Source organism: Eublepharis macularius, chromosome 5 (assembly GCF_028583425.1).
Source record: "Eublepharis macularius isolate TG4126 chromosome 5, MPM_Emac_v1.0, whole genome shotgun sequence".
NCBI lineage: Eukaryota > Metazoa > Chordata > Lepidosauria > Squamata > Eublepharidae > Eublepharis > Eublepharis macularius.
In genome coordinates, this window is record NC_072794.1 from 31,824,154 (window position 1) to 31,932,539 (window position 108,386).

General features: G+C 43.4%; 2 protein-coding genes across 4 annotated transcripts; one reads left to right on the top strand and one right to left on the bottom strand.

Moving 5' to 3' along the window:
- The first annotated feature begins 272 nt into the window (after positions 1-272).
- Positions 273-77,675, top strand: SMG7 (SMG7 nonsense mediated mRNA decay factor). Of its 2 annotated transcripts, XM_054980516.1 has the most exons (23): positions 273-411; positions 28,739-28,770; positions 30,675-30,792; positions 32,794-32,926; positions 34,243-34,414; positions 35,463-35,534; positions 37,088-37,238; positions 37,861-37,996; positions 40,881-41,043; positions 41,784-41,940; positions 45,144-45,214; positions 46,022-46,082; positions 47,789-47,908; positions 49,985-50,423; positions 60,250-60,394; positions 61,175-61,566; positions 62,685-63,059; positions 66,079-66,228; positions 70,452-70,532; positions 72,013-72,169; positions 74,156-74,326; positions 74,407-74,555; positions 75,409-77,675. In XM_054980516.1, exons 1-23 carry the CDS (start codon positions 383-385, stop codon positions 75,520-75,522), a joined length of 3,588 nt encoding a protein of 1,195 aa, XP_054836491.1. In that variant the 5' UTR covers positions 273-382; the 3' UTR covers positions 75,523-77,675. The 2 variants fall into 2 exon arrangements, with proteins under 2 accessions (XP_054836491.1, XP_054836490.1); XM_054980515.1 differs by lacking the exon at positions 66,079-66,228.
- A 748-nt stretch (positions 77,676-78,423) lies between these two features.
- On the bottom strand, positions 78,424-104,144 carry NCF2 (neutrophil cytosolic factor 2). Of its 2 annotated transcripts, none has more exons than XM_054982004.1 (15): positions 103,762-104,144; positions 99,657-99,739; positions 97,872-97,980; positions 96,529-96,663; positions 94,097-94,204; positions 92,889-92,948; positions 91,666-91,709; positions 89,078-89,219; positions 86,934-86,996; positions 86,268-86,349; positions 85,256-85,278; positions 84,215-84,366; positions 84,005-84,116; positions 80,035-80,197; positions 78,424-78,538 (listed from the first exon to the last, which is right to left on the bottom strand). In XM_054982004.1, exons 1-15 carry the CDS (start codon positions 103,933-103,935, stop codon positions 78,429-78,431), a joined length of 1,560 nt encoding a protein of 519 aa, XP_054837979.1. In that variant the 5' UTR covers positions 103,936-104,144; the 3' UTR covers positions 78,424-78,428. The 2 variants fall into 2 exon arrangements, 1 of the variants encoding a protein (XP_054837979.1); XR_008597130.1 differs by having other exon boundaries at positions 78,452-78,538; positions 84,259-84,366.
- Between the last annotated feature and the right edge of the window lie 4,242 nt (positions 104,145-108,386).

The following is a 108,386-nucleotide window of genomic DNA, read 5'->3' on the forward strand; positions in this document are numbered from 1 at the left end:
GGGGAGGTGGGGAAGCGGGGAGGGGTGAAAGAGAGGGAAAGCGGCATCGAGGGCTCGACCCTGGGCGGCCTGTTCGCCCGTACGGGATTCCGGGCGCGAGAAAGCGAGCGAGCGCTGGAGCGTCGGCGGCGGTTCTCGCGAGACTTGGGCCCGTCAGGAGGCGGCGGCGAGCGGAGCCGTTTCCCCTCCCTCGCGGCTGCCCCCTCCTTCCTCTCTCACGCCTCCTCCCCCTCCAGGAAGCGTCTGGGCCCAGCACGGGAAGATGGCGGCGGCCGGAGGCGGCGGCAGCAGCAGCGGTGGCTGCGGCGGCTCCCGGGCAGCGAAAGGGCCCGAGGTGTGAGACCCCGGCACAGGACTGGCGGGCGGCGAGCGGCGGCGGAGGATGAGCTTACTTTGCGCGCAGTATCTTCGGTGAGGAGAGAGGGGAAGAAACGTTGGGAGTTGAGGAAGGGGGCAGCAGGGGGTGCCTGCGGGGGCATTCCTGGACCGGTCTGGAGCCGCGAGGGGGCTGGGGGGGGGGGGCTGCGCGCTTCCACCCCGGGCCCTGAAATGGAGGGGGGCGTCAAAAAGCGCTGGGAAGGCTGCTGCGTGCGAGAGTAGCTGAGAGATGCTTGGCATATAGGAGCCCTTTGGAAGAGGAGTACCAGGTGGTGAGGAAGGGGGTGGTGCTGGATAGGGATAGGATGGAAGAACGTGTTCTGTGGCCACGGGCTTCTTATGCCCTGTGTAATTCCAGGAATTGTACTTCCTCTTGTTGTGAGACCTTGAAATGAAAAGGTATGTATTGCTTCTTTATTATTATTTTTTAAAAAATAAAGATGCATTTAGAAACTGAGAGGGAGCTTGGACTCTCGAAAGCTCATATACCCTGAAAATGTAGTTGGTCTCTATGGTACTACTGGACCCGAATCTTGCTCTAGGAAGGTGCTGTTAAGAAGAATATCACAGCACTGGTTTAGAACTCTCCCTGTCATGTATGAATTGGATACCCAGGGTTGGTTTTTTTTAACACTGCAGGATTGTGCTAAAAAAAGATAGCATAACAAGATAAAAGTGAGAAATGTAGAATTAAGATTCACCTTTCCCTCCATCTCTACTCATTTGAAGTACATTAAATTTTAATTTTGCCTGAAAATTAATAGTAGCTGCTGTGAAAGCCCTGTGGACTGGGGTATGGTACAAATCTTAAAAGATAACTAAAATGCCTGGTAGGAGGATAACTCTCTTTTCTTTGATACTAGACCACTATCTTGTGATGGAGGGGTTGCTATAGTGCTCTTCCTAAGAAATGAGGCACACTAAAATATAAATGGGCAATGCTGTTTTATGGGTGATGAGATAAATAATGGTTGGGTGAGCAAATGAGGAGACTATGTAGTAGAGAGTATTAGGTTGTTAGAGAAGAGGAGTGGGAACCTTTGATCACTTAAAGGTGCTGTATAAAAGCAGACAGAAAACCAAATATGACAACTTTTCTATCACAGTATTTTAATTCACTTTTTTCTTGCCTTGTTTCTGTGGTATTAAAAGGATGCACCACTAAGGTACTGTTTTGTATTACACTGCAAACAACACCAGCATTTGACCTCAGATGTCAAGTGAAACCTCTGACTGCAATAAGTTAGGTACTTAGGCCTTCTCTGTATAAGATGCTGTATAGTTGGCATGTAAATTCTGATAGCCTCTAAATTGTTGCCATTGCCTTAGTGTATAGTATAGTACTAAACATATTTTGTAACCAAGATCTTTTCAGGAAGAAGAGAGGAAGTAATCCAGGATGGATTTGTTACTAAAAGATATGCATACTGCAGACTTTTTAGTCTTGGGGTAAGGGAGCTGTGTGGAAAAAGAATAGTCCTTCTTGTCAAGGATCTTCAGTCCAGTGTATAAAATATACAGTATGCTGTCAATTTCCAACCAGACCCCTTCCTTTTCTTCACATTTGAATTGATACCTTCCTCTGATATCTTTGAAAATATTTCATACAAGTAAAGCAACCAATGTGAAAAGCAATTTAGATCATTTTGGAGAAATATTTTCCCTCCCTATCTGTCTGTCTGTTGCTTGAGTCTGTCACTAACTATGATTTACAGTGCAATACCTGCTGAGATCAATGAGATTAGACTGGAGTAACTTTGCACAAGATTGTACTGTTAAGAGAATTCTTTTCTGTGAATCGACATTTTAAAAACTGGGGTCTAGGGCCCTCTCCGGATCTGCAGTGGTACTTTGGGGAAGGGTCCTTAAACTCTTTGAAAGCCCATACAGCTACCGTGAAAACAGAGCCACCGCAACTTGTTGAATGGGGTCAGTAATTCAGCACCTCAGGGAAGGGGTGGAATTGGCTTCTCTTACCTTTTGAAGGATAGACGCTTGTAGAGCTTCTGTCACTTGTAGGCTTCTAGCTTCCAGATAATTTCTGAGCAGTATCTTGAAAATGTGCTGATTAGTTGCTGGGATCCAGTCTCTTAGCCCTAGGAATTCTAATCCTTGAGTGGCATCAAGGAGGTACGGTCCCTAATATATCCATCATAGTTATTTCAGGTAAGGTTGAACTGGTTTTCACTGTATTTTCCAATCCAAAGTATTTTACCATCGAAACAGTACTTTTGCATTATTGGTAATAATGGCCAGTGCCAGTTTCAGTTAAATATTAAAAGTTGAATGTTATGCTATTCTTTTTCTATGTGCAGATCTGGAGATGTTTTCAGGCCTCTTCTGTTCGTCCAGACTCTGGCTAGAAGTTATTAACAAATAAGAAAGCTTCTTCTCTGTCATGCAAAGCGTTTCTAATTAAGGGGCAAGATTGGTCCTTGTCAGGCCCTTTTGAGTTGTGTCCCAATAGAATTAGCTGCCTCTGCAGACTTGCTTTTAAAGTGTATTTGTTGTGTTTCTTACAGTATTGTTCTGTTAGAAGGTGGAGGCTTCCCTCGGGCAAACATAGCTTGTTATATACTTTCAAGAATGCTGTCTGGAGGGTTGTAGGAGCCAGTGAGAGAGGAGGGGTGGACTTGGGCATTTGTGAAAAACTGTTAAAGTGAGAGTCCCCATGTAGCAAAACTTGAGACCACTGACCTAGGCTTCATTGTGTCTTCATGAATAATAACCTTGTGATACAATCCAAGTAACTGAGAGGAGTTGATCACAGGTAGCAAACTGTTTCTTCAAAGCAGACCTGGTTCGTGCAAACACATTGCTCTGTAACAACATTGACTGTCTGGATGTATTGCAAATTGCACTTATCAATATTCTTCTTAAAGCCCCCTCTCCGCCATCTTTTCCCTCTTACAGTATCCCATACAATCAACTTCTCAAACTTAGTCACCGTATTCTTCTGGTATGGAACTGTGTAGATACTTGAAAGATTCACAGCACGACAGTCTCATGGTTCTCTGTTAACTCTGCCGTCATCTCTTTCAAAATAATGGGTAAAAACAGCATCTTTAAATCTTGTTTCTTTCATTATCACTAGTTGCTGTGTATTCAGTTTTTACAGAATGTTCCTGTCATCTTGGTTAGTATAGATTAGTTTAGATGATGCTGTTGGTGAAGGCTTTATATGCTTTTTAAATCTGGGGAACAGCATTGACCTGTTTTAATCTAACTGGTCATACTGTAGTTCTGTGATGATGCATTGGATTGACATATTCTGGTGTCAGGCTGCATCTGTGCCTTACAAAGTGTCCCCTCCTTCTCTTGGTGTATGGAATAAGAGCATGCAGATGAACATTTAAATGATTGTTTGGGATAATGTTGTATAAGTTTAGCTAAATCTGATGGTGAACATACTCTGTCAAAGGTGCAACTTAACACTTCTGAGTACAGAGGATTTTACTTTTTCCAAAACTTGTTTATTTGATTTGTTGTCTGTTCTATCCCAAATGCTGGGGGTGAGTTACAGTATGATACAAGCAACTTACAAAAATAAGACTCCATCCTCATTACCTTGTCTTGGACAACTGAAAGGTGACTGCAATAAAAAGAAGACTTGCTCTACTTCTGGAGGGTGCACTATGGATTTGAATCTCTAGGTAAAGGGATTTCTGTTGGACATTCAAGGAAATTGCCTTTGAAAATGCATTTCTAGTCCTAACAGTGCATAAATGATAAAGTGGTACTTCTAATTGATCTTAGAAATGGTGACAAAACATATGACAGAAGCAGCATCTCAATTTTGGACTGTTGAGGGCTTTGTAGATCAGGCCTTGACAGACTTCCTTTGGCTCTAGGAACCAGCTAAAAAATTTGGGAGGCAAATTAGTTTTTCAGTCTTACAAGTTTTGTATATTAATTACCATATTTTCTAATTATTGCTACCATAAAACATAATCCTAAACTCTTCACAGTTTATCGTAATTTTATTAAAAATATAACAGAAGTTTTGCATATAAATATATAGAGATAGCCCTGGTTATCATCACAAGAACAGAAAACTTATTCCTAACCCTAGTTTAATTTCCCACTATTTCTTCTCATTTCTCTGTTGCTTTAAAAGCAGTTTAATTAATAATGACAACAACATTGAATTTATATACTGCTTGTCAGGACAGCTTAACACCTGAGTGGTTTACAAAGTATGGAGCCAATATAGAAAGCAAATGGTTTAGAAATGAATTCATCCACCACCACTGAATGGTGTAAAGTTAACGTATAAACAAGCAATGACAGAAACTTCGTGTGCATTTATTTGTGCCATACAACAATACCATTTTTGATGTGAAATGATAAATAAGCTTTGTATTTTTTGTGGAGAGACACTACAATAAAACCATTACTGAAAGTACTAGTCGCCGTAGTGAAATGTCTAGGCTCCATGATGATTTGGTATGTGGGTTTTGTCAAGCCCTGGTCTAGGTCATAACTATATATTTATTTGAGCTGAGGCAGTCCAGGGAACAGTGGAGAGGCTCACTGTAGTAATATGTTCCTGAGTGCTTGCTCCATCATAAAGTGGATGTTAAAGTTTTGTGTCTTTTGGAATAATTAAGAATTACTCTCCAGAAAGACTCAGTTGAAAATACTTTTAACTCTAGCAATCCAAATAATCTGTGCTCTTTTGTTTTTCAGCAATAGTTGCATATATGGGCAATGTCTGTAGCAACAGTTCTTTTTGTTAGTCTGTACTCCGTACGCACTTTGTAGTATCTTTAATTTAATTTATATTATTTATAGTCTGCCTTTCATATTTCCAAAATATCCTTTTTGTGTTCATGTACCCCCCCCCCCCCAAATATTAATATTTTCTTCTTAGGCTAAGTGGAGAAAAACAAAGAATGTCCAGCAAAGACATGCTAACCCCTCCCTCAATTACTGTTTGTTGAGAAAAGCAATAATGCCTTACTAAGGTGTAAGTGCCACTGGATCCTACGCTGATAGGTGCAGTTCCAGTGGTAGTCAGCCAGTGTTAGCGATGGTGGTATAAACGTAGGCTGGATGCTATTGTGAAAGGTGAATCAGAACATTTGTTCTGATTGCAGGCAACAAAGCTGAGCTAATGAGAGACGGAGGGGAATTCAGTCAGGCCTTCAGATCATTGTAATACCTAATAAAATTATCTGAGACTTAAGTAGGACAGTCTGTCTTTAAAAAGGCCCAATGAGAGTTTACAATATTCAGCTAGATTGGTCTCTTGAAAAATCCAGGATGTTCCTGATTTATTCAAGATTTGAGATGATCATCATCCAGTTGGCTTCAACTCTGTGACACATCATGCATTCAACTGGAGACAATTAACACAACTTTTAAAACATGTCTGTCATAGTTCCCTTTAAAGATGCTTTGTGCTACCTTGTAATTTTTTAGTTTACCACTAGGTTCAGCATTTATGTTGGGTTCCTTTTGAACTGGTTTTGGAAGAAATCAAATAGTACAGAGTTTCCAGGAAGCTGTTTTGAAGTCTAATTTCTAAGGGTGGGGGGGAGTAAGCAGTTGAAACTGGTTGATATCTCACTTATTTGGAGGAAAGACTTTGTTAATAGCATCTTAGGAATCTTGACTGCATCTGAAATTAGCAAACCCTGCAGATCAAAGCCATTTTGGTTTTTCTCTCCTTATATTCTCTGTTTAGGAGTTTTTAACCATAAAGAGTCTGGTTAATTATAAATGTGAACATGTGCTTGTTTACCAAGCATTTGACCTGCTAGGACCTAAAAGCTATCAGAGAGTGCAGGTTAATCTGTGGGCTTTCTCCCAGATAGCCCCTTGTTTGCAATATGTATTCCATATTTGTCTTTCAAGTCTTCAGTTTGGGTTGAGGAGGCAGAAAGAACAAAGTGGTGTTATTTAGAGGGATATATCTTTAATTTTGCTCTCTTGCATCTGTGGTAGTCCTCTTGGCGCTTGGCTGACTTCGAGCACAGCCTCTATCAGATTGTTCATTTCTGCTGACAGGTTTGACCTATAAAATGGATTGTGGTAAAGAGAGAGGACTAGAGATTGAGAAACAATGACCAATTTATGGAGTATTTAAAAAAATACTATAGATGGGACTCTGGACAATAGTAATATTTTTAAAGCAAGTCTATGTACTATGTGTAAAATCTAGACAGCAGAACTACTGCTTGTCATTGGAGCCCGAGAGCTGAAAAAAGAAAAGCAGATAGAAACACCAGCTTGACTCCTTGTTCCCATCTTGCGTTGATTAGGAACTAGCTATCCTAGAGACTGGACATTGGTTCAGCGTTGTGTGTGTCACATTGTATATCAAGTGCTTAGGGCTTTAGTGGGTTTCTGGGCTGAGGTACAATTATAATTTGAAACAACTTTTATAAATATGGTAGAAGCTATGCCATTGTGGGTGACATTCTGCCCCAATTGGCTTTTTTTTGGCTACCTGGGGATAACAAAATCTTAATTACTCAGTCATAAAATATCAGAATGACTTTACAGTACCTTGAAGTCTTGGCCAGGATTTAAAAAACATAAGGTATGAAAATGCAAGTCTGGGATCCTCCTTTGTGGGAAGTTAACAAGCCAAATCCTTGGTAATGCATGCTTATTCCCCTTCCCTCTTGAACTCCACAACAAATGTGAAAAGTTCCTGCATTAGAACCAACTGCAATTTGTCACTTTAATAAATTGCAGTTGGTTTCTTGCCTACAAACCAAAGTTTCTAATGCTGAATCTCAATATGAAGGCAAGAAAAAATCTGCAGCTTATTAAAGTGTCCAATTTGGAAAGCAAGACAAATTGCAGCTAGTTCTGTGCCAGGAAATCTTCAATCATAGCATAGCACATAAGGGAAGGAAACTTTACTTTGTTCATGACACCTAAATGCAGCCAGAGATCTTCTCATAACTGAGTCTTTCAGACATAGTGCCTTTGTTTTCACGCTTTGTCCCAGTGACTAACTACATAGTTAAATCTCAGCTGAGGGAAATGTGCGTGTGCGTGAGAATGAAAATCTGAACAGGATCCTGCATACTCCATTTGGACTTTGAGGCTGCATGCTTTGCTCTTGTTGCTGCTCTTTGTCCTTCACCTTTCACTCCAACTTTTAGAAGACCAGGAATCAGGGCTGGTTACAGGTGGCTAAAGATTTTTAGTTTTATGCTCCAAATATGTTTAGTGTTCTGCAGATAAAAAGGTAAAATGTTCATATATGTGGCAAAAAGCTGAACGTAAAATGGAGAGGAGTAGGGAACTCTTTTCATGTTAACCTGTCTACCAAGAAGCCCCTGAGAATTATCGGGGACATGTTCCAAGCTTTTGGTCATTTTAGGTACTGTTGGGCCTTCTTATTAGGCATCATCATTGGCCTGTGTGAATTGAGTGCACCTAGACAGCAGTCAGCAAACCATCTTCTAGGGGGAAGTGTGAGAATCATTATTGAGCATCTTACTGAAGAACTCTGATGAGCTTCCAAGGGATCTCTGGGTTCCTTGAACTACAGTTTGAAAACCACTGCTGGGTGCTTCTACTTCCTTTCATTCTACTGTTGGGGATAGTTCCTTGCCTGAGAGCTGCAGCTGCTCAGCATTTCTGTCCCCTCTCTCCCCCAGTCCTGGCTTCTCTCCCCTTAGTGTTTTTTGGAGTGTTTATTCATATTTGTTGGATTAGCCATCTTTATTGCCAAAGGAAGCTAGAAAGATGAAAGCACTGGCAAGGGCTGTTCCATTGTGTCCTGATCTCTCTTAGCGTGCTCCTTTTCTACATGCCTGCGTTCAGGCATGACAGGTCTTCTGTCTTCTAAAATATCTAATAACTATGAGCACCAGAAACCAGATTCTTCCATTTCCTTCATACTTTGCAATGAGTTCAGTTTAAAATCTTCTGCCTATAGTTTACAAAGAAGAGTCTTGCAGCACCTTAAAGACGAACAGATTTATTATGGCATAAACTTTTGTGAATGTCAATAAATCTGCTACTTTTTATGATGCCACAAAATGCCCTCTTTTGGTTGGCAACAGCAGACTAATGCAACTGCTGCTTCAGAAAGTTGCATTGATTCTGTTTGGTGTCCACCACCATTCTGGAAATATACTTATCAAATAGTAAGGGCACTCGTGAGAACAAGATCTCCTTCCGCAGTTGTTTCTCAGCAACTGCTCCACTGAGCTTTCCATGCCTGTACATACTTTAGGGGACTGCTTCTGAGGAATTAAAAATAAAGAGGAAGTTGGTACCTTCCATGGCTTGATTACTGCATGACTGACAGGAATGGCTTTTGCCACTTCTGTTGCTTCCTGATGAGTTCAAGACCTGTAGCCAGAGAGTACTGAGGCATGCTGTTAAATGAAAGCTACTAATGTTAGCTGTCCCCAGGCATTCAGTATGAGAAGGCAGTACTAATTAATGGGGGACTGCTGCAGACAGTGGCTGAGTCCTGCTGCTGTCCCTGTGGTCTTCAAAAGGTGGCTTTGCAGCATATTCCTTAATAAGAGGATTATTACAACCCCCATAATGCTCGTTCAAGAATATACTGATTTTTTAAAAAAAGGCTGTTATGAGTGTAGATTAGGCAGAAGTGTATTCATTTTGTCCTTTGACTTTTATTGCCACACTTTATCAACTGGTGACATTTAAATAGAGCTTTCATTGTTGGGTCACTTTTTGGCTTGCTTTGAACCATTATAATCTGTTAGACAAAGGGGGTGGGGAATTGCATTGGAATGGTTAAGCTGCTAAAAAAATTGGACACTTGTTCTGGATGCACTTTTAAAATAATTGATGAAGGCAGTGTAAAGCATTTCTACATTTCTTGAAGTCTATCTGCTTGTTATTCCTCATGTTCCCCCTTCCTGAAGCTTGACCATTGGCTGGCTGTGTGCTGCTTCGGAAGAAGGTTGAGGCTTGAGGGCCATTTCTTGCTTTTCCTGCCCCCCCTTCAGTCCAGTTGATGAAACGTATGAGGGCTCTCTTGTGCAATTACTGTTTCCCTTTAACTTCATTGGTGCCTGTTTTGGGGGGAAATCATGTTGAGTTCGTAATATATATTATTCCTTGCTGGAAAAGAGGAAAATGTGTGCTCTATATGAGTAACTATATTATTTCAGTTGTGAAAGTGCATACCTGTTCTGGCTTCATTCACTAGTCTTTGCCTATCTTGTAAATAGTTATTAGCAATCAGCCACTGATACATGGTTATTTGCATGTATTCATCCATTTAGAGGTCAGAGTCAGGTCTGCATTTTCTGCAGCTTCTTAGGCCTGTGAACCCAGGTTACCTTTTTCCTGCCACAAAACACTGGAGGGAATATGGTGGTATGCAAGGGAGGGCATGTGCTTAACCGCTTCTAGACTTGACCTGATATGGCAAATAAATGTCATGGGGAATGTGATAGGTGAAGAGGTTACAGGGGAAACAAGCCATTGCTAGTTTGTAGAGGAAAGGTGGCAACTAGGATTCTCTGGCAGAATATGGGGATCAGCCTGCAGGTATCTCCACAAGTGCTCACTTCATGATGAGTCTGCAATGTGTATTCCTGTGTATAAAGAAATATGATTGTTCTGTGCTTCATGTGTTAATTCATGCATGCCCATTGTACGTGTTTTTCTTTCTGTACTTTGACTTTCTCATGAAACAGCAGTCTCTTTTGCATGAGCTATAGAAAATTGATCCTATTTTTGAATTTGCTGGTACTGAACCTCCAGTGAGCTTATACTATATACCTGAGATCCTGTTGTAGTTGCTAATGGCTTTGAGTTTAAATGTAAACTCTGTTATCTTTGCTGTATTACATGCCCTCAGATGGTTGAGTATAGCTCTTATAGTATAAAGAATGTCTGATATACTTTTCAGATCATATGGAGTCATACTGTGAAAGGCATAACTCAGGTAATTCTTAATTTCATGTTGTAATAAGTCCAGAGGAGTTAGCCATGTTAGTCTGTAGTAGCAAAATAGAAAAGAGTCCAGTAGCACCTTTAAGACTAACCAATTTTACTGTAGCATAAGCTTTCGAGAATCATAGTTCTCTGATGAAGAGAACTGTGATTCTCGAAAGCTTATGCTACAGTAAAGTTGGTTAGTCTTAAAGGTGCCACTGGACTCTTTTCTACATTGTAATAAAGTATCTTGAAGACTTCTAGATAGCTAGCAAGTGAGATTTTTAATGTACTTTGACTGAAAAGGAGAGAATATAATTTTGGGGGCTTACATTAAAATGAAGAATTCCATTGGATGTGTAACCAGGAGTAGGTAGGTCATTTACCTTTGAGTGCTAAATTGCAAACATGTAATGAACTGGTAAGCTAATTTATTGTTGCGCTCCTGATGTAAGTGGAAGGCACTAAAACTTAGTACATAGAAACTTAGCACAAACTTAATCCACGTGCAGCTTACTTTCCTTTACTTACAGTAAAATAGTCCATAAATCATAAGGGCTTGTTGGACTTAAGCTGGGCTCAATACAACAAATATTTGCATATAAACACAATGCAAATTAAAAGGTTCACAGAATATAAATTAGAATGGTCAATTTATAGAAGTTGAGATATTGATTATGCCTGCTATAAGAGTTCAATCAACCAAGGAGGTTTCAGGACTTGATTGTGGTGTTTTAGGGCCCAAGAAATATATTTATCCACTGTTACTGGTGTCCTGTTTTCAGACCTGTCTGCAGAACAAGACAGAAAGGTAGCCATAAGCAGAAATAGCATCTTCAGTCTTTGTTCAGCATACAAATTATAGGAGAACAGAAGTACCACAGGGACCTCACATATCCTCTGCTCACGGGGAATTCCCTTGAATCTGCTGCTAGCTCTGCTAAGGGAAGTGCATTAAAATGGGCTAAGGAGAACACCTGCAATAAGATGGACTATAAGATAGGCTAGAGATTTGTTGTAAGCAAATCTTAGATAGGTGAACAGGCTTGCCTGGCATCGGCTGCTAGCATTTACCAGTCTACCCTTTGAAGGCTTTCTGTTACTATCACACAGGCTTTACTCATCCCCAAGATTGATAAGTAAGTCATAGACCCCGATAGGCAATTTTCTGTATTATCATCTGGCTCCCTGAGTTGGAGTAGGAGTCAGATTGAAGCCAGCTCACCGTAGTTGGAGGGGAATCAGGTAGAATAAGAGAGCCATCATTGGCATAAAGAAGAATAGAAATTGGGTGACTGGCCAACTTAGGGGCATGTAGATTAATAGATGCAGGTTTCTGAGGGAGGTTGTATAGAAAAAGATTGAAGAGATGGGGAGCAAGAACAAGCCCTGATGTATGCTCCTAGTGACAGTTACTGCATTGACAAGAGAGCCTTGGGTATTAAAATGCACTTTCAATGAGAGAGACTTACATAGTGGCTTGATTGGGAATAATAGCCTTGTGGATATGGTTGTGGCTTCTACTGTCTTCTAAAGTTGTATTCTAGAGATTGAAATCAAGTGTTGCTTGTAAGTTGATAAATGCTTCATAAAGCTTTCCCTTTTTATAGGATGAATATTTCTCTGCTAAATGAGACAAGACTAATTCATGGTGCAGTGTAGAATTCCCTTTCCTGAAGCCAATCCACTCTGGACCCAAAATCTAAGTTACCTGCATCGAACTACATAGCTTAAGTTGGAGATGGGAGGCATATAATTTACCCCAGACAGATAGAAGACTAATTAGGTGCTAGTTAGAAGAGTTATTTCTTGCCCCTTTCTTAAAGATGAGAACTACTATTGCTTGCTGCTACTGGCCAGGTATTACCCCGGGTCCATCAGCTGCTGTAAACAAGATGGTGATTTCACATGACCACAAACCAACATTGACTTTTAAAAGATCAGGTGACACCTAATCAATAGTTTAACTTCCTCCAGTGATACTGGATCTCAAACAGGCAAATTCTCAGGCTTCTGTAATATAGCATTGATTAAAACTGAGTTGGGGTCTTTAAACATTTTCAAATCTTTGTTCTCAGACCTGTGGATGGATTTCAAAGCTGACCTCTTTAGGGAGCCTTTAACTATTTTCCAGAAAGCTTTGCTATTATGATTAATGGAAGTCTGCAATAACTTTTACCAAGTCCTGGATTTATATGTCTCTCTTTTTATTCTAAGTACAGTCTTATATTGCTACTTGGCTTTTAAATAAAATGTGAGAGAGGCATAAGAGTCAGTATGTTTAAAACTCTGATAGGCTCTTGACTTCTGGGCCTTCAAAAACTGGCAGTCCCTATTAAACCAACTAGTTTGGCTCATTCTTGGAAGACCAGATGTAGTGGTATAAATAGGGTTGCAGTTCTTGGAACTTTTTTGTCATACAATTTGTCTCCTCCGCTGATGGCAAAGAGAAGAAGGGGTTTACTGAAGGTGGAAAGAAGTCTGTGGTTAACTGTAATGGTAAATGGTCACTTCTCAAGTAGCTTCCCAGTTTGAAAAGTGGGTATTTTCTCTTTGACAGAAGATGATAGTCACATATAATCAGTGAGGCTGCATCTCTAGATGAAAGGTATCTAAGTATCCCCATCATCGGGAGCTAGGAGTTACCATTAATAATCAAATCTAGCTGCCAGTTTAATTAAGAAAGAACCAGCTGAAGTGATAGTCTTATCCTTTGCCGCTCAATTTCCTAACACGTTGGGGGTGGGGGATTCAAATCTAATAACCACCATTTAGAATTTATCAAAGTCTCATATGAGGAGCCAATTGGGCATTTAAGTCACCGGCCAAAGAGACTAGGATATCAGGAAATTACATTTCCAACTTTGCACACAATTTATTGTCGAAGGCTTTCACGGCTGGAGAACGATGGTTGTTGTGGATTTTCCGGGCTGTATAGCCGTGGTCTTGTTATTGTAGTTCCTGATGTTTCGCCAGCAGCTGTGGCTGGCATCTTCAGAGGTGTAGCACCAAAAGACAGAGATCTCTCAGTGTCACAGTGTGGAAAAGATGTTGGCAGGTCATTTATATCTACTCAGGAGGGGTGGGGTTGAGCTGAGTCATCCTGTAAGAGTTTCCCAGGGTGTGGAATGCTAATGGAGGGAGGCTTCACTGTATCCTGAGGAGGTTCTTTAGCATATGGATTGGTGCTTGATGTGCTAATCTTCTCTGCAGGGCTATTGTCGGGTATAGAGTGTTTTGTTAGCCTGGTGTTTTTCAGGACTGGAAACCATGTTCTATTCATTCTTAAAGGCTCTTCTTTCCTGTTGAAGTTTTGCTTGTGCTTGTGAATTTCAATGGCTTCCCTGTGCAGTCTGACGAAGTAGTTGGAAGTGTTGTCCAGTATTTTAGTGTCCTGGAATAGGATACTGTGTCCTGTTTGAGGCTATGAGTTAGGCTATGTTCAGCTACTGCTGATTTTTCAGGATGGCCAAGTCTGCAGTGTCTTTCATGTTCTTTTATTCTTGTCTGGATGCTATGCTTTGTGGTCCCAATGTAAACCTGTCCACAGCTGCAGGGTATACGGTATACTCCTGCAGAGGTGAGGGGGTCTCTACTGTCTTTTGCTGATCGTAGCATCTGTTGTATTTTTCTGGTGGGTCTGAATACTGTTTGTAAGCTGTACTTTTTCATAAGCTTTCCCATCTGATCAGTGATTCCTTTGATATATGGCAAAAACACTTTTTCCTGTGGGAGACTGTTTTTCCTTAGTTGTTTGCTTTATCCTTGGTTTACTCGCTCTTCTGATTTCATTTCTGGAGTAGCCATTTGCTTGAAGTGCGTGGTTTAGATGATTAATTTCCTCGTTGAGAAAGTGTGGTTCACATATCCGTCTTGCACGATCTATGAATGTTTTTATTATGCCTCTTTTCTGTCGAGGGTGGTGATTGGAGTTTTTGTGTAAGTACCAATCTGTGTGAGTTGGTTTCCTGTAGACCTTGTGACCTAACTGAAAGTTTGCTTTGCAGATGACCAAAGTATCTAGAAATGGAAGTTTACCCCTGGTTTCTTTCTCCATGGTGAATTGTATGTTCAGGTGGATATTGTTGAGGTGGTTTAAAAACTCCACCAATTCTTCCTCACCATGGCTCCAAATGATAAAGGTATCATCCACGAACCGGAACCAGACTGTAGGTTTGTGGGGTGCTGATTCTAGAGCTGTTTTTTTAAAATGTTCCATGTAGAAGTTTGCTATAACTGGGCTGAGAGGGCTTCTCATGGCCACCCCATCCATCTGTTCATAGAATTCGTTATCCCATTGGAAGTAACTGGTTGTCAGACAATGGTGGAATAAGGCTGTTACATCTTCTGGAAAAATCTGATTAATAAGTGCGATTGTGTCTTTTACCGGAACCTTGGTAAATAGGGATACAACATCAAAACTGACGAGTATGTCCTGTGGATTGAGTTTCAGAGAACTGATTTTGTTGATGAAATGTTCTGAATCTTTGATGTAAGACGTGGTTTTTCAGATGTGGTCCTGTAGAAGATTGGTCAGATGTTTAGCTAATTCATATGTTGGTGAACCAGTGGCACTCACGATGGGTCGGAGTGGGACTGAATCGTTATGAATTTTAGGGAGTCTATATAGTCATGGTGGCTGTGCTTCTGTCTTGCATAGTTTTTTGTGCATGTCAGGATGAAGTGAGGAATTCTTGATCAGCGCATTAGTTAGCCTGGTGATTTTGCAGGTTGGATCTCGTTTTAGTTTTTTGTAGGTGGAAGGGTCCAGGAGTTCCTTAATCTTCTTTTTGTATTCTTCTGTTTTGCAGTTTGCACACAATTGTTCCAATTGTGTGCAATTTGCACACAATTGTTCCAAGTGCCACCATTGTCCCAAAATGTCCCCCAAAAATTCTTAATAGATCGAGGAGGAAAATAAATGTTAATCAGAATTAGGTGAGTGGATTGAATTAAAACAGCAATAACAAAGTGAGGAGCGGAGTTAAGTATTGTACTTCATATATTCCATGTCTGTAAAATAAGACAGGCAAAGCCTGCCTTTTGTTTTAATGACTGGAATGGCTATAGAAGTACAATCCAGAAGTGGTTCATAACCCAAGTTTCCTGAAGAAGAATTATGTCAAAAAATCTTAAAAACGGAGTTAAATCTGGATTGGCCAATTTACTGCTCCAGCCCACTATATTCCAGGACATAATCCTTGGTGGCATCCTGTCAGGTCTCCCTGCAAGTCATTGATGCATCTCATCTATTTTGCCCACCATTTTTTCTGGAATACAGACTTTACTTTACTGAGGACAGGGGGGAACTGTTGGAGTCTGAGTAGTTATTGTATGTTGTTTTGGGCAAAGTTCATCTGGTTCTAAAAACCTCATAGCTTGCTGATCAGGTATTAGCTGTTGGACAAATTTAGTCCTGAGAGTAGTGGTTCAGAGGAACCTGGACAAGTTGGTTTAGTATTATTTGATAGTGAGTTTGATTCAGATCATTTTTTCCTTGTTTTAAGTTACCAGACTTATGTGGGCATTAGTTGAGCTGTTCGTAACCAGGGAAGACTGTTCCTGATTAGTTCCTAACAATAAGGATGTTTCCTTAGTTCTAGTAATTTATCTGTAATGGCTTTTAGTTCTGTAGGTGGAAGAACCCCATAGGAGGGAACTTTTCCTCAGTTTCCATTAGATGATCAACATTAGGACTTACCATAGCTTCCTCAATAGATTTAAGACTGGGAGTGAACTTGGGGTTAGTCTGTGTGTGCCAGCTGCTGAAATTTGAGGCCAGAATGGGACTCCTTCCGATTCCCAGTATTTAGGAGACAGTACTGCAGTGGCTTTTGTGGTTCAGTACCCTTCACAGTGACTTGCAGAAGCAAAATAAATTGTGCATTGAAAGGGGACATTTTTCTGTATTTTCATAACATTTATGCATGATGAAGAATTTAATTTTAAGGGTTCTCTGTGTATTTGGTATAGTGTGCTTGGGAGGGGGACGCCAAAGATTTGTGCAGGAGGCCTCCACACAAATCAGCTGACCTCTGCTTCTTCCCAGTTGTGCAGTCCTCCTCCTCCAACCCGTTTGATCATGCCTTTCCCTCCACCATTTCAACTGATCTCTGCCTTTTAAAGAAACTTTTACGATGCCTGTGTACTCATGCAGATTACCATTGGTGGGGTTTAATCCCTTGTGTGGCACCATTATGTGGATTTCTTGCCCCAGGCGGTGGGGCCACTGACTTGCTTCCCAGCATTAAGCTGTATCTAACTGCATTTCTGGACTCTTCAGCACTTGTGCAAATGTCTCTGAGTCTTAAACCTCTCTGGAGGTTGTCTGAATTTACTTGGCTGGAGGCTAATTAATGTCTTCAGAGTTATTTTTTTAAAAATTAAAATATGGTTCAGCTTTCTTGAAAATGCAGTTTTTTGACATTCTTCAGCATTTTCTAGGTTTCTTCCAGTATAGCTTTTGTTCATCCTTTTTGGAAAAGCTGCCTTAATGTTGCTTCTGTTCTTTCATGTAAATCACAAACATGGTGTACTTGTTCATGGAGTCTATTTGTTGCCATAAGTCATTATGGGTGTGAGAGTGCATGCACTTTTTTTGTCTAGAAACTTTAAATTTTTTTATATAACAGATGAGGGGAACAGAATAGAAGGGAGAGGGGAGAAAAAATCATATATTTGTAAATTTAACACATTGCACCATTTAGTCTAATATGTTTCAAACTCATAATTCTAATTACAGATACCTCTTTATGTTCTGTGGCTCAGCTATTATTTTCTGTTTTTCCATTTATTTTTAGTTATTGTCCATAAACGTCTTCATCTTGACTGTAGGCTAGGTTTCTTCAATCTTCTGTATCCAGGTGTACAATGGCTCCCAAATGTCATTATGTGTTATAATATCAACATCTTTCAATAAACTCGAAAGTTTGTCCATTTCAGCTGTCTCAAGTATTTTTTCAATCAATTTTCTTGTGTTGGAGTAGCTGCCATTTTCCAGAGTCCCGCGTATAAAATCCTAGCTCAGAAAAGTATGCACTTTTTATAGTCTTTAGACCAAACAAGACACATGGGGCACAGGTAAATTACTTATTAGGCTAAATTTTCAGTATGTGCCCCATTGTATTTTTAAAAAGCTTTGAATGTGCATCAGCCCATTTCTGAATGGTCACCCAATGAGGATCTTTGCTGAGTGGTTTTTGGAATCTGGATCTTCTGAGTTCTAGTCTAATCATGCTCTGGATTGTTGCAGGGGTTGAAGAGAGGAGAATTCTGCCTATAAATTCATTGGACTCTTTGTCATAGAAGCCTTATTGATGGAAGCCAAGCCATCAGGACAAGTACTTGTGACTCAGCTGTATACTAGTTCACTAGTTATGTGGAAACACAGAAAACATTTTGAAGTATGGATCCCAGCACCTCTTCCGTTGCCACGTTTGACCTTTAAGTATCTGCTGTTTTTCCTCTTATATTTTCTTGAGTAACAATAGAGACTGGGGGAAGAGCTGTTTCGTTTTGTACCTCCTATTCCAAATAACATTTCCCAAGAATTCTTTGAACCATCAGGGATGCTGCCAGTAATTTCCAACCGTGTTGTTGTGGGAGGAACTGCCAAAATAAAGAGCAAGAGCTGGAGGGGTGTGTGTATGGGCTGAAGGTACCAGCTGCCAGGAAGCAAGGGCTGGGACAGGAGCTCTGACAGCAGGTGCTTGAGCTTCAAGGTTAAGACTATTTTTAGGGGAAAGTGGACAAACATAGCATGGCAGCCCGTTTATGCTTTTACTGTCTTTGCAAAAAGGAAATTTCCTTCCATTAGAAAAAAAACAGAATTGGACCTCTCTTGCTGGAATACCTGTACTAGCTGAAATCTTTGTTCTCATGACACAATTAAATTATTTTAATATATTTTTATTTAAACTGTCAAGCAAAGAAAAAACAGAATGAAGAAATCCTAGGATTAAATACAGTTCACAGTGCAACAGGTTCGGTATGGATTTTATCTGATTTATTAGAAGACAATTAGTGCAGGCTTTTGTTTGTCCTTAGTATTGAATTGCAATATTTGCATACTAGAAAAAAGGGTACCTATTTTAATTTGTTGGTGTTTTTAAATAGGTACTGAACGTTATGTACTTGCTCCCAAAGCAGAGCATATGTGTTTTAGGGATTTTTAAATGCTTGAGGTATTTATTTGCTACATTTAAAGCCTGCTTTTCTGAGAACTGTTCCTCAAAGTATTGGTCCTATTAACACCAGGCTGGTGAGAGAGGCCAAAGTGTCCTTTTCTTTCTTTTCATCAGTCTCAGGACAGCTGACACTCTTATGGAAAGTGATATTTGCTCGAATGCAGCCAGACATTTGCACAGTAATAACTTATCACACTGTACATGTATAACTACATTGTGAACCAATGGTAAGATTTTGCCAAAACAATACAGGTGATATTTTTGCTCCTGATCTGAAGTCCACAGGAGGAGGAGCATGATAAAATTTTATTTCCAACTTGGCAAGGTAATGCAAATTAGCAGTTTACTAAACGGTTAAATGCTTACTGTAGAAAACTACTGCTTGATAAACTGAATGTACCCATTGTATGTGCTAAAAGGCTTGTAATGGCAACTAATGCCTCTTAATTAGCTATGCAATCAATGACTTTTACATAGGTATTAACTGATTTCTGTTCTTGCCTTGCATATTTTTAAGAGGTCTTAAAGCTTTTGAGAGAGCTTTAAGGTTTCATGTGAGAAAATGACTGGTCTAGAAAGGTTTTCTGTTAAGAATGTGTGCGCCATACACCCCTAGTTGCCATAAATACAGCCTCACCCAAACCCTTCCAGTGCAAATGCTTGAGTAAACTTTGATAGTCTCTGATTTTCCACCCTGGCTTAGCAAACTTTAGGTTGTATCTAGTAGCCAGTGCAGTTAGAGAATTCTAGACAATGACCTTTCTGTTAAAAATTACTTGTTTTTGAGCTGTGGCAGTCTTTCTAAAGAGGCTGAGTGAAAGGTGGAAAGCTGTTTAGGTAGACCTTCTCTGAATTAGTTATTGATGTTTGATATGCACCAATAGTATATTTTATATTTATGAAAGTGTGTTTCTTGGTCACAATTCACTTACAACAGTTGAACTTTGCATAGATGCATCAGATTGTACCTCTTGCACTTGATTACCTTTGACCTTATTGTTTCCATGTTTTCACCTCTGTCCTGCATACATATCTGTACACATGCCATGATGTGATTCCTATTTAGTGATCCATAGTTGACAAAGCTTTATCTATAATCATTTAATCTTAATGGTGACTCCTCTTGGACAGGGTTCTGTAATGATTTTATGGGTGCACATTCTACTTCAAACCGTAACATGAAAGGCTTGATCTTCTATAACAATGTTCAATCTTTAAGTTGATTTCCATGACAGCTGTGGTCTTGTGTAGACAGCTTTTTACTTGGAACAACATTTACTGATCCTCCTTCAGTCATTGGCTTGTCCACATGTTTAGGGAGTAAATCCAAAGCTGGAGGCAAGATGAATCATCAATTTGTGTGAAGTCAGGGACTTGGAGCACACCTCTGTGTTGTCTTGGGATAAATATAGTGGAGCTGCTTGTGTGCAGCTGAGAGTTCCATAGATTGCAACAGTGATCTGTAAATAGCCCAAGAGAGTCAGCAAAGGATGTAGATGAAACACCTTGGAATTCCTGCAGATTGGGTACTTTTTATTGCAATAATTACCTACTTATAACAGCTGTGTCAACAAGTACTTCCCTGAACAGTTCTTTTCCTTTGGCTTTTATCCTGGAATGCCAGGGTCAGCCAAAACTCACAATTAAAAAAAATGAAATTAAAATAAAAATCAAAGTATTGCAGCTATTTTAACAGAAGTACTGAACGCCTAGCGCAAGAATTCAGCAAGAGCCACATCATTCTGTCTGCATTTATCTTCTATTCAGAAGAACAGAATTTGCTCCAAGATTTAACATTTTCTTTGCCCTTTAATTTTGTATAACTATTTTCATTTTACAATCTGTGAATGATCATTCTGTAACCTCCCATTGTGGTGTTTGTTTGTATTATTCGTTTTTGCAATAGGTTGCTTGTTAACAATATAGACCTCTTTATTTAGTTTTTTGCTTCCAAAAAAGTAATTATCCACTTCCTCTCATAATTTCATTAGGTTTTCCTTGCTGATACCTAACATGGTGCTGGTTTACTAACAGTTAAAAGGTTCCAATCTGTCATGGCCAGATATAGGTTCTAGCTTCTTCCATAGTTGTATAAGCGCAAGATGAGCAACCATTAATAAACTGAATTACATTTCCCCCCTCAAAATGAGCTGCATAATGTATATTGCCCAACAGCATGGTCATTAGATTAAGGTCTTTCTCACAGTTGTTTTCTTAATGTCAACATGGATTGTTTCGTCAAATTCTTGTATTTAAAGACATGTTCACCAAATGTGTAAGTCTGTGTTGAAGTACTCTTTCCAACAAAGTCTGTTTCCTGAGATGCATATATATATTGGATCTTGGGGTAAAAGACCAGAAATTGAGGAATCTAAAAAAGTTATTACATCAACATACTCACTCAGTACATTGGACCAAGTGGTCAGTTGCATTCTTCGCCGCTCCAGTCAAATCTTGTTTGTCTAGTATATAGTCTATCCCACAACCAATCAGCAGGCAGTACTAATGGTTGCAGATATTTCACATGGTCCCTCCCCATAACATTCCAGTCCAATCCTCAGAAAGTCAGTTCCCAGGGTTTTAGGACCCATGTAGATATAATGGCCGCCTATATATGGGGAGACGAAGTTGTTCTTCTTGCCTCTTCTGTCAGTGCATCCATGTGATGGAAGAGGGTCGGGGTTTTTTTGGCCCCTTCCTTCTCATCTCTACAGCCCCCCCCCCAAACTGTATGGGTACCAGGATTCAACTTTCCGAAGGTCAGAAGGGGTTGCTAGAGTTAAGAGAACATGAGAAATAGAGATGGGCACGAACCAGAAAAAAACGAACCATGCAGTTCATGGTTCGTCACGTTTCATGAACCACGAACTGTCACAAACCTACCTCGGTTTGTGAACTGGTTCATTAGGTTCATGAAAAACGTCACTTCTGGGCCAGCAAATCACCACTTCCGGGTCAGCAGAAGGTCACTTCTGGGTCAGCAGAAGGTCTGCAGAAAGCCCTTTCCCCATTGCCTAGGAAACTGATTGATCAGTGATGAACTTTTTCAGTGATGAACTGAAAAATGAACCAAACAAACTGCCCTAAAGTTCGTGGTGGTTTGTCAGAAGTGGGCTCTGGCAAACTGCCAGTCCGTGAACCACGAACTGGCCTGGTTCGTGCCGAACTTGAGTTCGTATTTTGGTTCATGCCCACCTAATGAGAAATAATACTGATCTTTGCATTCATGAATTGTGGGATCCAACCTAGTGTCTTCACTTCTGTTTGTCTTATGTTTAATATCTGTTCTAAAAAATACTTCACTCTCAAAGAGAGATTCCTAACCATAGATTGACTTGTGAACAGCATTGATCTGTTCACACTACCAGTGCACTTGTGTGTGTGTGTGTAACTGAAGTTACCTTGTGCTGGGACAAAGTTGAGTGAAGCAGCCCTTCATGTTAACAGTGAGAGTTTTATTTTCCGTAGAGTAGACATGAGAATGGCTGTCTTTGCGGTTACACCTAAAATTTATTATTTCTGTTATTGTCTAATGAATTTTGGTTTTGTGGAGGCTAGAGTTGGCTGCCCTCTCTTGGTGGTGAAGGGGTTTGAGTATGTCAGTGAAGCTAAGAGCAACACTGTCAGGAACACAGGCTTGGTCAGGAGTCTAAACTCCTGAAAGAGTCACTCAAGGTGGAATGGTCAAAGCTGAGACATCAGACTAAGATGTATCCATCCCCTTCCAGAATCAACAGAAGATAATTGACTGTTCCAATGGTGATGGGAGTGGGAGAATTCTTGAAGGCTAGCTACTGGGCAGTGGCAGTAGTGGTAGTGGAAGGTGACACTGGTGGAGGCTCTTTCACAGACAACGGCAGTATCACTTTAGCTAACCCTGCTTAGTACTGCACAGAAGAAGGCAATGGTAAACCACTTCTGCTAATCTCTTACCTTGAAAACCCTATGATGAGAGAATCCAAAATGAAAAAAGATATAGTGCTGGAAGACAGGACTCCTAGCTTGGAATCAGTTGGCTACTGGGGAAGAGCTGAGGACAAATGATGGGACTTAATGATGGGACTGGATTAAAGCTGAAAGGACATCCAATTGTGGATGTGAATAGATGCAAAAGGAACATCCAAAGCTGTGTGACATGCATAATAGGAACATGGAACCTGAGAAGTACAAAGCCAGGTAAGCTAGAAATCGTAAAACAAGAAATGGAATGTTTAAACATTGCAATCCTGGATGTGAGTGAACTAATGTAGGGCATTTTCAGTCAGAAAACCACAGTGTGTTTCACTGTGGAAATGACAAACTCAAAAGAAATGGATCCAGAGGAGTTAGCTGTGTTAGTCTGCAGTAGCAAAATAGAAAAGAGTCCAGTAGCACCTTTAAAACTAACCCACTTTACTGTAGTATAAGCTTTCAAGAACGACAGTTCTCTTCATCAGATGCATCTGATGAAGAGAACTGTGGTTCTCGAAAGCTTATGCTACAGTAAAGTGGGTTAGTCTTAAAGGTGCTACTGGACTATTTTAAAAGGAAATGATGTTGCACTAATACAGAGGCGCAACTAGCACAAACAGTCAAGAGCTACAATGCAAGGTCTGTCCGATTAATATCAAACTTCATGGAAGGCCTGTTAACATAACCATCATTCCAGTTTATGCCCCAACTACAGATGCTGAAGAGGTAGAAATTGAAAACATTTATGCAAGCGTCCAATAAGAAATTGATCATACACCTAAACAAGAGATGGTAATAATTATAGATGGCTGGAAAGCAAAAGTAGGAAACAACGCAGAATCAAACATTGTTGGAAAATTTGGTCTAGGATCATGAAATGAAGCAGGAGAACGACTCATAGAATTTTGTGAAGTGAACAACCTGTTCATTGCTAACACATACTTCAGGCAACCAAAAAGATAATTGTATACATGGAAATCACCAGGTGACCAATGTAGGAACCAAATAGATTACATAATTGGAAGCAGAAGATGGAGAAGTTCTAATCTCTGCTAAAACAAGACCAGGAGCTGATTGTGATGTAGACCATGAGCTGCTAATATCAAAAATAAGAATAAAGCTGAAGAGAAACAATAAAAGAATCATAGTGCCAAAATACAATCTAAATAATATTCATGAAGAATTTAAAGACCATGTAAAGAACAGATTTGTAATACTAAATATAATTGATCATGAACCAGAAGAACTATGGGCCAAAACCAGGGATATTATCAAGGAAGAATGTGCAGGGATTATTCCTGTAGCCAAAAGAAAGGAGAAGCCTAAATGAATGACTGAGGAAACTTTTCAAGTTGCTAAAGAAAGCTGAGAAGCAAAAGGTAAAAGAGAGTCAGAATTCTGAATGCAGCTTTTCAGTGACTTTCAGTTACTTCAGTGAGATTTATTATAATAACCAGCGCAAAGAAATAGAAGACAACAACAAAAAAGGAAGAACAAGAGATCTGTTCCTCAAGATCCAGGACATCAAAGGTAAATTCAAGCCGTGGCTCAGGATGCTGAAAGATCAACACAGAATTACGGTATCTGGTCAGGACGAAATAAAGGAAAGATGGAAACAATACACTGAAGAACTATACAGAAGAAATGGAAGGATAACAGATAACCTTCAAAGAAGAATCTTTTGACAAAGAACCAGAAATCTTAGAAAGTGAGGTAAAAGCTGCACTCAAAGCACTTGGGAGAAACAAAGCACCTGGAGTAGATGGAATACCAATAGAGCTATTTCAAGCTACAGAAATGGAATCCATCAAAATCTTAATAAGAATCTGTCAACAAATATGGAAAAAACCATGGCCCACAGATTGGAAACAATCTACATTCTAATTCCCCAAAAAGAGGATGCCAAAGAGTGCAGTAACTATCAGACTATCATGTTAATTTCCCATGCAAACAAAGTTATGCTCAAAATTCTATAGCAAAGACTTTTACCATATATGGAACGAGAAATGACAAATGTTCAAGCTGGATTCAGAAAAGGAAGAGGCACTAGAGATCCCATTGCAAATTTATGATGGCTAATGGAACATACCAGGGAATTTCAGAAGAAAATCAGCCTATGTTTTCTAGATTACAGCAAGCTTTTGATTGTGTGGATCATGAAAAGCTAGTGTTAAAAAGAAATGAGGATGCCACAACATTTAATTGTTTTAATGTGCAACCAATACTCTGGACAAGAGGCTTCTATGAAGACAGAATAGGGGAAACAGAATGGTTTCCAATTGGCAAAGGTGTCAGACAAAGATGTTTTTTATCTCCCTACCTGTTAAACCTATATGCAGAGCATATCATAAGGAAAGATGGATTGGATCTAGAAGAAGGTGGAATGAAAATTGCTGGAAGGAGTATTAACAGTTTGAGATAAGCAGATGGCACCATGTTACTGGCAGAAAATAGCAAAGACTTAAAATGACTACTGATGAAGGTCAAAGGAGAAAGTGCCAAAGCAGGATTACAGCTGAACATCAAGAAGACAAAAGTAATGACTACTGAGGAATTACACAATTTTAACATTAACAATGAGGAAATTGATCTAGAGGAGTTAGCCGTGTTAGTCTGTAGTGGCAAAATCGAAAAGAGTCCAGTAGCACCTTTAAGACTAACCAACTTTACTGTAGCATAAGATTTCGAGAATCGCAGTTCTCTTCGTCAGATGCAGGAAATAGAAATTGTTCAAGATTTTTTATTCCTTGGCTCAATCATCAACCAAAAGGGAGACTGCAACCAAGAAATCAGAAGAAGATTGAGTCTTAGAAGAACAGCCTTGCGGGAACTGGAAAAGATCCTCTCTGAGGACCAAGATCAAGATAATCCAGGCTATGGTAGTCCCCATTACTATGTATAGATGAAAATTGGACACTGACAGGAAGAAAATTGATTCATTTGAAATATGGTGCTGGAGGAGAGTTTTGCAGATACCATGAACAGCCAAAAAGACCAATAAGTGGGTTCTAATCAAATCAAGCCTGAGTTCTCCTTCAGAGCTAAAATGACAAAACTAAGGCTATTGTACTTTGGTCACTTTATGAGAAGACAAGATTCTCTGGAAAAGTCAATAATGCTAGGAAATGTGGAAGGCGGTAGGAAAAGAAGCTGTGTCCTCCAGTTTGCAGGATCTGAGCAAGTCTGTTAATGAGAGGACGTTTTGGAGGTCTTTCATTCATAGAATCACCATAGGTTAGAGGCAACTTGACTGCACATAACACACACACACACGAGTTGTCTGAGAGTTGTGAAGACTGGGATGCATTAAAGTGAATATCAGAGTGCTTTATCAAGCATTCATCTTAAACATAGACAAACCTTAAGTCGAGGCAGTTACAGTTGCTATTTCTGGGATCCTACTACTGCTTAAACAAGAAGGCATTTATGTGTGTAAAATAATAACATAAATGTAAAAAAACGGACTGCTCATCTACTTCGTAGATGATTTTTCTCAATGGTTTTATAAAACAACCTGTGTTTCTTTTGGATGACTTGGAACTGCCAAGGCTATGTCCTGTCTACTTGGTCCATGTTCGTTATGGCCTATATCCAGAAGATACCAATTTAAGGGAGGAGAAATTTCCAACATTATTTAAAGAAACTAATATAAGTTCTTTATTTTTATTTCTATTTCTAAAGCCTTTTTTGGCTTTAAAATATGAATCACTAGAGACTGTTTGCGAACCTTTCCTTTCTGGCCACTGTATTGGCATGGACAGTGGCTCACAGCTCCAGGCTTTCCTAGATGAAATGGATTTCCTGGATGCATTTCAATCTGGCTTCTAGTCAGGTTTTCAGGGACTGAGAATGCTTTTGGTACTCTGAGCAGGAAGAAAACCTCTCAGCCGGTTTTGATGCTGCCAGTCATGGTATCCTTCTGGATTGACTGAAAGGAGCTAGAGTCCTTGCTTTGAAGGTAGATCACAGGTGATGGGATGCTGGGAGTGGCAGTTTGTTTCTTCATGCTGTGGAGTCTTGCAAGTTTCCATCTTCTCTCCATGCCATCTATGTGAAGCTCTGGGAGAAATTGTCCAGATATTAGAAGTGAACAGTTTCCTGTACATGGCTTGAAGCTCTACTTCCCTTTTTCTAATCCAGAGCTAACTGGTTGTTGAGTGCTTCCCTGTGTCATTAGTGGGCCAGATGATGGCAAACTTACTCAATCCAGATGTACTTGGAGGTAGAGAATCCCAGAAAGTGGTGAAGTTTTCTTTGGTGGAGGTCACACTCTCTCTTAAAAGACAGGATTTCTCAGTCTGGGAATGCTCCAGGATTTGGCTTTTCACCCGAATGTTCAGGTACCAGGTTTGGCTGTGTTTGTATCCTGTGTGCTTTTATCCCATACATTGTTTTTATCATGTGGATGCTGTCTTGACATCCTTGCAAATTTTGTTGAGTCTGAGGAGATAAAGTGGGACTATCAATTTTTTTTTTAAATTGTAGCGTTGTTCTAGAATGCATTTCACCAACTTCAGCTATTATTCCCTGTTCTGAATGGCAATTCTTTTACAGCTGTAATGTATGCCCTGTTAACTCCTCAATATGACTATAGTAACATGCTCTGGAGCTGGTCTTGAAGATGATTAGACCCACTGAACATGGCAGCTCATTTGTTATCTGTGGATGTTCACAGGGAGTATATTACACCAGTTTTCCATCTGCTTCCCCTGGCTTTCTGTTTTCAGATTTAGTGTTTCAAAAGTGAGCGCTAAGCACTGGAAAAGTTAGATTTTCACTTTTTGAGTTTCTCTAAGCTTAGGTGCAAAGTGAAAAGTAAACCCGTATTCCCTTCTCCAAACGTGTGTAATGTGCAGAAAACTTGGGGGAAGGGATAACTTGTATCATACCTAGATGGGTATATGGCCACCAGAGAGAGCTGTAGACCTCTGGTCACGGCAGACAGTTCCCAACACTAGCACAAATATCTAAGATAATTTCAGAGAAGGTCCACTCTAACACTGTTTGCCCATTTATTTATTAAATCATTTATGTTATATTTGATAGAACAAAAAACAGTCTCATTGGCACAGCAAAATCCCTAGGCAGAACTGTGACTGCTCTAGCATGGACAGTAGGTGATTTGTTTTGATGTGTAACTTTTATTACTATAAAGGACTTAGCCAGATGTGCTCCAGTAAGTCATGGAGGAGAGCTGACCAGGGTGCTAATTCTTTATTCTTTCTGTGTTGGATTATGTGTCTGGATTAAATGTACCTGGTCAGTGAGATAAAAGATCACTCAAAATAGTCTGGTAAAGAGCTGAGCCATCCTTGACTCGCAGCTACTTTGAAACTCCTGTAAACTGGACTCCTGAGGACCTCTATATGGAATAATTTTGAAAACATGTTACACAATGACTTGAAGAGGTACAAAGATACCAAGCTGAGTGTCAGTGACGATGAAAGAAGATATTGAAACTGGGATCCATACAGTTAATTTCAAAATTAAAGGACAAGTGAGCAGCTAGACATGAGAGATTGAAAGAAAGGGATATTTTCTAGTCTAGAGCCTAAAATATTGGGAAGTATGAGAGAGTAGTAATTGAACTATACCAGACATCCTGTCAAAGGGAGTGCCCAATCTTTTAGAGTAGAAAAGGCCACAGGATTAGAATTGCAATTAATCCCATCAGGAATAGGGTAGGTGGGGTGATAAGCAATAAGCACAGGGAATACATACACATACCCCATAGATTGTGGGTAATTGTTGCTGGATAATCCCTTCAGACATTGTCTTGGAGATAACCTTTAGAACCTGCCTTTTTCACATATGTTGGTAATACTCATGTAGTTCTTAATGTCAGGTCAGCACCTCTTAATAGAATTAAAAGAGCATTGATACTTGACCTGAATTTCAGTAAAAATAGTGTTCATTATATGGACTCTGTCAACACTGCATAGCTGAAAACTGAGCAAGGAGTAGTCTTCAGGGATACTTCACAGAATGAAAGTAAAGGCTGAAGAAGACTCTCCTGTAGAAACATTGCAATATGGCTTTGGGTGTTTTTCTAGAAGGTTGCCAATGAGCTGTTCTCACCTGGTAAATCTGACATTGAATTTGCATGTAAGAAGAACTTCAAGTAGGCCACCTTATTATTCCTGCTCAGTATTTTCTAGGAAATACTAAACTAGCATTTTCTCTTTGAGACACAAGAAGCATGTTTTCTGAAATTTCAGAGAAGCTGCACTGGTCATTAACGAATTGGACACTTGAGATGTGAATGGCTTTCTTTGTTTACCTTCATCAGATTTTGTTTGTTGTAACACTTTTTTATTGTGCATTTCCATTTGCAGGCAGGCAGAAGTCCTGAAGGCTGACATGACAGGTAAAAGAGTTTTTACCATTTACTGCAAAACACCCCAAAACGTAGGTGGCCAGCTTCTCTATAAATAATATCACAATGCATGAAGTCCTACCTTTCCGTTTTTGGGGAAGGTGATTTACCTTCCGTTTTTGGGGAAGGTGATTGAGCGGGCGGCAGAGAAGCAACTGCAGAATTTCCTGAAGGAGACCTCAGCCCTAGACCCCTTCCAGTCTGGTTTCCGCCCGGGACATGGGGTCGAGACATTGTTGGTCGCCCTCACAGACGATCTCCGCAGACATCTGGATCAGGGCGGATCAGCACTGCTGATTTTGCTGGATCTGTCAGCAGCGTTTGATACGGTCGATCATGAGCTTTTGACCCACCGCCTTGCCGATGTGGGGATTCAGGGGACAGCACTGCAGTGGCTGGTCTCCTTTCTCCATGATCGGGGACAGAGGGTGGCGCTCGGGGAGAGGGTGTCATCTCGTAGGCCACTGGTTTGTGGTGTGCCACAGGGAGCGATACTCTCTCCATTATTATTTAATATCTATATGCGCCCCCTCGCCCAGCTGGTGCGGAGTTTCGGGCTTGGGTGTCACCAATACGCGGATGACACCCAGCTTTATCTGTTGTTGGACGGCCGGCCTGGATCGGCCCCTGATGCCCTGGAGCGTGCTTTTGAGGCTGTGGCTGGTTGGTTGAGACAAAGTCGGCTGAAATTGAATCCCACGAAGACGGAGGTCCTGTATGTGGGTCGGGGGTAGATGGCTTTGGGACCTCGGCTTCCTACACTTGATGGGGCAGCACTTACACTGGCCCCGAGGGTTAGGAGCCTGGGGGTGATTCTGGATTCCTCCTTGAAGATGGAGGACCAGATCACTGCAGTTGCCAGGTCTTCCTTTTATTATCTTCGGCAGGCCAGGCAGCTTGCCCCTTATTTGTCTCCCCGTGACGTGACTACAGTGGTCCAAGCAATGGTCACCTCTAGGTTGGATTACTGTAACGCGCTCTACGCTGGGCTTCCCATGGGCCTGATCCGGCGGTTACAGCTGGTACAGAATGCAGCAGCGCGGGTCATTGCTGGAGCACTGGTGTGGGAGCATATTACACCGGTGCTACGCCAGCTGCATTGGCTGCCAGTGGAGTACCGAATCAGGTTCAAGGTTTTGGTGTTAACCTACAAAGCCCTACGCGGACTGGGACCGACGTATCTGAGGGACTGTCTCTCACCATATGAGCCCCGGAGGACTCTCCGCTCTGGCGGAAAACATCTTTTAAGTGTCCCTGGCCCTAGGGAGGCCCGCCTGGCGTCGACCAGGGCCAGGGCCTTTTCAGTCCTGGCCCCGACCTGGTGGAATGCTCTGTCTTGCGAGACAAGGGCCCGGCAAGATTTGCTTGCATTTCGCCGGGCCTGTAAGACAGAGCTATTCCGCCAGGCATATGGCTAGCACCGGGCAGTGCCCGCCCCCCCCTGTGAAGGGGGGGTTAAACCATCACCCCTATGCAAACACAGAGGCATGTATGAACCACTATGCAGCATGAATTGTTATATTTAGTGTTTTTAAATGTTTTTAAATGTATTATTTAATGTTTTTAAATGTTTTTAAACGTTTGAATTTGTTATCCGCCCTGAGCCTGCGAAAGCGGGGAGGGCGGAATATAAATATAATAAATTAAATTAAATTAAATTTCCACTGACCAGTACCTTCTGTTTCCAGTTGAGTTCCTGTCCCAAATTCAGAACCTACTTCCTCTTCAACTGAAGAGGTTCAAAGTAAAAATCTCACAGTATAGGGCAACTGGCTGTTTTCACTGATGTAATGAAGTGTGTATTTGTATCATGATAAATACTTTCTTAATGAGGGAGCAGGGAAAATTCTGTTGTTCTGATGCCGTAATAAATTCTTACTCTTTTTGTTCCTCAGATTCGAAGCTGGGTCCAGCTGAAGTCTGGACATCCAGACAGGCTTTACAGGACTTATACCAGAAAATGCTAGTGACAGATTTGGAGTATGCATTGGACAAAAAAGTAGAACAAGATCTGTAAGCACTTTTGTTCAAACTTGTATATCTTCTGCAAAGAAGCCTGAATTGAACAGATTCTGCCGCAAACTGATAGGCAATCTCTGTTTGTTGTCTTTCCACAAAAAGTCTTAAGTGATCTTGGTGTGTTTTTTTCCTCCCTGGATATCGCTGTTTCCTTGGTTTCGCTAAAAATGTGTGATGCTAACTTTTGCTGATCTTCTCTTCCTTGTCTTTGAGTTTTATGTAGCTGGCAATGAATGTGCCGCATGCCCAAGACATTTCCAGAATGAAACTCTGTAAATAACAAAAATGTTAGTGTGATTAAACTTTTTAATTGAGTGGGAGGTGAAGGATGGAAAGCCTTTGCACCAAAGTTTTTAAATATAGAATTTCCAGCGTGATTCTAGCTGGGGTTGTCTATGAAAGTGGTAATTCTGGTCAGTGGGTGTACTTGCCACATTTGGCAGCTCTTCAGATGATAATATAACACTAGATTTAATGCTGATTGCCTGTTTAGTATTGTCTTTATTGATCGTTCCTTAAAGTTGTTGGTAAGATGTTCAGGAACTGAGCACGCTAACTAAAAGTGATTCTTGTAAGCTAATCAAAATATCAGAATGTGGATAGCTGAGAATCCAGATCTTGCAGGCAGCCAGTAAAACCTGAGGAAGTACCTGAGTTTTGAGTCCTAAGCATCTTTAATTTTTTAGTCCTCCTTTAGGTATAAAATCGCATTTAGGACATTCAGGCTAGGACTGCAGCATCTTCTTGGCATTCAGATGCCAGGTTTAATCCCTGAGATCTCCAGTTAAAAAGAGCAATCAATAGATAATAAGAGAGACCTCTGCGTGTGATCCCAGAATGCTATTGCCAATCTAAACAGGTAGTGCTGACTTTGATAGACCAGTGGTCTAAATCGGTATAGGGTAACTTCATGTGTGCATGATTGTATAATAAAAGGAAATGTTGGTTGACTATTACGCTGCTACTGGATACTGTTTGTAATGCAGGATTTCTCTAATACCGGATTTCAGCAAGATGCTGGTTGTTGTATTGCATGGAATGGTAGTGATGAAGAAACACCCAGTATCAACAGTTCAGGGCATATTGTCCTTTGCAGTCTAGGAGTGATGGGTAGTTACATGTGGAAAAGTTAAGGCTACATTTTTAGATGCCAGTGATATGTGAGCTAAACATTTGTGGGCTGTGGCAGGTTTTCATGTTCTTATCTGCATCCTAGGTTGAATCTCATTGTGTTCCTTAGAATTTCAGCCACTCATAATCGAGTCTGCCCTTTTTGACTTGGCCTGTTCTGGACTTCATGTCTCAGAGTGCTGATCAGCAACTAGTGTTGCTGGATAGGTCATTTTGAAAACTACATTAGAAATGATGAGTCAGAAGGCTTGTCCCTGTCACCCAAATGTCTGAGTGCTAAACTCTGTTGTTGACCATGCTGCTGGTTTGTTCAATTTGTTAAAAGGGGTGGGAGTGATTTAGACCAGGAAGTGCCTATAGATGGCCATCGAAGTAGCGTAACACGTCTTAAACTCTCCTTTGTTTTTATACTTAGTAGAATAAGTGAACAGAAGTCCTCTGTAGGTGCTCTGATGCCTCTGTACGAGACCCACCGTACCACATAACTGGTATTTGGAATCTTAAAAAGTGTAAGAAGGCCATAGTAAGAAGCACTGCTGTAATTTCAAAATGCAAAACTTGTGCCAGCCACTGGAAAGTCCTAAAGCAAATATGCTGGGTGTTCCTATTTGCAGTAGATAGTTTAGTAAATATTTTCACAACTGTTTTGTAGGAGAGATGGGAACACAACACTGTATGTTTTTATTGCTCTCGGTATGTGCACGTTTTTAAGGATGTGCATCAGATTATAATCTCTTTTCTCTGTGGTGCTTTATAGTTGTCATTAAACCAATGCTCTCACCTCCCTGATCTTATAGGGGCTAGTGTCATTCAGTGAGTCATCACTGTGTCACGTAACAGTGAAGCTTCTCTTTCTTTCCTTAGGTGGAATCATGCCTTTAAGAATCAGATCACAACTCTACAGGGTCAAGCGAAAAACCGAGCAAATCCAAATCGGAGTGAAGTACAGGCAAACCTCTCTCTGTTCCTAGAGGCAGCTAGTGGCTTCTATACTCAGGTGAGACCAAGGGATCATAGTTGCATCGTAGCCTAGCACCAGGTAGGTTTTGTAAGTTTCTGTTTCCATAGGTGTGGATCAGGAAAATTTCCCCTGAAGACTTAAACCATTGGGGGTGGGGGTGGGGGAGCGTGTTTCAGGTATTTAGAGAGCAGGATTTTGCACTGCACAATTCCTAGACCAGTTCCTAGTCCATTTGCACTTGAACTGCAAGCCTTTGTCCTCTGTGGGATTTTTGGATTTTAAAAAAGTTAACACCTCAAATTCTGAAATCCCTCTAAAGTATGGACACAAAATAATCATCATAAATCAGTGCAGATTTTAGGATTTTAATGTGAAATTCCTGGTCCCTGTGTTAAACAAAAGCTTCTAAAATATTCTGCTCTATTTCAAAGCATAGCTGATGCTGTCCCACCTTAGTAGCGGATAAGATGCAAGGTCTGTGAGGAATCATATGACAGGGAAATTGTTTGGAAATACCCCCTCCCCATCTCCTCTCCAGGATTTATGCCAGTCCCCCCGCCTCCTCCCTTTCCTCTTTTAACTGTCTGTCATGTGCTCACAACATGCATGCTCCTGGGGCATATTCAGTTCTCGCCAAGCTAAGGGTTTCCTTTTTTATTTTCTCCTGCATGCCCAGGAAATTCCTTTAGTAGGTAGAGATCTTTGTCTTGTTAGTACTTGGCACCATTTTATGGCTTTTGTGATTGGCTAGTAGTGTGGCCTGCCACTCCACTTTTATTGCTGTGTTTTTTTGGAGACAGCCTTACAGTTCATAATTCTGTAGCATGTATGGGAAAGAGATGGGTATTCTTTCCGGATTAATTATTCTAAAAGTGACAGTGGAGGTCTTTTTGCTTTATTTTGCACAACTGTTGCATTTGTTTTCAGTAAGTTCTCTTTTGTCAGAACATTAAGTCCTTTATGAAGGTGTCTCAGCTGATCTGAGCTCTGTACTTCATACTCTGTTGCCCAGTATTTTGGGTGGAAATCTTTTCTAGCTTTGTCATCTGAGATACCAGGGATAGAACCTGTGACCTTCTGCGTGCAAAGCATGTATTGTAAATCTGAGAAAATGCCTCTTCCCTAAAGTTAGGTGAGGAGAACAGAAATGAACAGACATGGTCTCTTTTGACAGTTAAATTTTCATGAGCTCTTAATTTTATGCAGAAGCCTTTTGTTCAAGGAGAGGGTGATGGGGGAATAATGGGACAAAGGTTGCCTAAGACCAGATTTGCAGTAGGAGGCCTGATGAACCTTGGATATAACTATGTCTGTCTGACTCAACTACTAAATTGGGTTGTTTCTCATTCCAGCTGCTGCAGGAGCTGTGCACAGTGTTTAATGTAGATTTGCCCTGTCGTGTGAAGTCCTCCCAACTGGGGATAATCAGCAATAAACAGACGCACACCAGCGCCATTGTGAAGCCACAATCTAGCTCCTGCTCATATATTTGCCAGCACTGCCTTGTCCACCTTGGAGACATTGGTGAGTTGTAAGGATAGGGAAGCTGCTGTACTCTGCTCAGGATCACCTGCAACAATTAATAACCTGCAGCTTTCAGAAGCAGTTGGGAAAAGGGATCGTGGTGGTCTTGACAATGGTGGTAGGCCATGTAAGGAAAAGCATTTTTAATCTCTTTAACAATGAGAAAAGGAGCTCTAGTACTTGAGCTGGGGCTGGTCTCACTGTTAGGCAGAGTGTACCTGGTGGCTTCAAGGGCAACTTCTGAGACATTGAAGGTCATCTAATTGTCAAATGTTTGCTTTGCTGCTCTGGACAAAACTGACTTCATGTCCTGGGTGCCAAAATGCCCTAAGCAGTCTCTGTGGCGTGAACAAGGTGCATACAATTTATGATCCTGTACACTTGTGGTTTTTTACCATTTATTGGTTGTCTCTCAAGTGATTATTTCACTTTTTTGTTTGTAAATGATACTGTTCTTTGAATAATTTTTTGCAGAAAGGATTAAAGTTGACCTGGTAGGTTTTTGGCGACAGGGAAAGTGCAGTTCATGTGAAATATTTTAATAGCAAAGAAAATGATGATAAAGAATTACCTTCCTTGTACAGACTACGGTCTATTAGTCCAGTGTTAGGTTCCCGATAGCAACCAGTCAAGTGAGGTTGAAATTAATTGTTGGACACTGGCTTGTATCCTACTATTGAGTAAAGACTGCAGCCTTCTTGTGATAGAAAAGAATCTGTGAGCTGGAACCAGGCTTTTTCAAACCTGGCTCAGCAGAATGGGGATACAAGTTAAGATTGTGATGGCCATCCTTAGTTTGCTCCCCAATGTTTGGTATTCGCCCTCTTGGTGCAAGGAGGCGGCATCATTTAGTTCATGATATAGTTGGGGCTGGCTTTTGTCTTCAGTTTCATATGCTGACTTTGTGAAGTTCAAACTGTATAGATCGGTGATACAGAGTCTTCTGTAATTCATAAACCCTCCATTCTTTTTAGAGGTGAAGTATGTACTGGCATATTGACTAAGCAGCCAAGGTTCTCTGTGATATCTTCTTGTTTTCTTTTTTCAGCTCGCTACAGAAATCAAACTAGTCAGGCTGAGTCCTACTATAGGCATGCAGCTCAGCTTGTTCCCTCCAATGGTGAGTTTGTGAAATGTAATCCATCTGGGCTGAGTTGCCAGTTCTGTATCAGTGCTTTGAATGCATGCTCCTCTGTCCTTCTGCAGATGCATAAATATGGCAAAGGTTTTAAATACTAATACCATACTCTCTGTATAACTATCCTCAGTAAAGACAACTGATTCCCTGCAGTACCTATGTCTGGAAACAATTACAATTGGCACCTGTAATATATTTGTTAAAAATTCCTGGAGAATGGCTTTTGTCATTACACTATTCACCCCCTGTTTCCTGAACACAGTGATAGATCTTTATTTCCCTAAAGGAAATGGACCATATACTGTGTATTACACTGGGTTGAAAGTTAGACTTGAACCATTTTTTATTCAAGTCTACCTTTCTGTTTCAGTTCAGAAAATTTACCACGATGGTTACATTAATTTTTTTTGTTAGAACAGAATATGTATTTTCCTTCCTCTTAAAAAAGAAATCTGTCCTTTCCGTTGTGTTTAAACGCTCTGTCCCCAATCACGTATTTGGTTTCTTAACTTCCCCTTCCATTTTTTGAGCAGCACCTCTACCCTACCTCCCCTTTCTTTTTCTACACACACCCCTCCCTAGACTCATGTGGAGTCCTGCTCGAGTGACTTCATTGTAGCAGGTAGGAATTCAGGTAGCTGAATTCCTCTAATCTTACCTGATGATTTCATACCTGAAATCTTCTCATCTTAGAGTACACAAAACAGTTTCCTTCTGTAGGGCATCTGGCTTTTGAAATTTACTGCAAAGTGATGATATAGTTTCTATGGGTTTTGGTAAATTTCCTGTTATTATCCTGGGTTTAAAATTTGTATTTTTGGTATTGTAAGCGGACCTCTGTGGAGGAAAAAGGGATAAACAATTATTAGAACATAGATGGACAATTATAAAGGTAAATTTCTTAATAAATGGGTGTGTCTACCACATATGTCTAAAATGGGCAGACATCATTTCACATTCTGAACATAAGCTTAACCCCAAAGATTTTGTTCAGTCTGTATGGAACTAAATACCAGTTTGCATTAATGAGACTAGAAAAAAAAAATCCATTCATTTTCTGATGGCAAACAGCTAAACATTTTTCCCTGTCTCCTAAAGAAAGCTGCTGTCAATGGAATTGAATTTAACAAATATTGATAAAAGGCTACAAAAGACCTTTTCTTTCCTTTTATATATTAGAGTTTCAGATTTTGTTAGGCTAACATCTAACTGATACTGAGATTGTTTATAAAATTTCATGTAGTGATGCAGTTGAAAAATATGTACATTTTTTCTAAACTGAATTAGTAAATGGAATATATTGCTTATTTACTAAGAAAATATTTAGACATTTAAAATAAAATCTGTTAAGCAGATAGACTGGCAGCACAGACCTATGCATGTCTACTCAGAGTTAAGTCCTACTATGTTCATGGGGCTTACTCCCAGGTAGGTGTGCTTATGCAGCTAGCAGAAGTAGGCCTTTACCTAATGGCAGGATTGTACTTGCAGTAGTACATCTAAGAGAAACTTTTCCCCCCTTCTTATTGCCTTAGGTCAGCCTTACAATCAGTTGGCTATTTTAGCATCCTCCAAAGGAGACCACCTGACCACAATTTTCTACTACTGCAGAAGCATTGCTGTGAAGTTTCCTTTCCCAGCTGCCTCTACTAATCTACAAAAAGCACTTTCTAAAGCACTGGAAAGGTACGACTGATATGGTCTTTGGGATAGCCTGTTTATAACAAAGGACCTTTAGCAATGCCATTGTCCACATCAGATTTTTTTCTGCGTTCCTAATGCCTGTATTATAGGCTGCTGGCATTCTCCTCTTCCTCATTTTAGCCTCACAACAGCCCTGTGAGGTAGATTAGACTGAGATTATGTGACTGGCCCAAGATCAGACAGCAAGCTTCCATGGCAGAGCTTGGATTTGAACCTGAGTCTCTAAGATCCCAGCCTGACACTCTAGCCACTATACCACAGTGGCTCATATAAATGTACATATTTGTATGCAATGCTATATCTGAACATTTGTGCTCCATAACTAAAATATAAATGAATGGGTAGAACCAATTTATTTTATGAGTTCTCTCAGTTCAGTGTTTCAGAACAAAATACAACCCAAGTTGGCCGCCCCTGGTCTGGACAACCCCTGGTGTGAGAGATTCCAAGTTTAATATTAATCTTTAATGCCATGGGAGGAACTGTCACTGGCAATACCTCTTTTTTTTTTTTTTTTTTTGCACACATAGTATTTCCTTTAAAGGAGATTACGTCAAGAATATATTTTTCTAACGGGTATGTTTCCCCCCTTTTCCAATTGCAGTCGTGATGAGGTGAAGACTCAATGGGGAGTGTCTGATTTCATTAAGGCATTTATAAAATTTCATGGTCATGTGTACCTGAGTAAGAACTTGGAAAAACTGAATCCTCTTCGTGAGAAGTTAGAGGAGCACTTCAAGGTTAGTTCTGTAAAACATTTCCTGTTTTACCTATTGAACTACATCCTTTTAAGAAGTTGTTTTCCCAGTGTTTTCCTTTTCAAAATAATGCAGATCTTTGGAAGCCCCTTCTTCCCTATGTATCTGTCCACCTTCTTTGATCTGGTGCAGGCTCCCTTGTTTTGTATTCTTTATCAAAATGAGGTGGATGGGGACCCAGAGCAGGAACCTTCTGTGTGGTGATACTTTCCTTTATAAGAAAGCCCTGCCTCGGGACATCTGCCCAAAACAACCTTTTTGATTTCTTTCTGCTTTCCTTGTATGCTTTCCCAATATCGAGTTGAATTGAAATGGCAGTGCTGCTAGTATTCTGATCTCATTTATACAGTCAAGCAGTTAAATATTTTAATTCATTTTAGGATATTTGTGTTGCCATGTTGTGATACGTGTTTATACTGTAAGTCATCTTCAGTCAGTTCAGCTTTCCTGTTGCATTTTAAATAATATCAAGATAAATGTCAACTGTGCCAGTCAGAGGGCAAAATATAGTAGCTCATATAGTATGCGTACTAAAACTTATGCTCTTGTCCCATATCAACTGTTCTTGACTAGTGGCACAGATTAACCCTTGGCTGTTTGTTTGATTGCCTTGCCTCATAACCAGATAAACCTTGGATATTGTGTTGAAAGAAGATCTTCAGCACTGACCCTGTTGTCGAGATGAATTGGAAAGGCCTTGAGTGTAGAAGTGCCTTACAACTGGGCTTACAGTAGCACTTTACTTGCTCATCCCTTTTCTTAAGGGCCAGGAATGCAGCTGATGTATTTGCAAATGGCCATGTGCCATTTCTGTCCTTATTTGCTTTAGCTCACATGTCAAAAAGCTTAAATGCTATTTACCACATTTTTATCCTAACCCTCAAGGGGATTGGGGTGGCTTATATTCCTCCCCTACTTTACAGCCACTCCGTGAGGTAGGCTAGGCTGAGACTCATTGTCACACAGTGAGGTTTCAGGTAGCACTCTTTGCTACTGCTCCATGCGAATTCTTAAAATTGAGGCACAACAGTGGTTAGTTGTAGCCCAGAGGAACCAACGTTCAAATAATTTCCTCCGTCATGAAGCTTGCTAAGTGACCTTGAGCAAATCATTACCTTGTGTTTTAACCTAACAAATTGTCTGTGAAGTTACAGTAGGACAGCACCATGTATACCTCTAGAGCTCCCTGGAGGAAGAAAATACGATAAATGATGCTGAAATCCTGGTCTTGGTACAGCTCCATTCTGGATAGGGGAAGCATTGCACATGCCATTGCATGTACTCTGGGGTGAGAAACAACTCACTTAAGCATGATATCACCAGGTCCGCTATTTGAAGCCGTGAGCAAGCAGCCTCACACATGCTTTCCAGAATGCAGAACAAACAGTTAAGTTTAAAGTTGATCTTGTCTAGAAGTACGGAAAGGAGTTAAATCAGATGACCACTCCCTAGTTTCATGTAGTACTTCTGGACCAGTGTATTGCTGCCCCTCAGTGATGTAATTTAGCTAAGATGGACAAGGGTCAAGCATGCATGTAGTATGCTGCATTGCTCCCAAGTACCTAGTCAGTTACCTCAAGCTACAGTAATTGAAAGTTATTTTAAAAGGAGAAAGAGAACTAGAAGGCATTTATATGTTCATATGTTTATATGTTGACCTTTCCTGCTCTACACCTTGAGTTCCAGATTTTCTGTAGATATGAGCCATTTTATTTATAAAGTGCTTTGCAAATGTGTTAGAGAGAGTAACTCAGGATACTAACCAGTTTCCCTGGGGGTTCACCATTCAAAGGCATCTTCATCAGTTAGAAAAGCTGTGATAGGGTGGTACTGAGGAGAAGCAAAAGTGGTTGAGAAACAACCTTTCCTTGCCTCCATCACTACTACAGAATTAACCTTCAGCCTGTATTCAGTCAGATATGCTCCATGTCTCCCCCTGCCCTTGCATTTTAGTCACCTTCCCATCTGCTTCCTTACTCTGTGTCAGTGGTCCCTTATATACCAGGGTGCCCATCTGGCTCTAGTCAGCCAGAGAGAATGTCTAGGAGCGTTTGGCTGTGTTGGGAAGTAAAGTTTCCAGAAATGTCGAAGTTATGGAGGTTGGAGGATTGGAGGGGGGGGGGGGGGATTGACATGTATTTGCAGACTTGCCTAGCATTTATCAGAAGCACCCCAAGAGACAATAATATAAGGACAAAGCAGCTAAGATTCTTTTGGAGAAAGGATCAGAAGGGGAAAGGTAACTTACCTGTGTCTAGCCCCTTTACCTGGCATGTTCTCATCTCATGGCAACATTTTCCTTTGCTCTGAACAGTGAGAACAGAGATGCCAGTTTCTTTCCCCTGTAGTATGTTCTGCTCATTTAATGCTACAGTCAATAAAACTGGGGTGGCTGCCATGCACTTCCATGAGAAAGAGTAAAGAGGTGCACCTTTAGTGAGGCTAAAGCTACTGTCTGACTCTGGTGTCTTTCTGTGATTGTGGTTCTATCCTTTCATCATGATCAGCCCTGTCCTCAGATCTGTCTCTTGGCTCTACTAGAGTTTGATGGAACGTTGAGAAAACATTTGGGGTAAGGACGTAGCTCAAAGGTGGAGCATCTACTTTGCATGCAGAAGATCCCAAGTTCCATCCCTAGCATCTCCAGTTAAAAGGGCCAGGTAGCAGGTGATAGACCCTGGACAGTCATGTTCAAAGTAGGCAGTAATGGCCTCTGGTCAGTCAATGGTATGATTCAGTATAAGGCAGATCCATGTGTTCAGAACGGTATGTATATTTTTTAAAAGTGCTCTCTATGCCAGTCACGTTTTACTGTTTATTATACGTTTTTGGAAAGTCATGGGTATTTGTTCTTCCACTGTTACAGAGGCTACTGTTCCAAAAAACCTTCAATTCACAGCAGCTAGTCCACATTACCGTCATCAACCTGTTTCAGCTGCATCACTTGCGAGACTTTAGCAATGAGACTGAGCAGCACAGTTACAACCAAGATGAACAGCTCTGTTGGACACAGTTGCTGGCCCTCTTCAGTAAGTACCAAAACTGTCACAGCTCATTTGTGCAAGGTTTCCTAGTCTGGGCTGCTGGGCTTCTAAGAAGAAATTCTACCTGGGGTGGGTAGAATGCTGTGCTAGTGGGCCATATGAGAAGGAGCTGCTGTACTTGCAGCTGCTTTGAGTGAAGGGTTTGCAAGGAGGGCAAGCATCACCTCCCAGCCAGCTGACTCAAATAGGGTTCCTGCGGGGTGAGAGAAATGTTGAACTACTTGATGGGGTGCTCAGCAAACAGTGTCCTTTATTGCTTCTACTGATTCCTTTTATCATTACCCTTCTTACACAGTACTAACTTTCTGAATTGTTGCTGCCACTTCATATAAAGATGTGGTGGCAGGAAAAGCGGCATCAACTCCTTTCTGGGTGTAAGTACAGCAGTGGCAGAGAGGGGAGCATGTAGGCTTCCTGACAATACTTTCTTATTCCATAGACTATGGGGCAGGCTGACTGTTCTCACCATAAAGTAGTTGCTGAGTTGACCCCACTGCCTTGCTGCCCAGTGTAGGATTTGTACTGTGGCGGTTTGTGTCATCCACTGTCCCTTTCTTGTCATTCGCAGTACTTATTCCCAGAGAACAATTCTTGTAGTACAATTCTTGTAGGTCTTTTCGTTAGAACCGCCCCCATTTCTCAAGACGAAGTAGCACCACCCCTCGTCTAGCAGCAGCAAAGTTACACAGCATGGAAGAATGTCCTATCTCTCTTCTCCTCCCTAGTGTCCTTCCTTGGAATTCTGTGCAAGTGTCCACTCCAGAACGATCGCCAGGAAGAGTCTTGGGGTTCTTATCCCCTTCCTGCTCTCAAAGTCTCAATGGACTGGCTGAAACTTAGACCCAGCGTATTTCAGGAGGCCGTAGTTGATGAGCGACAATAGTGAGTCTTTTTTTTCTCCGCAATTCTTTTTTTGTCATTCACTTGGGCGAAGCAAGCTACTGATGAAAAGTTTGTGATAGGAGGTGGGCATTTCAGGGAGAGCTGCTGCAGTGTAGTGGGTGGCCAGGACAAAGCTGGGAACAGCAAGTCCTTAGTACAAATCTTGCCCCTTCCCTGCCCGCTGGATGATCCAAGGCAAGGTCTCTTACTGCCTCCAATTGGCCAATGGGCATCTAAGAGTAATACTGACCTAGCCTGCAGGGTGGTTGTCTCAGCGCTGCATTCCCCTCACAGACATTGTTACCAGGAGGGCCTGAAGTGCTTTGCACTCTTTAAAATGTTGTATAAAGGCTTAACTGTTCGAGCTTGGAGCCTTTTTGCTGCTTCCTGTAAAGTAATGGCTCTTCTCCTTAAATCCACTACTGGCCACAAAGTGTGCAACGTTATCATCAAATGCCCCTCAGACCACAAGGTTTTTTTAGAAAAAGACATAAGACAGCAGTCCAGCCAAGGCAACTGTGTATGCAAATATGATTCTTGCAAATAAAGGAAAATAGATTCTAAAAAGTGCCAGGTTCTAGTGAAGCTCGATTAGCACTTTCTAGAAAAACCGCTTCTCCCTTATCTTTGTTGCTTTGTTTACTGTATGGATTTCTAATAAACCTCTCTCAACTATGACAGTGATGTTGAATTTGTTCACTTCTAGCGTGTGTATTTCAGCATTGGTAGTGGCAGTTAATATGTGTAATTAGATGCAGCATTGAGTAGATTTTAGTGGCTATGTTCCTGAAGTCATCTGTAGCTTACCACTTAGGACAGTTATTTGTAAACAGCTGAATTCCCCCTCATCCTGGAGGCTGTGATGAAGAGCAGACACAGATGCAGAAATATAAGGCGAGACAATAAATGGAGGTTCGTGCCACCAGTTGCATCCTACTTAATCTGTCTGTACTTCTTGTTAAGTAATTGTTGTAGTGCTTGTGTCCTTGGGGCTTTATGCCAAAGCAAGGTAATGGACATCTCAAAACACACAATCACTCCTAATGTAACCTCTGTCCTAGTTTGAATGATTTTCTTTCCTCAGTTAAAACCTGTAATGACTTTTAGTAAAATTTCCCAGCTGTTACAGACATGAAACATCTTTGCAAAACTAGAGTTCCAGTTGCTACTATTACGAATGTTTATTTTTTTGTATCGTTTCATAGATAAATGCCTGCCAGCTGATGACCCACTGCGTGCATTTTATAGAGACTGCTATAGTACACAATGATTTTTGCTGGACTAAAACCTTGTTAGTCTCTAGGATGCTTGTTTTTGTTGCTGCAATGGATAAAAGTATACCCCGTTTGAAATCTTAATTCTTTAGCCTTCTTTTATTGTAGGAATTGGCATAGGATTGGACTTGCACATTCCTTTTTAAACATACAAGCCTATGCTGTTTTAAGTGTACTCTAAAAATGTTTTTCAACTGTGTGCCATACAGATGTTTTTGAGTCACGTAAGAATGAATGCCATTGGTTCTCTCAGACGTTTGGGGGCTATTCAGATCTTGATTTCCTCACTGCTTGATATGCAGTGAATCAGGAGGGAGCCCTCTGAGATGCTGTTACAGTTCAAGGAGAGCCAGTCTTCCTGATGCAAAGATGCTACACTGTTGGGCTGATAAAAGTGCTCGCTCCCATCTCTGTAGAAACCTGTCTCAGACTGACCCCAACTACACTTCCTTCAGCACAGAAAAGCGGCAGTTCTTCAGCATAATGTCTGTATGCAACCATCTATTGTTTGTTTCAGGGGTTCCATACTACCTTTATTGAAGTCCCTCTGAACAGCTGACAGAGACAAAAAGACACAGTTTTGTGTTGGATTTGTAGGCAAGACCCTCTGTCCGTCAGTCTGATTTCTGTCTTTCAGGATAGTGTCAGTCAGCTGCATTATTCAATACCGTTTTTGTGCAGCCTGAGTACTCTGTATAATGTTCTTCGGATATGGATGTTCTTAATAGTAATTTTGCAATGCCGTTGACCATTTAATTAGTGTGGGGTTATAGCAGGGGTCTACTTGTTACGAGCAAAAGAAAGAAATGCTCCCATTTCCCCATTCTTGCCTTGTTATCTGTGGTGCAATGAAGTAATTTTAGACTTTATTCTTAATGGTTTTCTGCCTCCATCTTTAGATGGTAATAAATGCTTCAAATGTGAAGACTCAGCCTGCTTTTGCCCCCCACCCCACCCCAAGCTGAGCCCATGAACTGGAGCTCTGGATTTCAACCCCAAAGTCTGGCCCGTCTGGTACCACTGCTTATTGTATCCCCAGATAGTAACTTAACTCCTAATTTCTTTAAAAGAAAAGTGGAACTTTGGAGAAGTACAGGTACTGCAAAGTTTCCCCATTCTCTTGTCACTTGATTTGGACAGTCTGCCAGAGAAGGATATCATGTAGGATAGCAATGGTTGCTCAAGTTAACGGTTAAATGAAAATCGCTGCTGCTCTTTCTTCCCTTTTCAGTCTGCCCCAACGCCTTTTGAGCTGGAAGAGACTCCATGTCAGAAAAGACTGCAGCACGCTGTTGCTTTACAGTGTTTGGGAAAAATGAAATGTTGTACATGCTAACTGTTGGAAGTCTAATGATTCTGGACAATGCAGGAAATGCCAGAGATTCCTCAAGAGTTCCTTAGAAGAAGAAGGCAGCTATAGTTCTTAGAAGACTGTACAATAGCTGCCTGACTTTCAAAGGACTTTAGCCTTTGCTGGCTCCATCCCACAGAAGTAGTCTGCCATTTTTCTTGTCATTTGCCCATCCACGTGTACAGATCCTGGTGCAGAAGAAAAGCTAGTTGGCAGTGAAATAAAGGAGAGTGAGAAGGCATTATTCTAAAGGGGGATGACTGATTGAAACTCTGTCCGACATTTCCTAAAATGCAACTTCAGTTTTAATATTTGCTTGGGGCAAACCACGAAGTGACATGATTCTGAAGTCCTATCTAAAATTGGAATGGATATGTAGCAGCATGGACTTGGGGGTGGGATTTGCAGGGAAGACTGGCAGAGGAAGTGAGTTTTTTATTTTAAAGACAGAATTGGAGGTGCAGTGGAGTGAGTTTTTTCAGCCATGGTGAGAAGCATTGTAGAAAGGAAGTGAGAAACTGAGAAAAACTGGTGGCGTATAGCGTAAATGTGAAAATATGCTTCTTCTTGATTTGCAGTATTTGGCCATGGCTGATTGCACTTCTAAACAGTTTCCAGCCTCGTGAGGAAGACCTCTCCTGCCCTAATGGTAAGGATGGTCCCCTGTGTTGTGGTCCATGAAAGCTACAGTTGAATGAGTGGTTGGGGTGAAGGTGAACCAGACGTATATTCCGGCATTGATGCACGGTTTGTTTTGTCTTCAGATTCCAGTGATTCCCCCCCACCCCGCTTGTAGAGTATGTATTTTGGGGTGTTCTTGATTCTGTGCTCAGTACCCCTTCCCCTTTCTTTGCCCAAATGCAGCTTATTTTATGTGGCTTTTTTGTCTGATTGCTGTTTAATCAACACTCATGATTGGAGATGTTACGATGCCCCATCTGGTTTCATGATATTATAGACCATCCTAAATAAAATCTCATGGATTACCACCACAGCCCATCTGATGAAATGGCAGCATGGGTCATTGACTAGGGCAAAAAAGGAAGACAATAGCATCGTGAAAGTAACCATTGAGAACAAATTGCTTGATAGGAGCCTTTGGTGAAAGAAGCTTTTTTTTAATGTATAATTTTGCTGCCATCAACGTGTTTCTTTGAAAATGAGTCTTAAATTATGAACATCTTGCTTATGTACCTTTGGGTTTCATGTCCTTTATTCCATCCTAAAACTAGTCTTGAGGGGGAAAACTTTATGTGAAAGTAATACTTTTTTTACATTTCTGTTGTTACCATTTGTAGAGGACATGTTTAATTCTTCTTAGCAGAAATCTGTGGGACATCAAAGTGTTTAATTTTGGTTGGGTTACATCCGTGTTTAATAATGGGTGATAGGCTGGTTAATACAGTGCATTCCTGCACAGTTACTCATTTTTTTCCCCTGCCTGATTGTTCACTAGCAACTCCACTTCCAGAGGAGTTTGAGCTGCAGGGATTCCTAGCTCTGAGACCTTCCTTCAGGTGAGTGGCTGCCGGAGATACTAATTTACAGTGGAGAGCCAGTGTGAATAATTATGGTTAATTTTAATAAGCTGTCATTACACAGACTCCATTTTGTGGTGTCTGTTTCTTTCCCCACTTTCTTCTCCACCACAGTCAACTTCTTTTAACTGTAAATTCTATATTTTTCTTTATCATACTCTTAGGATTCCACTTCCACAAAAGTGGAAAGTGTATCCACAGTTCTTTCTCCATGTCACTGAAGTAGAATTCCACCCATCTAACCAGATAGAGCTTTTTGTTTGACAAAACATCTGTCCAGAATAATTTTCAGATCGGCAGATAAACTGTGAAGTCAGTCTAGGAGGAAAGCTATAGCAGCTTGAGTTCTGGGGTAGCCATGCCAGTCTGTTGTAGCTAAAACAAAAGCCTTGTGGCACCTTAAAGGCTAGCAAATGTGTTGTGGCACAGGCTTTCATGAGCCACAGTTTATTTCATCTGATGCATGATGCAAAGAAATAAGCAACTCACATGCATGTACAGACACACGTGTACAAAAGGAAGACCTTGGTGGGGTTTGAGGTTCACCAAGTGAGACTAAAAGACCCAATAATCCAAGAGAGAGATGAGTAAATTACGTTAGTATGAACAGCTTAAACGATCTAATAAGACTGGACGTGGAATATTCCCAACTACTGATGAATTGGCAGAACAAGCTGAATAGTGTCACTAACCTTGATTAGAAAAGGGTTAGAGTGACGCAAAGAAGAGTGTGTGGGGGTGGGGGGTGGGGAGGTGGTGGTAGTGGTTATAAACGATAAAATTTTGTCTTCAGTGTTCTATAGCTCCCATTTATTCTTTTACTATAAGGAGTTCAATTTCCTTGTTTCATTCTCCCCACCATGACTTGCAAGTTTGTTTTTTGTAAATTAAAGTATATACTCTGAAAATGTTGGGAGGGTCATTTTTAACTGCATTGAATGGAAAAGTGAAATGTGCATGTAGGGTGAAATAGAAAAAACCCATATTCTTACTGTCTCCCTTGTCTGTCTTGCCTGCCTTGCGTGTATCTGATTCTGAACCAGGCCCTAGAATGTGAATCAGATGTGTGAGACGAATCTTATTTTATGCATCTTATAAAAATTTTAAATCCATTCCTACCCCATTAATTTTTATGCTTCAATATTAACATGGTGATGACTTGGAGAGAAGTATCAAGGCCTCATACACTTCCTTGCTTCTCTCATTGAGAGACACTACCAAGTGACTTGGGAAATACGGATTCTGACCTTGCCTAACCTGACCTGAATTCCTCTATTCGAATACACATACGCTGTCTCTGGCCTGATAGGAGGGAAACAGTTGAAGAGCTGTGCAATGGGGGAGCCTGATAGCTGTTCATGGTAAACAGACTGTTGTCTGACCAAGCCCTTAGCATTACAGACAGGTTTAGGATTGGTTATAAGGGATCTTGTCACATAAGTTGCGGGTTAAGGGAAGTCCCTGATTGCAAAGGTGTGAGAAGGTGTTGCCCCCTGCTGTGAAAACACATACCTTACGGCAATTGTCTATAGTAAAACTCTTAAAATAGAATTCTGTCTACAATTTTATACAGTTTTAGACTATCAGTAGCTTTAATCTCACCACCATATCATTATTCTCACATCTCTCTTTTTGTGTCTGGTTTATAGCCCGACTTTTCTTTCTCTGTTTATGTTACCAACTAGGAACTTAGATTTCTCCAAAGGCCATCAGGGGATTACTGGGGACAAAGAAGGGCAGCATCGGCGTATACGCCAGCAGCGCCTGATCTTCACGGGCAAATGGATTGCTGACAACCAGCCAAGGTATCTGCACAGCTGCTGGCATCATCCCTCTCCCTTCTGTGCATGTTGTGTCTGCTTGGTGATGATGTGCTTGTTGATATTGACAGGTGTTGAAAGGGTGCTGCAGGACATTATATTTGACGCTGTGTTAGGCAGCGTGTGGGAGTATGTTTGTCACAGTAGGCACTTAGTGAAGGAAAAATGCTTTACATATATCCATTTTAAGAAGCAGGCAGCCTGTTCAGTATGCAACACTAGGAATCTTCCTTGAGATTTTAAAGCTGCAGTTGTACATATTGGGTATCAGTAACCACATTTTCATCTTTCGTGTTCATGGAGGAGGCCATTGCCAAGCTGACATATTTTTATCAGTCCGCCTAGACTAATATTGTCTGACTTGCACTAACTTTCAGAATTCACAGGTTCTCAGTCCTGACATCTGAAATCTTTTAATTGGAAATGCTGGGAATTGAACCTGGAGCTTCACACACACAAAGTGTGCTTTACTGCTGAGCTACAATGGTAGCTTTATCCAGTAACCATTATCTTCTATACATTATTCAGCCATTGAAAAAAATCTTAATATATGGACTTGGAAACCATGAGAACTGAAAAACACATCTGTAATGTAGAATGTGTTACAATGCTGCATTCAGTATGATTTGGCTGTGTTGTGTCTTCAGGTTTCCAGCCAAACAAAAGTAATTCCATAGTTAGACGGAAAGGAGCCTTACACCAACCCTGTGGTTCAGATAGTTGTTCCAATGACACTGCAGGTTTCAAAGAAATAATAATAAATACTAATAACATTTGATATATATACTGCCCTTCAGGACAACTTAATGCCCACTCAGAGCGGTTTATAAAGTACGTTAATGTTAACCTCACGACAATCACCCTGTGAGGTGGATGGGACTGAGAGAGCTTCGAGAAGCTGTGACTGAGCCTAGGTCACCCAGTTGTCTTCAAGTGAAGGAGTGGAGAATCAAACCCGGCTCTACAGATAGAGTCCTACTGCTCTTAACCACTATATCAAACTGGCTCTCCAAATACCTTTTCTTCTTGGTAAGAGACCCATTGTGATCTAGTTGATAGTGTTGGGCTATGATGAGAAAGGCCCAGGTTCTAATCTCCATTTTTTCTTGAAGCTCACTGGGTGTCTTTGGACAGTCACATAGTCTCTCACACTAACATGCCATATAAAGTTGCTGGGATAAAAATGGGAAGAGGACTGAGCTCCTTGGATAGTTCTAGAATTTTTATAAAAACCCAAATGAATAGTCGCCTTTAACTCCCCCCCCTCATATGTACATGCTAAGAGTGGTCTTTATAGACTTTTTATCACATAAAATAACCTCATTACCAGTTTATTACTCATGGTTGTTGGGGGTTTTCCGGGCTGTATTGCCGTGGTCTTGGCATTGTAGTTCCTGACGTTTCGCCAGCAGCTGTGGCTGGCATCTTCAGAGGTGTAGCACCAAAAGACACCTCTCTGTCTTTTGGTGCTACACCTCTGAAGATGCCAGCCACAGCTGCTGGCGAAACGTCAGGAACTACAATGCCAAGACCACGGCAATACAGCCCGGAAAACCCCCAACAACCATCGTTCTCCGGCCGTGAAAGCCTTCGACAGTTTATTACTCAGTTTCCAGCTTTTATTTCCATTAAAAGTTTCCCCCCGAGCCTCCCCTGCCATTTCATGTACACTCTTAGAAACATTTTTACGCTTGGTACCTATTGGTTATTTGACATTTGTTGTTACATTAAATGTCATTGGGCAGTTGCCCCAATTTGCTAAATGAATCTTTTCATAAGATGCGTCCTAAACTCCTTGCCTTTGTCTTCCTCTGTTACGAACTGGGAAACTGCAAGTTAGTTCACTGACTGCTCTAAGGAACAAGGATACCTTTTGCTGCTTGCCGCAGAGACTGCCTTCATCTTGCCTCCTCTGTTTTACCATCAGCTTCGCAGGAGCTGGTTCTGATGTCTGGAAGTTTTACTTATTTTGCGTTTGGTTTCGTGTGTAACTTGTGGCCACTGAATGAGACTACTTATATACCATCAATACCTTTTTTTGTTTTGTTTTTTCCATTGAAGGCTGATCCAGTGTGAAAATGAGGTTGGGAAACTCCTATTTTTGACAGAGATCCCCGAGTTACTACTTGATGAGCATAGCGAAGCCAAACAGAGTCTTGTGCTGCAGGAAGCATCCCTTACAGAGCCACAGTTTGCAGATGGGAGTCCGGGACTGAAGTCAGTGCTGTCGACAGGTCGAAACCTAAGCAGCAGCTGTGATACAGGAGATAAGCCAATGGTGACATTCAAAGAGAACATTAAACCGCGAGAGGTAAACCGAGAGCCAGGCCGAGGCTACCTAACAAAGGAAGTGAGTAGGGAAAGAAGGGATTATAGCAAAGGAGTAACAGCCAATAAAAATGATGGAAAGAAAGACAACAACAACAAGAGGAAGAACGAGACCAAGAAATGTGGCATGGAAAAGATGCAGGAAGCAGGGAAGCAGAACGTGGCGGTGCAGGTAGGGCTTTGTGATTTGGGTTGAAGAGATATTTCCTGGGAAGTTCTTGATGCAGCCTCTTGAGTTGGTTTTTGTATGCAAAGTCCATGGAATTTTTTAAATATTCAGTGTATTCAGTATAGTTGGTCTCTGTTTGATCTGTGAACCAGTCCAGTACCTCTAACCTGACCAGCAGTTCTGACAGCTATGACACACACCTGAGGTTGGATCATTTTACAGCCCTTACTTTCTCCAGCACTTCATGCAAGGAGAGAATCATTGCCTTCTTACAACAGCAGCTCATATTTCTTGCCAGAAGGACACAGAAATAAACTGGTCTTTCTTTTGCCTCGCTGGTATTGACGATTTGGAAAGGGGATGTGTAAAGGAAACCAAGTAAACCCACAGCACCTCTTCTTCTCCTCTTTTTTTTTTTAAAGACTAAGTGAGAAAAGGTGGATACAGGAAGCTCATCTGCTGTGAGTGCCTTTAATTGGTGTTGGAACCAGTAGCCACTGCAGACATATAGAGAGTTCTTTATACATGATCCTTCATTTAAATGAATAGTTTGATTACCCCAGCGGCTGTTTCCCTCCCCCCCCCCTTTTTAAGAGCTTCCATCATTTGGTGGCATTGTGTTGACATTTTTCAGAAGCTCTGTCCTCCCTGCCCCCACCCCAGATGATCTTTTTGGCAGCTTGGGTCTTAAAGTTCTCTTGGTGCTTTGTTGATGATGAAAGCTGATCAAGAGTTAGTCCATCAGTCCTGCTTTCCAAAAACATTCACCCTAGCATTCTTAATGGCTGTTGAATTTGGGCATTATCAGTTTCCTGACAGTGAAACCAAGTAAGTCAGATTTTTCAGTTTCAGCAAACTTAGTCTGACGCTACTGTTTTGAGGTAGTAGGGAGGGCAAAGAGTAGATTGTCTCTTTAAAATATGCTTACATTTTTGTTCAGACTGTTTTTTCAAGGAAAGATTGAAGTAGATGTACAAGAATTAAGTAGGCTTTTAAAAAGCTATTTTTCTACTCACTTGAGGTGAGTAGGAAAAAGATGCCACCAGGCAGTGAAATGTCTGAATCGGAAGAATTAGAAATAGAGCTGGTGTAGAGAGAGTCATGACAAGTTTCTGAAATACAAAACAGCTTCATGCTTTGCTGCTGTACAATTGGCAGATCCCACCTGAGGATTTTTCCAGAACAATTACTCACACCCATTTTCACAGTAGCCAGAGTTTCTTCACAGTTGGCTATTCGCATGAGCCCTAATTCAAGAGACACCTTTTTGTTGTACTGAGGAAGTGAAAATATCCCAGCATGAGTTTTAACTTCACCATCCTTTGACCCTTAGTCTCACCTGCAAGGTGTATCAGTTGATTTCTTTCTTGCCAGCTCTCAGGATGTAGTTTACAGAATATATTCATTGCTTTTGATGCAGCGAGGCTATTGTCAGGCCCTCTTCCATTGTTACAGAATTTTTCAAAGGGTAAAGTTTGCACCTTAACCATTCCTGGGTGTGACCAGCACAACTTGAAGGGACTTCCGCTATAGGCCACCACTTGAAGCAAGGGACAAAAGAACTGTAATCCAGAGGTATTTTCATCTTAAAAATGCAGTATATCTATATTCTCAAGGGATGGAATATTTATAGCCAGGTATGTAGATTGACAGAAATTTAGCATTAATTTTAACTCATTTAGTGTTCCTCTTGTATTGTACTGTTTTAAGTAATCTCTAGCTAAGAAGCTTGGATGATTCCCTCTCCTAATCTCCAAATTCTCCTACTCAGTTGCTTAATTCTGCCATTTGTTGGCTAAGCAACTTACAGAAATGCTGTATTAAAGATTTTCTTTGACCTCAGTGTGAGAAATCCGTCGTATTTGAAGCCGCTTTGAGGCTGTAATCTGTGGTAAGGGAAACAGGAGTGCAACTCAGATCAGGCAGTAATTTCATTAAGGCCCACGATTCAAATGAGCCTGTGTCTGTAGAGGCTGTGCTGAGAGTGGTGGGGAAGAAGCAGGCTCACACCCACCTGGTGGACACACTTGTCCTGCCTTTGGGTCTACTGGGCATATTTGTTTTATTTATTTGAACTATTTATATGCCAGTCTTTTCCCCTGTTGTCCCAGGGCCCAAGGTGGGTAACAGCAATGTAAAAACAATATAAAAAGTTTAATAAAACACATTAAAAACAACCTGTGCCCCAACCAAGAGAGCAATCTCTCTGTGCCCATTCTCAGTCTTCCTCAAAAGCTCTCTGGAACAGCTCTGTTTTCCAGCCTTGCTGGAAAGCCAAGTAGATAGAAGCGTCACAACTCACTTGGGAGACTGCTCCAAAGGCATGGGGCACACACTGAAAAAGCCTGTGCCTGGACCGTGGCACAGAGTGCCTTAGACAGAAGTGGGAGAAACTGATAATATACCTTGTTGGGAAGATCACTGCTTGCCAGACAGGAACACACAGGAAGAGACTGTCCTACAAGTATGTGGACCCCAAGTCATGACAGGCTCTAAAAATGAACACTAACATCTTGGACTGAACCTGGAAACCAAGTGACAGCCAGTGAAAGGACCTCAGAATAGGAGTAACATGGTCCTATCAGCTAGCTCACAGATGAGCTCCTGCAGTTTGCACCAGATGCAGTTTCTGGATTGTCTTCAAGGTAGTCATTTATAGTAATCTAGCTTTGAGGTTATTGAAGCATGGACTAGTGTGGCCTGATCAGATATTTGCAAATAGAGAATCAGTTTTTTAACTTGCTTTCTTTGGAGTGGGTGGAAGGTTCCTAGAAGTAGAAAGTCCAAACGATAGTATTTTTTTTAATGTAGTGATTGTGTAATTTGAGCCATTGCATGCAGGTGTTATGCAAATGCTTATTATATATGATTAGGTTTTATTTTATTATTTAAACATTTATTAACATTTATTTTAAAAAGCCTTTCCACCCAACTCAGGCTCCCCAAGGCAGATATTAAAACAAAAAAATTAAAAAATTCCTGACATTGCAAAGCATTCCTGGTGAGTAAAACAATCCATTGCTGCATTTAGTGTCTAGTAACACAGGATCCAACAGAGGATTGATGTATGGGTTTCACCCCCCCCACTTATCTCCCCCCACAGTTGCCCCTCTTGCTTTTCCTGCGGCAAGGGTCTACTCTCCTTCAGGGGAAACATTTGGGGATGCGCCGGGAGGGATGAGGCAACAAAGTTGCTTTCCATGGGAAGAAATCCTTTCCGCATACAAAAATTACTGGTAGTGCCAAGCCAGAAAGGGCTGAGAACACTGTGCAATCCTGCTTTCTTCTCTTATATAAAGATGTACATCTTTGACTAGTGTGTGTTATGCACTGTCATGTTGCTTCTGACTTATAGCAATCCTCTGCTTCCAACATTTCCTATCATTGACATCCATGCTCCGGTGTTGCAAACTGAAAGCTGTGGCTTCCTTTATTGAGTCAACCCCTCTCATATTGGGGCTTCCTCTTTTCCTATTGCCTTCAACTGTTCCTAGCATTATTGTTTGGTCTTGGACTAGAAAGAATAAAAATCCAGCAGATGAATGTTTGAAAATGAGTAGTTTTTAAGAATACCCTGTTAATCACTATATCTGACTAGGTTTGTATTTTAATGTTGCTCTTGTACATTCAGTGACAACATTTAAATTCACTTGTATGTCCTCTAGTTTTGAAATTACTATGCAACATTGCTCAGAACTTCTCCTTGTTATGCAGAAACAATGACCATATGTATTCTGGAAGGGAACATACATTTTTAAGAGTAATTGAACTATGCTAGTGTGTGGTGGAGAGGAAGGAGCAAGATAATAAAATCTTGTATAGATCGTCGTCGTCCTTCTGTGCAGCCCCACATTGGGACTGCGCAGGCGCAGGCCAGCCACGGAGAAGATTCTTTTAGCTTCTAGAATTGTGACGGGGACGTTCGGGCCCACCGCGCATGCGCGCCGGTGTTCCCGCCAATTTTGAAAGTACAAGTACCCGAACGTCCCCGGCATTCCCTCAGTTCCTTTTTCGCCGCCGTTCGAAAAGGTTCTTTAGCTGCCGCTCGTTTCTTCAGAGTTTTTTCTCTTGTAAGTTAGTGTTTCCTCGTCCATCTGTGGGAAACACCTTCACCATGTCCCAATCATCTTTGTTTAAAAAATGCCAGCAGTGTGGCACTAAAATGACCCACTCAGACGGTCATGACCTGTGCCGTATCTGTTTGGGCGAGGGGCACGTCGTGGAGCGCTGTAAGTTCTGCATGGCCTTCACCCCGAAGGCGCGGAACGACCGCAAGGCCAGGCTCCGAGCCTTCCTTTGGGACGCCAACCTTCTGCCGCCTAAGCCATCTGGATCGTCCGGGAGCAGGCCCAGCTCTGTCGCTCCCTCGCCGGCTCCACGTAAGTCGCCGGAACCGCTCCCCTCGGATCCGACGGGGCCGCCCGTTCCGGAGGGCTCGACTGCCTCCGGTTCCGTGAGTGCTTCATCCAGCCGGAAGGCGAAGAAACGCGCTTCTTCGAAGCCTTCTTCGAAACCTTTGGCCACTGAGGCTTCTTCGGAGCCCCCGCCAAAAAAGGCAAAGGCCAGGTCGAAATCCAAGAGCCGTGCTTTATCGCCGGCCCCGACTTCATTGGCTGGTTCGCCTCCCAGATCGGCCCCTCCTGCTGAGGACGTCAGGAGTCTCCTGCACACCCCGTCGCCTCCTCGTACGCCTCCTCCGGTGGTTCCAGACGACTATGAATCGTTCCCTTGTTTTTCGGAACCGTTCCACGAGTTTGAACGCTCCCTGCCATCCGCTCCGGTCCCGTCGGAGGTCTCCGTTCCGTCGCAGCCAGTCTTGTCGGTTCCGGCGCCGTTTCACCGATCCGTTCCGGTGCCCGCTGCTCTACCTCCTTGGCAGCCTGTCCCGGGCTTTGGGAACGTGGCTTCCTGGCAAGATTTCGTGGCTTGGATCCAGCAGTCCGCCCCCTTCCTGCCTGGCCCATCGGCGCCCTTGACCTCGGTTCCGGCACCGTCGACTCTGCCTCTTGCTCCGCCTGCCGCTCGGCCGCATCGCCATCTTTCGGCTCCCGAGCCTTGTACCTCGGTTCCGGCGGAACGCCCTTCGGTTCTGACACAGACCCCGGCGGCTTTCTCCGACTCCGAGGATGAAGAGGGCCTGGCGTCTCCGTCAGAGTACTCCTCGGACGTGGCCTCCGACCCTTCCCCTGATGATGCTGTGGGGGAGCTCCGTTCGTCGTCCCCTAATGACGACTACAGAGTATTCACGGAGCAGCTGGTCCGGATGGCCGCAGTACTGGAGCTTGATGTCGCCTCCTCAACCTCAAAACCCAAGAGCAAGCTGCTGGAGCCGTTGTACTCTGGGTCTCCTGCCTCGTTCCCCCCTGTTGAGGATCTCGTCGACAATGCCCTCGCGCTCTGGCAGACCCCTGCTTCCGTGCCGCCTACGGCCAAGAAGGTCGAGAAATATTATCGGCTCAAACAGGAGGATTGCCCTTACCTCTTCACCCATCCGAAACCCTCTTCCATCGTGGCCGAGGAGGGTCAAGCTCGGTTCTGACGCGGTTCCTCCTCGGCTCCGTCGGATCGAGAGGGCAGAAAGCTAGATGGCATTGGTTGGAAGGTGTATTCTTCGGCTTCCCTGGGGTTCCGTATCGCCAATTTCCAAGTGATAATGGGCTCCTACAATCTCTTCTTGTGGAAGCGACTATCCTCCTACCTCTCTGACCTTCCCGACGATCGCCGTAACTTGGTCAAGGCTCTCCAGGCTGAGGCTTTCCGGTTGTCGAAACAACAGATGACAGCTGGCAAGGACGCCGCCGACTCTGCTGCACGTGCAATGGCATCCTCAGTGCTCTTGCGTCGGCACGCCTGGCTTCGATCTACAGCCCTGCCCCCCGAGAAGAAGGCCAAGGTCGAGGATTTCCCGTTTGAGGGTCCCCAGCTCTTCTCGGAGAAAACGGATGAGTCCCTTTCTCTCATGAAGAAGAACCAGCAGACGGCCAAGTCCCTCGGGGTTGCGCCTTCGGTTCCGCAGTCGGGTCCGAGGTATCGGTACGGCAAGTTCCGGTCCTATCAGTCCCCCTACCAGCAGTTCCAACAGCGCCAAGGAAGGTTCTTCTCGGGCCAATCCTATGGCCACCGTTCCTACTCTGGCCAGCAGCGCCATTCTTCGAGACGCTCCGGCCGGTCCAAGGGGCGCCAGCAGCCTCCCTCGCCCAAGCCCTCGACTTCGGCACAGAAGCCCTCGGTCTTCTGACTACGCCAGGACGCTTCCCAGTTGGCCTCCAAGGACGCTGTTGATATCTTGTTCTTGGACAGGCTACGGCCTTTCTTGCCCCGTTGGCAACTCATTACTACTGATACCTGGGTCCTCTCTATTGTGGCCTGTGGTTATAAGTTATCGTTCACCACTGCACCCCCTCTTTCGCACCCCCCTCGTTGTGCTTCTTGTTGTAATGTTGTTTTACAAAATAATGTTTTGGAGCTGGTTAACAAAGGTGCTGTCCGGGTGGTCGATGTCTCTACTTCCCCTTGGGGGTTTTACTCGAGATATTTTCTTGTGGATAAGAAAGATGGGGGGTCTCGACCCATTTTGGACCTTCGGGCCCTTAATACCTACTTGAAGGTGGAAAAGTTTAGGATGCTTACCCTGTCACGGGTCTTGGAACTCTTGGAGTCAGGCGTCTGGATGGCCATTTTAGATCTCAAAGACGCCTACTTCCACGTTTCCATCTTTGAGGGCCACAGGAAATATCTCCGTTTTGCCTGTGGTGGCGCCGTTTATGAATACACGGCCTTGCCTTTTGGCCTGGCCTCGGCGCCCAGGGTGTTCACAAAATGTATGGCCACCGTGGTGGCTCATTTACAGTCTAATGGCTGTTTTGTTTACCCGTATTTGGATGACTGGCTCCTGGTGGGTCCCTCCGCTGACTCCCTCCGAGACTCTGTTGCCCTCACCTTGTCCGTGCTAGACGGACTGGGGCTAGTTGTTAACTTGGGGAAGTCTGTTTTGTCCCCAGGTACGAGCATTAGGTTCATCGGGGTCCACTTCGACTCTCTGCTGGGTCGGGCTTATCTACCCCCGGACCGCTTGCACAGGCTGTCCTCCCTGGCCCGCCACTTCGTGCATAACCGGTTCCAAACTGCCCTCCTGATTGAAACGTTGTTGGGCCTCATGGCCTCCTCCACAGGGGTGGTATTTTTTGCACGCCTGCACATGAGGCCTCTGCAAAACTGGTTTGTTCGGGTTTTCAACCCCCTCACTATGAGTCAACATCGTGGGTTTTCCATCCCGAGGGTGATACAGCGGTCCTTGCTGTGGTGGACTGTCCCTGAGAATTTGTCCAAGGGTTGTCCTTTTGGTCCCTTCCTGCCGGAGGTCACCGTCTTTACGGACGCTTCCAATCTAGGCTGGGGAGGGCGTTGTGGACGACTGTCTGCTCAAGGTGTTTGGTCCTCCCTTGAGGTGAACATGCACATTAACCTCTTAGAGCTTAGAGCGATCCGTTACTCCCTTGCTTCTTTTGCAGATGTCATTCGGAACAAGAGGGTGCAGGTCCTGTCGGACAATACCACGGCCTGTTACTATCTCAACAAGCAGGGAGGAACGGTCTCGCTCAAGCTCTGCAGGGAAGCGACTACGCTCTGGAACTGGGCCATTACCAACAACGTCCTGCCCAAGGCCGTTCATATTGCTGGGGAGATCAACACAGCAGCAGACACGCTGAGCAGGGTGTTTTTGCCCCAACACGAGTGGTCCCTCAACAGGGCTTACCTCCACATGGTTTTCCGCATGTGGGGCACCCCGCTCGTCGACCTCTTCGCCACGTCCCACAACACACAGGCTCCCCTGTTCTGCTCCCGGGCCGGGATTGGCCATCGCTCCCTGGGGGATGCCTTCCAGATACCCTGGTCTCCAGGGCTCTTTTATGCCTTCCCGCCCTTCCCGCTCCTTCACAAGGTCCTCTCCAGGATCAGAGCCTTCCGGACCCATTGTATCCTGATTGCCCCTCGGTGGCCTCGCCAGGACTGGTTCCCCCTTTTACTCGCCCTGTCGCAGGGGCGATGTCTCCCGCTGCCACACGCCCCAGACCTGCTAGTCAGGGACGGGGTGTGGCATCACGATGTGGCAGTGCTAAATCTGACTGCCTGGCTCCTCTGCACCCCGGCGTAGGCCTCTCTACTAGGGTGCTTAATGTGATCTTGAATGCCCGAAAACCGTCTACCAGGTTGTCCTACCAGAGGAAGTGGTCACGTTTCTCCAGGTGGTTAGCCCCCAAAGGGGTTTCTCCTTTCACTTGACCGCTACCTGTCATTCTGGACTACCTCCTGGACCTGTGCTCCCAAGGTCTGGCGTTCTCCAGTGTTAAAGTGCATATGGCTGCTATCTCTGCCTTCCATGAGCAGATTGATGGGAAGACTGTGTTTGCACATTGGCTGTCCAAACAGTTCCTGAAGGGCCTATTGAAGTCCTTTCCTCCTAGGGCCCATCCTATTCCTCAATGGAGCCTGACCCTGGTGCTCTCTCGTTTGATGCTCTCCCCTTTTGAGCCCCTGTCTACCTGTCCCTTGCCTCTGCTCACGCAGAAGGTGGCCTTTTTGGTAGCGGTCACTTCCTCCAGGCGGGTAGGGGAGTTGTCTGCTCTGAGGTGTGACCCCCCCTTCCTGCAGTTCTTCCCCGGTACGGTCATGCTCCACACTAGTATGCAGTTCCTGCCCAAGGTGGTTTCCAAATTTCACCTGCGACAGAAGGTGGTCCTCCCTTCCTTTTTTCCTACACCCTCTTCCCCAGAGGAACGTACTCTACACACATTGGATGTGAAACGTGCTTTATTGTTTTATTTACATCGCACCAAATGCTTCAGGAAATCTCCTGCCCTGTTTTTGTGTTACTCTGGCCCTCGCAAGGGCTCACCAGATTCTGCCCAGTCTATCTCTCACTGGATTGTGTCTGCGATTAAACTTTGTTATCAGCAAGCTGGAGTCCGGTGCCCGTTGTTGATTACTGCTCATTTTACTCGAGCACAAGCTGCCTCTGCTGCCTTCCTGCGAGGAGTGCCGCTCCAGGACGTCTGCCAAGCTGCAACGTGGTCTACCGCTGACACTTTCATCAAACATTATTCTATAGACGTAAATGCACGCCGTGAATCCGCTGTTGGCACGGCTGTTCTGCATTCTTTGTTCACCTAGACACTCACACCCGCCCCCATTGGTGAGATGCTAGCTATTCTCCCAATGTGGGGCTGCACAGAAGGACGACGACGATAAACAGGGTTTCTCACCTGTAACTGTTGATCGTCGAGTCTCTTCTGTGCAGACACACATTCCCTCCCACCTGCCCCGCTGTGAGTGCTTGGTTTGCTCAATTGTTTCTCCAGCGGCTCAGGTGAACTGAGGGAATGCCGGGGACGTTCGGGTACTTGTACTTTCAAAATTGGCGGGAACACCGGTGCGCATGCGCGGTGGGCCCGAACGTCCCCGTCACAATTCTAGAAGCTAAAAGAATCTTCTCCGCGGCTGGCCTGCGCCTGCGCAGTCCCAATGTGTGTCTGCACAGAAGAGACTCGACGATCAGCAGTTACAGGTGAGAAACCCTGTTTGTCTTGCATGACATTTATATCTAAAATGCATGTAATGCACAGATAAACTTGGAGTAGATAAGCACTTAGGAAATGCTCATTTTAACTGTTTTTTTTAACTGAACTTAATCTCAGGTTTTTCATATTAGTGGAGAAGGGGAACCAAAATCACTAGCAAGAACCAATACATAGCAAGCAAACTTTAGTTTAAGGAAAAAAATATGAAGAAATATAGGCAGAACTCAATAACTGAATTGTGTATCTTCCAGGTGAAATCACAGACAGAGCTGAGGAAGACTCCGGTGTCTGAAGCCAGGAAAACTCCAGTAACTCAGTCTCCAAACCAGGCCAGCAACTCCCAGTTCATCCCCATCCATCACCCGGGCGCTTTCCCCCCACTTCCCAGCCGGCCAGGTAAAAGACAAAAGCATGTATCCTTCTCTGTTTGGCTTTGTCTTCCAATGCCTTTGGCATAGCTGGATAGGAAGAAAATACAATATTCGTGCTCCATGACTCATGAATATAAGTGGGTGAACTTTACATGGTACATTTTATTTTTTATTATCAGACATGTGGTATCAATTTCTGTAGTGCTTGTATAGTGACAATCTAAAATAGTTTTTATTTTGGTTGTTGTGGATTTTCCAGGCTGTATTGCCGTGGTCTTGGCATTGTAGTTCCTGACGTTTCGCCAGCAGCTGTGACTGGCATCTTCAGAGGTGTAGCACCGAAAGACAGGGATCTCTCAGTGTCAAACTTTTGACACGGTTTGACACTGAGAGATCCCTGTCTTTCGGTGCTACACCTCTGAAGATGCCAGTCACAGCTGCTGGCGAAACGTCAGGAACTACAATGCCAAGACCACGGCAATACAGCCTGGAAAATCCACAACAACCATTGTTCTCCGGCCGTGAAAGCCTTCAACAGTTTTTATTTTATTTGAAAATAAAATAAAAAGTAAAAAAATAAAATAAGCCTCATACACAATAGAAATAAACATACAATAACAGTAGTGAGACATCTATACGTAAGCATCCATAAAAGGTTTCCAAACATCTTTAATTTATTAGAGAAAGTTAATGATTAAAGTACAGCTGTACCAGTCTTAAAAGTACAACTGGAACTGCTTCATAGAAAGTAAATTCCTGTTTTTAAAAGCAGGCCTTTTTTCCGCTGCGTGTTTTGTCTTCGCAGGCTTCCCGCCTCCAGCATACGTTATTCCCCCTCCTGTGGCTTTTTCTATGAGCTCGGGGTACACTTTCCCAAGTGGCGTTTCTGTCCCAGGAACCTTTCTTCAGCCGTCAGCTCACTCGCCTGCAGGAAACCAGGTGCAAGCTGGGAAGCAATCCCACATTCCTTACAGCCAGCAGCGGCCCTCTGGACCAGGCCCGATGAACCAGGGACCTCAGCAGACGCCCTCCCCTTCACAGCAGTCCCTCTCATCCTTACCAGCTCAGGCAACTGCGCAGTCTGCAAGCCAATTACAGGTTCAGGCTCTGGCCCAGCAGCAGCAGCAGCAACAGTCTCCTACAAAAGCTGTGCAGGCCTTAGGGAAGAGCCCTCCACACCACTCTGGATTCCAGCAGGTGAGGCATTGGGTAGAAATGGCAACATTCTTCAAGAAGCTGTTGGGACAGTCAGATCTCAAGACTATAGACTACAGTACTGTGAAATGCAAGTTCAATTTTGGGTCCGGGAAGTTCTCTGAACAAATCTAGGTTAACTCTTACTGCCGTATATTGCAGACTCTAACGTACAAGGAAATGTACAAGGAAGGGGTGAGAGTTAAGAGAAGACTAAGGATGATGCCAATGTGGTGGTTGGAATGTCAGACTAGCATCTGGGACACCCAGCTTTTGATCCCCACACTGCCATGGAAGCTTGCTGGGTGACCTTGAGCCAGTCACACTCCTACAGGGGGAGAATAAGATGGAGGAAGGGGAAACAATGTTGCAAGCTGCTTAGGGTCCCCATAAAGGGAGAAGACTGTGGTATAAATATTTAAAGGCGTGGGCATGCAGAGGGGGAGCAGTGCAAAGGCCTCTTTAGGGGGCTTACATAGTACTTGTACAGCAACTGAGACTGCGTACAACATTTTAAATTTGCTAGCTTTCCCGAAAGCTGGGGTGGCCAGTCTTTTTAACCCCCGGGCTCTTAATGAAGGATTTGGAGTCAGTGCAGCTTGTCAGACTCCTGCAGCACTGACGAGACAAGACTGCATCTGCTTGAAATCCTTCTGCATTAAAAATGGATAAGCCCTGATGCTGAAAGGTTAGTCCATCCTTCTTTGGCTCTGCCTACTAGGACACTTTTCAGCTTTTCTCTCTCATCTTGAGGTCCAGGGACTTTCCCCTCAAATTGAACATTCAGCTGGGTCTTCTTAGAGGCACAGAACTCTCAAGCCAGCCCCAGGTGTGTTACGGTGTTAGGCCGTGGTTGTTGAAACAGTACATACCGTTTATGTTGAGGCGCACTGTGAATGTGGTACACACTTCAGTGGAGATGGGAGCAAAAGAATCTTCCTGTCCTTTACCCTGAGATGTGAGGAATCTTACCAAGTCTACTTCTCTGGTAAATTCCAACAAGACCAATTGTGGTCTTTCTTTTGGCAGAAAGAGGGTATCATTTGGCGCATTGCTCTCTAGGTGGCCCAGGTGGTCACTTCATAAACTGTTGTGCTGAATTTGGGAATGTCTGTGCTTAGTATTCCCAGGCAGATGCGTCCAAGCAGCTCTGGAACCCTCCTCAGGTCCAAGGCCCTTTGGGGAAGATTATGCCTGTGAAGCAGCCCTATTACCTTCAGAGTCAGGACCCCCTAAAACTGTTTGAACAATCCTTGCAACCTCCCCTCATGCAACAGCAGCAGCCTCTGGAGAAGAAAATGAAGCCTTTCCCCATGGAGCCATATAACCAGAATCCCTCGGAGGTGAAGATGCCAGAATTTTACTGGGACTCTTATGGCATGGCTGATAACCGCATGTTGATGGCACAGCAACAAACTAACATGGACCGCAGGGGGAAGCGGCAACAAGGAGTCTTCCGTCCAGAGCAGGATGCAGTGCCTAGGATGAGTTTTGAGGTAAACGTGCAGCTAAATCGATGAGTTGCAGGCAGAACGTGAAAGGATATATGCTTGAAACAAATATAAATGGAGTTGTGCGTGGTGACTCTTGCAGGGATGCCAGTTAGGGAGGGTAGAAGGGGCGTCCCTGGCTCTGTTACTATTTCTGTTTGAGACATATTTAGGTGCATCTGTTTTTCTGTCCTGTTCTGTGCATAGAACGGGTCAGTCTATGGATTGACTATTATTAGAATCAAAAATTAGTCACCACTTTTGGCAGATGGCAAGGGGGTGCTGCAAACAGTGTTGAAATATTTGTCCAGCTGGCTGCTAATAGGGTGTAGGGAGTGGAGCTGCAGGTAGAGAAGAACCTGCGTTCTCTGGATGAAGGCAGCCCTGTTTTTAGCCCCTGACATGCATTCACTTCTCCCTCCTGCTCATCCAAGAGCAAGTGCAGTACAGGTAACTTTGCCTTCCCCTCTGTAACAGGCTTCACTTGCCCTCAGTGACACACTGTCATAATAACAGAACTGATTCACAGCGTGTTTTCTAATTGACTGGGATCATTACATGAAGACAAAGCAGTCTTATGGGAAAGAAGCACAAAATGATGTTGAAGCAGTTGATGTAAGAAGCAAATGAGTAAGTGGGTGAACAGGCTGGAAAGGGTAAGCTTTTCAAAGCCTTTCACAGGACATTTTGGATTCCCTAGAAGCTCCTTTTGGCATTAAACAAGTCTGACCCCAAATATTTAGCACAGCCCAAGCTTATATGTAGTACAGGGACCCCCAACCTTTTTGAGCCTGGGGCACCTTTAGAATTCTGAAATGCAACCACAGAATGGCTGCCCCGAGGTGGAGCCAGCCACAAAAGAGCAGGGAGCAAGCCTTTCTAAATGAACGTATTTAAAAATATTTTCTGGCATAAACACATCTTGCCTTCAGTCATACAGTGAACATCCTTCTGCTGTGATTGCAGCTGCTGCCAAAGCAACTTTTTAAAAATCTGCACAGCCAAAGTGGCCAATCAGAAGCCCTGCTGGGCAACAGTCCCACCTGGCCACACCCACTTTCTAATAACACTTGGTGGTCACCAAGAGAGGAGTCAGTGGGCTTCGTGGCATCCATGGGCACCTCATTTGGGACCCTGATATAGTGTAAGGTATTTAAAAAGTATGTATTCTAAGATGCTGCTGCTTGTTTGCATGTTGTCTGTAAGCAGCAGTGGGCTTCTAAATCTTGCTGAGGATCTTTCCTCTTCGCTGCTGAAATGGTGCCCCTGATGAGTCACCTGAGTAAGGAGTGGGATGGAGCGTTTGTCCTGCTGTGGGCTGAAAAGTTGAAGTTCCAGTTTGAGGATTCTTGCCAAAATACAGAGAGGTTATAATGTAGAGTGTATCAAACTATCTCAGTAAGCCTCCACTAGCTAAAATCTAGTTACTTAGACGTTTAATGTGATGTAAGGCAAATTAAAGGCAGCTCTCTTCTGGGAGCACTGGTTTTTAACCACAATTGGAGAGCAGAGAAATTAAAAAGTAGGAGCTATGTGAGCCTTAACCTTGACTTAAGGTGGTGGAGTAAGTATTGTTTGGAAAGCCAAAATCTTGTGAAAAGAGGCAGGGCTCTAAAATCTGCCAGCCCTTGGGATGGGTTGATAGGATGCTTGGTCTCCTTGGTCCAACAGGGCGTCTACTGAGAGGACTTGAGTGTGGGGGCAATTGACTGCACTTAGGTGCTCACAGCAGCTTTTAGGGATGCCCAGATTGCTTCAGTTTTTAAAAACAGGCTTGACTTTAACTCTCCAAGAACCCAAAGCAGACAGCTGCTCGAAAGCTGATCTTATTGCCTTTTATTAAGTGAGCATAGGCATGTGGAAGTGACCAGAGTAACTTCGTTTGTCTGCAGAAGAAGTAGTCCACCCAAATCCTGTTGAAGTTGCTTTCCATTTAAGCCAATCATTTGTACTTCTGAATGCACCAGCAGTAGCCAGAAACTAACCATTTAAAAATAGCCTCGATAAGCAGTGTTACAATTCCACCAGCAAGCGGAAGATATAAAAGTCTGCCTGTTGTGCCTTCAGCTAAATTAATACTGTTGCAATTAATCTCTCTGTTCCATTACAATGATGTTGTATGATGATATATTCACAATTGCTGGGAAGTCTGATTTTATTCTTTGCGATTCACCTGTGAGAGTTTACTAGGAGCACTTTGAAAAGGTGGCACAGATTCCATCAGTGCCGATGTCCAAATTTTAGTATTCCTAACTTGATATTTGCAAACCTTATCCCAGGTTTTACTGATTTTAGGTATTGGGTAAGGAGCCATGCTATTCAGTGAGAGACACATGGAAAAGACGATGGAGATATGAGAAGGCCAATAGGAACGAAGCAGTGGGAGATTTGATCTCTGATCATGTTGGCCGTCTACATAAATGCTAGAAACGAAGTTGGGTAGTAGGGGAGCTGGCTCCTGTACAGTTGGAAGAAATTTTATGATAATGCATCCATTTGTGATCATGCGAATAAATGAATGCTGATAAAATTATCTTACAGGATTGAGTCAGATATAACACAGTCCAGTGTTGTTTGTAATTTTCAAGACTAAAATATTGGGCGGTTAACAAAATGTCTTTTTTAAATAGATTATCATCATTGCAGTAGTAAAAATCACATTCTCCTTAAGGATTACCTAGTAGGGTGGGGTGGGGGGCATAAATTCAAACAATAATATAAAGCAGCGTGATTCCTAAAACACAAAAATACAAGATAGTTTGTTTGCCTCAACTTTTTCCTCTTTCTGCTCTTCAGTTCTTTGTTCCCCTGTTCTTACCTCTGTGAGCTGCTTTTGCATGCTGGCTTAAGCTCATCCTTGCATTCCCTTCTTCTGTCCAGTAACCTGCTTTGCATTCTTTGTGCTTCGTATGGACCTTCGTTCTGCTCCCATAACCCCCAACCCCCCCAGCCGCGCCTACCTGCTGCTATTCTTGCTTTTCCGTCATCCCTTGCTGCGTCTCACTGTGCTCCTTTCTGTCACTAGGACCCCAAGAGCTCCCCTCTGCTTCCTCCGGACCTGTTAAAGAGTCTGGCTGCCTTGGAGGAGGAGGAAGAGCTGATTTTCTCTAATCCTCCTGATCTTTACCCAGCTCTGCTGGGGCCTCTCGCCTCTCTTCCTGGACGAAGCCTCTTTGTATGTATTTGACTTAATTCTGCTGCTTCTTGCTCTAATTTTGGCATACTTTTAGTATATTTTTAATTTTTTTTCTTGCGAGGTCAATAGGGCACATGAAATTATATCCCTTGCCGAGATAGTGGGAGAGTTTGAATCAGTGGAAGAGCTCCACATGCAGGAGATCTGCTGAGGTGAAGCTGTTTTAATAGTTATAATCTTGATCCTAAGGTTGCTGCTTTCTGACCCAATACTTAATTTCTTAAGAGCTCTGGAAAAGGGGCTGTGAGTTTCCAGGTTCTCTCCTCAGTGTGTGTTTATATGAACTGGAGAGGAGGGGGCAAGTGACCTATGGCAAAACTGTGGCAGGAGAAGCTTTTCTAGCTGTATGTGTTCTTGCTCTAGAGCATTTAAGCAAGCACAGTCTGAAAAAATTTAAGAAAACTGCAACTTTAACTGATCCAAATTCTGATCTCTTGGCTTGCTGTGAGAATTTCCAAGTTTCTCTCTGTCTTGTACCAAAGCCACATGGACTCCTTTCAGAGTACATCAGAAAATTAACAGTGCTTAAAGAGCAGGAGGTCCATAGGCTGCAATAGAGAACATTGATTTGATTTTCAGTGTTGGCAGAAGTTGGGGGACATTCTTGTGCAGGTCGCATGGTTTATAAGCCACATGGATCCTACTTTTGAGGGAGTCTCAGGCACTATTTGTCATTCATCTTGGCATCTACACAAAAACAAGACTCACTGAGGCTGTCTGTGTCAAATTAATGACAGCTGCCTATAGTAAAAACACACAAACCCTGCCTTGCTGGATCAGTCCAAGGGGCTGTCTAGCTCAGCAATCTGCAGCGACCATGCAGATGCCTCTGGAAATGTTCACATGCTGGACATGAAGTAAATGCATTGCCCTGTTCGTCTCCAGCACCTGGTTGGTACTCAGAAGTTATAATGTTCTGAATTTGTAATCCTTTGAGAGAGAGCCTACCGGGACAGGTCTCTTCTTGTGGGATAGAGCCTCCTAATTTATGCCAGGAGCTTCTTCATACAAAAAGTCTTATCACGTATTTATGATGTACAGATTATACACTGCACAGTACTTTTGTGTGTGTGTGTGTGTGTGTGTGTGTGAGAGAGAGAGAGAGAGAGATGGAAGAGTATGTTCCCTTGGGAAGATCCCCAGTTAAGGCTTCCACTTCTATAGGAAGGACTAAGCAAGATGCATCTAATACTAATCCAGAAGAGAATTATAATTTCATGTTTTTTTTTAAAATATTAACACATAATAGTAGAGTAGACTTACTTGTGTTGTGGAAATCAGGGAAAGCTATAATTATAGTCCAGGAAAATATCCACCCTGCTTGCTGAAAGCCAAGAACAGAATGAGTTCTTTCTTTTCTGAATCCTTGGTACATTGCATGTTTCTTCAAGATGAGATGTTTACTACTGGTTGGGAACATTGACCAAGGAACCTGTCTAGTTAGGTGGATTCTGGGAGGCCTAAGGGTTTAAATATCTGTTCAGCTTTGAACTCTGGACCAACTTCCTGTGGCATTATGACCAAAAGCACTACCCTGTAATACTTGAAAGCCTCTTTCTCCAGTTGCCTACCACATTACAAATCATCAGGCATGTGTGATACAGTCAGCATCAGCACAGAATACAAGAGGCATTTGAGCATTATTATTGTGACTAATCCACAGAACATTACCAATGGAGTAGTGCAGTGGTTTTCCAACCATCTCCATACAGACAATAATATTTAAACCAGCCATCAATGGCTGACTTTTGGCAGGTCACAGTCCTTCAGCTTAGTTCCAGCCCCTGAAAAATAGGGATGGTGATAACACTACCATGTAGTGTGATTGTGAAGAGGATTGTGATGGGAGATTAGAAATAACCTAACCATTAAAGATAGCAAACTGGGGAGTGGGAAGAGGTATGAAATCTGGAGGAAGATGGAGTCAGTTGATGCCAAGCTGAGGTCTGGCATCAAAAAGTAGATGCTTATTCTCATGTTATTGCTATGGCCCAGCCCCCACTGCATTAAAATAAGGTTAATATAATATCCTGACTTGTTTAAGGTGTTGTTGGACCCAGATCTTGCTTGATGCAAGATTTTTGATTGCCAGAAGGATTAGATAGTCCATACAGATTGAGACTTGGAGGAGACATCGTAAGGGTTTTGCTTTTGTGGGGGCGGGGCAGCCTTGTTGGGTCTAGCTCTTGATTCAATCAAGGGAATGCTTTGGATGGATGAAAAAACAACCCTTCAAAATGTATACTGACAAGCAGCTCATTCAGCAGTCCAAGATTTATGCTTGAGTTGTTTGACATATTCCTTCTCATTTAACATCTGAAGTATATGTTGTATATTTTTATACTGGGGAGTGATAATCTTGTCTGAAGCCTCAAGTGTTGATAAATTACGCTGGCCAAGGTACCAGGCTTGAAGGAGTAGTACATTATTATCTGTTCAACTCAGTAGAATAGATTTGGACTCTATATAACATTTGATTGGGCTTGTTACGTCTTCAACCACTTATTCTTGTGTTCAGGGGACCTCGATTCTCTTTAAGCCAGTATGTTTTCTGGAAGGAGCATGCCTAGGAATCACTGCTTATTGCTAAAGGCTGTCTCATGTTCCAGTGCCTGGCCAGGTCACTGATGGAAGGGTTGTCGAACTGAATGTCTAAATCTCCCAGTGAGTTCTGGAAACCACATCTAAAACCTCTTCCAATCAGCTTGACAAAATGGCTTCTGTTAGTTGCACTCTGTCATAGGTTCCAAGCACAAAGGTTGTAGTGAGCTCCCACCAAAGAATATGGAACCCTTCTAGAGAATCTAAATTCTGGGTTTCCCCCCCCCCCTCAGCTACTACTTCGGATTTATGTCCTGAGTACCTAGTTGGCAGTATTTTAGGCAAAGGCTGCTGGGGCTACATTATGGGTTAGACATGGGGGGTTAGCCAGAGTATGGAACCTCTGCAAAAAATGATTGCTGAACACAAGAGGAACAGTTGGTTTTCTTGTTGCAGACTTTATACTAATCCATATCTTTGTATGGTAAGCTGTAGCCTTTAGCAGAGCTACATGTAGATGACATTAGCAAAACTTTGAATTCTAATATCCAGGCAATCCACGTTTAGAAAAACTGATATGACCTGAAGAATTAAGCAAATTGAGCAGTTTGCATAACTTTTTGTCACAGTTTTGAGATTTTTACTAACTGTGAGAAGAAGCAAGGGCATTGAATCCAGTGACCTGAAAACATATTCATTGCATCTGTTTTCTGAGATTTTAAACATGTATTATCTATGCACTGATTTAGATCCCTTGATCCATGGGCCCAATGGTCAGGGATTCTTCCGCAATCCTTTCCAATTCCAGGAATGCTGACTTATACAGTAATAGGACCCATGAATAGTAATAGCTACATGGGTCAGGGGGTTGCCTTTGGGAAGGGGGGTAAACAGATCTTTCCAGCATTCTGCTTCCTCTAGTAGTATTTTCTGACCCTGGCTCAGTTCAGCTCTGCTGACAGAAGAGACGGGGAGAGGGTGATTTTGACCCCTTCCTCCTCCCCGCTACAGCCTCCCAAGCCATATGGCTGTTAGGCCACAGTGGTCCTGTGACCCTGGAATAATTTCTTTAGCATTGGAAAGGCCTGGGTGCAAGAAATGTAGAAAAGATCAGTCATCGTGTTGCAGATCACAAGATTCAGTCCAAAATGTGTTTCTTGTGGCATTCTTTCCCTTTTTTGGCTTATAAAGTACATCAGGAAAGGTTAATTCAGATGGTAAATTTACATAGTTGAGCGAAGAATCCAGTGTGCTAATCTACATGCCTTAATGGGCTGTTAGTGGTAACCAAGAAAACTGCAGATTACGTTCTTTATACCTGTAACTTCTTTGAAGTTGCATCCTATAGTGTTTTAACTTCTCCAGGTGAATTGCATTTTCATTTTCCTGGCTCATGTGGGCAGTTTGATTTTACTGTTACTTGCAAAATTAATGGCTGTGATTCATAGCTGTTTGCATAATGTATTCCAGGCATCTGTAGTTTATAACAGAAGTACTATATGGGGTCTCTGCTATGTTTCTGCCCCCACTCATACACCCACACCCTGTTGTAGCACTCTTGTGACAATTACTGATGTGTTGGTTTTATGCAGAATGATGATCTGAATAGTCAGTCAGTAACGAAACCTAATGGTGTCTTTCCCTTCTCTGATTTTCTGAAGAAATCGCTGCTAGAAAAACCATCAGATCTGATGTCTCAGTCACCTTCTTTCCTGTCCCTAACAGGCTTCTCTCTTAACCAGGTAATAAATTACTCAGATTTCTTGGCCTCTTTATGCTGGGCAGTGTCATAAACTTATTGGTTTCTTTTCTGACTCCTCAAAAACAGCCTTTGCTAAACTGATGTCTGGTCTGTTACTACTTAGCATGGGCATCATTTTTGTGTCAAAACAAGTACCCTCCATTTAGAAAACTGAGCGATTAGACGGACACCTTGTTTTCTTTGTGAAGGGGATTTTTCCGAAGAGTATACCATGTTCGTCCATATAAACCTTCACCTGCAGCCAGAAGTAGGTGATGCCCAGGTGCAGACTTACCACCACAATACTCTCTTTCTGGTAAGCAGGACTGTCACAGCATATAACTTGCCATGTGTGAATGGTAGCATTGGTGTGTCTTCTGCTGGAGGTACCGGCACTGAGTGACTGCTGCTGCTCCCCAGTCTGTGTTGCCAATCATACAGTGCCAATGCCATGCTTTCTGTGACACGGGGGTTATATTCTCTTGGGGAAGAAAGCAGTGTGTGAAGCAGTAGACGTAATTCATCCTGAGCAAATAAACGCTACCAGATTCATCTGGCAACTCAATCCCTAATTGCGCTGTGTTTCTTGATTTAAGTCCAGCATGTCCACTTACATTTTTTTCCTACCTTGGCTTGCATTTGTCTCATCTCTGAATTGCTGTCCTCGTTGGCACTTCTGTGCCTGGCCTGAGCAGGTGTTGAATTGGCATTAGTGTTGATCCTAGTTCATCAACGGGATTTTCCAAGCCAGTTTTCCAGAGCCTATGTGGTATAGTGGACAGAGCAGCACTTTCTAAGTTGATGGTAGCCGAGGTACACCTTTTTGAATTAAAATGGCGGTGTCTTTTACTCTCGGCTCTGTAAGAGTAGGAGCTGCCTGTCTCTGGAGGTGTCCACCCTTTTTGGGTCTGCATGAGTTGCTACAGTTCTGCAGTGGGGGGGAGCAATTGGACCAGCCTCATCTGAGGCAGCAGTGTGGCAGGATTACTTTCCCCAGCAGAGGATGACTGGGATCAGCAAAGCTAGAGCAGTGAAGTGTGCGTAAACGCAGCAGGCAGGCATCCTCCTTTGTCAGCTTGATAGGTAGTTACCACTCTCTTTCGGTATAAAGCTGTTGTGACGGTAAAATTGGGGAGGGGAGGGAACCACATGTACTACCGCTAGGCACTTCAGGGGGAAATAAGTATGATTTCTTTGAAAATGTAACTCGGTGTATCTGAGCCCCTGGTATCAATTTTCCTTTTTCATTGGCATCTTTCCCAGATAGTTTTAACTCTGTTGCTATGGCAGCTGTGATTTTTGAGCTAAGTGCCAGCAAAGTGAGGATAACCTCCTCTAGTTCAGGCTGTGATAGGGATCCCCATAGAAGAGTGTGTGTAGGCCCAGGCGAAACTGACTTCAGATGAGTGAATTTATTGATACAGTAATGTATTGGATAAGCCTGGGGCTTGGATTGATCTTTCTGTCTCTTGGCCTCATAGGAAAGATACCCCAACAGCATGTTCAATGAGGTGTATGGGAAAAACCTCAATGCCAGCACAAAACCAGACGTCACTCCATCAGTGGCTCACCAGGAGACTTCACTCTACTCTCTCTTTGAAGGGACGCCATGGTCTCCATCTCTTCCAGCCAGCTCAGGTAATGCTTATATGCTAGCCACACAATGGCTTGATTCAGGCATTATGCCAAACTCTGTCTTGCAGTAATCCTAGTTTAGAACCCACAATATGGTTTGAACATTTAATCATATGGTGGATAAACAACACAGCTTACAGCTGCATATTGGTTTTAATTTTTCATCTCCTCAGCTTTCCTGTTCTTAACGCTGTATTAATTCAGACATTAAATTGGTATGATGGCTGAATTTGACCCATGGTGGCTAGATCCTAAGAATCTTCCCCTGTTTTAGGTGGGTGGCCATGTTGGTCTGCAGTAGAACAGCAAGATTAGAGTCCATTAGCACTTAAAGACCAACAAATATTTTAGGGTATAAGCTTCTGAGATAGGTGTCTGACTAAGGGAGCTAGACTCTTGAAAGTCTAAAAATCTTGTTGGTTTTAAGATGCCTCCGGACTCGAATCTTGCTGTTCACCTCAGAGGCAAGTGCCACTGCTAGCATAATGGATACACGAGGTCCAACTAAATGACTTGATTTTTACAAACCAAGTCTGTTGTGAGTTCTGTTACAATTGCAAATGTTTGTGTCTGCACAAACCAATATTCAAAACTTCCTAGAGCAAAAGCCCACCCACAGGTGCTTATAACACCTTCTCCTCAGATAATGCCTTATGTGGGGTGAGACAAGTGACATCTCATTCAGTTTTCTTTTGACTGCTCTAGCAGCAGCATTGTGGAGATTTTTCTTTGCGGAGTCTAATCTCTTCAGCAGGTTTTAGGCCTTTTTAAAAGAAGGATCCCCCTCTCTATCAGTACCTTTCTTGTTAGCTAGCATGTCTCTCTCACCAGCCCTTCCATGTGTGCAGTCCATGTCCAGGAGTGTCATGGAAGCAACAGTCAGGTGCCTACTACAGACCAATGGGGTTTCTGTCTCAGAATTGTACCAGTCCAGTCTTAAACGTGCTCATCTATGTACTTCTCTTTGGTGTTCTGCATGCTTCTGATGCACAGAATCTGAGCACAGTTTCTATGCTTATGTTTCAGTTTCAGTATCTCTGCCAGTTTCTCTTTCTACTGGCTTGGGGACCAAAACAGCTTCCCTAAGCTCTTTGGTCCCTCAGCACTCAAAGGATAGAACTGAAAAGGAGAAAGATCAGGACCAGAATTGTTCTGCTGTTAAGGGGAGTGCATTGGTTCCCCCCCCCCAGTAGACCTTTAGGTCTAGCAACAGCTACTGTAAGCAACTGTTCACTGTACAGCTCCTATAGTATCTGTATTTAATGCATGTCCTGCTCTCTCAAGCCATGACACCGCTGGTTCCTCAATCTGTTTCCTCTGAGGATCAGTCACTTCATACTACAGAGATATCATATATCCTGTTCTCAATAGTGTCATTCGACTTTTTGGCACACTGTCCTTGGAATGTGCTGTACCCTTGATCAGATTGTAGCATCCATTTCCAAAAGAGAAATTAACAACTCCAAATCTCTCCAGTACGATAACTTGCCCTCTGTGCATGCTGGTCATCCCCGTTTGACACCGCATTCTTCACCAGCAAATTGGCCTTGCTTCAGTTCATCTTGAACCAAGGACCTTTCCATGGTGGTTACACACAGGACAATTTTCAAGATAGTTGCAGCTAAGCAACCTGCAACTAATGTTGAAGTGATCACCTGCATTGGTATACAACCCCAACCTCTTTACCAGCTGCAGGTATATTTTCTGTTATTTGCTGGTGTAGTGATCTAGAAGGAGAATTGAGTAGGAGAGTGGTGGCTTTGAAGGGTATTGGGTACAGTTTTGCTCCTTGGCAGGAGGAGGCAACAAGTACCAAATTGTAGCTCTAGAAGATTCTGAATGCTGATCTGTGTGAATGGATAGATGACCACTTGAAGACCAATTAATGGAAAGTCCTGCAAAGGGAAAACAAGATCAACAGATCTTCTTTACCTTTTTAAGGTATTTCCATTGTTTTCACTTATTTTCTCTTAACTTTTTGTTTGGCAGATCATTCAACACCAGCTAGCCAGTCACCTCATTCATCTAACCCTAGCAGTTTGCCAAGCTCTCCTCCAACTCACAACCACAATTCTGTTCCATTCTCCAACTTTGGGCCCATCGGAACGCCCGACAACCGAGATCGGAGGGTTGCTGATCGATGGAAGACAGATAAGCCAGGTGGGTGGGGAGGTTTCTAGTACGAGTTGTAGCTTCAGTGTCTTGCTAAATTGTTGACTGACTTAACATTCCTCTTTCAGCAATGGGAGGATTTGGCCTGGACTATCTCCCAGCAACATCTTCCTCTTCGGAGAGTAGCTGGCACCCATCCAGCACTCCCAGTGGTACATGGCCAACCCATGGCCCAACTATAGAGGATTCATCAGCTGTGCTCATGGAAAGCCTAAAGGTCGGTTGTGTTGGGGTGTGAGGGGGAAAAAACCATTATGAGCATCACTTGGGGGAGTTAATTTAGCTGTCTGATCTTTCTTAAGGTGAACAACATGCCATTTTCTTAAGGATACACTTTGGAATCTTAGATTTTGGAGTTATATTGCAGACCAGTCTGGTGAAACATGACCAGATTTTAAATGCAGATCTAGCTCATCGCTCAACTATTCGAAATATGTTGTTGGTTTCCTGATCATTGGCATATAGGCAAACTATTGTGATGCAGAGAGTTTAAACTCTCATAGTCTAACTTTAAGGAGGCTTGTGAGGAAATCACCTTTTAAAAGAGTGCTGTGCTGTTCAGCAGCTGATTTTAAACTGCTGAGCAGTGGCTGGAAGACCGATAGTATTGGTCCAGCCCTTGCAAGCCGAAGCACAGTTAAAGGGATCTTTGAATCCTGCCTCCTCAAGCTTCAGAAAGCAAACAGCAGTGGAGATTGGAGCAGAGCCCCTCCCTTTTATTATGTACCTTAGCCTTTTGTTTGTTTCACAGTATTTGAGGTGCGTTAAAAGGGGAAAACTGCCAAAACCCCACCCTCTGTTGTGCAAAACTAGTAAAAGCAGCTGGGGTGGGGGAATGCAATAGGGACTGGGCTGGTAAGCCTCTGGGGTCTGTATTGAGCCCCCCAAACTGCTCGTTGCCTGCTCACAGTGCAGTAAAAACCAAGAATGTAAAGGGATGAGAAGGAGGCTTACTACTTTGGAACGGTTAAGTATTCTCTTATTCCTCTTTCTGTTCCTACATTAATCTTACTGGATATTGTGGTGGTGCTGGTGATGATGCTGATGTTGTGTCTGTTTGTTTTTTAAAGTCTATCTGGTCCAGTTCCATGATGCATCCTGGACCTTCGGCCCTGGAGCAGCTGTTGATGCAGCAGAAGCAAAAGCAGCAACGCGGGCAAGGTGCCATGAATCCACCACACTGAGAACAAAGGGAGTTGGCAACCTTTGCAACCGAAGGCTCCATAACTCATGGCATGTTGGGTTTGCAGGACTGGCCCACACAGTCCTGTGCGCGTGGCAGCCCTCTCTTCTGTTCTTTGCCGTCAGGAGGGCGTAAGTGCTCCACCAACCCACTGAGTGTGCACGGAAATGTCTGCAGTGCAACGGAAAAACCAACATCAGGAACTCTCCCACCCCCCTGGGGCCCTCTGGAGGGAGAGAGGGACTGCTGTTTGTCTCACGGTAACCCGATGATATCACCGCCTCTCACCTTCTCCATCGTGCATGCCCCCCCTCCAACCACATGGGAAATTTAAAAAAAAATGCGGAGAACGAAGAACATACGGGAGAAGCCACTGAGAACTTCTCAATTCTTCTCCTCAGTTTTTGGGGGGGGACCCAATAGGAATTACTGATAGCTTTGCTGACTGAGAATGTAGTTGAAATTTATTCCTCAACATCTAAATTTCTGATTATGACTATCTCAGTAGTGAGGTCACACTGAATTCTTCCATACACAAATGTGCTTTGTAGTCGGTGTGTAGCAACCCCTCCAGTCGCTGGTCCAGCCAGAGGTGGGTGGTGGTATTTCAGCAGTGTGGAGGGGGGGGGAGGTGTATGCCAGTCTCCTGGGTTTAGATAAGGAGTTTCATGAAGGAGAACCTGGTCTACCCCCTCCAAAACCACTTCCATTTCCCCCTCAACGGTTGCCTCTGGACAACCCTGCATGGGTAGAAATTCCAATACTGAAGTGCAGTGGCCGCTGCAGGGCCCCCTCTCAGGGCAAGCAAGTCACTGCTGTGAGGTTTTAAGTTAAATGGCTCAGATTCCTGTACATTTTACGATAGCATAGTGACCAGTCTCACAAAATGGCAAGCTGGTCTGTGCATTCACAGCCTGACTTCTTTACGTAGGTAGGTAGAAGCTTTCTGTGTCCTTTCCCCCCTCTCCCTGCTGCCCCTTTTCTTCGCTCTCCTCTCCTTGCTGGTTGCTAGTAGTTCTATTCTTCATTTGCGGCATCCCACAGAGTCCTAGCAGTGTAACTGGGGGAGCAGAGGAGTTAGTCTGGACCGGCTGATTGTACGGCCCCTCTACAAGCTCCCACACAGCCCTGCAGCCACAAGGTTCCCGTTCAGGAATGGAAGTTCATGGCAACCAATGACACAGACGCGGAACCCTTGCACGGGAGCCAGTAGTCCGCTCATTCCTGAAAAGGGTGTGGAATGGGGTAAAGGATTCTACTTGGTATTTATTGAGCAGGAAGAAGATGGCAGTTCTTCTTCTCATGTCAAGCAAAAGGGCAGCATTTTTTTTTCTTCCTTTCTTTTATGTTTTTGTTTCCCAGAGTAGTTACAGAAACAGTCTAAATGTTACAAAGCTGCTGCAGTTTGCAGGAGTGTATGTGTATGGGTTCAGAATCTGCAAGCCAGGAAACGGCTGCAGAGCAAAGCACATCCAGGGTCTGTGGGGTGACACTGGAGTCGGGAAGCAGTCCCAAATGGACTTTATACAAAGGGAAGCTGTACATGTAGTACTCTTTCTAGGATAGGACTTGGACTCTCTATGCCTCCCTTGCTAGCAGTGTCGCTGCTCTGCATTGCATTTTTGAAACTTGTCTCCCCCTCCCCTCAAAAGACCCCTCAAGGATGAAGCTCCTGCCCTGGTTGTAATCTTGAGCTGAGATTCTCTGTGCTTCTTTGACTCCTTCCCTTCCATCCCGCCCTCCCCCCCCCTTTCCCCCAGTTTATGTATTTGAGCTGTGCACTCAGGCAGCTGCAACATTCCAGTGTTTTGAACCGCCACTGATTCCTGCACCTGAGACAAAACCTAACCAGGTTCTCATCTCACTCTATCAGCTGTGCCAGAGTCCCAGCCTGGAGGCTCCCATTTCTGCATGAGAAATCTGGTGTTTGGAATGTTTCTTCTCAACCTTTTGGGCAAGGCTTCCCATTCTTCTCCTCCCCATACACACACGCACACATACCCTTCTGTATTGGGAGCCGCAAGGGAAGGGGGATCCCCCAGCAGAGGAAGAACTGGTTTGTGTCGTAAGCTTCTTTTGTGTTTTTTGTCTGTCTGTGCAAGACCTGCAGCTGCTGAACTCAGCTTTGCCTTTAATTAAACCATGTTCTCTACAGCCAGCCTGGTGTAGTTACATCATCTTTTGCTAATCATTCAGCTTCAGTTAATGGAACCCTAGGGACGTTCTTTCTCTTTGCAGAAGGGGCAGTTCAAAGCACCAAGGGGTAAAACTGTTTAGCAGAGAAAAGGGGTCCTGAGGGTCCTACGGATTCTGACACGAGACAGCGATGAACCAAGCGCTGCTAGCACAACTGGCCTACAGTTGCTTTGCTGAGCCAAAAATTGCCAGTGGAGAATGCTCATACATGTTATGCTAAAGAGGCCTACTCAGCAATTCATTGGCTTTCCAGATTTAGCGACCATAAATAGCTGGACACTGGCAAATTGAAGACTTCAAAAGTACTGAGGAGCAGCAGGCGAGCTGCTTGATAGTTGGTGTTAGTCTGGGTAGGGGTAGTGGAGGCACAACTAAAGAACAACGGTATTTATCATTTAAAAAAACAGACCTGCAAAAATCCAACATCTGTTGATTTTCAGAGGCTTTATTGGCATTTTCAAGCTATTTCAGATATGGGAATGAGTGGAAGAGTCTCTCAGTTCTGAAGCCCAGAGTTATTGCATATACCAGTTTATAGCTAGGATACGGTTTGAGAACCCCAATGCTGGTTTCTGTTGATGCCCATTTAAGCAAATGTATCTCCCCAGAGGTTTCAGCTCAGACAGCCTTCAAGTCTTCAATGCAGGGAGCAGTGAGAAGAGTGGAAGAACTCGGCTGGCTCCCTCTCAGGTTTTTTTAAAAAAACTTGTTTTATGCTTCAGAAATAGGTTCAAGATCTCGGCTGCTGTGCTCTTCAATAAAGGCTTTGGGGAAGATGCCCACTTTCCCTTTGCACTGGCCCTCCAACCAGTCGTCATTCACTAGAATATAAAACATCAAAATCATGTTTCGTAACAAAACATCCATTAATGCTGAACATCTGGAAGAAGTTGTGGTTTGGAGTGCCATACACAGTCACTGAATTAGAAACAAGAGCACCTACAAGTTTTAAGACAACTTGAGGCAAAGTGGGATGGAGTGTCTGTACCTTTATAGTTGTACAGCAAGCAGTGGGACTTGGCCAGGTTCAGCTGCTCTCACACCTGCTCCCTGCTCTGCAACTGCTCGAGCTACAAGCACCCGTTTGCATCTGGTCACCCCCCTCTTTTTTGACCCTCAGCAGTGTTGAAAAGAACTAGAAAGGGGCAGTTTGACAGTACAGGTCTTCATAGAATAAAAATAACTGTGCATTAAGTGAAGATGAACGCTGTGCTGGTGACAAAGTATTGCTAAACAAGGAAGAAGATAAGGTTACAGAAAAGGGTTAAGTGTACCTTTAAAAAAACAACAACAGCATAATCCATTGAAACTGCTATCACTTTAAACAGAACTGACTTATTCTAAAGAGAGCATTTAGTATCTTTGAGGATACCACATTGGGTTGAGTGGACTCGGCGTGCAAGCTGTTGGACTGTTTATGACCCCCAGGCCTTGCCTGTCCACTTGCAGCACAGCCAGTCAATTTTAACAGTCTGGTCACAAAAGGATGGCTTCAGGAGCATTATGGCAAAGATGGGGTTAGCTTACTGGTAACACTGAAGAATCCCTTTTCCTTTAATATGGGAGCAGAGCCTGAATGAGCCATAGGAATGGGCCCTTTCAGAAAAACACTGGAGGATGCTGGAGAAGATGAGCCTCTTGCCCCATTCCTCTACTGTTGCTACCCTCCTCCTCTGCTACCTGCTGCAGGAAGCAAGGTACTCATTTGAAACCACAGCAGGTGGACAAGGAGTAGGGGGAGAGCCAGAGCCAGGAGGTGGTGCAGATGCCAGCTGGCTCTCAAAGCTTCAAAGGAGGCAAGCAGGACTTGCAGGTGGTCAGCTCTCAGACACACATCGCTCGATGGCAAAGAAACCCAGAATGAGGGAGAGGTATGGGCACACACAAGACATCTGCGGGTGATACCAAGGAAGTGTTGGGAGGTACAACTGCAAGGTGGTTAAGAGAACCAGCCATGGGAAAGGAAGGAAGCACCACCTTCCTGGAAGAAGGGACAGCATATGCATGCATTTTGATTATACTTGATACAAGCTGTGGTTAAGTGTGCAATTCAGCCACAATGTTATGCTTTCTGGCTTGACTCCTTCATTCAGCCAAGGAGTTTATATTTAACTGCTTCTTAACTCCTGTAGGTGGAGCTATTAGATTCATTTAGCTCTGTAACAAGCAATGCTTGGATTAAGACTGACAAGTGACCACCTCTGCTTGAAGGTTGCTACAGTGGAGTAAAGGTCTGGGGAAGGGAGATTCAATGGATGTCTTCGTGTATGCTGTACGTGTACAGCAAGTAAAACCATGCTGCTTGGAATTTGCTTACCTTTAGAAAGCACAAGTATTATGTCTCCCTTCTGGAATGCAAGGTCTTCTGGCTGGCTGGCTTCATAACTGTATCGTGCTACAACCTGGTTTGCTTCCATCTGTGTTGGTATCTTCTGCTGAATCTCCTTGTCGTCTTTCATCCCTGGGGAATCTTTGTCTGCCTGATATAAGAAAGCACCAGATGTAAGCCTCTCATCCTTTTCTTAAAGAGCAGTACAAAACTTACGAAGCGGATTTATGTGGCTGGAAATAATATCTATGGTGAAGTATTGCAGACAGCCAAACATGAACTTCTTCTTCAGTAGGAATGAAAAGCAATTCCTTCTTGGTGCAAATCCTGGGCCTTCTAAAGATACAGAGCTCTTTCCTGACTCCCTTTTTGTTTCCATGTTATCATGTTTGTGGCTGGAGATCCTGAGCTAAGGAGGGATTGAGCAAAATTGGTTCAGAAAATCTTGGCTTAACTGTTCATTGGTGTATGCTTTTTCCTTTAAAGCTAAAATCCTGCATCCCCAAACTGCTTACTTTTAAAGTATAAGAATTACCTGCCTTTAGAGGTCACCTGCTCTGTATGAATTATGCCTCCTTAGGGTATGGGGACTTCTTCAGAACTGAGAATGATTGGATCTTGTAGTCATGGCCAACAGAGAAGTAGCATATTATTCTCTCCCTCTCCACTTCCCCAGCATAGGCTGACAGGAAGGAAGCAAAATTCAGCAGATATGTTGGACCCACGAGCCTTTCTTTTGCATGGCACATTGTTTGGGAATTGGAACTCTAGGGGAACTAGAACCATAAATTGTGCCATAAGCAAGTTTGAAACAAAAAGCTAGTTCACGAACATGGGGCAGAGTTAGAAGTAAGGGGGAACTGTTGCTTTGGAACACCCACCCACCCAAATATATACTTCTAGCAATGTAGGTCTACTAATATATTTGTTGTTTGCATACCACCCACTCTTGCTTCCATAATCTCACCTTCGAATTTACCTTTCTGGAAGGGATGTGATGCTGTGTGTGAACTCTTGTGCTGAAGATGCCAGAAAAGAGGAAAGTGTGACAACTGAGGAACTTAACAGCTCCCATGCAAACAGTACAGTAGCATTGTTTGCACATCAGGGGTAGAGCAGATATAACCACCTTAAAATCCTTTACTTTCACATTGACAAATGGGAGTTTTGTGACCCTGTAACCAGGTTTTTCATTCTAGCATAAACTTTCAGGGACAGGAGCCCATTTTGTCATAAATACTTATGCCAGAATAAAAGCTTGTTAGTTTAAATTGCTCCAAGACTTGCATGTGTCTGTTTGCAGCAGCCTAACTCAGCTACCCTTCTGGAATGGTTTTTATGTATGAGTGTAGCCAGTCCAGTTCTATGCAGAGTTACTCTAGTTTAAGCCCATTGATTTCAAACCACATAGGATTGCCTTGATAATTATGCTGGTGGTAGAAAGTGCTGTCAATCCGTAGCAAGCTTATGGTGACCTCAGGGTTTTCAAGGCAAGAGATGAACAGAGGCGGTTTGCCACTGCCTGCCTTTGCATTAGCAACCCTGGACTTCCTTGGTGCTCTCCCATCCAATTACTAATCAGGGCTGACCCTGCTTAGTTTCTGAGATCAGATGAGATTGGCCCAGTCTGGACCTTCCAGGTTGGGGATAATTAGACTAACGGCGCTATATTCTGTTCATTCTCTGGAATGGAACCAGGTCCAATTGGGGAGGGAGGAGAGAAGCATCACAAGTAAACGAAAGGCAGCCAAAACCTCAAACTACATGTAGTCCAATGGGTTTAAATAACTTGAACTATTTAAAAAGTGCAGTAAATAGCACATGCCCACCAATTTGTTTCTGAGTCAGGAAACTCGGAGCCATTAAAACAAAATTACGGCAGTAATTGACAAAAAGGAGTGCTACAGCTTTATTATATGGTATCTTTGAATACCTGGGCCAGAACAGTGCAAGCAAGTTTTGTACCAATTTTCATTGGATAGGATCTTTAATAAGGGCTAAATGCTTGGATTTCTTTTTAAAAGACTGGAGCTTCAGTAAAGAACCCCGGAATAACCCTTAGTAACCTTTGGCAGTGACTTTTTAAATGCTTGAAATTTGTATTTGGGCCTGCTCCTATCTTGCCCCCTGTAATTCTAGTGCAAATCCTACATTTTTTTTTTTAAAGCATATTTTGTGACAGGCTGGGATTCAAAAAACAGTGCAACTAGTTCCACGCACCCAGAACATTAATAAGCTGGTTTGTCATACAGCAGCCCTTCCTCCTCGGCTCCATGGGAAAACTGCCTTTGAAATAGGACTGGCTTTCCAAGCCAGAATATAATGTGGAGGGGAAGGAAGATGGAAGAAAGAAAAAGTCACTAAACTCACCTGTTCTATACACTTTCTCTTGAATTGCCCATTTGAGTGTTGACAGTGTGAGGGTTTGGAAGGGGGGGTCATGATTGAAGGAGGAAATAGAGCAAAAAAATGTTTTTGTTCGTGTGCTTCTTGCTATGGGCTCAATCCCACATGATAGGGATTGCAATTGGATTAGCTGCTGTGTAATTTAATTGCAAAAAGCAGCCACAAGGGAGCTGATACGGACTTGGGCTCTGGCCATCAGGAAGGGGGATGTAACCCTTCCCTAGCCAGAGTGTTTCCCTGGGCCCTCAAGGATGATTTAAACTTCGGGTGTTTGTGATGGGGGAAGAGGTACACAGATTGTTCTTTTCTTCTCTACTGGGCCTAAAACAGCTTGAGCTGGGCCACTTTCAATCGGGGAAACAGTGCAGAAGGCAAGAATTTATCAAGAACCCCTTTTTATGGTTTGACTAAATCAAATGTCAGGAATGGATTTGATTTTGCTTTCCCAGTGTCAAGCCTGGATATTTTCTAGCATCGTGATGAGTCAGCAAGTTCAATACAATCTGCAACTGATTTGCAGGGAATCTCTCCATATGTTATCTCAGTAAAGAACAGGTTTGTACTGAGAAAGGGAGGGGCACTGAGAGTACCCGTGTAGGCATCAATACAAAAAACAGGAAAAACCTAAATACCTTTAGACTGGTGTAATTAAATAAAATGTTAGAAATGAAGTTATATTTGTATAAAGCCAACAAGCACTTTGGCCCTTTTAAAATTGTTGGGTTTGGCCCTTTTGTGATAGTTGGGTTTTGACTCCTTAATTCTGCTCTGCTAGTGGAGGTGCTTTCCTTTGGCAGGGGCAGCTGCCCTGTGCCCTGTGCTGGGAGGGGCCTCAACTATCCCTAGCCCCACTCCATCTGGGGCTCAGGCAGCCAGCTTCCAGCACTGGCTCCTGCACAATGGAGGGGCTGGTTCTTGCTTAGCTCCAGCAGGGGGTAGTGGCATTGATTCTGGGGCCCCATCCAGGACTTTTGCCTGGGGCCCCAGAATCACTAAGACAACCCTTGTCCTCCAGGATTTATTTATTCATTTATAACCTGCCTTTCTCCCCAATGCAGACCAAAAGTGGCTCCCATTTCTCTTGTCCATTTTTTCCTTCACAACAGCCCTGTGAGGTAGGTTAGGCTGAGAGTGGCCCAAAGTCACCCAGCAAGCTTCTATGGCAGAGGGAAGATTCAAACCCAGGTTTCCCAGTTGCTAGTCCAACACTTTTAAACACTACACCACAGTAGAAAGTGGTTTCCTCTGACAGAAGGGGTGACCTTGTATTAGAGGGAAAGTCCTTTCTGCTGGAGCAAAGCACCCTGGCTAGCAGAACAGACCTGTGTGCTTCAACTCCAGAGCACTAGAAACAGAGAGCTGATGTAACAGAGTGGAATACTACCTCCATACATTTTCTTTGGCCACAATCAAGAAAGTTAGCAAATTACTATGTTAAAAAAAAAGAGGAAGATGAGTATTCAATAAGAGGGAGCGTTTTTTCTCCCGTGATTGCAGAGTGTCGGGCGTTTCCCCTTCGAAGTATACCGTTCCTTTATCTGGTCTTACCCACCGGATAGTTGCTGCACCACAGTGTCAAGCAGTAGCCCTGGGCGTGGCTCCACACTGTCTTCATGGTGTCCTCGCTCAGAACCACCAGCTCCTGGCTGTCTCTTGGCCGGTAGCTGAATGGGGGGGGGGAACGGGGGACAGGGACAGTGTGAGACCAAAAACATCCCACTCTTTGAGCCGGATAAGGGCAAGGCTGGGTCATCTTCCTTACCTCAGCCTTGTGTTTTGGGATGAAAGCTCCAGCTTCTCACAAACCTTGTCCAGGAGGCTGCTGTAAGATTGATCCAGACGGGCTTGCAAAGCTATTGTGTATTTATAATGGACTTTGATGACGTATGGTGTTGGGATAGCCACGCTAATGACCTGCAGGAAGAGAAATGTCAGAAGGTGTATCAGCCCTGCCCAAACAACAAAGCAGAGGAGACGTTTCTGACCCAGCTGTCTGCATCAGAGGAAGAAAGGGAATCCGTGACCCATCTTTGTAGGCTGACAAACATGTCTCTCTCTCCTGGCTTGCTTGCAACATTTTTATCCCTCCTCCATTCAGGATGTAAAAAGGGTTGCTCCCTCCCTGTTTTATCCCTGCAGCAACCCTGTGAGGTAGGTTAGGTTGAGAGTGAATGATAAACTTTTTACATGTTTGAAAAATAATTTTTGACTTGACAGCGCTGTGCCTCGGTCTGCATGGAAATTCCTGCCATGTGCCCAAAAGAAGGCCTTGATCTTTAATTCTAAGAGTGTGGCAGGTGGGAGGGAGGGCAGGGAATGTACTCTGCAAAGTCTCAGGGGCAGTTTTACCATATATGCTATTACTTTATACTTTTTTGTCTAAGGAAGAGGTGTGGCCAAATGGGGAGGGCTGTGGCTAAAAGTAGGTGGGTAAGGCTCCAAGGCTAGCAGCACCTACCAAAGATTTTGTCCTTAGTCCTACTAGTGGTTTATTACAGCAAATTCTAACGTGATAAACCTCTAATGTGGTCCTCAGCTGAAGTGTGGTTTGGCTGAGGTGACCTCTTCAAAAGTAGACTGCCATCTCTCAAACTGAAAGTTCATTCAGATCTCAAAATAAAAACTGAGATCTTAAGTTGATTTGGTTTTCTAGATTGCCACATTCAGACTGAGAACATGAGGCTGTGGGAACTTTATTTCTCTAAAATGTGTTTTGGTTCTGTAAGGGGCACAGTTACCTAATGTACAAATGCACTGGCCCATCTATCCTTTCCAAAAACTAGCAGTGTGAAGAAGTAATTACCTCAGGTGGTCGTCTTCTTTTGCCTGTGGGAAAAACAAGATAGTTCTGAATAGACAACAATAAAGGCACAGAACATCAGCTAACTGTGGCTATATCTGTACATGGTTGTAGCTGAAATTGTACGCTGTGGTTCACTTCAGCAGCCCCCCCTCTCCCCTCCACATGCACACACACACACACACACACACACACACACATCCAGAAGCTGGCTGTCTCTACAGAAGTAGGAGAGAGGAACTGAAAAAGGATTGTGTGTACATCAGGCTGCAGGGGGATAATCACCTTTTTTAAAAAAGAAAGAAACCCCTAGCACCTAGAAGTGTACCACAGGAAGGAGAACATGGAACCAGAAACTCCCTGATGTAGCAATTTTCTACCAGCAGAGAGTTTTGTGTGTGTAAAGTGCTGTCAAGTCACAGGTGACTTAGGATGAGCAGAGGGTTTTTTCCTTTTATATAGAGGCAAATCCCAGTAGAGTAGCTGTATAAGTTTCCTGTAGGAATGCTTGACACTTCCTGGTTTGATTTACGTCCTGTTGGCAGGTCATGAACACACATGATTTTTTGATGAACTGTTTTTCAGCCTGTATTGTGGGTGTTTGGCAGCTTGCTTTAGTGTACTCCTTCCTAACTACAGCACAGCATGATTTGTTTTTTCTGTTTGTGCATTCTCACACAGGCTGATTAAGTTCTACTGCCTCACTTCCTTGCTCCATGGCTCACTAGGCCTCCTGGTCTTTTAACTACTATTTATCTCACTATCAGTGCAATCTAGACTGGAGTGACTCTTCTTAGGATTACGCTGTAAGTCACAACAGGGCTTTTTAAAAAAATGGTAATGGTTATTATGATTGTGCGCACTAACATTACAATGATCTCCTGCTATGATCTACTAGTTTCCCTGCAATCTCTGTTTTCATTTATTTAAAAAGTAAGTCTTTAGCCCTTTTCATTGCAGAGAGAAAGGGGAAATGTGCATGCTTTATAGCAAGGGTTTGTCTGCCGTTACTGACCTGGGGAAGGCTTATTGGGCCGTTCTGGAGCAGCAACACTAGGTGGAGCTGGAATGTTGTCCAATTCTTCATGGCTTTCCTCCTGCATCAGACAGAAGCAATGTGACAAAACTCTGACTTTTGTACCCTAGACATCTAGTTGGTCTAGTAAGGTGCTACTGGACCTGAGTGTGACAAATGTAACTGTGTGTAGTAGTGGAGCTTCAAAAAGGCCTGCTGTAAACAGGATATCACACAGGGAGGCCTGAGTTCAAATCTCAGTTCAAGTCTGGACTGGCCTGGAGGCCTTGGACAAGTCGCTATATCCCAGCCTTAATTTTCATACTGAGAACACTATTGACCTACTCGATCAAGTCTTTGCTGAGGACAAATGAGAAGCAGATGGTAAAGATAATACGCAAATAAATAAAAATAGCGCTGGAGCAAAATTTTACGGATGGTGCAGCTACCATCCAGAAAGGGAGCTATATGTATTGTTCTCTTCTGTTGCATTATAGAATGGCAGATGTTACATTTACCAATTTCCTGTGCGATATCGTTGGCAGGTGGGAGAAAATACAGTGGGTGCAACATCAAGATCTGGGTAAATAGTCCTAGACTTTATGAGGCACAGAACTACTGTATACCCAAAGTCTAGTTCCAACCTAACAGCTACTGTTATCTTACCCGGACAGAAGGCTGGTTCTGTAGTTCCACCGGTTCCAGATAGTTGCAGGGCACAATCCCTTGCTGTACAAAAAGCAAAATCCAGAGACTGGATGAGAATTAACTATGTCAGATCTGTGGACTCAGAAAAGGCTCCAAGGAAAGAAGAGGTCTTGCCCATTTCGCCACCTCAGAAAGGTCTCTTCTCATCCTTGAATTAATAACCAAAACATTTTATTTCTGTTTTAGCAAACCAGTGTAGACTCTTTTCCCTGAAAAGGGTGCTGGAATAACTAGGTGGGGTTCTGGCAATATTGAATGAGCTCTTTCGCACTGCAGGTGCAGCTCTGCTCACTGAATGGAACTCTCTCATGACTAGAACTTCACTAACAGCAGTGGGAGGTGGGCTGGGCTGCAGTGGAAATCTCATGAGAGCAAAAGCATCGGTTCTATGAAAGGAACAAGGTGAAGGCTCCAGACCTTCATTTCTTTCATCCCAGGACAACTTTGCATGTTCATTTCTCCCTCTATGGCAGTTCCCCACCACACTAAGAGGCAAAGCACAAATCTTCTGTCTTTTATTAACATCATGCTTTCAATATACAGTAGGACGTAGCAGCTTTCCTCTAGTAAAAGGCCAAAATATGAGCTTGCAAGGCCACGGAGTGACTATTAACATGAGGCTCTCTGGAATGACTAAGAAATGTGAGCTTTGCATGAAACAGGAGAAACTGACTGGAGATGGTTCTCTGTATGGAAATGTTCTGTGCCCTCGAGAGAGACTCCTTCCATATTGCACTAGGGCTGGGCAATATCCCAAAAATACACTTCAGTATTCTTGGGATATTGGGAAGGCCATAAATACTGGTATTTCTGATATTTGGATCCTCCCACCATAGTGGTTTGGTTTTTCGATCCAGGGTTTTTTTTTTCTTCATGATTCCAAAGTTAACAGGGTCCATTATTCTCTCGGGAAATCTTTGCAGGGGGCTACAGTGACTGCTTGTGAAGCAAATAACACCAAAATTGGAGCAGAGTGAGGGCTGCCTGTCCACTAACGACCCTCCCAAGTTTCAAGTGGGTCAAGGGGTCCAATTCTACAGGCCCCTGAACAAGGTGTCTCCTCTACTTTCTATTGTTTCCTACTCAAGGGGGCAGAAATGCTATCCTTTCTCCAGAGCAAAGAAGCCTTAGCCAAACACACAAGAGTAATCACAGACCAAAACCCTCCCAATGCAAAAAGAACCATCCGAACCAATGCCAAACCAGAGAATCTCATCAGAACCAACCTTGTAGCAGGCAGCAGAGGAAAGACACAAATTCAAAAAACTGCCTGCAGCCAGGCCAACATTTCTTTGGGCTGTAAGAGAATTGCCATGATGGGACAGGCATCTGAGCTGCCCCTAATGTGCAATGCCATTTGCCTGTGAAAATCGCCTCCCTCCCTCGTCTTTACCTCGGAAACGTCCAAAAGTAAAAAAAAGCTGCTGCAATCTATAAAATGCCAGCCCCACTTATTCCCAAATATTTTTTGGAATAATCACGGTACGAATACCATTATATCCGAGAATCTGAGCTATAGATCCAGATTTCTGAATATTCCAGGAAAATGCCAATAAGGTATTTTCCAGGTATATTTTCAAACTGGAAACAAACACATATCCCTACCTCAGACCCTAAACCAAGAACCTTGGCAATGTCACGCTGCCATACCAACAAACATACCAACAAACTGCTCTGGCCAAAGGAGGAAACTGCCAGGAAACCAGGCAGGAAACATCTTAACAAAATGAAGCCAAAGGAAGTTGTGTGGTGTTGCCTGACCCTCGCTTCTAAATGCTCCAAAGTCAGAAACATTCACTCAACTCAGCAACCAGTGGAGAGGGCTTCAAAGAAGGGAGAGGCAAGATTCAAGAGGTAGCCCTGACATTCGCTGCCCTGAGCTCCTGAAAGGAAGGACAGGGCATAAGCATAATAATTACGAACAAGGGCCTGTTTTCTCACAATGAGCTCTGAGAGCACTATAAAGTCAACGGGTAACTCCAGAAGCATGTGATTCAGTTCAAACGTATGGGAAAGCAACCTTAAAATACCACCAGCAGTGTATAACCATGGGAAAAGCAGACATCTCCTTGACATTTATTCTCGCTGGCCTTTATACATACCTTCCCATTAAAAACCACTGTGGCCCAGTTGTCTTTCTCCTTCTTCAAGACAAAAACAATGTTTCCAGGAAGGACTTGAAGCTCTTCTGTTGTTTCTGGTATAAATTCATACATAACTCTGTGAGGGGCTCCTTCCAGGGCCCTGTGCGAGAAAGCAACAGATCGTATATCATTATTATTTCCCAAATTATCTTCCTCTTCTTTCCATCCCACTGGGACACGTCATACAAATCCTGTGTTCCAACTGATTCTGGGGCCTGGGGTGAGCTTTAGGTCAAGTCTCATAAGAATATAAGAGCAACCACAATGGCTCAGACAAATGGTGAATTGAGTTTCAAATAGCGGCTAACCAGGTGCACCTGGAAGTACTAGAAACGGGCCTACAGGTCAAAGCCTTCCTGTGTTGCTGGTATTCAGAGGGGTGCTGCCTCTGAACATGGAGAGTCCATTTAGTCATTGTGGCTAACAGGACTAACAAATCAGTCCTCCATAAAACTATCTCATCAAAAGTTGTACTAGTGGTTATCACGGTGTCCCACGGCAGCAAAATTCCACAAGCTAATCACTCTTAAAGTGAAGAAATCCTTTTTTTGTCCTGAATCTTTGTCCTATCAATTTCATCAGCTGCCTGAAAATTGCAGTTTTATGGGGGAAAGGAAAATGTTCTCTCTATCCACTTTCTTTCCTGTCATGCATAATTTTACAAATGTCTATCATTGAGGGTTGCCAGGTCACCTGTGGCAACGGGCAGGAGATGGGGAGGTCAGGTTGGCATGAACTTATTGTGGGGGGCTCACACACGATCATTGTCCCTGTCTGATGACATCACTTTTGATGCGACCTGGAAGCAATGGCATCACCCTGGGGTCTAGCAAGTTTTCATACAACCCTGGGGTCAATTCTTTAGCAAGTTTTAAAGAATTGGCCCTTGCATGACAGTGTCGCTTCTGGGTCGCAGTGAAAATGATATCATTTGTGTGGGGAGAATGATCACAAGCCCCCCGCCATTTTGTTGGCCTGCCTCACCTCCTCCTGCCAATCAGCTGGGTACTGCTAGGCAGGGATCTTAACTGCAGGAGATGGGCTGCCATAAGTGGGCAAGCCTACTATCACTGCCCCCACCCTAGTCGTCTCTTCTCTAAACTAACAAGTCCCAAACTCCTCAGCCTTTCCTCATAAGAAAGGTACTGCAACTCCTTGGTCATTTTCCATGCCCTCTTTTGCACTTCTTCCATCACTACAGTATCCTTTTTGAGAAACGACCAGAAGTGTGCATGCTGTTTAAAATACAGGCACACCATGGAGCTAAAGAAAGGCATTGCAATGCAGCCATCTTGTCTTCAAGCCCTTTCCTAATACTTTGTAGCATGCCATTTTCCTTTTTCATCGCTGAGGAGATGACTGCAAAATAATCATCACATCACGCTGACCCAAATTCTGATCTTAGATCGTAATAATAAACTTGAACTTGAAAAATCATCACAGTGGGGGCACAGAGTAGGCAAAGAAGGAATCAGATGGGGGCTTCATTAATTTATGCGTATCTGCTCAGAGGTCGTCCTTGAGTTCTGGATGCATTTAAAATCTAATATATTGTTGGTCTCCTGGAAGACTCAGTGGTAAAGCATCGGCGTTACATGCAGAAGGTCTGAGGTTCAATCCCCGGTTAAAAGATCTAGTAGTAGGTGATGTGAAAGACCTCCGCCTGAGACCCTGGAAAACTGCTGCCAGCATGAGTAGACAATACTGACCTTGACAAGCCAAAAGTCTAACATAGGATCACTCTAAACATTACTTCCTTCGTGAGTTCACCGTGGAGCCAAGCTGGGCTTGCACAGACACACAGCAGCTCTGAGGAATGGCTTGCATGAATAAAGGAGAGCCCAAAGCTGCCTCCGGGGGGGGGGGGGGGGAGGGGATGCGTCTTCCTTTCTCTCAAGTCCTAACCATTTCCCCCATGCAAAAACTCTGTGTGTGTGTGTGAGAGAGAGAGAGAGAGAGAGAGGGGAAGCAGTTTTTCTGTTTTGGGGGCCACATACATACACAATACCTCCACGTGCAGCAGCAGAAATGGGAAAACTCCCCCTCCCCATGCAGTTTTTGCACAGGGGAAAAACCTTGAGAAAAAGGCAGGAGCTTTTCCTACCCTGACGGCAGCTTTCTGAACCCATTTGGGCTCTGTTTTTTTCATGCAAGTTGTTTTCCAGAGCTGCCTTGTGTCTGCGTGAGCTTGGGTTGGCTCCGTGGCAAACTTGTGAAGGAAGTAATGTTTAGAGTGACCTTCAATCTAAGGCACTGCCGTGTATTGAGGGGTGGGAAGAGCAAACCAATTTCTGCAAACAACTGATTTTGCACTCTACAAATAAATTTCATATTTTGAGTGTCTTGGTTTTTTCCTCTTTAAGAAGATGATGATCCCATTACATACAGACTCTTATCATGCAATTATGTCAATAAAGTACATCTAAACCTGGGTTTATTTGAATCATTCCTTTGCAGTTGGTCTCATGAGACTATGGCTGAATCTATTTCTGAACCAAACTGAACTTCTCAATATGGATATTTTTTTTTTAGCTTATTTATCTTACCTGAGTATTTCTGGTGTTTTGGGTCTGGGAGGTGGTTCTGATGCCTGCAAATACACAGCATGTTTTGGTGTTAGATTCTCCCCTGCACAGCAGTGCTCTTTGCTCTTTTCTATCTCAATATAGTAAAGAGTCCAGTAGCACCTTTAAGACTAACCAACTTTATAGTAGCATAAGCTTTTGAGAGCCACAGCTCTCTTCATCAGATGCATTTGATGAAGAGTTCTGTGGCTCTCGAAAGCTTATGCTGCTATAAAGTTGGTTGGTCTTAAAGGTGCTACTGGACTCTTTACTATTTTGCTCCTACAGACTAACATGGCTAACTCCTCTGGATCTCTTTTCTGTCCCAGAAGCTGCACCGCACTCAGAATTTGGGATGCTCCTTTTCTAACATTGCTGATCATGGGGTGGATGCGTACTTACAGACACAACGTCCACAAGCAGCCACTGTGTTCCCCCACAGGGGGTCATGCAGAGATGGGGGGTAGGGTCAGCATGCTTGAGTGCCTCCATGCATTCACTCAACATCCAGAAAGGGGTATATATACCAGGCTCATATTTCCCATACACAGCTTTTATCATATCCCACCTTTCTGTCAGTATGGACTTCAAGGCAGCAGCTGCAAAGCTCTCAGCAAGTTTCCATCCAAGTATTGATGGATTCATCCTCCTTCACTCCACCAAGGTTGCTGCGTCATGCGCCCATGGACCTTTTGTTTCTACTAATAAGGGGGCACCCCTCCCTCTCCAAAAGGAAATCTCTTCTAAGCTCTCCTGCAGTTTTTGTACCTACTTGTATTTTTTAATTAAAAATTTAAATTAAAATTGTACTATCAGAGTAAACTAGAACCTCTTTATTAAATCAAAATGGTTTAAAGTGAGTCATTTAAGAAATTAGTCGATGAAATGTTATAGCCCTAATTTGAAATAATTCTGGGAGGCAATTTTTTTTATTTTTAGAACTTGACGTCACCATGATCCCTGAAAAATATGGGCATTGCATGACATTGCCCACTTTGTCCTATAAAAATGTTAAATCTTCCGCATTAGCAGCAGACCATGTTGGCAGGAGGGATGCAAGCAGACTTTTAACAGCAGGGTGGGTCAATAAAAGCAGTGCTCATATGATCCTGGGCTGGGTGTTGGAAGGCTATTTTTGTGTGCACCGAGGTGTACAATCATTAACAATATGAGTGGCTGGCTGATAAGAAGTGAATCGATCTTACCTGGGGTTGAAGGGGAGCGAAGCCTGAAAACTCATCTTTGTCAACCACAGAGGCCACAACCTGGAGTTGAATGGAAAAACATTGCTTTATTCTCCCTAGAAAATCGAAAGTGTGTGCACTCTGTTGTTCCGGTTTCCCCTAGTCCATTTACATAAATCTCACTTCTGAAAATACAAACTAAATTGCCAGCAGGTTCAGGTTAATACTATGTTTTGGGTAATATATGAACTCAAAAAACAAGGTCACAGATTCTTCAAGTTGGAGACCCCACCAGGATATAACGTCTCCATCCAATGGCTGTTTAATATCATTGTTACCTTGTAGTTTTGTTCAATGAATCCCAGTCTGAAAGCACCTTGGATGAAAAGTAGTAGCCACTCTTTTAAGTATTAGCAAAGGTAACATTTCTAATACCTTGGATTTATGACTAAGACCTCTGCCCAAAGGTTGGTCAGCCACTTACCTTCTTTTCCATCTCTGCCTATTCATTTTCCTTCCTTTACTTATCCCACAGCAACATTAAGGTTTCCTAAACTCCCCACTTAACTGAATCTTATCATGAATCTTCTCTACAAATGCTGAATCTGTGCTAATTTTCCTAGGATATTTCATAAGCAAAGGTATTAAGCAGCAGTACTGCAGCCCAAGCTCTGCTCATGACCTGAGTTCGATCCTGGCGGAAGCCGGGTTCAGGTAGCCGGCTCCAGGTTGACTCAGCCTTCCATCCCTCCGAGGTCAGTAAAATGAGTACCCAGTTTCCTGGGGGTAAAGTGTAGATGACTGGGGAAGGCAAGGGCAAACCACCCCGTAAAAAGTCTGCCAAGAAAACGTCGTGGTGCGATGTCCCCCCGTGGGTCAGTAATGACTCGGTGCTTGCACCTTTACCTTTTTACCTATTTCAATAAGCACAATTAGGGTTCTGGCTAGAACTGTCAGCTTTTCAACCAGGCTCCATAACCTTTTGCAGCTGAATGCTTGGTGGCAACTGGCAGGTGGCAGAGCTGATTTCTCTGCTGAGAAAAAAAAAAGGAGCATCCACTGATTTCTGCACATCAGACAGGCACAAGCGCAGTCCAGGCCAGTCTCTGCTTCTGGTCATTTGAAACATGGGTCTGATTTGAGCTGAATGAAAGTTTTTTCCCCTAATGAATTCATCTGGGGCGAAGCTTGCTCATTAATTTCCCTTCTGCTGCTGATGGACTTCCTACCGTGGCTTTCCCCAAGTAATCTTTCTTCTCCAACTGGGCCACTTGTCTTTCATTGGGCCGAAACAGCTTCCCGTCCGGAATGGCGATGGGTTCAAAAAGTCTCTGCTTCTGCACGTTAAACACACACAAAATCAGTCACTACTCCTCGCCCCCACGTCTTTCAAAATGCAGTGGGAAATGTCACGTGACTGTAAAATCTTCAGATGCTGAAGGGCACGTGCTCCAAAGTAAGGCTACCAAATAGAAAAGAGGGCCAGGTCCCTGCTGTAACTGTAACAGTTGTCTAGAAGAGTGGATCTCAACAAGTACAGCTTTTCTCGTCCTGGCACAACAAATTGCACCTCCTGAATTTCCCTTTGCTAGGTCTCAACAGATCTAGGGTTGCCAGGTCTCAACATGTGACCCAGGGTTTCAGAGGTTTGACCTGTTTCCTGAGGGTCTCCTGGGGAAGGGGTTAATCAGGATAGGCAGATAGTCAAAAGGTCAAGTTGTTCTCCTTAGGGCCAGGGCTTTTTTTTTCTGGGAAAAGAGGTGGTGGAACTCAGTGGGTTGCCCTTGGAGAAAATGGTCACATGGCTGGTGGCCCCGCCCCCTGATCTCCAGACAGAGGGGAGTTTAGATTGCCCTCCACGCTGCAGCACGGAGGGCAATCTAAACTCCCCTCTGTCTGGAGATCAGGGGGCGGGGCCACCAGCCATGTGACCATTTTCAAGAGGTTCCGGAACTCCGTTCCACTGCGTTCCAGCTGAAAAAAAGCCCTGCTTAGGGCCTATTCCTAGCCTTCCCATCTAATTCTAAAGTTTAAATCACCCACATTTTCCAGCATAGCAGTATCTGTTGGCCAATTGAAACTGCACGCTCTTGTAACCTCAGTTTACCTCAGAACTATACAAGAGAGGGGGTTAACAAGGATGGGCGCTAATACAGATACTGTACTCATGCACATCCCACACTGATTTCAGACTATAGGTTGGATCCCTGAGGAAAACTTCTGTGTGCGCAACAGTCTTCATGTAAGTAGAAGCATTAGAATTGCTTCTCACTTTCCTCCTGTGTGTGCTGTGTAAAATCTACCGTATCCCCACTATCTGTTCGATGTGCAAGACACAGCACCAGGTAATTCATCCGATACAACTGAAGAACCAAATTAAATGCAACTGTGAACCGTCTGTTGTACATTCACTTGCTCTGTATTCATATTGTTAAATTCATTAAAAATTATAACCATAAACTATGTGTTGCTGCAGCTGCTGTACTACTTCTCGCACAAACGGAACTGCACTGAGTCCATTTCCCTTCCCTCTCATGTGTTGCTGGATCCAGCCCAACTTGTTGTAAGTCTTTAAAGACGATCACTTTCCTCTCATCATGCTTAATCTCCTTTGCCCTATATAAAGCTGAATACTATGCATGTTTTACTCCGAAGCAAATTTAAATAATCCCGTTAGTTGAACAGAGGAGGGCTCCAGCCTCAGGCCTCTCAGGCCCTGCTGCCACCAAGACTCACCTCTCCTGAAACTCAGACTGATTCTGATCCTGCCAAAATTAAGCCAGGAAAAAAAAAACCTTCAGGGAATAGAATTGGAGTTGCTCAGAGAGCTTTTCAGTGTCACAGTGAGACTTTAGTCTGCACAGAACACAGGAATATGAGTTCCTCCTTGTGCTACACAAAGCTGGTTCAAGTTAGAACCACAGTGTGTATAAAAGTAGGTGTCCAGTAGCACGTAAAAGACTAACAAAAATGTATTCCAGCATAAGCTTCCATGACTCGGAGCTCACTTAAGCACATGCACAAAGTGATCTAGCGTTAGGCAACAGACCACAGAAAGGTATGGGAATGTTACAAAGAGAGGGAAGTTTAAAATAATATCCAAACAAAAGAATTCACTTGGAGTGGATGAAGACTTCTCCCAATTGTTGCATGATCTTCATCCACTTGGAGTAGATTGATGACTCTTTTGGATATTGTTTTAAACGGCACTATCTTTGTAACACACACACACCTTCCGATCTTTTTGTCGTTGGCAGCTTTGACTATATTTATGTATCTATCCGTCTAATGGATTTATTCACCATTGCAACTGATGAACTGAGCTCATGAAAGCTTACACTGAAATAAATGTTAAGTCTTTAAGGTGCCGCTGGACTCACATTTTATTTTGCTGCTATCGACTAGCGTGGCTACCCTCCTGGAACTGCAATATGTCTATGATTCCTATGATGACGATGCCCATATATGTGTGAAATAGCTGGTTGTGCTTGCAGTGAGATTCTCTGTCTCAACAAGAGCTCAGGCAGATCCTCACAACCCTATCCTATCTTCCTTAACAGAACGACCCCGAAATACAGATGACACATGCATTCTCCAGAGCTACCTGACCCTGGATTATGAGCCTGAGATTAATTTTCCAGCCTTTCCTGTGTTTTCTTACCAGGATGCATTCCATGGCCTTGTCTATTTTGTAGTGCCGTGGCTCCGTCTTCAGTTTCATCGCCATGGTTAAATGCTCTTCAGCCTTTTTCCAGTCTTCCAACTTAGCATGGGCAAGAGCTATATTGTATAACACCTGCCAGAACAAGAGCAGCAGAGTCAAAGAACCAAAATCCCAATTATTCTCATGGAGCGCTAGTAAAGTTGCCGGCTCCAGATTGGGAAATTCCTGGAGATTAGAGGGGTGGAACCTGGAGAGGGTGAAGTTTGGGGAAGGAAGAGTCTCAGCAGGGTATAATGCCAGAGTCCAGCCTCCAATGGAGCCATTTTTTCCAGGGAACTGATCTCTGTGGCCTGGAGTTCAGTTGTAATTCCAGGAGATCTCCACCCACCGCCTGGAGGCTGGCAGCCATTAATGCCAGACTGGGAGTTGTGGTTAGAAAGCAGGTTTTGGACTGGGGAAACCTGGGTTTGTATCCATAAAGCTTGCAGAATTATTTTGGCGTAGATTTGCTCTTCGCTTAACCTACCTCTGTGGTTTGTTGTGAAGGCAAAATGAGAACTCAAGCTCCTTGAAGGAATGGCCACAATATAGTATATGACTGTAGCCAGTGTTGTGTCATGGTTGGAGGGTTGGACTTGGGAGATCTGGGTTCAAATCCCTACTCAGCCATGACCTTGGGCCAGTCACCCTTTTTCTCAGCCTAACCTACCTCATTGAGGATAAAATGGAGAAAGGGAAAACTAGGTATGCCACACTGAACTCTTCAGAGGAAGGGCAGGATAAAAGTATGTCTGAAAGGTAGATCATTTACGAACCCAACAACCCAGTTTCCACCCTCTTGAGGATTTATTTATTTTATTTATTTCTGTTATTTATAAACAATACAATAGGCTATGGATGGCAGATATTTAAAAGCAAGCATAAAATCAAATACAGAGATGAAACATTCCTGAAACAAAACTTAGTCAATTTGACATGACATATTAAACAATGCAGAAATTACCCAATAAGAGCATATCTACATCAACAGACAATATCCAGTAGTACAGTCTACAGTCCCTGGTCCTTTACCAAAGCATCTCTCTGAGCGATTTCTTATAGCACAGTCTTATTACCTGTGTAAAAAAAGCCCTCTTGAATAATTCAGTTTTGCATAGTTTGTGGAAAGACGGCACACGGGGAGTTTTCCTGACCTCTTGAGAAAGGTGGGAGCCACCACAGACAATGTGCATATAAGGAGAACTATTTATTTAGCCCATTTGTAGTGTGGTATCTGCAGAACATTTCTCACCATTTCTGATTAACTGCTCCTCACTTTGTTCAGCAAGGTCCAAACTTACCTCACAAGCAAACAACTTAAACTGCAGGCCCAGGATCTTGTAATCTATTAGGCTGTTTCCACGCAGCCGAGCCAATGCCTCTTTAAAATCATTAAGTGCCAACTGATAACTGGAAAACAAGGGATATAGTGATAAGTGCTTCTGAGGCAGGCAAAATAGACACCTAGCAGACTGTCATTCTAGAATCAACACACCTTGGACTGGAAATTTGAGGGAGACCTGGGAGAGACAGGTGGGTCATTTGCAATGGCATGACATCACATCTGGGGAAAAATGCAAGTAACATCATGTCTTTCTCGGAATCACTAGACACTCTATGGTAAAACCATAGAGGTTTTTGTGATTCCTAGAGAGGCCTTGTGTCATTTCTGGGTTTTCCCCAGAAGTAACATCATGCCATCAGCCCCAAGGCCATTTTTATTTTCCCTGCTGCCACTCAGGGCTGAGCATCCCCCACCCCCATTGAGGGGCTGGCATTCCTAGACTTACCATTATTAGGGTTCCCAGGGGCCTGCTGGTGGCGAACAACCTCCCGGGGGGTCGGTGGGAGATGGCAAGCTCCCAGAGGTTGCCTGCCATCGGCAGGCACCTCAGGAATGTGCACCGTGATGACGTAACTTCCGGAAGTGCGGGTGCCACGCCAGCTGCAGGAGCGTTCCTGCGCTTCATTTGGGGCTGATTTGGGTCCAATCAGCCCCACATGCAGTATGGGAGCGCTTCCATGGTTGGCATGACGATGTCATTTCCGGTGGTGACATCATCGCACAAGCACCAGAGCGCATGTATGCGAACAGGGCCTTGCTGCTGGGATGAGGTAAGTGCCAGGTTTCCCCCCCCCCACACACACACACTCTTGGCGGGAGGGTATAGGGACTTGGCAACCCTAACCATTATGGCTACGTTAGTCTTCAGAATAATGATTTCCTCTTTAATCATCATAGGCAGTACTCCATTTGGAGCCATCTTCAGGAATCACAAGTGCAGAAAATAAATAATTTGATCCTGGGTACAAAACGAATGGATCATTTTGAAGACCTTAGCTAGTTAGCTAGCTAGCTTTCTCTCTTACTTTCAGTATCTAATCTTTATAGATAAGGTAATGTCTGACAAAATCTTTTAAGCCAAAGGCAGGCTCAGGATAGGGTTGCCAGCTCCGGGTTGGGAAATTCCTGGAGATTTAGGGAATCGAGCCTGGTCATAGGATGCAGCTTCCAACCGTGTAGAGTTTGGGCTATTCTGATGCAGCATTTTCTAAAGCACTGGGTACATACGGCTCTACTTGCTGACTAATCAGAAAACGAGTAACATTATAAGTTATAGCAACATCTTATGTTCTGTTCTGTTCTGTTATGATTCCTTGTTTTTTAAATACCAACAATATGAGTTCTTCCGGAAGAGAAAAAGAGTAAATATGCTACTGATTTATGGGTTGGATCCTACAACTCTTGTCTGGCATCCTTCAAGAATTACTTTTTCCGATAGAGAAAGGTTTCCCCTAATGAAGAAAAGTCTTTGTTGAAGCAAATCCTCCTTTGTTGGTAGAAAACTTGGTGAAAGGGAGTCACATGATCCAACTTAGTAAGAAGCAGTCACAGGATCCAACCGTATGTCATTTAATATTGTGTTACTAACTTCAACTTTGTCCATATAGCTAGTTTAAAATCTCTTGCCTCATTTTTTTCTTTAGGCAGTTTTGTTCCATTAAGAAAGAAAGGGAAACCCTATCGGGTATAAACATTTCCAAAGATCAAAATTTCCCCACCCCTTCCATGTGTTGCAACTCACTTTTCCATCCTGTAGGCCACAGTCCCTCGCTGGAAGTAGGCCACTGCTAAGTGTTTGTCGCAGGCAGTGCTCCTGGTAAAGGCCTGTAGGCAACAGCAGTAATTAACGCACAAGCCAAAGTGGTTTCTGTCCCAAAGCAAACCCACAACATCTCAGGGTTCCCGGAAGTTGATGGGGCTCAGTGATCACCTCTGCAACGGCCTTAGGTGAGGCCTACTTTTCAGTTTGTAGGGTTGCCAAACTCCAAGGAGAGGTAGCTCCGGAAAAAGACTTGAAACAAAACAAAACCGGGCATCTGTCCAACCAACCGGAGGTATAGTAAACAGGTTTTTTTCTGGGAAAAGAGGTGGCGGAACTCTCAAGAGGGAAATGAGGAAGAAACACACGGGATTCTTTGAAATCGTATTATTTGCAAGCACTATTGCCGAGTATTTTCAAGAGGTGCCGGAACTCCGTTCCCCCACGTTCCCCCTGAAAAAAAGCCCTGAGAGTAAATAAGCAAGGAACAATATAATCTCAGTTAAAAAGAAAATCATAGGATATTTATACAGTGTAAAGTGCCAGGGCATCAGATAAATGAACTCATCTTATAATCAATTAAAAAGGTTTCATGCAAATATTTCTTATAAATACAATACCTAGAATTCTATGAAGCCATCAGTGTGCGTATACATACCATTGCATCAATAAATACAATAAATATAATCCAATAAATACAACAAATATACATGAATACACAGTATACATGGCCAGGCCACTATATATGGCTACTTTCAAAGTCTCTGAACATCAGTACAAAAAAACCTCTTCTTTTTTTCTTCATCCTGGAATCTCTGCAAAAGAAAGGTTTCTTTGTACTGATGTTCAGACTTTGAATAGCTGCTCCCATCCGGCCAGAGGCAGTCCAGGATATAACTCAGTCCCAACGGGAGATTGCGAAGCAAAGCAGGTTGAAATAAGGCTTTAAAAAAATATTGGGCAGGACTAGGAAATAAAGATAAAACGCGGAGCTCAGCAGTGATCGTCCGTGTCAGTCGCCATATTGGGCAACTCCTGAGACTTTGAATACAGGCCATGTATACTGTGTATTCATGTATATTTGTTGTATTTATTGGATTATATTTATTGTATTTATTGATGGAATGATATGTAGAGGTACATTGATGGCTTCATAGATTCTGTGTACTGTGTTTATAAGAAATATTTGCATGAAATCTTTTTAGGAGATTACGTGATGAGTTCATTTATCTGATGCACTTGGCACTTTACACTATATCCTATGATTTTCTCTTTAAGTGAGATTAGTGTTCCTTGCTTATTTACTATACCTTCGGTTGGTTGGGCAGATGCCTGGTTTTGTTTTGTTTCAAACCTCCAGGTGGTGTCTGGAGATCCCCAGAATTACAGGGGATCTCCAGGGCACAGCAATCAGTTCCTCTGGAGAAATTGGCTCCTTTGGATGATGGATTCTATGGCATTAAATCCTACTGAGGTCCCTTCCCTCCTCAGCCCCCCAAACTCTCAAGGAATTTCCCAACCTGGTCCAGGCAACCCTAACAATTTGCTACCCACCAAGATGTTCATAACCTCAAGCCATGTATGGCAATAAACTCATTTTTGCTGTTTGCTTGGGACTACAAAAACAAAGGTTGGCAGTACCATAAATGGCTTAATCATAGCCAAATATCCACCATTTTATTGGTCTAGGCACTTGGAATGAGGCTGTAGCTCAGAGGTGGTGCATCTGCTTGGCATGCGGAAGGTTCCAGGTTCAATCCCTGGTATCTCCAGTCTAGGGCCTTTTTTCAACTGGAACGCAGTGGAACGGAGTTCTGGCACCTCTTGAAAATGGTCACATAGCTGGTGGCCCCGCCCCCTAATCTCCAGACAGAGGGGAGTTTAGAGTTCTTGAAAATGGTCACATGGCTGGTGGCCCCGCCGCCCCCTGATCTCCAGACAGAGGGGAGTTTAGATTGCCCTCCGCGCTGTTCAACGGAGGGCAATCCCCTCTGTCTGGAGATCAGGGGACGGGGCCACACTGGCCATGTAACCATTTTCTCCAAGGGCGATTTAAGCTTTAAAAAACTCCCCCCTTGTTCCAGCTGACCCAAAGTGACGTCATTGTGTGGTCCTGAGTTCCACCACCTCTTTTCCCAGAAAAAAACCCTGCTCCAGTCAATAGTAATAATAATAACAATAACATTCGATTTATATACTGCTTTTCAGGACAACTTCACTCAGAGTGATTTACAAAGTGTGTTGTTATTATCCTTACAACAATCACCCTGTGAGGTGGGTGGGGCTGAGAGAGCTGTGACTGACCCAAGGTCACCCAGCTGGCTTCAAGCAGAGGAGTGGGGAATCAAACCCAGTTCGCCAAATTAGAATCCTGCCACTCTTAATCACTACCCCAAAGTGGTTCGGTAGGTGATGTAAAAAACCTCTATTGAGACCCCAGAGAGCTGCTTCCAGTCAGAGTAGACAATTGTGACCTCAATAGACCAAAGGTCCAATTCAGTACAAGGCAGTTTCATGAGTATGAAACCATGTTTTGTCTGGTAACCATCATCAGAGTCTCAAAAGTCAGCCAACACCAGACTAGGCCATGCTGTGCCCATAGCCTGCTGGAGTTTGATTTCATCACGGATTGGCTAGACTGGGCCCTGACTCTGCCTAGGACCCTCCAGTTAGTGTGGTATTTCTGACCAAGTTGGCAACCCTACGTGACTGCTTTGGTTAACAGGTCCAGGTCACCTTCTCAGCTCAGTTTGAGTTTGTGTTGTCATAGATAATGCCATTAACTAACTTTGTGTCCTTGCTTATGATGGGCTCTACTCTTCAAGGGGTTAGCTTGCTCTGTAAGACCTACACCAACCCACATTTGTCATATTGGCTTGTGGGGCTTATACTGCCTGTGATCTCATAGATCCACTTCGACTGAACGATAAGGACATTTTGCACTTACTTATACCTTGTTCAAGGCTGAAGGGACAAACACATTTTTTGGCTCATTTAGTGCTCGAGGATAAAGTTAACTTAGATGTTTACGTGTCAGTGGAAGGTTCAAGCACTCCTGTGTCAACAGCCATCCTACACATTCTGCACTAGTGTGGTGTGATTCTGAATGCTTCCACCTCAGCCTAAGCAGTTCAAGATGGGTAGGCCAGAGTAGAAGAATTTATAATGGATCACTTCATACTGCAGGTAGGAGCCAATATGGTGTACAGGCAAGAGTGATGAATTAGGCCCTGAGCAACCCAGGTTCAATTCCCTGCTCCCATGGTAGCTTGCTGGGTGACCTTGGGCCAGTCACACTCTCTTAGCCTAACCTACCTCACAGGATGGTTGTGTGGAATAAAACAGAGGAAAGGAACATGATGTAGGTTGTTTGGGTTCTCATTGGGGAGAAAAGTTGGATATAAATGAAGTAAAATATAAAAAAATATAAAATATACATTTGAAATCTTGCCTGTATAAAAAACTCATTGCATGTAGTTAATTAGTACATTAGGAAAAAGGTTACACTAATAATTTCATTCTGATTTGCTAGTTTACCACATGCTGTTTTTTTTTTAAATGTCGGGAACATTCAGAAATAGGATACCCCATTTAGAAGCTATAGTAGTGGTACTCACTCAGGGGCTCACAGAGAGCCACATTCACAACTACCATCAACCAAAAGAGCCACATTGACTTCCATACCTAGCATGAGGCCTTCATCTCAGGAAGTCTCATACCATACCTGTTCTTCTGGTGGCAGCCGTTTCAAGGTGTAAAACGCTTGCCAACCACAAGGGCCTTGCTTACTTTTCCAAAACAAGAGGCAGGTGCCACATTAGGGAACAGTGCTCAGAAGAGCCACAAGCCGCATGTTAAAGAACCACATGTGGTTCTCAAGCCTTTCTACCAATTCAGTTCTCCACATAGTTTTATTTAAACCATAAAATGATATCCTGCTTGTTTTCAACATAGCTCTCTGGCTGATCATGTCCCATTTAAATCAACTTTGGTTCAACATGAACCTAAATCTGTTGTGAGTTCTCTGGCTATGGCCCCAGGCCTACCTGTTCAGCCAAGATCAGCAAGAATTTTAGAATTCACTCACCTGCTGTGCCTCAGCCAAATTTCCCATCATCAGGTGGATGCAGCCAATGTTAAAGCAGATTTTGGAAGAAGGATTCTGGATTGAAGTGAAAGTATCCAAAGCGGCTGTCCAGTTTTTGCAATCTGCTGCAGACACTCCCTCATTCCAAAACCGGATTGTTTCTGCAAGTGACATTGTAATTCAGAGATTACCCAGAGATTCCTCGACAATATCGTTCTGCCGCGTCTCAGACCCTTTTTACTGAGCATGCAGCCGATGTGGCCTTATGTGCCTGTAGTTCTGCAGTTCCTCTGAAAGAAATGTTGCAAGCATATCAGGAAGTGTCCCCACTTAACTAGTAACTGAAACAGACCCACTGCGAGAAGGGAAGTAGCACAACACAGGCTGGCTGAAGTGAACTAGTTGTTTGAACAGAGCACTCTCTGTAAACTTCTTGTCAGGCCTGTTTTGCCTCGTACTTCTGGCTCCTCCTTCACGTTGCAATTTAGCCTCCCCCTTTCTGCTTTTGCAGATTTTCTCCTTTTTCACTTTCTAAAAATCCTTCTCTATATTAAAGCACAGAGATTGCCTCAGCAGAATTTCCCCTTCTCCTCATGACTCAAGAGCTGTGTTTGTAGTGTGGGTTTTGGAGCTATCAGGGACTCGGTGACTAAGGCTCACTGGGGTAAAGCCATTGTTGAGCATGACCCTTTCAAAGGGGAGGGTGACTTAACCTCAGTCAAGTTGCTAAATCAGTTTTGTTCCAGTACAACCCTATGCTTTATGCTATAATGCCAGTGTTGCGTATTTGGGAGGAACCCAAGTCCTCCATTTCAGGAACAATAATGGACATAGAATAGGTATTGCCCAAGTCCAAGAATGCACTGGTTTGCCGCAAAAAACTTGTTGTAATGTGTCCAATCAAGGCCAATTTCTCCTTCCATTCTTTGTCATGGCCAGGGCTTTTTTTCAGCGGGAACGTGGTGGAATGGAGTTCCGGCACCTCTTGAAAATGGTCACATGGCCAGTGGCCCCGCCCCCTGATCTCCAGACAGAGGGGAGTTTAGATTGCCCTCCGTGCCAGTGGCGCGGAGGCCAATCTAAACTCCCCTTTGTCTGGAGATCAGGGGGCGGGGCCACTGGCCATGTGACCATTTTCTCCGAGGGCAATTGAAACTTTAAAAAACTCCCCCCTTGTTCCAGCTGACCCAAACTGACGTCATTGTGCGGTCCTGAGTTCCACCACTGAGTTCCACCACCTCTTTTCCCAGGAAAAAAAGCCCTAGTCATGGCTATGGCAAGATGTTCAGAAATGGGAAGTACAAGTGAGAACCACACCAGTTCAAAGCCCAACTACCACCTCACAATAGAATGCTTGTGTGATGCAAATGGGGAGATAGTCTTTTGCCTACTTAATAGTTGGGGATGCTTCTTTAAGGGGCAGTCTCTCTACAGTGTGGGGTCTGAGACCAATATTATTGTTGACATGGGCAGAGAAATTGTTGAGAAGCATCTAGCTGCACTGGGTGTGTACAAATCCCCTGGGGCAGATGGGATGCACCCGAGAGTGCCTAAAGAACTTTCAAGAGAGATTGCAGACCCTGTGTCGATCATCTTCCAGGCCTCTTGGAGGACAGGTGGTATACTGGAAGACTGGAGGAGGCCAAATGTCACCCCAATCTTCAAGAAAGGGGAAAAGGACCATCTTGGGAATTACAGGCCAGGCAACTTGACCTCTGTCCCAGGGAAGATACTAGAGCAGATATTAAAGGTGTCAATCTGCAAGCATCTGCTGGACAACATGGTGATGTGGGGAAGTGAGCATGGATTTGTCCCCAACAGGTTCCTGCCAGACCAACCTCATCTCCTTCTATGACCGAGTGATAGGTTTACTGGATTGCAGGAATTCTGTTCATGTAGTTTATCTGGATTTCAGTAAAGCTTTTGACAAGGTTCCTCATGATATTCTGATGGTTAAATTAGAGGACTGTGAACTGGACTCTAGGATGGTTAGATGGATAGGCAGCTGGTTGGATAGCCACACGCAAAGAGTAGTTGGAAATGGCATCACGTCTGATTGGAGGGAGGTGTCCAGTGGGTGCTACAGGGCTTGGTTCTGGGCCTGGTGTTTTTCAATATTTTTATAAATGATCTGGACAAGGGTGTGAAAGGATTCAATTTGCAGATGACGCCAAATTGGTTGGAGTAGCAAACACCCTTGAAGATAGAGGTAGACTTCAAAGAAATCTGAACACACTGGGAAAGTGGGCAGGTTAGAATAAGATGCAATTTAATACAGATTAGTGTTGATTCTGCACCTGGGTAACAAAAATACAAAGCATGCATACTGGACGAAGTATGCATCTGGGTAGCCGTGTGTGTGAACAAGATCTTGGGATACAGGGGGAAAGGAAGCTAAATATGAGCAGTCAGTGTGATGCAGCAGCAAAAAAGGCAAACACAATCTTGGGGTGTATCAACAAAGGCCTAACATCTAAATCACAGGATGTCATTGTCCCACTATATACTGTGTTAATCTGGCCCCACCTGGAGTATTGTGTAGAGTTCTGGAGGCCTCACTTCAAAAAGGATGTGGACAAATTGGAACAGGTGCAGAAGACAGCAACCAGGATGATCAGAGGCCTGGGGACAAGCCGGTTGAAAGACTGAGGGACCTGGGGATGTTCAGTTTGGAGAAAAGGCGGTTGAGGGGGGGACATGATTGCTCTCGGCTGTCACTTAGAGGAAGAGAAGGAGCTGTTCCTGTTGGCAACAGAGGATAGGACTTGAAACAGTGAGTTTAAACTACAGGAAGAAAGGTACTGGCTGGACATTAGGAAAAACTTTTTCTTGTTAAGAATAATCCAGAAGTGGAATTGGCTGCCTAGGGATGTGATGGGTTCCCCCTCATTGGCAGTCTTCAAGGAGCAGCTGGATGAATACTTGTCAGGGATGCTTTAGGCCGTTCCTGCATTGGGATTGGACTAGCTGGTCTGCTACACCCCTTCCAACTTTATGATCATATTATTTTGTTTGTGTCTCTGTTAGTGGGACTGCCGAGATCCACCACAGCCCCTGGAATAAGATTCCCTCCACATCCTCGCACATTTAAAGAAAAACAACATTTAAAATGAAAGGAACAAAGAACAAAAGGGAGGGAAATAAGCTCCATTGACTTCAGTGGGTTTTACATAGGGTTGCCAGCTCCAGGTTGGGAAATTCCTGGAGATTTTGGGGGTGGAGCCTGGAGAAGGCGGAGTTTGGGGAGAGGAGGGACTCCTCAGGATGGAGACTGAGGCAGTGGGGCAGACACCACTTTTGGATCTGTCCACCTCATCACCATGGCCTCCCGTTGCAGCATCCAAAATAAGAGGCCTCATCTCCTCCCTCTGTGCTGGTAAGTCCCCTGGCAAAGACCTGATCCCTCATGAGTTGTTTAAATCCTTTCCTGACTGGTGGGTGCCCATCTTTACCCAGATAAATCTAACCAGTGTTTTTCCCTCAGGATGGAAATTAAGGCTGAATCTACACTTACCGGCACAGCGCTAAGCAGGCGGAGTTAGAGTGTCTTTCTGGCACCACAAGAGCGGCATCATGGTGCGATGATGTCATAAAATGTGCCAGAAAGACGCTCTCGCTCCACCTGCTTAGCGCTGTGCCGGTAAGTGTGGATTCAGCCTCAGTATTGTAGTCCCAGTATTTAAAAAGGGCTGCAAATCAATCTCCCCAAATTATCGACCAATTCGCCTGCTGGGTATAGCCTCCAAATTGTACAGTACATTTTTTGCAGCAGAAACTGGAGGTCTGGGAGAGAGTTCAGGAAAGGAGAAGGCACTATTGATCAGCCTGATTCTTTACCAGATGGCTCAACACAGTATTAATATATAATATTTATTGTAGTTTTTGTTTTTAATGTTGTAAACCACTTTGGAACTCATTCAAGGAAGAGGCAATATAAAAATCTATAAAATAAAATAAAGACCACCCCAGCAAGGCCATATTGGCAGCTTTCTTCAGTCAATCCAATAGGATTTCTCCTGGCGTTTTCTCCTGTTGTGCCTGGCCGCTAAGAGGTGTACTTGGTTCTTTCAAAACTTGCTGGCTGATATGAGAAACAAGCGGATGGGGGTGTTGTTGCTTTAGCAAGCTGCAGAAGAAAGAAAGAGCACGTGCATGGAGACTGGGCACAGCGGTTGCAGGCTTATTGAATTTGAAAATGTTCTCACTGTTTTTTTACTGGACTGAAAGAGAAAATACTGGACTGTCCAGTTCAAAACTGGACACCTGGCAACATTAGCCAAGACAAACATTCTGTAAGCTTATGGTGCTGGTCAGCTGATAATAACAGTAACTGCGCTTATATACCGCTCTTCTAGACAGATTAGTACCTCACCCAGAGCGGTGAACAAGTTAATATTATTATCCCCACAACACAGCTGGGGAGCTGGGGCTGAGAGGAGTGGCTTACCAAAGGCCACCTACTGAGCTCATGGCAGTCATGGGATTTGAACCAGTAGAATGCTGATTTGTAGCCAAACTACTTAACCACTGTGCTATAACAGGAAACAAGCAGTCCCCTAGTTGGAGAAGGGGATACCCCGCTCCCAGCCTCTGGCTCTCAGCCTCTGCCCTCCACATAGCCGGTG

What these genes read in the sequence shown, in the direction of transcription:
- SMG7 (XM_054980516.1), top strand. Translation starts at nt 383, where the DNA reads ATGAGCTTACTTTGCGCGCAGTATCTTCG. An exon ending in TTCCTGGACGAAGCCTCTTT is followed by an intron (nt 66,229 to 70,451) that starts GTATGTATTTGA and finishes GATTTTCTGAAG; the next exon opens with AAATCGCTGCTAGAAAAACC. An exon ending in CAGGCTTCTCTCTTAACCAG is followed by an intron (nt 70,533 to 72,012) that starts GTAATAAATTAC and finishes TTGGCCTCATAG; the next exon opens with GAAAGATACCCCAACAGCAT.
- NCF2 (XM_054982004.1), bottom strand. Translation starts at nt 103,935, where the DNA reads ATGTCACTTGCAGAAACAATCCGGTTTTGGAATGAGGGAGTGTCTGCA. An exon ending in ATTTGGCTGAGGCACAGCAG is followed by an intron (nt 99,740 to 103,761) that starts GTGAGTGAATTC and finishes TGTTGCCTACAG; the next exon opens with GCCTTTACCAGGAGCACTGC. An exon ending in TGTGGTGCAGCAACTATCCG is followed by an intron (nt 80,198 to 84,004) that starts GTGGGTAAGACC and finishes TTCTTATATCAG; the next exon opens with GCAGACAAAGATTCCCCAGG.